Below are 142,128 nucleotides of genomic sequence, written 5' to 3' on the forward strand. Positions count from 1 at the left end.
GCAGCAGTTCTTCGGACCCCAACGCATCCTTTGGCTCACACTGCATGGAAAGTAACCTGGGTGACATTGCTGTCATTGAGGAGGTCCGGCTGGAAAACCCCAAGGTGAGCAAGTGGGTGGATGAGTCCACGATGGGCCTCGGGCCCTAGTGGATGGACCGCCAGCAAGGGGTGCTCCCCTGTGGGCCCTTCACCCACAGAGCACAAGCAATTTGATGGGTCCTCCCAGTATAGACCCTGTGTGGCTAGTGTAGGTCACTGTTCATTCTCTGGACCATTTGGCTGTACCTAGGATGTTGCTCGGGGCCAGAAATCCCTGCCTTGGCTCAGAAGCTGAGTATTTGGTATTTGCCATAAAAGAAAGTAATTATAGAATCTGCCCAAAGGAGAGGCCCCGTTCAGGCCAGAGTTCAGGATGTAGGACCTTTGGGGTGCAGTAGATGGACCCAGGACCATCACATTATGATACTTGTCACCTTGGGTCACTATGTCCTTTGTCGCTTGTTACCTAGGGTTTATTCCACCTTGAGAAATGTGATCCCAGAAACAAGTTTCTCATGTGGTTTGAGGGTTTTGGGACCCGGGTGCTGTGGCTGCAGGGGGTCATGGACTAATGCCATGACAGTGTGGTGCTGGGCTTGTATGTAGGCCTCATAGTCATACACAGAGATGAATGTCAGAGATGAATGGGAAGAGGAGGTCAGGGCCTGGGCTGGAGGGACTGGCCCGCCCAGTTTTTGCCAAGGGGTCTGGGTGGCTCAGTCTTAACTGCTATGCTATGACACTGTCTCCCTCTATGACTAGAGGGTTTTCTGACTCTTCTTTGAATCTCTTTAACCCTGTTCTGTTCTATGGGTTCAGTCATTGGCATGTTTGTAACTTGAGCAGGTGGTATCCAGGAGATTCCATTCCTTCCTTCTTTGTCCCTCTACCTCCTTTTGTACCTTCTTGTTTCGTGGGTGGGAGGCTGAGTGCCACTCCCAGCTCCATGACCAGGTTTGACTCCTGGCAGCAGTGTATCAGGTACCTATCATTGCATCAGGAATTGAACTGAGGTTGACCACCAGCACCTCACCCCATCCATGGTTCGTGGCCTGAGCACTACCTAACCAGGTCACGTGTTTCCATCTCTGTGCCCGGCACACCCCTGGATTCCTGATCTGGCCTCCTGGCATGACTCTTTCTCTGCCAGCATAAGACTGGGTTTTGCCTTTGCACATTTAGAGGAGGGACATGGCCAGTTCTTGGGGCTCTTAACAGAGCCATGAGTTATTTCCCTTTGCAGAAGCCCAGGAGGCTTGACTGGATCACCGTTTCTCTGTGGTGTTTGCTCTAAGATGCCAAAGAGAGAACTGAATCTTCTAGCCCTCTGGAGCTTCCTATGATCTGACTCTGGCCTCCTCCCCCGACAAGATTGTCCCTCTGTAGGACCTTGGCCTGGGGCCTGTATGGCACTGAGCAAGTATCAGAGGCAGGTCCTTTTGTATCAAGGAGAGAGTGCAGGACACCTGGCCGGGATCAGTGGGAGCATGGCCTACTCTCATCCTGTCTGCTGTTCGAGCTCTGAAATTCCTTTCCCCTGCTGGGATTGTGAGGGGCAAGAGTTGATGCCCCTCTTGCCTCTTCCTGCCCTGGATGTCTGTATGGTAATCTGCTGAACACAACGTCCTGACCGTTTCTTGGGTGCCTGTGTAGTGGGGTGTCAGGCATCGCTGATGGGCAGGCTTGGGCCCACTGGCACAGCATTGTCCTTGCCGTCAGTTTCCCCTCTCCAAGCTGAGTTGAGGGAAGGCGACCAGCATGCACCTTCTACGTGGGGGCTCCTGGTGCAGAACGCCCCAGGCAGGGCCCCTGTCCCACTGAACCTGTGTGTCTATATGTGATTGATCCATTCCAGGATGGCAGCGGTTCCCAGAAGTCAGGGAAGCAAGGCCAGGACAAGCCCCATGAAACATACAGACTGTTGAAGCGCAGGAATCTCATCATTGAGGCCGTCACCAACCTGCGCCTGATCGAGAGCCTCTTCACGTAAGGCTGGTCTGTGCCTGGTACTGGCACCAGTACAACGCCCCCTGCTGCATGGAGCTGCTCTTGGGCCTGCCTGGGTGTTGCTTGGTGGGATTTGGGAATCTGACCTTGGATGGTGAGATGGGGAAATGCCATCCGTAGAGTTAATGAGCCAGAAACCGAGCTTTCTAGGATTTGTCTTTTTCTGGCTTTGGGGAGCTGAGGAGGGGGAGCAGGAGATAGGGAGAGATTAGCACAGAGCTTTGCTTTCCATTCTTCCCTGGAGCCTGGGTTCCAGCAGAATTACTTGTACCTGACAGCAGACATGTCCTGGCGGCAGTGGCTCTGCGCCAGTCACTGGGGCAGGAGTCTGGTTCTGTCAGGGACAAAAGGCAGGACTGCTGCGGGAGTTAGTGAAGTATAGACACTCACCCAGGAACGGGTCTCAGGAGAGGAGGGGTTTGGGGCAGCTTTGGGATCTGGGAGTGCAAACCAGCCAGAACTTTCCATAGCCTGAAATTGGCTTGGGGATCTGAGAAGACAGAGTGCCACCCCGCACCCCCTTTCCCTCCTGTAATTGTCACAAAGGTCTTGAACACTTATCGAACAGAGAGGTGGTCCCCAGGGCCATGAGTCTCCAGCTGACTGTAGGGGTGCCCTTGGGCTGATCCCCGGGACTCTGCTGGCTGCTATGTGGCAGATTGGGTCCCTCCAGTTGTGGACTCCCTTTGTGGTGCCCCAGAATCCAGAAGATGATCATGGACCAGGAGAAGCAAGAGGGTGTGTCCACCAAATGCTGCAAGAAGTCCATTATCCGACTGGTGCGGAATCTGTCAGAGGAAGGTCTGCTGCGCCTGTACCGCACCACTGTCATCCAGGATGGCATCAAGAAGAAGGTAGCGTAGCATGGGGGGGGAGGGTTGTGAGGGGTTCTTTGCCCACCCCACCCCCCCGCCAGCCTTATGTGTGCCTGATTCTAGTTACCCTTTGTTGCAGAATCTCCGTTACACATCCTAAAAGGGGTGGGTGTGGCCCCCCAAAAACAAACAAACAAAAAAACAAACACAAGAGTCCTGACCTCGGATGTGGCAGGATGTGTGGCCCAGAGCTACCAAGCTTAGCCACATGCTTGATGGCGGCTATTTTCAGGGTCAGGGCAGGTGAACAAGGCAGCAGGACCACAGACTAGGTGTGCAGTGTGCCTACTGGTGACAGAGTCAGAGTCTACCTGGGGCCTCATGGGGGTCATCCTTAGCTCATAGCCCTTCCCTCTCCTGGTTTCCACCTGTCATCCTGGCCCTTGCTTAGGAAACAATGATAAACCTCTAACTGTTAAGCTCCCATCCCTTGGGAGAGATGGACCCCAAAATTAGCTCTAAATCTGCTGCCTCGATGGAGAAGCACCCATGACAGCCATCCAGGGTAGAGGAAGGAACTTGGGAAAAATTAAGCACGAACAGAGCAAGAGATTCAGGAGCAGACATGTTACTGCAGGTGCCACAGGCCAGGATGGTCCAAGGTGCTACTGGGTGAACTCAGCCCAGGCTGGCGATCACCTAGTGTTGTCCCAGCTAGCAGCATGCCACAGTATGCCTCGGCCTCCTGACCCTACTGCCCTCTCACCTCTCTGCAGGTGGACCTAGTGGTGCACCCATCCATGGACCAGAATGACCCTCTGGTGAGGAGTGCCATCGAGCAGGTCCGCTTCCGGATCTCCAACTCCAGTACAGCAAACAGGCAGGTGGCACAGCTGAAGAAGGTCCCCAGTGTCCTTCACAGAGCTTAGTGGGTGGGGGGGCCGCTGACACACAAGCTGAAGGTCACCTATGGGTCCTTATCCCATCACTCTGAGAGAAACTGTCCTAACTCTTCTCCATTAGGTTCCGTAGTGGTCCAGCACTCTAGCTCCTCAGCCAAATGCTGTGAGATTGCGCAGGCTCTGGGCTCTCATTTCTTGGGCTTCAGATCAAGAGAACTGGAGAGAAGTTCCTGCTAGGCATAGAACCTACTAGATTGGTGCCACTAGCAGAAGTAGCCTGGTAGAGGGCCATCTCCCCAACAGCTGTCGAAGAATTTCCCATCATGGTCTTTATTTCAAAGATGCGCTTTCTCACCAAATAAGCAGCTCCCCAAAGGTTGGGTTACCCTCAGTTTGACCCGACCTAACATGCCCCAACACAGTGCCATCCTGGGCAGCCATGTCTGAAGCCAGACTTTGTGTGATCCAGGGTAGGCGTTGGTTTCTAGGCCTTAACCCTGAACTTATGCTTGACCCGCAGGATTAAAATGGTGCCACCTCCAGTACCACTAGGAGAGGCTGAGGAGGAAAGTTCAGAGAGAGAAGGCCCGAGCCAGTCAGGAGACACATTACCAAATGTGGCCTCCAAGTTTGATAGTGGCCGGGTAAAAAAGATGGATGAGAAGATGGGCATCACCCAGCTGAAGAACTACAACCCCATCATGGGTGAGGAGCTGCCCAAGTCGGGCATGGCTGGCATGAACCCTATTGTGGCTGATGTGGCCCCTGTGGCTGGTAAGCAGAGGTGGAATGGGGATGGGAGGGATCCCTCATCCAAAGTCATAGTAGTGGCTCTTGCCCCTAGGACCTCTTGGGCAGATTTAGTAACTAAATAAAAGAAACTACGTACAGTCCGTGGTGAGGAATAATACATAAAAGATTACCCCTGCCCATTATCCTCTATCTGGAAGGTTCTGGCACCCCAGGCAGTCACTGCTCTGACCTCTCCAACCTTCTGTCAGGGCAGATTCGATGGATGCACTAGGGATATAAAAGTGTCTCACCTTGGCCTCATAGGGCTGCCTTTGCATCCTCTCTGTCATCCATACAGCACTCGTGGAAACCCTTCTACCACAGAGCAGCATCCAGTAGCACACTACAGGCCAGACGCTGGCTCCTTTCCAGGCCACATGGCATGCTTGGGTGGTGCAGGGGTGAGACAGAACCGGAAGTGACCCACTAGGAATTACAAGTTAGGAAGGCCTTTGTGTGGCTTCCCTTCCTCACTGCTCAGGCACGACCTTGTCAGAAACTGCTGGTGGGATAAAGGCAGTGAGCGAGTGGTCCTTCTGTTCTGGACTGGCCTCTCCCTGGTCTCCCAGGGTCTCTTTCCCTGCTCCCTCACTGGGTGGGAAAGTTTTGTGTTGACAAGGAAGTGAGTGGAAAAGAACTGGAAAAAAAGAAATCCTTCATTTCCTGCTTTCCATAGGATCCTGGCCAGTAGAGCCCCGAGTCCTAATATAGACTGTTATTGGGAACAAAGGGTTCAATCAAATGGAGGAGGGCTGAATAAATGGCTTCTGTGACTTTTTAAATCTGGAATGTTACTTCAGCGGGAGTCCTGTAACTGCTTTATCTCTGCTGCTTCTCCACTTGAGATGAGCCACTGTGGAGACTTTAGCCCCCCACCCGCCCAGAGATCCTTTGTATATCAGAGCTTAACCTGGCTGATTAGCACAGATGGCATATGTCTGTCGAATGCTGCCCTCGTGTTTCTGATGACTGTTGGGCTAAGGCAATAACTGTGGACTATGCAGGAGAGTTCACAGGCTGCGAGCCTCCTGGCCTCAACCTTTTCCTTCTGCTTTGTCTATTTAATCCTTGCAGTATTCCTGCCTTAGATCCATTCACCCAGAGCTGATCCCCAGCAGTCTCTCTCTGTGTGGCTATCCTGCATGCTCCCTCCTCATCTGACACTGTTCTAGCCTTCTGGCTCCTCCCTGAACTTTTTCGGTGACAATGTCCCAAGTCTCCAGGAGGCCTTTCTTGGCCTCTAAACAGTCATAGCCCTTCCTCCCCTCTTTTCATCTCTGTCCCAGTGATTTCCATATGACATATCAGGGGGCCTGGAGTACCAATAGCTTTGGGTGAACTGAACTAAATCTGGCATTTCCTGATCACTACTCTCCCTTCTCTTGTCTCAGTCCCTGGACTTGGGCGTTCTCTTGGATTTCTACCCAAAATGCCTCGCCTGAGGCTGGTCCACACATTTCTGTGGTACCTGATCTACGGGCACCCTGACAACAACTCGGTGGAAAAGTTTGTCCTCAGCAGTGAAAGGAGGATGGGTAGGCTGAAGCCAGGCCACACAGGAGCCTCACTGTATCCCAGCAATGAGGCAGAAGCCCTTGGCAATGATCCACCTAAGGACCACCTGGACAGAGCTGCCCAGGAAGTGGAAATGGATCTGTCCTCAAACCGAGGTTAGTGCACTGGGACAAGGGGTCCGAAGGTAGCCCCAGTGCTTCCTGTCTTTGTGGTCTAAACAGCGCTCTTGTGTGGCCCTGCCCCAAAGCAGGCCAAGTACAGCTTCTTAGCCAATTGGCCGAGTCTGCTAGGAGTGGCTGTCCAGGAGGTGACGTCACCATCCTGACAATGGGCCTGATACCTGGTCTCTTCTAGTGTATGTGGATGAAATCTCGTGGACACGCTTCGTCCCTCCCATCCCAATCCACAGGGACTTTGGCTATGGCTGGGCTCTCGTCAGCGACATTCTCCTCTGCCTTCCACTCTCTATCTTCGTACAGATTGTGCAAGTCAGCTACAAGGTAAAGTCAGTCTTGACTCATACTGGCCCAGTCCGGGTACAGGCTAGAGGGTGCACACGCATGGTTGGGAAGAATTTTTTCTGCCTGTAGATGGGTGATTAGTGGGAAATCCTTCAGAGACTATTTTCCTAGTACATAAGCCAGTTGACAAGAGGGAGGAGAGAAATGGATGGAAAGATGCATTGATGATGGATGGATGGATGGATGGATGGATGGATGGATGGATGGATGGATGGATGGATGGATGGATGGATGATGGAAGATGGAAGAATTATGGATGATGGATGGATGGATGATCAGTGAATGGATGATTAATGGAAGAAAGGATTAAGCAATGATCCTCAAACTTTTTAAACGGGGCCAGTTCACTGTCCCTCAGACCGTTAGAAGGCTGAACTATAGTAAAAAAAAAAAAAACACACACACACAAAAAAAAAAAACTGAACAAATTCCTATGCACACTGCATGTATCTTATTTTGAAGTAAAGAAACAAAACGGGAAAAAATACAATATGTGACCTGCGGGCTGTAGTTTGAGGACCACTGGAATGGATTGATAATGGGTAGATTTGGATGGAAGGAAGATGGGTTAAGGAAAATAATGACTTCTCGATTCTCTCCTTTTCTGCTAGAGCTCGCTTGTGCGTGTTCTCTCTCTAAAAAAAAAAAAAAAACTTCAACACTTTCTTGCTTCACTAAAAACTAATTAAATCATTACTTTTCTTGTATACAACAGTCAGGTTTAATCCCCTGCACCACATCTCTTGAACACAGCTTTGTTCAAGAGGCTCTCTTTGAATACAGCTCAGTGTGGCCCAAAAAACAGAGGTCATGACGATGCAAATGGGGTGAAAGAACTCTCCTCCTGTGGACAGAGCTGTTGCAAAAACTAAATTCAAAATGTGCATGTCCATGTTCTTTCTCTCAAAAAAAAATAAAAGACTTGTCATTTTACATACATTGTTTGATAAACATAGGAAGATAGACTAATAATACGAAGGAGAAACTGGAAACTACATATAAGTTAACCATTTCGATTAGTGCTGATGCTTCTTCTAGCCCTTCATTCTTGTATTGTGTCTGTATGTACATGTGTGTATGTATGTCAAAGAGAGCTTTAAAATAATACTCAATTGGGAATATTTTTACTCTTATCTGTTCTTTCCACTGAACAATGTATTCTATACTCTTCTGCATCATTAAGTTTTAACATCTGGAAGTAAGTTCATAGTAAGGCTTCACCTGTTCTACTCTGATTTATTTAACCAATATTCTGTTTGGGGCATTTATGTCCTAATTTCTGGATATTATTTTAAATTATTTTATTAGGTCTTTTTGGCCTTGCTGGGCCCACCGAGTTCCACCAGCTTGGAACTCTTGGTGGATCACGTGGATCCATGTGGATCCCATGAACTCTTGGATCACGTGGTGCTTGGTATAGAGCCCACAGTTCCACGATTGGGCCCATCTCCCCAACCTAATTTGTGTGTATTTTAACAACATTTTGGTACACTTATCTGTGGGAGCTCCGCAAGGTTCTCTTTAGGCTCCAGATGAAGCCGGTTCACTGGCTCAGGTCTGCAGCCTTGTGTGCTTTTAGTTAAGCAGCAATAAGTGGTAGCTGCTTAAGCAGTAAATAGTGGTGTGCCCCCACCCCATAGCATTTGTGAGCATGTGTTGTTGGTACCCAGCAATGTGGCAGGTAGGTTGGGAGGAATAATGGCCAGACTCCAAGTGGAGATAGGAGGGTTGGTGAGCAGGCGAAGGGGCCAGAAAATCGTGGGGTCAAGTGTTCATCCCAGCCTTGACCGTGTTTCAGGTGGATGGACTGGAGGAGTTCCTCGGTGACCCCGTGAAGAAGCATACGCTGATCCGCTCTTTGCCCAGGCCCGTACGACAGCAGCTTCTGTACAAAAGGTGAGTCCTCCACCCCGCATCACACACTCCCCGACCCCAACAGACGCTAAGGATCTGGGGCCCTTCTACTGGGGGTTTCAATGGTCTGAATGGGACAGGGAACAGCTCCGCTTTCAGGCTGCAGGACTCGTGATCCTCCCCAACACAGCCCCTGGGAGTCAAACGTGCACACAGGCTAGTCACGTGTGAACTGGCACCTTCACAGGATTACAAAATTCTGCCTAAGTCTGCTGATGAAGGCTCTGGGCTCCGGGATGAAACTCAGGGCCTCACCTGTGCCCAGCAGTGTTCAGAACTTACTCCTGACTCTGTGCTCCTGGTGGGGTTCCAAGAACCCTATGGAGTGTTAGACATCGAAGTTGGGTTAGCTGTGTATATAGCAAGTGCCCTCCTTGCTGTGTCATCACTCCAGCTCCAGCCTGTGCTCTTGCTAAGCCACAGTGCCCAGGGCTGGGGTGACATCTACTTTCGGAATGAGATTCTGATTGGATGATGGGGTGGGAAGTACTGGGTCTCAGCCCAGTACCGGCTTGAGGTACATCTTCCCGCTCCTGCCTGCTGGGAAGGGGAGGAGGAGGTGGAGAAAGAGGATCCTTTGCCTCTGTTCAGCCTGTGCCCCCATGCACCCCACTCCCCGGCTACCCCCAGGCGCTACATTTTCTCGGTCGTGGAGAATTTTCAACGGCTGTGCTACATGGGACTGCTACAGTTTGGACCCACTGAGAAGTTCCAGGATAAAGACCAGGTAACGTGCTCAGTGGCTGGCAGACAGCAGCTGGAGGGTGCTTGAGCATCGTAGGGCACAATGGGTGACCTGGCTGCTGTGGCCCTCGGCAGGTCTTCATCTACCTGAAGCGGAATGCAACCATCGTGGACACCACCACATGTGACCCACACTACAACCTGGCACAAAGCAGCCGGCCCTTTGAGCGGCGCCTGTATGTCCTGGACTCCATGCAGGACGTGGAGAACTACTGGTTTGACCTGCAGTGCGTCTGCCTCAACACCCCACTAGGTACTGCATGGAGAGGGAAGGGATGGGCGAAGGGAAGCCTGAGCCCATGGTGGGAGGGCAGATGAGGATGGTGCCTCCTCATGTGCTGCTAGTCAAGTTGCACACAGGGCACTATGCATGACAAAGGCTCCATCTTTGTCCCTGTCACTGGTGCATTCAGTCAGTAGCACTGGGGAGAGCAGAGGTGGGCATTGTCCCATTAGTTCTCAGGCAGGCAGTGGCACATGCATGCCCAGATAAGGTTCAGGCTTCGTGATGAGCTAGGGCATTTCAGCAGAAGGTTCAGGAGGACCCTTACTAAGAGGGTATCTGATGGAGGCCTTGCCCAGAGTGAACTGAACAGAGGCAAAGACTTGGATGTCTTGACTTGAGCTGGGGAAGGAAGGACGAACAGGGCTCCAGGAACTTGTAGACCCTGGGGAAGAGTTTGGGTTTATCCTGACAGCTGCAAGTGTCACTGCTTGGTGATAAATGAGCAGCGAAGTCTTGGGGCCTTTTAGACCTGGCTACTGTGGAACACAGAGCACAGGGACATGAGGTTGCAGTGGGGAGGACAGTGAGGGCTGCCACTAGTGTCCAGGAGAAACACCTTATGACTATAGCATCAGACAGAGCCTTGCATATGTTCCCCACCACCCTCTGAATGCCTCCCAGCCTTTTCCACTCACACATGCCTTCACCCATGTCAGGTGGCACTATTGCCTCCAGAAACCTCAGATTCTCTGAATTCTCAGAGCCCAGGAAATGTCAGCCCAGGAATTATTCCCCACGGGGTCAGGGCTCTTCTGTCCGGTGTGTACCCCACGAGTGGATGGTGTGCAAGGGGCTTGGGACTACAGCCTAGTGTTGGCCCCAGAGCTCTTTTCATCTGGTCTTCCCTTATGAACTCCACAGCGGACATGGCTATACCTCAGGAGGAACTGCCCGTTCCTCTGCCCACTTCTGTCCTGCACATGACTCTGGCACAGCAGTGAGGCCAGTTTACCTGCGAGGTCTGCTTGGTGCTAGCAGAACCCTGAGCACTTGTATTCCGAACTTTCAGTGAACCGAGATGCTTTCTAGAAGAGCCTGTTTCTGAGACTCCAACATGCAACCATGAGCTGGGCTGCTGACATTGCAGATTCCAGAAGGGCCCCAGTTCCTCTGTGTTAAAGTGCCTTGATAAAAAGTTGTGAGGTAGGGGCCGGAGAGATAGCACAGCGGTAGGAGGTTTGCCTTGCAAGTGGCCGACCCAGGACCAATGATGGTTCGAATCCTGGCATCTCATATGGTCTCCTGTGCCTGACAGGAGCGATCTCTGAGCAGAGAGCCAGGAGTAACCCCTGGGCGCCGCCAGGTATGGCCCAAAAACAAACAAACAAAAAAAAAGATGTGAAGTAGAGGCCAAAGCTTTAGTACAGAGGGTACAGTGTTTGCCTTATACATGGCCACTTCGGAGCCAACTCCTGCACCACATATGTCCCCTGAGTCCCACCAGGAGCAATCTTTGAGCACAGTCAGTGTGGCCCCAAAACAACAAAATGCAGTTCAGTTTACTTGCACTGAATTTTTCTGAGCTTGGCATTTGTTGGGTTAGCATCCACTGTCAGGACTACAAGAGGCTTGTTGACCCAGGAATTGGGGATCTGGTCCACAACTGCGGGTTCAGCCCCAGGGCAGTGGGAGGGCATCGTGTAAATGGACTTGGGTATCTACTAACTTAGGATGCCCTAAACACGTGTGTACCCAAGGAGTTGGAGGTAAGGCCTGCCCCAGGACCCAGCTTGGCCCACAAGAGTATTGAATATGTTGTGGTCAACAGTATGATGAGGCCTCAAGTCCTGAGTCGACTGCTGTCCCAGTCTGTCTGGGAGGACCTGGCACCTGCCCTTTCACCTCCTCAGTGAAGCCTTTTGTTTCTTTATTGCCAAAGAATACCCCTGCTGCCTGTGGGCACTGGGTGTCTTGTGGACAGCCCTGACCGAAAGGGGTCCTAGCTCCATCCATCCCAGCCTGCACCTGCCTGGCTTCCGAGTCTGCAAGTCACCACAGCCTGCTTGGGCCTCCTGCACACAATGGCTTTGCTGGGTTTTTATCTGTTCTTAAAAGGAAACAGATTTTTTTTTTTTTTTTTTTTTGCTGTAGAATAACTGAGCTTAATTTCCCCGTGATGTTCACACACCCTTCAGGCCTTCAAACATCTGGTTGCTTCCAGCACCCTGTGGGCCCAAGAATCATGCATGGTACTGCATCATGCATCAGATAATGTGGATCCTGCCCAGAATTTGTTATTTCCCCTGTGCCTACTCACCCCCATGCCAAGTTCAGTCCACACAGGCCCTTGCTCTGCTCACTCACCCCCGGCTTCTGATTTAACTCTGGTTAATCTGATGCTTCTGCTACCTCATCCCAGACCAGCCTCAGTCTCTCTCAGCTGGTGTAGGGGAGACCTGCCCCTGAGGCCAGCCTCACAGCAGGGAGGGCAGCAGTGGAGCTGGTCTGGTCTTGCAGGTGTGGTGCGGCACCCAAGAGCCCGGAAGAGCAGCAGCGTGGAGCAGGGCAGTGATGAGGAAGGTCTGCAGAAGGAGCAGGAAAATGCCATTGACAAACACAACCTGGAGCGCAAGTGTGCCATGCTGGTGTATACAACGTGCGTTCTCTTGTGCCTCTGTATCTGCCCTGTGCCCCTGGGTCTGCCCTGTGACTACCGTACTTGTTCTTCCTTGCCCTGTGCCCGCCCCAGGCTGTGACAGACCGGAGGAGTGACTGTAGATCAGGCCCCAGCCACACATTTCATGTCATAAAGAAAGAAGAATCAATTCCAAAATATTAAAAATGGGGTTCAGGGGCCAGAGAAATTGGACGGTGGGAAGGACACTTGGACTCAACCAATGTCGGTTTGATCCCCAGCACCCTGTATGGTCCCCTGAGCACCACTAGGAGTAATTCTTGAGTGCAGAGCCAAGAGTAAGCTGTGTGCATCTCCAGGTGTGGCCCAAAACCAAATAATCCTTTTTCAAAAATGAAATTCAACCTTAAAACCTGGAATATCAGAAATTTATTTATTTTTGGTTTTGGGGCCATACCTCGCGGTGCTCAGGGCTTACTCCTGGCTCTGCGCTCAAAATTCACTTCTTTTTTTTTTTTTTTTTTTTTTTTTTTTTGGTTTTTGGGCCACACTCGGCGGTGCTCAGGGGTTACTCCTAGCTGTCTGCTCAGAAATAGCTCCTGGCAGGCACGGGGACCATACGGGACACCGGGATTCGAACCAACCACCTTTGGTCCTGGATCGGCTGTTTGCAAGGCAAACACCGCTGTGCTATCTCTCCGGGCCCCAGAATTCACTTCTGACAGGCTCAAGGAACCATATAGAGTGCCAGGGATTTAATATAGGTCTATCCCGGGTTGGCAGCATGTAAGGCAAATGCCCTACTGCTGTGCTATCACTTTGGCTTGGGATATCAGATATTATGTGCTCTCCTGGCACCCTCCTGGGACAGTATACACCGCAACTGGCACCCCAGCGGCCATTCTGTTTTGTGTCACCAGGGGGAGCCGTGAGGTAGTGGATGAAGGTGTGGTTCCAGGGGACGGCCTGGGGGCTGCGGGGCTGGACTCCAGTTTCTACGGGCATCTGAAGCGCAACTGGATCTGGACCAACTATATTATTGGCAAGACCAAAAAGGTGGGTTCCAGGGTCTTCTCTTCCTGAATCTGCTCAGGAAGCCACTCGCCCACCACCATGTGTGACCTTGTCCACTTCCCCCAGCTCAGACCCCCAGGCACCCTCCCTCCACCTGCTCTGTAGTAGCTCAGTCCCCCAGAATAGCCGTCACTATACCTCCCGTGGGACCCCACTTTCTCTGTATGCATAGCTAGGGGACAGGATGTAGCCTTAGTGCTTGTCCAATGAGGACCTGGGGCTCCTCAATGCTGTGCTCCTTTCAGGAGGGCACCACTTCTGAGAATGGGCTCATGGTGAGGCTCCAGACCTTCCTGCCCAAGCGTCAGCTGCCTCTCACTGCTGGAGGTACGTGTGCTGGGTGCTCCCCCAAACAGATGTGCAGCCCACCATGTCCTCTGGCTCCCTTTGAGTATCTATTTGTCTTGGCTTCCCAGGTGCTGGCAGGCTGACACTTTGGGGCGAAGCGTGCACGGGGCTGGAGCTGTGCTCTGACAGGAAAGAGCAGCTTGAGATTGACCGAGAGCCCACAGTAGACAGAAACCAGAGAGTCAGAGGCGGAAAAAGCCAGAAGCGGAAACGGTTGAAGAAGGAGCCAGCAAAGAAGGTCAAGAGGAAGAGGAAAGGTTGGACAAGAGGCCTTTGTGTTCCGCTGTCTGGGTGGAATGTTTGGCAACACACTGTTGTCCTGTTGTGGGCAGAACCAATGGGAGCTGGTGCCCATGATACGCCATGTCCATTGTCCTGCTGTGGGCAGAGCTAACGGGGCCTGGTACCCCTGATGCTCTCAACCTCTCTGATGCCCTATTTTGTCCCTCTAACTCAATCCAACAGGGAAATTCTGAGCAGAAGGGAGCAAGGGGTAGAGGATGCAGCTCAGGAGCAGTGTCTGGCCTTCCTTCCCAGGCAGCTCACTGCCCTGTCCAGGCCTTGTGATCTCTGACCAGGGCAACCTGTTAGGGAGATTGGAGGTTCATTGGGGGGGGGGGGTTGGGGTCACCCAGAAGCACTCAGGGGCTACTCCTGGCTTTACGCACAGAAATCGCTCCTGGCAGGCTTGGGGGACCATATGGGATGCCAGAATTTGAACCAACGTCTTTCTGCATGCAAGGCAAACGCCCTACCTCCATGCTATCTCTCCGACCCCTGGACGTTCATTTTCTATGGTGGAGCCCCTGGTCCTCTCCAGAGAACCCCAAGCTCCCATATGAACCCCCACCCTTGCTCCCCCAGAGTTCCTAGAACAGAAAAGCAAACGATTGCGCTACCACGATGAGACTGACCAGAACGCACTGCTTCGGATGACGCGGTTGCGGGTCACCTGGACCCTGCAAGAGGATGGGCTGCTCATCCTGTGCCGCATTGCCAGCAACGTCCTCAACACCAAGGTTATCTCCTGGAACCCCACAGCTCCTGTTCATGGTTCACACACAGACTGTTCCCCTAGGACCTTGTGTTCTTGAGACCACTCCTGGAGCTAGACCGAAGCCTTTACCCAGATCCTTCCATGCTGGCCCTGTTACCTGCGCTATTCAGTGGGAATATCCCAACTGTGTGCTTAGGTGTTCTGAGGCAGACATAAAAGCAGTGTCCACAATGCTCGTGAGCACAGAGGTGTCTTGCTGAGCCTTTATCACACTCAGCTTTCTCCTTCTCTCACTCTGTCCCCTTCTGTTAGTCCCAGCATTTGTCTCGTTTGTTTTGGTTTTGGTTTTTGGGCCACACCTGGCGGCGCCCAAGTTACTCCAGGCTCTGTGCTCAGAAATCGCTCCTGGCTGGCTTGGGGGACCATATGGGATGCCGGGGATAGAACTTGGGTCCATCCCAGGTTATCAGCTTGCAAGGCAAACTCCCTACTGCTGTGCTATCATTTCAGCCTCTGTCCCAGCATTTGTCATTTGTCATTTGTCAAAGACCCTCTTGACTAGCCACCATGTCCGATGTTGAAGAAAGCAGCAGAGGATACTTTTCTGTCACCCCTCCCACACACACACACCTCCCTGCTCCTTCTGGTCTTGGCGTGGGCATGGACACTTATTTTCTATATTGGCTCTTTGTCCAGGTGAAGGGCCCATTTGTCACTTGGCAAGTTGTGCGGGACATTTTGCACGCAAACTTGGAAGAGTCTTTGGATAAAACGTCTCACTCCGTCGGGCGAAGGTCTCGCTACATAGTCCGGAATCCCCAGACTTACCTTAATTACAAGTAAGCTGTGTGCCTGCACTGGTTCTGTGACTCTAGAGGGCTTCCTAGTATCTCTAGATCCTTCTTGATTCCTTTAGGAGTTGACTAGGAGAAAGGCTATCCTAGAGTTGGGGACTGGCCATGGTTCCCCACTGTCACCGCAGTGTCACTCAGGCTTCAGAACAGGCTCGCTGATACCCAGACTGTGAGGCCCAGAGCAGATGTGGCACCCTTGCCTGGCTTTCCCTGGCTGCTGTTAGGATGGGCCCTGCCTACAGGCTCCTCAGCAAAATGGAAGCAAAAGGCTGGCTTAGGACTGCCTTGTCCATGTGCTACTCACGGAAGACTTGACATTCCAAGACACAGAACGGTGGGGATGAGTGTATCTCCCCCCGCCCCACCCCTGTGTTTCCCTGAGCCCTAATTTAGGCGTGAGCAGTTCCTGGTCTGACTTATCTCTGGCTCAGCTGGTCCACACCCCATTTACAGTTTCCATAGTCACTTGGCCAGACCCCTGGTGGAACCACCCTGAGTTCATTTTTTTTCTGCAGGGTTTGCCTCGCTGAGGTCTACCAGGACAAGGCCCTCATCGGGGACTTCATGAACCGCAAATGTGATTACGATGACCCGAAGGTGAGCCTTGCAAAGTGCTGGGCCTACCTGCTGCCTGGTCTGGTCTCGGGGGCCCCTTTGGGGGTTCTGTGGATGAACTTCCTGCTCAGTGGGAAATCCACTTAGCAGCACTTTGGTTTGGGAAGCCTTACTAGTAGGTGCCAGGTCAGAGATATATGACTAGGGCTATGCCCTTTTGCAGAGACCTTTGTGAAGAATGGGGCTTACTAGAAGCCCCTTCGTGGGCCAGGTTTCCACAGCATATTTGGGGGGAGCTAGTGGAAGAAGCTGCTGTCCACTGTCAGCCCTTCACCTCCTCTGCTCTGGCTCCAACTCACCCATCTCGACACCAGGACCCACGTTTGTGTCTCACCTGCCAGGTCTGTGCCAGTGAGTTCAAGGAGTTTGTGGAGAGGCTCAGGGAGAAATTCAGCTCCGCTTTTCGGAACCCGAACCTCGATGTTCCAGACACGCTTGAGGAGCTGTTTGGCAGGTAGGGTCCCCCGAGAACTGCCACCATCAAACTATGCTCCTGTCCCCACTCCTGGGACCTCCACTGTGGTGCTTGGGGAGTCTTATGCTATGACTTCTCAGTGTGCTGTGATCCCCAAAACTGCCAGTGTAAAACTGTACCCCTTGTAGTCCCCTGATCTGTCCCCCATGCCCACCATCTGCCCACCGCACCATGTGCCAGGCCAAGAGCTGCTGTGGGCTTCATGAGTGACTTGTCTACAAGTTTCTTTGGTTGTAGTCATTCTCATGTTCTTGGAACCACCATGTTCTAGAGCCCAGGGCCTCCTGCCTAGGAGAGTGGCTGTCCAAATGCAGGTCCCTGTCATGCTGCTTGTGTACAACATTCAGATGCAGCCCTCGGGGGACTTTGTCCCCTGCTTGCCCGGTTCAAACAGTGTAGAGGCTCACAGGTCTTCCCCAGGGTTCTGGCCAGGGTCACTGCCCCTCATGAGGGCTTGTACCTCCTGGGCCCTGAGCACAGGCTTGTTCAGTGGCAGAACTGGTGGGGCTGCACCCTTTGGTGGGTTAACCACATTGGACCACACTGGACTCGAGTACAGCCGAATGCTATTCCCAGGGTCACAGCAGCTCTGCTGGATCCCTCTCCACACATGGGGGCTGTCTTGGGATGAGAACCTGTGAGGCGGCCATTCTCCATCGCTGCAAAATTCTCCAGGCCCAACCAAGACTGCCTTAAGAGCAAGTTCAAAAGCCATGTAGAGGAGAGAGGAAATAAACTCGGCACTTGGTACTGAGCACGAACCTAAAAGGCCAGGGATTCTCTTCTGTAACAAAGTGAAAAGATTTTCTGTAAAGCTGCCAAATCTTAAGAAACTTACCACTGCGAAGATGAATTTTTACTGAGTTTGGTGGAGACTAAAGAACTGTCTTACTATCTTAAATGGCCACTTGTCTCTTTTAAAGTTTTTTTCTTATGCTTGCTTGGCATGAACACCACTGATCACTTTATAGAGCCAAAGAGAGTAAATGAGAAAATAATCTTAATTTCATACCTCACAGTCATCCTCTTGGTGTTTTTTTCCCTCCCATTTTTTGTCTCATGTGTATTTTGCATCCTGATGAGCTTCGTTCAGTTCGCTATCCCCTTACCTAGCACAGTGCCATCTCCATGCCATACCCTCCATGGCCCTCAGGTCAATGAAGGAATAGTCCTTGATTCTCAGCTCATTGGGCAGTGTGTAGGCCCCTTTCCCTCCACATTCAGGCCATCGTGACTGCAAAACGTCCCCAGCACACCTATTACATTACACACACACACACACACACACACACACACACTTGTTTCTTTTGCAGATACCGAGTCTTGATGATTGGGGATAAAAAACAACAGGTCAGGAAAGAGGATGAACTTAACAGGCAAGTACAAGCTAAGCTGCTGGATGCTGAGGCAGAGATGGGCCCCATGGCCAGGGTTGTAGAGAGAGTCTTGAGGGCTCTAGTACCGGGTCGCTTAATGTGTCACTCTGGACACTCTGTGCTGCTCTTCTGCTGAGCACCAGTCACTGTGATTGTTCAGCCCACAAAGACTAGGATATTTGTGATTTGCCCTTTTACCTGAAAGCCCGCCATTCCCTTTCTCACAGACACTGGCCTAGACATACTGTGAGTTGGGGGGTCTTTGAGTTTTCCACTCCCTAAACTGGTCTCTGTTTGAGAATTCTGCCTGAGTGAAAACTTCAGTTTCCCTTTGGCACAGCATTTCCATGAGAAGCCCATTCTCTTTGTAGAAAACCTCATCTCCAATTGGCTAAAGAGAAAATGTGCTAGTATACCCACCATGGGTTAGTTGTTTTGTCACCGTTTCACCTACCTGACTCAAAAGTCTCTACTAGCAAAAACCAACCAGTGAGGAAGGGCTGAGTCTGCCCTTGGTGGTGTTGTGGGCTAGCAGCGGTGAGGGCCTTGGCTGAGACTGGGAACTGGGCTCATGAAAAGGTGTAACCCGTGCGAGCCTCCTGTCCTTCCCCACAGCATAGATGACATCCATTTCCTGGTGCTCCAGAACCTGATCCAGAGCACGCTGGCCCTCTCGGACAGCCAGATGAAGTCATTCCAGCCGTTTCAGGTACGTGCGGACACCACAGCCTCCTCCAGAGCACTCTGGGGCCCAGGCCTCCATGGCAGGCATGCGTCAGCCTCTGCCCCCCAGCAACTCCAGGCCCTGGCATCCCTGTGATCATGATATCCCATAGAGGTGTTACAGGGAGTCTGCTCCCCACACTGAACTTTTCTTGTAGGGGTCCCAACGGTATGAGCCAGGGACAGTGTGAGCTTTACCCTTGTCATTTCTCACCTAAACCCCAGTTGCTTGGGCTATGGGACCAAATCAACCCAGCAGGGCCAAGGCCAGTGTTAGTTGATCACACCAACCTATGCTTCACAAGGTGGTCCCAGATGTGAGTGGGTGCTCCAAGTCAGCTGGACTTCTCTCAGAGCCTGGGGCCCCTGAGATTGCAGTCAGGAGCTGAGAGGGAGGGACCCTGACAGGTAGTCCCTCCCCACATGGGACCCCACAACTAGAGGTGAACACCTTGGGTCTGGCAGACAATACCCAGGGGTTGCATGTTACTATGGCCACAAGGAGGGAGCTCTGGGGGTTACGGAGTTCTTCAGATTCCGTCAGTGCCACCTTCCCAATAAGAATCCACGGTGGGGTAAACAGTGGACAGTACAGCCAGATGCATTTAGGGACATGCAGTAGAGGGAATCACCAGGACATGCTGGGTGAGTGGCCTGCTTCTTCCTGGACTCTTAACCCAGCCGCTGGCCAGCTAGGACTCAGGGGGCTCCTTGCCCTCATCCCCCCTGAGCTCACACGGGCAGCTGCAGGCTGACAGCTGAGATCTTGCCCAAAGATCCTGTCCCAGAGCCCAGATAAGCCCCATTCACATCCATCCTAAGAGCCCGGCTCAGCCCAACCCAGCCCAGCTCACCACCTCAGCTCAGCTTAGCTCCCACCCTGGGAGCCTGGCTCAGCCCTGCTCAGCCCCACTCAGCCTTGCTCACACTGCCATGCTCCTTACAGACCTTCCAGCTGTTCCGCGAGTACAAGGACCAGGTACTGGTTCGCGCCTTTGTGGAGTGCCAGAAACGAGGCATGGTCAACCGGCGCCGCATTAACCAAATGCTGGGCCCCAAGAAGAACCGTGCACTGCCCTTTGTGCCCATGTCCTACCAGCTGTCACAGACCTACTTCCGGTCAGTCTGCCTAGGCCATGGTGTGGGTGGGGTTGGGAGACCCAGCCAGAGGCTCAACTGAACATAGTGAGTCCAGCTGTCTCGGCACTATTGCAGCAATGCTTTTGGTGCATGTCCTTTCTTGGGACTCGAGCAGGACAGTATGGAGGTGTGGGACTTGGAGTACAGTCAGTATTGGGATATAGACTTCAGAGCACAGGCAATAATGGGGTATGGGACTTAGATCAGGGCAGTATTTGGGGTACAGGACTCAGCATGGGTAGTATTAGATGGGGCGAGTGCATTTCCATTTCCACCCTCCGGTGAGGTCAGTGACACCATTTTCTGTTTCATTGCTGGTGCATCTGAGTGTGTCTCCTGCACATATTTTCCCTCTGCCCGTTTGTCCTCGGACTCTAGCATCTTGAAGAAAGTGTCCAGGCCTATCAAACCTGTGGGGCTCTGCGTGACCCCACCCAAGGGTACTCCCCAGAGATAGGCCCCCACAGCACTTGCCAGCCAGTCCCCCCCCACCCCCCCACCCACCCCCGTGGAGTCCTGGACCTCCAGCCTCATCACTTCCCTCCTAGTCCTTGTGTCCTTGTGTCCCTTCTAGTCCTCACATCTTTACTGAGGCTGCACACACATGCACACACGTATATACTCACACACAAACCTAACTTCTCACACACATAAACACACACACAGATGCACACATACGGACAGAATCACACACAGAGACAGACACACATACTCCCATATACAGATACATAAACATGAACATACAGACATGTTCACAAACATGCATGCACATGTTCACATAGATTGCACTCACAGCCATACATGCTCCCAGATACACATAGAGACACATCTGTGCTTACACGCTGACATGTGCTCACATATGGACACATGCTTACATACAGACACCTAGATACACACAGGCACACATGCTCACATACAAAAACACACAAAAGGAGACCTGTGCTCTGCTCCCTTCTTGTGTCTGTAGCCCTGCTCTGTCCTTCCTAAACAACCTCCCTAACCTGCTCAGAGCAGTGACCCGAGCAGTCAGACCTCACATCAGCACTGATCTTGAACCTGCCTCCTGCTAGAAGTGTCATGGTCCCTGAGCTAAGATGGGCTAAGAGGCGCTGCCAGGGGCTAGGAGACAGCGGAGAGGAACCCAGGGCTCCGGGTGGTAGCAGAAGCAAGGGTGGCCCTAGGCCCCGATGTGACTCCTGTCTGTGTTCCCATGTTGGGGCAGAGGGCCAGCCTGAGTGAGGTGAGAAACTGCCCCATGGTAGACTGGCACCCACTCACTGGGGAAGGGAAAGTGGCTTCCACGGCAAACTGGAATAGGCCTAACCACTTGTGGCCACAGCGCCCGTCCTCAGTGAGGCCCAAGTTTTCTTTATAGGATTTCCTTTTTTTATTTCATTGTTTTAGTTTTATTTTGGTTTGGGGACCACACCCAGTAGTGCTCAGGGGTTACTCCTGGCTCTGCACTCTGGAATCACTCCTGGTGGTGCGCTGGGGACCATATGAGAGGCTAGGATTGAGCCCAAGGCAAACGCCCTCTCCTCTGTGCTATGGTTCTGGCCCCTCTAGGGTCTTCAGTTGGCGATTCCCCAGTACTATCTGCACAGAATCGTTCCAGTTCCTTAACCGAATCCTGTCAGTCAATAAGTTGGACCAGCCCGACCACTTCTCCTTCAAGGACCAGGATCCTGACGACAGTACCTCCAGTGATCTGGTTCCATTCTCGTTGGACGGCCCTGGGGGACACTGTGTGGCCGTCCTCACCCTCTTCTCGCTCGGCCTCGTGTCGGTGGACGTCAGGATTCCTGAGCAGATCGTGGTGGTGGACAGCTCCATGGTGGAGAATGAGGTCATCAAGAGGTAAAGGGCCGGTCACATGGCTCCCACCCTGGACCCCAGTGCCTCGGTGTTGCCGAGTCAGAGCAGGCGCTGATGGGGCTGGGTAAAGGGAAAAATCTGGAGCTGGGCAGCGAGGATGGTGAGCAGAGAAGCCAGATCTGCACTTATTGGAAGGGGTGTCCTAAGACCAGGTCTAGGGTGGTTAAAGGCAAAGAGAGCCAGAAAGGCAGGTCTGTGATGGAGTGAGGGGGGAACCACAGGAGGGCTACGGGGCTCATCCTGCTGTCCTCCAGCCTGGGGAAGGATGGGGTCCTGGAAGAGGACGAGGATGAAGAGGAGGACTTGGATGAAGGCTCAGGACCCAAGCGCCGGAGCATCGAGGTGAAAGCCCGCCAGGCCTCCCACACCAACTACCTGCTGATGAAGGGCTACTGCGCCCCTGGCATTGTCAGCACCCGCAACCTCAACCCCAACGACAGCATTGTAGTCAACTCCTGCCAGCTCAAGTTCCGGCCACGCCGCACCCCTGCACCTACCCGGCTCAGCCTGCCTGGTGAGTGTGGCCATGGTCTCTGGTGCCCCGTCCTCCAGGAGCACGTGACTTGTGCTCCCTCTCCCTGCCACAGCCATGTTGGAAGGTGCCAACCCACACGGTCTTTCCATCTTGTCCCTTGGTCCCTGTATCTATGAAGCATGTGTCCCATCACCCCCCCCCCCCATGTCTCTGGCATTCTGCTGTGGGAGACGTGTGTACATCACATTCATACTCCTTCATCTGCTTTGAGGCCAGTTTTTACCCATTTGTTTGGTTTTTGGTTTGGGGCTGCATCCAGCGTTTTGCAGGGGTACCCTGTCTGCACTCCGGAACCATTCCTGGTGATCCTTAGGCAACCATATGGGATGCTGGGGAGGGGGCAGGAATAGAGTAGGTGAGGCTGAGCAGATACAGTTCCTCTGGGATCCGCCCCATTCCCCACTGTTCGGGGCTTTGTCGAGGCTCATCAGGTTTCTGGTCTTTGCAGTTACTCCTCTAGATTCACTCCTGGTGGGCACTGCCTGCCTTCCCTCCATTTTCACCAGCCTGGTGCCCAACCAGGCCACCTATAGCCAAGAGGAATTTATACAGCACCTGCTGCAAAACGGGTACAGTCCTGAGGACGTGGCAGCCGCCCTGGAGGTCCAGGAGGCCGTGGCGGCGGCTGGGTGCTTTGGAGTAGATCGGGGTGAGCTGGGCCTACGCTTCTCTGCTCTGGAGCGGGCAGAGGGTGCACGCTCGCGGACTTTGGCTGACTATGTGCAGGTAAGCCATGCAGACACCATGGGGCCACCGTGAACGTGCAGACCAGAGCAGGTCCCCCTGAGACTGTATATCTCCCATTTTTCTCAGGACCTGTTGGAGCACCACCAGTTGCTAGAAGTAGGAGGGAACACAGTCCGCCTGGTGACCTTAGCCTGCGCCCAGCCCTGGCTCCTGCACTCAGTGCAGCTCAGGGACCCAGAGGGCTTGGACAGACACCAGGAGGACACCCAGGCCAGCCCTGCTGAGGGGCTGCCCCCTGAATCTGGCACCCCAAGCACTAAGCGGCCAGCCAGCCCTGAGACAGACAGTTTCCAGGATCCTCCTGCTAAGAGGCCCACCCTGCAGGATGTGCGAGAGGCCCTCTCTGAGCCTGAGACCTGGGCACCATCTCTGCCTGTGGCTCCTGAAGACATTGGGGTTGGGGGGCCTCCCCCAGTTGCAGAGCAAGATGACCAAGATGATGTGGAGATCCCCAGCTCCTCAAACCACGAGCTTCCTGAGGCTCTGAGCTGTCAGGCTGAGCTTCTGGAGGGCCCTGAAGACCCCAGAGGTATGGAGCTGCACACTCTTTGCTCCCCCAGAGGGTGGAGGGCCTTCTGTGTGGGTGGCAGGTTTTGACAGTGTTCTGAAAGGCTGCATTCTGAGGTGTTCATGGGAGCCAGGAGGGTATATGTCAGGGTCCAGCATAGGCCACAGAGACAGACCTTCCCTGTGTTCTGCACAGCTGTTTCCTTTGGAGTTTTTTGTTTTGATTTTTGAGGTCACACTTAGCAGTGCTGGGGGGACCTGCTCTTGGCCCCATGCTGGGGGACACTCCTGGCTGTGCAGAGCTCAGACCTACCCTCCTGCATATTGAAGAGGGGCTGAACCCCTTTACCTCTACCCACCTCCTGCCCAGTCAGGATGACCAGAGAAGCCTGTGGGACTATGTGGAGTGTGTGCAGGGCATGGGAAAGGCTGACTGCCGTGTCTCACCTCCCTCAGGTCTGCTCGACAGTCTTGTACCTGGCAGCCTGGCCCAGTCGGTTCCTAAGAGGTCAGTGGGGATCTCTAGCGGGGAACAACAGGGAGGGGGCGGTCAGAAGGAGCCGTGGTATCAGCGCAGGAGCCTGGACAGGACACTGGGGTTCCTGTCACCAGGGAGCACTAGTCAGGTGCCAAGCCTTCGGGGGTCCAGCAGGAAGCATAATGATGGAGAATGAGGCCCCTGGCTTGGGCTCCCTGGTCTGAGCAGTGCCTGAGGTGGGTGGGGACAGAAGAGGTGCCAAGGCGGGTCCCCCACAGTGCCAAGCTCAGCCTATCTAACGTGTCTGCCTCTCTACCCTCACAGGGACTGGGAGCATGTGCGCTTCCTCAGCCGCCCGTGGCGCATCGTGGATGGGGGCCTGAACGCCGCTGTGTGCAAGGGCATGATGGAGTCTTTGCTATACCACATCATGACTCGGCCTGGCATCCCTGAGAGCTGCCTGCTGCAGCACTACCAGGAAGTCCTGCAGCCTGTGGCCGTTCTCGAGCTGCTCCAGGTGTGTGTGACAGCCACGGTGGGTGGGTTTCCACACAGCCCATACCCTCAGCCTCCTACCTGCAGCCCCTCCTGGCCAGGCCATAGGCGTACCCTGTGGGGCAGGAGGGTTTCCCCTGTGCCCCATGCCCAGCCATCTGCCCCTCAGCTCTTCTGAGGAGCTGAAAGTGGAGCAAGCCTGAGATATGCTCGTCCCTGTGGGCCAGAAAAACCCAGGTCAGGGAAGGGAATGGAAAGCTAACCATCTCTGTCCCCAGGGCCTGGAGTCCCTTGGCTGCATTAAGAAGCGCTTCCTTCGAAAGCCAGTGGCCGCCTCACTCTTCTCCACACCTGCCTTTGCGGAGGCTGAGGGACCACTTGACCCTGCTGAGCGCCCGTTGGTGTTCTACGAGCCCACGCTGGACTGTACCTTCCGCCTGGGCTGCATCTTCCCACCCGACATGAACTGGAACAAGTGGGTCCACTTGTGAGGTGCTGCGTTTTTTTTGCGTGTCCTGTTCGTGCCCCAGGCACAGGCTCCAGATACCACATCTGCCAGTCACTGAGGAGAAGGTCACCCTGGTCTGTTCTGCCACTGGGGCCTCCACCAGGCAACACCGGTCAGTGCTGTTTAGTATGTCTCATGTCCAGCCCCTGGACAGAGGCCATCCTGCCTCTGGAAACAGCTTGGAATTGGGGCCACCAGGTCTGGATGCCATTGGGGTCAGCTACTGGGTAGCCCCAGGAAGGACCAGAAATGGCCTTGTCCTCAGCCAGGACTGGGCATGTCCACCCCACCCCTTCCTGGTGCCCAGCAGACATTGGATCCTGAGGCGGGACTGAGCCCCCCCACCCCCCAAGAGATGTCTGTGGACCCTTGTCAGCTGGAAGATGGTGTCTGCTGGGGGTTGGTTTTGTTATTTCAGTCTTTTTGCTCATTTAAAAAAACTAGCCTGGTATGTATTTATTTTGTTTGTTTTTTAATTAAAGTGAGGTAAAATGACTTTAGTTTTTGTGTTTGGGGTTTGGGACCACACGGGAACTGTTTAGGGCTTATTCCTTTCTGTACTCGGGGTTCACACTCCTGGGGAGCATGCCGGGGTGCACTGTTTACCAACCAGGTGCATTTGCTGTCTCCAGGCCCTGATGTGTCTGCTGCATTGGAGTGACCACAGCTTTGGAACTGCTGGGATTGGGGCTCCCTGGAAATCAAAGAGGGTGGCAGGGGAAGCAGGCCAGTAGGACCATGTGAAGTCAAGGAAGGAAACTACGTTCCGGAACCGAGCAGATGAGGGGTACTTGGAGGGTGCCAGGCTATGTCCTCCCAGACTCTAGCTCTGCCCCCCTGACACTGGGCTCTGACCCCCCACAATTCTGGGCCCTGCCCCCTCGTTCTGTTTCTTGCCCACTCAGGCTTCACTTGCCTGACTCCTGCCTTAGTGCACCCTGTTCGTTCCCTTCCTGATGAATAAACCTGACCTTCCAGATCCTCAAGCTTGTATATAGACGCATTTCTTGCAGCCCCAGAAAGCACTGGAGTATCACTTGTGGACCACTGTCCCACGGTGGCCAGTACCCCCTTATATGTCCTGCCAGAACTGCCTCGTCATGGACTATCTCTGACTAAGGTCCCCGCCTGTCCCCTACTCTGGCTTCGCTAACTGCTTCCCAAGGGGCTGCAGCCCCTGCGGCCCTCTCAGACCCCTCCAGCTCATCAGGCCTCAGGCCTGATGCCAGCCTTCCCCAGGCCCGATGCCAGAGACCCTACTGTGCCTGAGGCTGCTCTGGCCATGTAAGGGGGCTCAGACTTCCCATGTTGGGCCCTGTCTACTGCCAGGGATTGCCACATATGTGTGCACCTGTGTACTGGGTGTATATGCCTATGCATACATGTGGGCATATGTGCTGCGTAAGAGCATAAATGGGGCATATGGGGCACATGAACACATGTATAAGGCGTGGGTGCACATGCAGGTTTGTATATTGGAGCTTACATGTATGTAAGTGCATATATGTGCATGTGCATACAGGGCCATGTGCACGTGTGTATAGGAGCATGCGTGTATGGGTCGTGTGTGTGGATATACATGTGTATACAGTCATGTGCATGGGCATGTGTTCTTGTGTGCGTGGGATGTGCATGTCTATATGGGGTCTAGGGCCATGTGCTTATATGAAAGCATGAGGATATGGGGTGTGCGTAGATGAGGCCATGTTTGTTAACGGGCTCATGTTTGTGTGGGTATGTGACCCCACCCCACACAAATGTTTGTATGTATCTGATCCCCTGCTAGGTGCCCCACACTCCCCAGTGCCCCATATACCTGCTTAGCCTGGTGTAGATCCACTTGCTCCAGGAGCAGCCCTCAACTTTAGATGAAGTAAAGAAACAGCAGTCCCCTTGGAACCTCTACACCACTGTTTCTTTGGTTTTTGGGCCACACCCGGCGATGCTCAGGGGTTACTCCTGACTGTCTGCTCAGAAATAGCTCCTGGCAGGCACGGGGGGGACCATGTGGGACACCAGGATTCGAACCAACCACCTTTGGTCCTGGATTGGCTGCTTGCAAGGCAAACGCCGCTGTGCTATCTCTCCGGGCTCTACACCACTGTTTCAACACAGAGTCACTGACCATTGTGGAGGCCCCCCCGCAGAAGCCCACTGGAACCCTGCAACGGCACTGAGAGAGTGGGAGGACCCCCCCCAAACTTGAACAGCCACTATGCAATTTCATCTTCCACCAGCAGGCGGCAGCAGCTGCTCAGCAATGGGATTTTCTGCTGTTTTTCTCTTGGGGCTCCTTCTTCCAGTGGAGACCAGTGAGGGTCTCTGGGTTGAGCTTTTTATCCATAAAAATGAATATTTTTTTCAAGCTCTCACAACCAGACACCCCTGGTAGAGTTCTGTCTTATCACTGCAGAGGTGAGGACACCTTTGCAGTGGCAGCAGGGAAGCAGGTCTGTGTGGGTGCCTTTGGCACACTAGAAGGTGATGTCCAGAGTAGGACACCCACGTGGTGATGGAGAAAGATCCCAAAATTGGGCCCGGAGAGATAGCACAGAGGTGTTTGCCTTGCAAGCAGCCGATCCAGGACCAAAGGTGGTTGGTTCCATCCCGGTGTCCCATATGGTCCCCTGTGCCTGCCGGGAGCTATTTCTGAGCAGACAACCAGGAGTAACCCCTGAGCACCGCCGGGTGTGGCCCAAAAACAAAAAACAAACAAAAAAAAGAAAGATCCCAAAATCATTCAGCAATCATCATTTGGTTTCTATTTTTGTTTGGAGGACCACACCCCATAGTCCTATGGGACTATCCCAAGCTCAGTGCTCAGGTTAGCTCCATGCAGTGCTTGGGGAACCCCGACATTCTAGGAATGAAACCTGGGTCTCAAGGCCAGAGACTCACATTTTTCTTGAAACATGACCACTCAGTTCAACAGCTTATGGAACAGCTTATGGCCCCAAGTTATACCAGGAATAAGCCACCTGGAGTAATCCCCAAAACTGAAAACACAGAAACCAAAACCTCAGGCCTCCTGGGGCCCAAAGGGGCCATGTGCTCTGTCCTTTGTTCTACTGACCCTTTGCTCATCAGTTTTTAAAATGAACCCCTTGAGGGGCCGGGCGGTGGCGCTAAAGGTAAGGTGCCTGCCTTACCTGCGCTAGCCTAGGACGGACCGCGGTTCGATCCCCCGGCGTCCCATATGGTCCCCCACGCCAGGAGCAACTTCTGAGCGCATAGCCAGGAGTAACCCCTGAGCGTCACCGGGTGTGGCCCAAAAACCAAAAAAAAAAAAAAAAAAAAAAAAAAATGAACCCCTTGAAAGTCACTGGCACTGGGATTGGGAAGCATATGAGGCTGCCCCCAACCCCAAGATGAGCGATGGGGTATCTTCAACTTCCTGTGGAAGGCCCCCTGGTTTCAGCTTTGTGTCTTTGAGTTTCACCTTTATTCTGGAGTTTCCAGTGCGGCTGGCTGATAGTGCATCCTGGGCTCAGTCCCATTCTCTACCCTCCAACCCTTCACCTAGTTACTCAGCACTTGGTCACCCACCCCATTCATTCCTTTCTTCCTTCCTTCATTCATAGTTACGAATCAGCTATTCCCTCTGTACCCAGACTCAGTGTGACTGTAACTCAGTTGAAATCCCTGCTCAAGTGGAACAGAAAGTGGGCACTCCAGGACCCGACTCGTGGGGGGAATAAAGACAGAAAAGTGGGGTGCTAGGTGGGGGTAAGAAGTGACAGAGTGATTAGCATTCCTGGATCTAATTTCTACTCTCCTGTGGGTGTACCTATTTAAGACCCTAGACCCACCCATTTCTGGGAGGGGTCTTGGGAACCGGATAGTAGGTGTAACTTTACCTGCGAGCCCCTCCCATTCCTGGGAGGGGTCTGGGAAATGTTAAATAAGGCTTGAATCAAGGGAATTGGGGGCCTTTTGGCTCTTTGCCCTTTCTGCGCTGCTGTGCGCTCTGGCTTCTGGGTTTCTGTGTTCTGGTCTTTGACCAGCATGGAGCCCAAAGGGAAGATGGCTAACAGGAAATAAGATGCAGGGCTAGCAAAATATTGCTGTGCTTGAAAAGTTATGAATAGGCCACACACATGTGGTGGCTAGGGCTTGAATAAAGTTGCTTCCTGACGCCTGTGAGTGAGTCTTGATTACGCCGATTACCTGGGCCTGGAATCCGCCAGCTGAATGGGGATGAAGCCACGTGGCTGGGGCCTAAGCACAAAGGCCTCCATCCATCGCCATCCAGCCCCATCGTTATTTATTTGACACAACACTCTCCCACTTCCCTAAGCAGGTCTGGGACCCCTGATGCTACGGGGGAAGGTGCACCATGCCCTGGGCTCTTGGAATCCCAGCTCAGGACAGATGATATTGGTGGCCGCCGGGGTGGAGGTGGGAGGGTCCTCTGGAGAGAAGAATGAGGGAGTCTAGGCTGAGAACAATGGGGGCTTTATCCCTAAGGTGAGGATATGTGGGGCCACAGGTCTCCAGCCCTGTCCTGTGTCAGCTCCAGAGTGATGGCAGCTGGTTTCTGTTCCACCTCAGAGCAGAAAACAAGGTGCAGAGGGTGAGTGAACAGAATGGTCCCAGGGGGCGAGCCCCCTATGGAGTGGACAGTTGCCAGCACACACTGCTGTGGCTGAGGGGCTCTTACGCACAGCACTGCAATCAAAGGAGCACTCCGTGTCTCGGGAACCCATAAGAAAAAGGACACGAAGTAGAATCTGAGCATTGTTAGCTGCCCCAAATGATAGCCAGTGAGTGCTCTGTGCTAGGTCACTTTCGGTGCTCAGTGCTAAGTCACCTCCAGTGCTCCAGGCATGGTCAACCCCCAATGCACAGTGCTAAGTCACTTCCAGTACTCCAGATGTGGTCACCTTCTGGCCTTTCTTTGCTCAACTCCTTCCTGGAGTCCAATAACTGGTGCTGCAACCCTTTAAGTCTCCCTTATACTTGAATATCCCCCTCTCTCCCTGATGGGTGGTCCAGCCCAACAGGAAGTGGACTGTGGGTTCTTCAGGAAGGTGTTGGGGCATCCAGCCAACACTGTGTTGAGTGCTCCCTGTCTGCCCTCCTGAAGGTCCTGCAGCTTGTGCCTGGCCCCAGCACATCTGTCAGCACTTCAGTCCTCCCCACTCTGCCCAGCCAGCACCCCCTCCCAGAACCAATATCCTATGCTAGCCCTTATCTCTCACCCGTGTGGGAAGCCAAATCCCCTTTAAAGACAGGGTACAAAGGGTCCTGGCTTGAGCAAGTGGGGTCTGTCCCTTGCCACTGTCCCCACCCTGCAGTCGAGAGTTCAGCTGACCAGAGCACCGAGCTGCTTCCCCAGACCTCAGGGCTCTATAGGGTGAGATACTGCTGTACCCCTTGGCTGGATGGGCAGTGGGTTGCTACTCCCCCAGGGGAAAGCAGGAGCTGCCTTTCATGAGCCTGAGCCTCTTAATCCCAGGTGACAGCTCCATTCCACATCCATTAGGGCCCATCAGCTGTGTTCCAGAACCTTCAGCCCAGGATTCCGGGCAACCTCCCTAGCAGATTGTCTGACTTTCAAAAAGGCTTTGAGCAGGACCCACTTCTGCTGCCTCCACTCTCTGTCCTGTCCCTGGAATGTAACCCTCAGAGCCTGCCCACCACTGCATGGGGCTCCCCTGGCCCTCTTCGGCGTGGCCACCTTCCTGCCCCTTGAAAGTAGTAGCCTTGAAAGTGTCGCCTCTAAAGGCCACTTCAAGAAAACGGTTTTCTTTAGATTCGTGGTAAGGCCAGAGTGACAGCACAGAGGGGAGGGATCTTGTCTTGCTCTGTGTCTGACCTGAATTCAATTCCGCCATCCCATATCTCCCCCCCCCCCCCATTCATCACCAGGAGTGATTTCTGAGCACAGAGCCAGGAATAGCCCCTGAGCACTGCCAGGTGTGGCCAAAAGCCAAAAACAAAATAAACAAACAAAAAAACACATGGTGGCTGCAGGGGGTGTTGGAGCTCCACAGGCCACCCATGGTGATCCTCAGCTTCTCCCTTACAAGCCTTGATTCTGACATTCCCCCCCCCCCCACACACACACACTAATTTCTTGTGTCCTGGGTGCCAGACAGATAGCACGGGTCTGTGGGATCCTGAGTCCTCTGCCCACCGGACTAACACCTTTATACATAAACCATTGCTCAAGTCCTGGAAAGAGAAGAAATGGGTAGGAGTCTAGACAGGAAATCAGGCCTGGGGTTGCTGATCCTCAGCCTCAAAACCCCACCCCTCAGTGAGGCTGTGGGTCCCCCCAACCCTGAAACTTCCATCCCTGCTACTCATGCACTATTCCCGGAGCTTGGAGCAAGGACAGTTTATTGAGCTCTCCCAGGCCTCGCTTAGGGGTATCGGCTTGCCTGCTGTGAGTGAAGTCACCACCCTCTGTCCAGGAAGGGCCTAGTGGGGAGATGCTGGCTCATGGGGGACACAGCTAGGCCAGGGAGCACCATGGTGACCATGATAACTTGGGCCCCATAATCTTCCCACATTAGGGTCCAGGGGTGGCCTGGTCCAGCCCCTTAGCCCGGACCCCACAACACATGAGGTTTCGTGTGTCTGAACCCCACCATGGGTGGCAGGTAAGGGGCCACTTCAGCTAGAGGTCGCCATCCTGACCCTAGCAGGCTCCTCACTCACTGGATGCAGGGTCCAGGACCATCCACTGGCGGAGGTAGCTGCGGGGAGGCTCTTGGGCACTGGGGCCGGTGAAGGCACAGTCCACGGGGCTGCCGCAGCCTGAGCTGGCAAAGCCACTGTCATAGGTATCCAGATCCAGGCCAGCCAGCGGGGAGCCTGGGTCACTGTCCTGGGGCCCTGGGGATGCCTCATCCTCCCAGGGTGGTCCCAGAGCCCAGCCCGCTTCATCTGGCAGTGGCACCTTGAGGCAGCTCAGAAGGCTGTCCGGGGGCGCCCCGGCTGAGACACAGCCACAGGCCAGGATGGTGGCATCAGTGCCCACAAGAGAGTGCGAGGGCCCTGGGTCCAGGCTCATGGCAGGGTAACAATTGTCCTCACAGGTGCAGGCCCAGGGCTCATCTGTACCCACTACCATCACTGTGTCGATGGACACCAGGCCATAGGGTCGGTCCCGTTCAGGGCTGTAGGCCCAGCCACCTGTGCTGACAGCCTCTGGGTCCCAGGATCCCCACTTGGGGGTTGCATCCATCTCCTCCAGCTCCTTGGCCTTGGGGGCACTCCAGGGTGGGCATGCGCTGTAGGACTCCAAGGTTGAGGGCATCCCTGGGCTCCAGGATTCCAGCTCCAGGCTAGAGGCAGTGAAAGGTGTGCCCACCCATTTCTAGGAGAAAAGGATTAGGGAAATGTTAGGCAGAGAATGAGAGAAAGAGAAAGACAGACAGAGACAGAGAGAGCTCCAGTAACAGGGTGGGTGGGGAGAGGGGTAGTTGTGGGGGCACCTAGGGACCCGCACACTGTTTCACCTGGCCTCCTGTGTAGGGGTGCACCCTAAAGTACTCAGGGCTTATTTTTTGGCTTTGTGCTTAGGGCTCAGAGCTTACTCCTGGTGGAGCTTGGGGGACTATATATGGTGCTAGGGACCCAATCAAGGTCAGCCACGTGCAAAGCAAGTGCTTTAACCCCTGTACTATCTCTCAGATTTCTTTCAAAATCTTCCTTCCTTCCTTCATTTCTTTTTTTCTCCTTCTCTTCCTCTTCCTCTGCTTCTCCCTTCCTTCATGTTACCCCTTCCTCACATCTCCTTCATCTCTTTTGCTTTTTCTTTTCTGGCTTTTGAGCCACATAACTGGCAACACTCAGGGGTTACTCCTGGCTCTGCACTCAGAAATCAATCAAGGCAGACTTGGGGACCATATGAGATGCCAGAGATTGAACCCAGGTTGGCCCCGAGCAAGGCAAATGACCTATCTGCTGTACTATTGCTCAGCCCCCCTGTTTTTTCTTTCTTTTCTCTCCCACACCTGGAGGTGCTCAGGGAGAAGTGGGATCCTGTCCAGGCATCCTGTGCCGTAGCCTCTCTACCTGTTCCACCCAGGTGCCTTCTGGCCACAGTCCTCTGGCAGCCACAGGAAAGTCTTGGATCCGGAGATCTTCCCAGCCCCCTCAGGGTTCAGCTCAGATTTCCTCCCACCCTCAGTGTCTACCCTGCTGGAGCTGCTGATGGGGAGGTGCTGATGGGGAGGTGCTGGTGTGAGGATGGAGCACAGACAGGATTAGCTTTGAGAGCTGCTCAGAGTGGAGTCCAGGCTCCCCTCCTGCCCTCTCAGGACTCTCCCTGGGCTGAGCCCCAAACATAGGCCCCTCCTGCCTGCAGCCCAGGACAGGAGGGAGAGGCATGTCTCAGGGCTCAGTGGAGCAGGTGCTGCCCCTCCTCCCTGCCTTTACCACATCCTCTCGTCCAGGAAGTGGGCACGTGCCCTCCAGGGGGGCTGTTTGCAGGTAGGGCCAGCTACACCGACTTGTGGCCTCTGGGGAAAGGCCAGGAACAGCCGGGCCCCCACCTGCCAAGGAAATGCATGGTTTCCAGTGGTTCTGTCTGCAGGGAGGGTCCGAAGCTGCTCAGAGCAACACTCACCTTGAAGTCTCCACCGTGGCCTGTGTACAGGGCTTGGAAGAACCATTCAGGGCTGGGCACGGAGCTGTACATCTTCCTCCATGGCCTGTGGGACAGAGGTTGAGAAGCCCCCCAACAGCTCACCTCCTTCACATGCCCCAGGTTCCCAGGGGCTCCCCAGGTATCTCCCTCATCTCCACTCTGAGGTCTGGAAGGAGCAGAGTTTAGGCTTGGCTGCCTCTGATCCCTGATTTTCACTATCATGGGAGGCGGCCAAAAGCCATGCACAGGGCTATGAGAATCTCAGGGTACACTACACCTAGTAGTTCAAGGCACCCAACTCTGTCCTGTGTGGTGTCTGGATAGAGATGAATTAAATGTACCCATGACCTCTGCCCAGTGCCTGGCCCCTGGGGGTTGCTTAGCTGCAGCCCCCAAACAAATCCACGATAGCTAAGCCTTGGGTAGAAGCAGGGAGGGTGTGTCCCCCACACCTGGGGCCTCTTGTGCCCTGCAGGGCATAAACACCAAATCCACAGGCCCAGGTGTGAGCATGGAGGGTGAACCCCACCTTGTAACTCAGGACCCTGCAATCTGGGCAGGTATGTTGAGGTTTGCCTTAGTTTTCCTACTTTAGCTTTCCTGCTTGTCAAGTAAAGCTCAGTGCTGTTCTTAGGCTTACAGGATCTTTGTGAGGGCTAAGAGCACCCAGCAAAGGGACCACCCTTGTCATGATGGTGGCCTAACAGAGAGTGTGGCTCCTCAGCAGGAGCACAGGGGGACCCCCGCACCCCTCTCCCCCCAGCCTCACCTCATCAGGCCAAACTTCAGGCCTAAGAGGACCAGGACTGTGAGCAGGATGAGCAGATAGAAGAGCCTGTATTCCTGCGAGTCTGCAGGGAGCACTGAGGGGAGGGAGCCGGCAGTGAGGGGGAGGGGGACCAGGGCTGGCATCCTTCAGAGATCACGTCTACAACTTCATCTCTCCAGGATGGGGAGACCTATCTCTCTTCCCAGTGTAGGAAAGGCAGGGGGTGTCCAGACACAGGACCTCACCAGTATGAAGGGGTCCTGAACCACAGGGCCTGACTCCCAGAGGGGCACATTGAGGGGCAAGGTGGAGGGGCCAGCCTGAGACCCACCTGCTGGCTGCGTGTGAAACAGGACTGGTTCACTCCAGTCGCTCCAGGTCCCAGCGAAGTTTGAGCCAGGCAGGGGCGCCGCCCGCACCTGCAGCTCATAACTGGAGCTGGGGTGGAACTCCAGGGGCAAGAGGGAGACACTTCTCACGTCCACAGACACCAGCTTCCTCTTGGGGCCCTTTGAGGGGCAAAGGGAGGGCAGATGAGCCCGGCTGCCACTCCCCACCCCCTCACGCAACTCCCTGCAACCCCTGCTGGGCCCCTGGCCTATCTGACTTCCTCACATGCACCTATGGGGACCTTCCCCACCCCCACCCCCGTTACCTATGGGGACTCTGGAGTGGGCACATTCCAAACCCAGACCTTCAGGGACTGGCCTAAGCCCTGCACCGTCACCCTGCTCTGTGGGAGCATGTTCTGGGATGCTCTGGTACTCTGAACAAAAGACATTTCTAGAAGCCATGACGGAGACAAAGGATGCCCCATTGCGACCTTGCTTGATTCTGGACACTTCTAGAACCCTGCAGCTCTGGCCTCTTTGAGCAGTGGGAAGACTGCAACCTTGCTTCCAGATGCTTCTGGAGCTGTCTGGACTAGACAGGAACCTGGTGTGGGACGGGCCCTCTCTTTGGCACACTATTGGGGGGGCTCATGTGGCTGGCCAGGGAGGAAGGGTCTCTGAGCTCAGGAGCAATAAGGAGGGGGTGTTTTTGGTGTCTGTCCCCTGACATGTGGCCACACATACACACACCAACTGGGGGCCACACCTGGCTATGCTCAGGGCTTATTCCTGGCTCTGTGCTCAGGGCCCCTACCCCACCCTCATGCCACAGGCTCTCCAGTTCCTCACCTCAGGGGCCCCAGGTATCCTGTACTGCAGCTCGAACTGCAGCCAGTTCCTGAGGGGGGTGAGTAGGGGCACTGAGTCATAGATGCAGCTCCAGGAGATGTTGTAGCTGCTGGAGGAAGTCACAGTCACGTTCAACGGGGGAGATGGCTTGGCTTGAAGGAAGAGGCCAGAAAGACCAAATGAGGCACCCAGACTCCGGGAGCAGACTCTGGACCCACAGACCTGTCCCCACCATAGTGCCTGTACCCGGTGATCTCCTGCCCTTTCAACCTGGCGGGAAGAGCAAGATCTGCAGAGCTGAGTTGGGGATGCACAGGGAATCCTCTCCTGGGACTCAGGGGCCCACAGCAGCACAGTGGGGCAGATTCCCAGAGACTCTCATTTTACAAGTGGGACTCTTTCTGTACCCCAGCACTGCAGCCTGAGATTGCCTGTTTTCCCACCCGAAAGCTGGCTGGGACCAGAACCCGTGCTGTCCAGCCCAGCACTCACTGTTCAAAGCCAGAACAAAGCTGCCGCACTCATGTGTGTGGAGGCCCCATGGGTCCGTCATGTTGACAATGAAAGTGTCGTCGGCCATGAAGTGTGTCAGGTCCATGCGGCACAGGTACTGGGTATGTGTGGCATTGTGGGCGGCCTCTTGGAGGCTGCAGGATGTGGACATGTCCTTGAATTCTTCATATGGGTCTTCCCTTCAAGACAGAGCAGCAGGCAGGGCAGAAATGGGTTCAGGGATCCAAGCACTGGGACCAAGCACTGGGAGGATAGGGAGTGGGCCGGGTGGGTGGTCACTGAGCATCCCATCCTTCCCTCCTCTAAAGTGTCCCTCAGAAATTGTTTCCAGGATCTGCTGGCATGCCTCTAGGGGCCAGGGAACTCACCACCTCTTTAAGGGTTTGGCTCCCAACTTTAGAGATGTGAGTCCTGCTTGCCCACAGCGAAACTCATCTATCCCTGACAGTCTGTCTCTGCTCTCTGCATCCCACAGGAAGAGTGAAAGCTAAGCACCAAGATTTCTTCCCTCTTACCAGTATCTTCTGAAGGTCTAGCTCCTGCTCAGAGACACCCAGTTAAAATGGGTCCTTTTCTTTTTCTTTTTTTTTGGTTTTTGGGTCACACCCGGTGGTGCTCAGGGGTTACTCCTGGCTGTCTGCTCAGAAATAGCTCCTGGCAGGCACGGGGGACCATATGGGACACCGGGATTCGAACCAACCACCTTTGGTCCTGGATCGACTGCTTGCAAGGCAAACGCCGCTGTGCTATCTCTCCGGGCCCAATGGGTCCTTTTCATATGCTGTCTCCTGCTTTATATTTCAGAAAGCTCCCCAGTGAAGCCCACATATTTATCCACCCTCCAGACACTACCTACGGCAGTTCATAGGTACCAGGATATCTGGGACATCATGAATCTTGTTGTCTCTTAATCCTCAGTGCCTATGGGAATTTAGCACATGTGTTCTGAATGATTGTATGGATGGATGGATGGATTGATAAATTGGGGGAAGGATGAATGCTTGGTTAGAGAGATGGATAGATGAATGAATAAATGGATGGATGAATGGGTGAATTAATGTATGAATGGCTAGATTGGTAAATTGGTGGATGGATGAATGGTTGGTTAAAGAGATGGATGGATGAATGGATGGATGGATGAATGGATGGACTGATGGACAGATAAATGTGTGGATGAATGATAGAGGAAGGTTGCTGGTTTTTATCAGTAGACTAACAAAGCTTAACATCTAAACCAGGCTGATTTGGATCCTCTGAACTCTCCCTCATCTCACTCTGGCTTTTGAGTTTCTGTATTCATTTTGACATCATCCGATTCTACCAAGTACCCTGTGAATCAGTTTCTACTGAACCTGTCATCTTCCTTGTCCAGTCACCCTTGGTAATTTTATGAGTTTCTTCCCCTTTCGTGCCTGCTTGTGTCCATCCCAGGCTTCTCCTGGGTCCATTTATCTAGAGGTACTCCAGACCCCTGATCTTTTCTCAGTCACCTCCTATCTGACCCACGAAGCTCCTTGGCTATTAAATCTCCAGTTCTCCTTGCAGTCAGAGCTAAGCCCCATCTCTCTCCTTTCCTTCAAACCCCATGCAAAGACCATCCCTCTACCAGGATAGATTAGAATAAAGGCAGTCTTACCACTCCTTACCAAGAATGGAATCCTTTTTTATTCAAAAACATAGATTAATAGGGACCCCTGGACCCTGGAAACAGGCCGTGAGCTTGAATTCTTACTCTACCAGTCTCTGGCTGTTAGCAAGCAACAAAACCATTTTGGACTTAAGTGTCCTCCCTGGTTAATCAGAAGGAGCAAGTAGGCACAGAAGTGATGTGTTGAATGAAACACATGGCAAATTGCTGGCCTGTGCTCAGGCTCACACACAGGTGAGAGTCTGTGCACTCTTGGGCCTTATCTCAGAACCACACTGAAACCCTGAACAGGTGGTGGGGGTCAGGAGGACAGTATGACCTTAGAGGACAGTATTCCATGAGCTGGGCTGGCCATGTGACAGGCAGTGACCCCAGTGGTCCTCACTGAGGTCAAACAGGTTGGTGCCGTTGCTGAGTGAGGCTCAGGATGCCACTGTCATCCTGCCACTTACTATCTGAATGACGGATCTGCCACCCTTGGCCTCACTGTCTAGATGTGAATCTCAACCTAAAACTGTGGGTCATCTTGAGATCATTCCCAGAGCAGTCACTTACCAGGTGAGGTTGAGCAAGGCTGGGCGGAAGGTCCCTGTGTCCAGGGTGCAGGTGATCATCTGGAGGTAATCTGTATGGCAGGTGAGGTCTGGGCACGACCAGTCTGTAGAGTCAAGGGGAACAAAGGCTTGATGGAGGAGCCACCTAGGGATGGAGGGTGAATCCTGGCCAGGAAGGATAGCAGGGTTCGGGGAGCACTAAGGCATGGGCTTGGGGCAGGGATTTTTTTACCTGAAAATTCCTCATGCTGAGTTCGAAGGCTGCTAAGGAGGCAGGGCACTGTAAACAGGAAGCAGAGTTCACTGGGCAGGTTCTAGTCCCTGCCCTCCCAGGAGCCCTGCCCCATTCCAGTCACTGATGCCAGCCTTCTCTCAGGGTAGACACTTCCAAGCCCCAGATGCAAGTGAACCTACCCCAGGGAGCAGCCAGAATCCTGCAGAGAAAGTTTTCTGTTGAATTCGGCCTTGCTAGAAAGATGTTTGGTTTGTTTTTGCTTTTCATGGGAGTCCACATCTAGCAGTGCTCAGGGTTTACTACCTGCTCTATGCTCAGGGATCTCCTCCTGGAGATGCTGGGAACCAAACCTGGGCTAGCCTCAGGCAAGACAAACCTCTTACTCCTATACTATCTCTCTGACTAGGTAGTAGGTTTAATACCCCTGTTCTCCAAATTATTGCTTTAAAAATATGGGTATACAACTTAACAGAATGGACGGCTAACAAGAGCTTACTAAACCTTCTGCCATTGTATTAACTACTTCATTGAAGATATAATAATTTTCACAAATGTGGTTGCTACTATACTTTTTCATCTTTATTTCTTTTTTTTTTTTTTTTTTTTTTTTGGTTTTTGGGCCACACCCTGTGACGCTCAGGGGTTACTTCTGGCTATGCGCTCAGAAGTTGCTCCTGGCTTCTTGGGGGACCATATGGGACGCCGGGGGATCGAACTGCGGTCCGTCCTAGGCTAGCGCAGGCAAGGCAGGCACCTTACCTCCAGCGCCACCGCCCGGCCCTTTATTTCTTTTTAAATAAACTTTCTTCTCTTCTTTTTTTCTTTTTTCTATTTTTTTCAATAATTTAGTTTTCGCTTACCTGGAAACAAATGTGTTCTGGTCCACTAATTCAACTTTATAATGCATTTTCTTTAGATTAAAGTAAAAAATAGATATGGACCTATTTCCCAGAAAAAAATATTGAATGTAATCAGATTCCACATCATGGTCAATGTTGAGATAATGTATCGAATAGGTGTGTGTTTTGCTTCGTAAGATCAAGTAATAATGCTGCTATTTCACAACCCTACATCAATCAATAGACATGTACATGCAACACAAGCACACGCACATACACAAACACAAATATACACACACTATTTACCAGAAATTTGTTCTCCTTTTCAAAAGGATGCATTTTCAGTGGCCTTTTCCTATCTTTGTTTGACTATAGAAGCCCTAAGTGGGATTGGTATTGTTCCTTCCTAGACCTCTTTCTGTGTTTGACAGCGGAGTCTTCAGGAAAAGCTGTTCTATCCTAACCCCCTCTCCCTAAGAGCAGCTGGTCTCACTCCTGCTCTGAGCTGCTGAGACCCCTACCCAAGAAAATGAAAGTGAATTTATACTCATTTCTTGCCCTTTGCAATAGAGCAGAAATGGACCACTGAGGCATACCCTCTGTTCCTGAGTAGATATTGTGGATGGACCATACAGGAAGACACTGAGGATGAACCACAGAGGCAGAAATTGTGGATGAACTATAGAGGCAGACATTGTGAAAGGACCATGGATGTAGACATTGTGGATATCCAGTGACAGACGTTGTGAAAGGACCACTGAGACAGACATTGTGGATGGCCACAGAGGTAGACATGGACAGATCATGGAAACAGAAATTATGGATGACCACAAAGACAGACATTGTGAAAGGACCATGAGCAGACATTGTGGATGGACCATGGAGAAAGACATTGTGAGTAGACCATGGAGGCAGACATTGAGGATTGGGCATACTCTTGACTCTGGCTTTGGCCTCACAATCTTGTCAACACAATTCTCTGAGCAGCCCCAGTGGGTGGTCAGAGCAGGAAATGCCCTTCACTGAGGAACACAGGGCCCACAGGGGGGCAAGTTGAAGCCCAATGGGGAGAAAATAACCTGATTTTGCCAGGAGCCAAGTGCAGGAGCCCACAGCATGGTGGATCTTGCTGGGTTTCCAGTATGTTCTTCCTCCAGGACATATGAAGCCCCAAACCTGTGGCTGGGCCCCTTGAGACCCTGTGTGTCCCTGTGTCTCCTATCCTATAGTGTCACTGGTAGACAGACTATATATAGGAAGAGTTGCTTTCCCACAGAGGGTCTTAAGATGTCAGACAAAACCCAAATCTATGGTATACAGTTGATGTGGGGGTACTGGCCAACCAGACTTCCCTTGTCCAGCCAGCCACAGGGCACTACTCACCAGCCTGGAGCATCAGCAGGAACAGAGGGACACCCCAGCGACACAGCATGCTGCTCCTAAGGCCTGCAAGAAATACACAATGAGACAAGCTGAGGCCACGTCCTAGAGGGTCTCCTTCCTACCCTGTCCATCCTACCTCCCCTAGAGACTTGCTTTGGAGTCTGTGATCAGTATCCAGATAAACCCCAATAAAGCAAGAGACCTGGAGGCCCCAGAGTCCTCCCCCTGTAGAAATTACTGAGTGAAGCAAGCCCTGAATACAGTAGGGTGTGATCCAAAAACCAAAGAAATCACTGATCTGCACTGTGGGTGACACCCTCTCACCTCTTCCTCTTACTTCCTTCTTTTACTCAGTCCAAGTGAGACTCAAACTCCCTCCCCTGAGCCCCAGCTGCACCAGTGGATGCAGCTTTGTCTTCAAGACAAAGCTCAGGCTCCTGGGCTGCTGGAGGACCCCATGAGGAGCCTGGCAACAACGCAAAGGGGACTGGAACACATGAGTGAAGTTAGCCTGAAGGACACACACACAGGACTTTTGCACTCATTTTTGGCACACAGACCAACTGGAGTCGGCATAAATGCATGGTATAAAAGGGGGTTGCCTAGATCAATCATGGCCCCAGAGCATAGGAAGGAGAAGGACAGAGATGGGAAGAAGTAAGAAGAGGCGGACGGGAAGTAATGGGGGGCGGGGAGACAGGCACCAAGGGCCTCAGTATATGGTAGTGCAGCTACACATCTTAACCACAGAGCCAACCACACTGGAGAAGAGACTTATATTACAATGACAACAAACTTACAAACGTGGCTGCCATGGGGGGTGGGGGAGGTCGACCTGGACACACTGTGCAGAGTAGCTGACACTGATGCTGAGAACATTGTATGTATTATCTAGATACACTGCATACATATATGATATGCATCTGTTAATAACTTTGTAAATCATGGCACTTCAATAAAAAAAACAGAAAAAAGAAGCCTGTGGGCACAGCCCCCTGGAGAGATTTTGGGGCAGAGGGCCACTATCCAAAGCTGACTGTTCCAAACACTGAGTCCTTCCTGCTGGTCTCACCCACAGCCCACCTGGTCCTTACGAAAGCTGGACCTTAATGAAGAAGTGGAGCAGGTGTTGGCTGGGCTCTTCCTCTCTCTGAGCTAATGTTTCTCTAAAGCTGAAATATTAGCACCTACTCTGGGCAGTGTTGGGAGCATGGAGGAAGCCAATACAGACAGCCAGGGCCGGTGTGGGGTGGGGTTGGGGAAAAACAGCCTGCCTGTTCAGGGTCTGCAGCTTCAGAAACAAGAAGCCCTATGACAGGCCTTATTGATAAAATTCTAGCCACACCTGCAGACTGTGAGACCAGTTTTCAGTGACTAGTTTCCATCAATGCACTCACTCCCTTCAAAATCTGGCTCTGATCTCCTCAGCACTGATACCTGTAATGGTGCCTTTGCTTTGTTTGGGAACCACACCCAGTAGTGTCCAGGGGCTTCTCCTGGCTCTGCACTCAGGAATCACTCCTGGTGGTGCTGTGGGGTGACCGTATGGAACACAGGGTGGCCCTGTAGAAGCCCACTCCACTGTGTTCTCTCTCCCGCTACTGCTCAGTAGTAGTAGGTGTGCCTTTGTCTTCACAGGAATAATGGTCACTATGAAGAAGGAATTGTCCTGGGATGAGGAGGCGACAGCCGTGAAGGCACAGCACAGCATGTGCCCTACCTGATTTCAGCTCCCAGCACACATTGTGGGCTGCACTCCTGGAGGACTTCAGGGTATTCCAGCACCTCATCTTCAGGCTCTGCAGTGAACTGCCAGCTTGGTAGACTGAGAACCACCAGAGGGCTCCCCTGGCCTCCTGAGCACCACTTGGAGGACTAAAAATGAAGAATCCATGCAACTGAATAGCATCCCCAAGAGGAAATGCCCTACAACCCTGCTGTGAGAGAGGGTGAGGTGCACTCTCTCTCACAGCACACCTTGAAGGGCTACCTTTGACACAGTTGGCAGAGTCTCTGCACACACACACCCAGGAGTACCTGCAGTGCCTGAACCTCTACCAGGCATCCAAACAACCATAGGATAAAGAAAGGACACCACATGATCTTTCCACAGTCCTCAGCTCCACACAGGGACACATAGGCCTCTGGCTGCTGGAGCCTCTTCTGGGAAACCAATTGGGACCCCTGACCTGGGGATACCCACCCAGGCTGACAACAAGACTCTGGAGAAAAGACCAGAGCTGAGTGACCACTGTCCTAGGACTCTAGTCAAAAGGAGAGTGGCAGAGGCTTGGACAGGAGTCTGACAGAAGTCAAAGAGGAGTCTGAGTAGCACCAGCAGATCCGAGTCCCAAGGGCATTGCTAAGGCCCACACAGCTGGACACAACTCAGTTCCATAGCCAGACACAGCTCACATCCATAGCTGGACTTTTCCTTTCCCTGAGCCCACAGCTGAACCATCCAAGCCCCATGGCTCAAAGGCCCTGAGATAGATGTGGCTTCTCTGACCCCAGTTCTCAGCACTGAAGTGGTAACATGGTGCCCTGTGGCACGGACAAAGACAGGGCAGTGCTCTGTGATGCAAAAGTAAAACAGGAGGTGCTGGGTTCTTACTGGCCAGCTACTCCAAATGACTCAACACTCCCATCTCCCAGCCCTCCCTCAACTCCCCTCTAAAACATACTTCCCTCCCAACACTCCCAACCTGCTCTCTTTTCTTCCCTAAAGCCACAGTGGAAGGTTCTAGAACCGCTGCCTTCAAGGTTTTCACTGGGACTATTATTTCTTGTTATTTATCTTGACTTTGTCTCCCAGTTTCGTTCCATTGAACATGTCTCAAAGACCAGCAGAGGGTCAGACTAGGGCTTCAAGGTGTTTGCTCATCCTTTCCAGGCCTCATCTGGAGAGGGAGATAAAAGACTCCCAGGGGAAAGTAAAGTCAGTACTTGGTAGAGCACTTGGAACAAAGTCAGACACATTGCATGGATATAAGGCTCCTTCAAACATTACCGTAAAGAGAAATACCATGAAATCAAAAAGCTAAATCCAAGGGAACAAAGGGCACATTTGGAAGGTGTTGAGACCTGTATTGACAAAGGAACAGAGACCAGCCTAAGAACTTAGCATTAAGTCAAGAGTGCTCAGAGGTTTGAAGGAAAGTCTGGCTCTAGGTCCCACAGGGCCTAGCTCTGAGGTCACCACAAAGGAGAGGAGAGCAGTGGGGCTTGGGCCAGGCCATGTGTTCTGGGCCCATGGCCCAGCCTCTCTGCCCTGTCCTATCTGAGATGCTGCTATTGGTTGCTTATATGCCAGGGGAGCCTCACAGCCAGGCTGTAAGAACAGAGCCCAGACCTCCAGGGCTGAGAAAGGATTTCCGGGCTTGTGGTAAATCTGACTAAAAGAGGACCCTAACCAGAAGATTCTGGGGAGGAGAAGAGCTTAAGGGGATCAGATTGAACAGTGTTTCACATCAGCAGCAACAAAGAAAAAGAAACCAAGACCCAAAGCTCTGGAGGGCACAGCCAGACTGGATTGCTTACAAGCCATGTGGATGAGGGTGGGGAATACAGGAGCTGTGGGGCAGGTAGGACACATAGTGAACATGTGGGTGAGGGTGGGGTAAATCCCAAGGCTTCACTCCTAGTGAGTGCAAAGGTCAAGGGATGAGCATGGACTAAAAACAGAGGTTGCAGTTCACAGAGGAGTGAATATGAGACTGGCCTGACCCACATGTCTTTGGCTGTCTGTCCTCTGTCCAAAAGGGATGCTCAAAAAAAAAAATGATGTGTGCAAGAAGCATTTGTACACGGGTTTTTGAATAGGACGACTTTCTATAGTGAAACCCAGAAGTGATCTTTACATCCACTGTCAGAGGATGAAAGGTCTGGTGGTGGTGGTGCCATGACACAGTGTGAAGATGAACCAGCGTGTCACACCACTAAGCATGCCACTATTCCATGGGAAACTCAGGGTGGTGGTGGCAGCACAGCTTAGAAGGGAACAGGTGAATACCACCTACAATGCCATGATGCCCAAAAGAGAAGCCTACATACATGTAGTAGTACATACACAAGGATTTCTGGAGTTGAATGAGCTCTGGAGATCCAGGTAGTGCAGTTGACGTGTTCTACAGATGTGAGACACAGGAGGATGGTAAAGAGAAAGCCAAGCCAAGCCAAAAAAAAAAAAAAAAATGGCATCAGGGTTGGAGCAATAGGACAGAGGGTTGGGCACTTGCTTGGCATGTGATCTACTTGGGTTCAATTCCTGAAATTCCATATAGTCCCCCAAACTGTTCCAAGTGATTGCTGAGTGCTGAGCTCTGAGCACTGACTGCTAGGTATAAAAAGACGGAGAGCGACTATTGTTAGATCAAGGCTTTGTTCTTTGTTTTTCAGTTTTGATTTTATTTTGAATGATAAAAACACATAACCACACACCAAAAAAGCCCAGAAACAGAGTTTTACTTCACTGGTAAATTCTGCTAAATTTAAATAAGGTTGACTGCCAACTTATCTCAGACTCATACCCAAACCGCAGAACACTTACAAATTCATCTTCTTCAAATTGACACTGCTGATACCAAAGACAGCCAAAGACTAAAAAAAAAAAATTCCAGCCCAATAGCCTTGATTATTTCTGGTTATGGTGGGTGGGTACATCTGACAGTGCTCAGGAGCTCCTAATAGTTCAATGCTCAGGCATCACTCCTTATGTGTTTAGAATAACTGGGCTCTGGCAGGCCAATTCTGAACTCTTGCCCACTGTGATCTCTGTGATCCCCAGGGTAAATTCTGATGTCAAAATTCTCAATAAAAAACTAAAAGTGAATTCAACAGCACACTAAAATGATTCTGCACCAAAATTAAATGGAATTTGCCCTTAAAATGTAAGGATGCATACAAAAAAGGTATCAAATTAACAGAACAAAGGAGAGAGAGAAAATCACACAATCAATGGATGCAGAACAATAAACTAACAAAATTCAACATCCTTTCATGACAAAAAGCACTAAGTAAAGTAGGAGTAGCAGGAAATTACCTTAACATAATAAAGGTCATACATGAAAAGTTCACAGTGAATCTGTGAATTAAATGTGAACAATAGAAAATGCCCACTCTGGACTCTTTGATTGAACATTGGAATAGAAATTCCAAATGTCAAAGCACTTAGGTGATAAAAAAAAAAGAAGTTTTAAAAGCATGTAAATTAGGAATAAGAGAATAAAATTATCTCAGCTGACAGATGACAGGATCATATACTTAAAAGCTTTAGATTCTACACTGATAAAAACAATTGAGCTAACAATTTATTTAGTTAAGCAGTTGAATACAAAAATCAAAACTAAAATCGAGGGCCGGGCAGTGGCGCTAAAGTTAAGGTGCCTGCCTTGCCTGCGCTAGCCTTGGACGGACCGCGGTTCGATCCCCCGGCGTCCCATATGGTCCCCCAAGCCGGGAGCAACTTCTGAGCACATAGCCAGGAGTAACCCCTGAGCGTCACCGGATGTGGCCCAAAAACCAAAAAAAAAAAAAAAAACAAAAAACAAAAAAAACTAAAATCGAGTGCATTTCTAAATACTAACAAACCAAAATTCTAAGAAAAAAATACAATTTACAAGAGTACTAAAGGGAATAAAATACCTCAGAATCAAGTTATACCAGAAGGCAAAAGACTTGTACAAGTAAAATAACAAAATATTATAGGAAGATATTAAAGAAGACAAAAGTAAATATGGAAAGAAATTCCATATTCAGGGTTGGAGAGATGGTACAGCCAGTAAGGCACTGGCCTTGCATGCAGCTGACTCTGCAGCTGACCCAGCATTATATCTGTTCTCCTGAGCACCACGAAGAATGATCTCTGAGCTCAAGTCAAGAATAAGCCCTGAGCACAGCTAAGTTAGAAGGGAGAGTAAGAAAGAGAATGAAAAGAAAGAAAGAAAGAAAGAAAGAAAGAAAGAAAGAAAGAAAGAAAGAAAGAAAGAAAGAAAGAAAGAAAGAAAGAAAGAAAGAAAGAAAGAAAGAAAGAAAGAAAGAAAGAAAAAGAAAGAAAGAAAGAGAGAGAGAGAAAGAGAGAGAGAGAAAAAGAAAGAAAGAAAAAGAAAGAAAGAAAGAAAGAAAAAGAAAGAAAGGAAGGAAGGAAGGAAGGAAGGAAGAAAGTAAGAAAGAAAGAGAGAGAGAAAGAGAGAGAAAGAAAGAGAAAGAAAGAAAGAAAGAGAGAAAGAAAGAAAGAGAGAGAAAGAAAGAGAAAGAAAGAAAGAGAAAGAAAGAAAGAGAGAGAGAAAGAGAAAGAAAGAGAAAGAAAGAAAGAAAAAGAAAGAAAGAGAAAGGAAGAAAGAACGAGCAAGAAAGAAAGAAAAAAGAAAGAAGGAAGAAAAAGAAGAGAGAGAGGGAAGGAGGGAGAGAGGAAGGAGGGAGGGAGGGGAGGAAGGATAGAAAAATAGATGGAAGGAAGAAAAAAGGAGGACAGGGAGGGAAGAAGGAAGAGAGGGAATAAGGAAGGATGGAAGGGGGAAAAGGGGAAGGAAGGATGGAAAGGGAAGAAAGAGAAGGAAGGAAGTAGGCAGAAAAGATTGTGGATTGGGGCCGGGTAGGTGGCGCTGGAGGTAAGGTGTCTGCCTTGCAAGCGCTAGCCAAGGAAGGACCTCGGTTCGATCCCCCGGCGTCCCATATGGTCCACCCAAGCCAGGGGCGATTTCTGAGCACATAGCCAGGAGTAACCCCTGAGCGTCAAACGGGTGTGGCCCAAAAACCAAAAAAAAAAAAAAAAAGATTGTGGATTAGAAGATTTAATATTTAGCTGTATGGAGCAAGTTTTAGAATTATCACAATCTATGGAAACCACAGTCTCTCAAATACCACAGAGTGATTGCTACTACCTATTTTCACTGCAGTGTTATTTATAGTAGGCATGATATGGAAAGGCACCTAACTATCCTGGCTGAGGAATTGATCAGGAAGATAGATAAGAGTATTATTTTACCTTTAAGAGGAACAATATTTTGGGACATTGGTGATGGGAATGTTGCACTGGTGATGGGGGTGTGTTCTTTACATGACAGAAACCCAACCACAATTATGTTTATTATCAATGTGTTTAAATAAAATATTATTTAAAAAAAAAAAGAGGAACAGGGACCGGAGAGATAGTATGGAGGTAAGGCGTTTGCCTTTCATGCAGGAGGTCATCGATTTAAATTCCTGCATCCCATATGGTCCCCCGTGCCTGCCAGGAGCAATTTCTGAGCCTGGAGCCAGGAATAACCCCTGAGCACTGCCAGGTGTGACCCAAAAACCACAAAAAAAAAAAAAAAAAAAAAAAAGAGGAACAATATATCTACAGCATAAATCAACTGATGATGTCAAACTCTGTGAAATAAGCCAAACACATGTACACCAACCCAGACAAATCAGACATGATTGAATTTACATGACATATTTAAAGTCATTGAACTCAGAGAAATGGAAAGTAGAATGGCGGTTGCCAAAGTCTGGTGGGAGGGGAAATTGGGAGTTTTTCAGAGGGGACAGAGTTTCAGTCATGCAAAAGGAAGATTTCTAGAGTAGAAACGGTCTAATCATGTGCAGGCAGATATAATAGTGAGCTGCACTTTTGAAACTGTCAAGAGAGTTTTCACAGCTAGTAGTTAGCAAAGTCCAAATCGGGATTCTGCTTGGCACCAGTACATCCTACATGGGACCACACATGGGACCACACACCCAGAAGTCTACAGACACTGCAGAGAGGTAGGGGTAGACACCCCTTGTGACAGCCAGCTGAAGTGTCCTATTTAGCAGCTATGTCTTTGTGGGTCAGCAACTCCCATTTGACAAGTGCCAAAAAAAAAAAAAGTTTCAATGTTAAAACATCTTTACTGTTGAAACAGTAGTATAGTGGGTAGGGCACTTGCCTTGCACACGCTAAAACCAGATTTGATCCCTGGCATCCCATATAATCTTGTGTGCACTGCCAGGAGTGATTCCTGAATGTACAACCAGGAGTAGTCCCTGAGCATTTCCATTGTGCCCCACCTCAAACAACACAAAACAAATCTCTGGTATTTCTCTACATCATGTAAGCATAAATATGAACAAAATTTTAATGACAGAATGTTTATCAGTAAAAGTACTTAAATACCCACTAATTATTCTAATGAAAGAGGCTTCATGAAAACTAGTTTTTAAGACATTATAGGATAGCAAAAATATATTAACAGAGAAATAAAAATATAAAATAAGGTTGAACATTTAACAAGGGTTGGAGAGATAGTACAATGGTCATATATAACATATAAGATTAATTTTGATAAATCATTAATTTTGATAATCATCGATTATCATTATTTACAATGATATGTAATTCTTTTGGGGGGACCACACCCAGTGAAGCTCAGAGGTTATTCCTGGCTCTGCACTCAGAAATCACTTCTGGCAGGCTCAGGCAACCATATGGGATGTTAGGGATCAAACCTGGTTCCATCCCCAGTCAGCCATGTGCAAGGCAAATGGCTTACTGCTGTGCTGCCACTCTGTCCCTCTGATATGTAATTCTTTTTTTTTTTTTTTTTTTTTTGGTTTTTGGTTTTTGGGTCATGGCCCGGCAGCACTCAGGGGTCACTCCTGGCTCCACGCTCAGAAATCGCTCCTGGCAGGCTCGGGGGACCATATAGGATGCCGGGATTCGAACCAATAACCTTCTGCATGAAAGGCAAACGCCTTACCTCCATGCTATCTCTCCAGCCCCTGATATGTAATTCTTACTATGATATTTTCATGTGTATGATATAGTCTATAATTTATATATCTTCAAATTATGTATAAAATAATTTTTATTGTATGAGAACTCAATTAGAAGATCAGAAAAATCCTAAAATCCAAAATCAGCAAAATCCTTTTTTTGGGGAAGGTCACACCTAATGGTGCTCAGTGGTTACTCCTGACGATGTGCTTAGAAATTACTTCTGGCAGGCTTAAGGGACCATATAGGATGCTGGGGATTGAATTCAGGTCAGCCGCATGCAAGGGAAACAACTTTCCCACTGGGCTATTGCTCTGGCCCCCATAAGATTAGCAAAATCCTTCAAAAAGCACAATGAAAGAAAATATTCAAATGGCCAATAAGTTACATGGAATCAATACTTATCAGAGAAATGCACAGGGACACCTCAAAACATTGCCACTCCACCCCAAAACATTACCACTCCACCCCAGTCCAGCATGAAAATTAGATTATTCCAAGAGCTACCAAGGACATGGAGAAGGAAATGCTCCACCCTACCCCATTATTCTGGGTCACTCAGTGAAGTTTCTGTAGCACAAGAGCCTGGACAATCTCATCTTGAAGGCGCCAGTGAGAAGTGTGTGTGTGTCCACAGGGCAGGCAGGTGGGCCCAGACTGTGTTGTTTATCCCCGCCCAGCACTGGAAAGAACCCAAGTTCCTGGCTTCCCTGCATCTGTTCTCACTGATGAGTCAGGATCAGGTCCATTTAGTTCCCCAAAGCAGTGAACCCTCTCAGGCATGACCACTCGGGGCCTGGGACTGAAAGTGAAAGGTGAGTGCTGGGGACAGTCTCTAGCATGCTGGACAGAAAGAAGCGAGGTGGGAAGCAGGGACTCCCCAGCATGCCTGGACAGTCATGCCAACGGCTCCCCAGAAGGGGAAGTATGCAGGCTAAGGGGCTTCCCAAAAAGGAACCCAGGAGAAGGGGCTCCTAGCATGTCGTTGTCATCTAGCTGTCTGCTGCCCTCCTAGCTGCTCTCCTGCCTCCATCCAGCCCCTCCAGCCCAGACCTTCCTGCACATGCCCATGAGACTCCCCCTTGGGCCATCAGAGGATGCCTCACATTCAAGATAATTCAGGGTCACCGCCCACCCCTGTTTAGCAGCCCTGGCTTTCTGAGGCAGTACCCCCCTCTCACATACACTCCTCTGTTATCTGGTTTCCCTGTGGCACGTATTTGTGGGTCTCCCACTCTCTCCCCTCTAGCTTGACTTAGTCACTGAGACCAGTTCAAAGTTTTCTTCATCTTTGCTCTCTCCAAAGGCATGAGTCACTCCTTCCTCGGGCTCCAGGCCAGCACAGGGCATAGCCTTTGTGGCATCGTGTTTCCTGGCCCTGCCAGAAGGGCTCATCACTGCCTGTAACCGACTTAGTGCTTGACGGGTTTCATATGTGATGGAGAGAAAGCATGAGTGCCCTCTATTTTCACTGCTCATTCTTTTGGTCTCTTCTTTCCCAGAGTCAGTGTATTGGGGGCTCTGGTTGAGAAGAATTGGAACCCCATTGTTCCCCCCCCAAGCCCCCATGCTCCTGTGCCACTCTTCCTCTTTTGCTTCCTTATTCTCTGCCATCCACTTCATGCTATCTCTCCCCTAAAATGTGTCTCCACTTTCACACCAGTTGAAATTCAACACTAAATGCTTCCAGTTTGCAACTTGTCTCCCTCTAAAACTCAAACTCTCGAGATGGGAAATTCTGCTGTTTTTTTCAGGCAGCATTGCAAATGCTGGGATGGGCCCGATCTATAGGAAGGGCTTGCAGTGTAAGTGAAGAATAGGGAATAAATAAGTCCATGGACCTATGAATGGAATGAATGGAGGGGTGGCTGGGGAAATGGCTGGATAAGTGGATGAATGGGTAAACATATGAATGATGGAGGAAAGAATGAGTGGGTGGATGGGTGGATGAATCAATGGCTAATTGGATAAAAAGATGAGTGATGGGTAATTAAATGTGTGGATAAATGAATCAAAGGATGAATAAAAGGGTAAAAAGATGAATCCAGGCTGAATGGATGAATAAAGGAATGAATGAGGCCAACAACTGTTATGGCTTTCTTGTTTCCTCCACCCCAAGTCTTCTGCCTGAAGGAACTTCCCTTCTGCCACATTCTCAGCTCCCAGTGCCCTCACTATCTTGACCACTGTGATGTGCAGTGCCAGAGAGATCTGGGACGTTCACAGAGATGTAGTGAGTTCTTAGGTGGAGGAAGAAACTGGCAGTGTCGGGAAAGAGGGGGTTCTGCCCTACATCCAGTGACACCTGAGCACTCTTTACCTTTTGTACCCAGCCTCCTTCCATTCTCACCTACACTGCGTAGTGTCCAGGCCTGGCAGAAGAGTAGGAGGCAGTCCTAGGACTCCATAGGGTGGAACTATTAAAACATTACATTTTAACCAGTGCCCAGGGGTGGGGGATGAAGGATGGGTGTGTTGGGAACCTGGGATCAGAGTTTAGTCAGCACAAGCTTGTCTCCTTCCCATAGCCCATGCAACCTCTGAACTTGCAGCCTCTCTCCCCTCAGAGCTGTGAGCCCCCTCCATGCAGCTCCTCCTCTCCTGAACACCTGCCTTCTCCTGGAACTTCTCTCAACTTGTGACCTCTTTCAATGTAATCTTTATCTGCCCTGCAAGTCCCATGGACCTGAACAACCTCACCCAGACTGCAAACTTTGGTCCCTGTGGTCACGCTTTAGTCCCACCTTGCATCCCAAGGTAGGACAGGACAGGACAGGACAGTAGGCATTCTACAGAGGAAGGAGGTACTGCCTCATGCCTGCCTGAGGTCATAAAGTGTGTTTGTAGGGACTGGTGGCTGGATAACTCCTCCTTGCCTAGCAGGGAGACAGCTCTGATCTGCCCGAGCTGACAGGTCCTCAGACCCTGGCCCCATGGGGCCCCTGAGCAGATGTGAAACAAGGGCTCAGAGAGGCCCATAGTATCACTTGTGGTGCCTAGCAGTGAGGGCCTGAGCTGGCCTGGACCTTGCTTGCCTCACAGGGAGTCCAATGGCTGTGAAGAGAGAGGACCAGTGAGTGCTGGTTGCAGGTGCAGCCCTGGGGGCCAACACAGGGCTCTGCCTCCAGTCCAGTCAGGCCTTCAGAAGTTCTGAGTTTACTCAGTGCTCTCATCTGACTGTCATGAAAGTCCCTCTGACCAGACCCCTGGGGGAAGAAGAGGGGGTGACAATACCTGCAGGGATGCCTCCTCCTTCCCCAGTCCCTGCACTTGAGTTTGAGAATCAGCAGGTGCCTGTAAGGAAGGGGCTGGAAGAGGATCCCCTTCTTAGGAGGTGGATATTCCTTCTGCAGCCTCCCTTCACTTGTAAATGCTTCCCTCCTGGGGACCTTAGCCTCCCCCCCCCCATCTGAGCTTCAGTTTCCCTGTTTGTGGGAAAGTGCAACTCAATCTCCCAATGGTAAAATGAGAATATAGGGGCAGTGGAGGTGAAATGGGGGGTAGTGGAGGTAAAATAGGCTAGTGGAGGGGAAATGGGGCCAATAGAAGAATAAGAACCCCCAGCCTGTGGGGGCTCTGCAGTCCTGAGTCCCTCCTGAATATAAGGAAAGGGGGAACCTTTTTTGCAGGGAGAGGGGGTGAGGTGCAGAGATCTGCTGAGGGCAGGAAGGGAGTGGGCTCCATTGCCACTATTCCCCCAGTTGCTTCCCGTAATTATCTCATCAGGAGATGAAGGAGACCCCCTCTTCTGCCACCTGGGCCAGACCAGAACCCTTCAGAAGGCTTGTCATGCACCAGGCTCCAGTGCTTAGGGGTGCAACCCTAAGGGGAAAGGACTCTGAGTGTGCAACTTCCAGCTCTTGGTCAGCTGCTTTTGCAGTTCTGAGCCTCAGACCCTCACAGGCACTCAAGAGGTTGCTGCTGCACCTATACTCTGCAATTGAGCCAGTGCAGCTTCCAGGTCGGCGAGAGGTCACAGACCCAGACCAGCGTCTCCCCCATCTCCATGAGTTGCTAAAACCCTGTGCTTCCCCCAAGCCTAAAGCTTCAAAAACCACAGCCCCTGCTCTCCCCCTACTTGGAACGCTATGTGTGCCGGCCACAAGTACATGGGAACTGGCTGTGCTGTGCAGTGGCGATAAGCACTAGCAACCTGCCCAGTACCTGCGCAGAACTCCCTGACTCTGCCCAGGCATCTACTCTCTCTGTGGCCTGGACTCTCCTACCCTGCCCCCAAGGATGCGGAAAAAAATAGTCTTCAATGCAGAGCCTGGCATAAGGCTGTGTCTGCCCCTGGGAGCATCGCCCAGTCCTGGGCCAGCCCTTCCCATTGGCTCCATGGATTGTGCATCCTCTTGGCCCTGCTGTTTGGTCTCCACAAGAGTTTCGGGTCCACTCAGCCTGTACATAGTCCACCCCCATGAACCCCCTGAGTCACCCCACAGAGTCAACAAGACACCAGCCTTGGGACACCTGTGGGACAGAAGCTGGTGCCCAATTACCTGCGGTTCTAGCTGCACCTCAGAAATCCATGCCACGTGCTCCTAACGAAGTGGCTGCTATGGGTTGCTGCTGGGCTGGGCTGGGTGCTGAGAGGTGAAGGTGTGGGTGTCCACAGCCTGCAGAGTCGCAGGTGGCCGGCACAGTAGGGATCCCTGGTGAGCAGGGCCGGTGGAAGTAGACAGACAGGCAGGCGAGGTTAAGACAAGCTAACAGGCAGAGAGAGACAGACAGAGGGCTGGGGCTGCCAGACACCCCAGGGAGGAACAGGCGGGCAGGCTGTCAGCCACAGCAGCAGGTCTCTGGGAGGCAGGTGCCATCCCAGGGTGCAGGGAGGAAGGGGAGGATGTGGGGAGGCGGCACCACCAAGGCAGCGGCTCCGCCCCTGAGAAACAGGTGGGAGGAGACAGCACGGGGTTCTGCAAAGGTCGCCTGGGAGGGAGACAGTTGGGGGTGCAGCGGTGACATTACCCCAGCTACTCCTGTGGGCTTCTCAACCAGGCAGCGGGGAGGAGTGAGTAGAGAAACTGAGACTAGGAGGGCTGCAGGGACCATGCTGTTTGGGTCCTCCAGGAGTGCCAGCAGATACCCTTTATAGCCCCCAAGTGGGCACGTGACCCCACCCTATCCAAGCTGCCTGATGGAGTACTCTGGCCTGTGGTCCCCTCTAACATGCTCTGCTGCCGCGTTTCCTGCCTTGAAGAAGAGAATCAAAGGGAGTGATGGATCACAAGGCAGGGCGGCCATGCACAAAGGGGCTCACAAAAAGAAAAAGGGAGGGCAGGTTCACACCCAGTAGCCCCAAGAGGACCAGCACCCTACTCTGTGTCCCAGCTAAGAGGAGAGCCAGATTCCGGGGAGGGGCCATCAGCCAAGCTCATAGGGGCCACAGTGGGCCAGAAAGGGGACACTTCCTTCCTGAGCTGTGCCAAGCCATGTGGGACGCTGGGGATTCGCCACTGAGGATGTCACCTCGCCCCACCCCCAGATTGTTTTGGGAAACAATTAGCACTTACCCCACGACTATGCCAGAGAAGAGAAAACCGCTGCTATTGACTTCTTTCCTAGGTTCCTTTTTCTGGTTGTTTTTCAGGAAGTGGATGCAGATCCCGAGTGGCTGATGTTCTCCTGTGGAACCCTGCTGAGGTCGCGACTGTCCACCGGCTTTCCTGCTCCTTCCCTTCATCTTAGCTGCCAGTTTTCTGATATCACATCAGGAATTTGACATTGTTCAGAGATCCAAAGAAATAATGATGGGTCCGGAGCAATGGCGCAGCAGTAGGGCGTTTGCCTTGCACGTGGCTGACCCAGGATGGACCTCCATTTGATCCCCTGGTGTCCCATATGTTCCCCCAAACCAGGAGCGATTCTGAGCTCATAGCCAGGAGTAACCACTGAGTGTCACCGGGTATGTACCCAAAATAAAACAAAATAATGATAACAAAAATCAAGGATCTGCTAAGATCTTATTCTGCACTTGGGTTTTGAAGAGGCATTGTGGGGTGAAGGCAGAGGGGGAGCTTAAGGCATTGCATGTGGCTGGATTTCCATGCTCAGGACCTTGCATTTAATAGTCTGCCCACCTGGCAGAAGGAATGGCAGAGGGTGCTCTCTGACCCTGAGCACCACTTGGGGATCCTGTCAGCCCACCAAAAGGCCTCATCACTTCAAGACTATTGTTACTATCCTCATCCTCCCTATTCTACAGAGTGAGCAGCAGAGCTGGGATTTGAACTCACGATGGTTCTCCTGAGCTTGCATTGACTCAAGAGCTACCACAGCCCCCTCTTCACCTCCCCTGTTCTCTCCATCCATTCTCCTGCTCCTCACCTCCCTGCCTCCATCCTGCCAGGCCAGACAGACGATCATCCTTGTAAGCAGCATGCATGCAGAAAGCCTTGCACCTAGATCTGGAAATCAAACTTCAGGTGCACCATGGAAGTGGGGAAAAGTAGATTTATTTCCAATTTACATCCTCTCTCTCTTTTTTTTTTAATATTTGTTTTTTCAGTCACACTCATCGGTGTTCAGGGCTTACTCCTAGTGGGGCTCAGGGATACCATATGGAATGCTGGGAATAGGACCCAGGTATACTGCATGCAAAGCAAGTATATATATTTTTTTTTCTTTTTCTTTAGGACCATGGTAATATTGCTCTGGTCCCAATCTACATTTTCTTTTTTGTTTGTTTGTTTTATTATTTTTTTTTGTTTTGGGGCCACACCCTGTGTCGCTCAGGGGTTACTCCTGGCTATGCACTCAAAAATCACTCCTGACTTGGGGGACCATATGGGACTCTGGGGGATCAAACCGTGGTCTGTCCTAGGCTGGTGTGCTTAAGGCAGATGCCTTATAACGTGCCACCATTCCGGCCCCTCAATCTACATTTTCAAAAGCATATTCAGATACTGGCTTGGGGAGCAGTGGGATGCAATAGGACCAGTCCTCCTTTGGTCCCCACCCATGGAAGTAGAAACTTCATAGCAGTGGGCCCTAAATTCCTTAAGATAAACTTCAGTCTTGGCAGAAGTAGATCTGTGTTATGAAAGAGGTCTTCAAGAAAACCCTTTGGGTTGTTCTGTGCACATCTTGCAAAGAAGGTCTCCAAATGTGGATGGGGTGGAATCTCTCAAGACCCTCCCAGAATATTTAGAGCTAGTCATTGTGGAGGAAGTGGTTAAATTTGCATTTCAGCCAAGAAGCTTAGTGGGGGGGGGGGGGAAATGAGGTAACCCATAGGTCAGTCAAGTCATTTAGTCTTTTTTTTTTTAAATTGAGGTAGGATTTACATGGTCTCAGATATATTCACCATAGCATTGCACCCTGAAGTGATTTTTTTTTCTTTTTCTTTAGGACCACACCCTGCTTTGCTCCAGGTTTATTCCTGGCTCAGTGTTCAGGGATTACTCTTGGCAGGCCTAAGATAATACAGGATGACAGGGATCTAACCCAGGTCAATCACATGCCAGGCCAGCTCCTGACCGACCTGCTGTACTAGCGCTCTAGTACCCCTTGAATTATTTGGGGGGGGGGGGCTTGAGCCACACTTAGTGGCACTCAGGGGTACTCCTAGCTCTGCCCTCAGAAATCACTCTTGGCAGACTTGGGGGACCATATGAGATGCTGGGGATTGAACTCAGGTCAGTCAAGTGCAAGGCAAATGTCCTACCCTCTGTGCTATTGCTCAGGTCCCTCAAGTGACTTTTTTTTTTTTTTTTTTTTGGTTCACACCCGGCAGTGCTCAGGGGTTACTCCTGGCTGTCTGCTCAGAAATAGCTCCTGGCAGGCATGGGGGACCATATGGGACACCGGGATTTGAACCAACCACCTTTGGTCCTGGATTGGCTGCTTGCAAGGCAAACACCACTGTGCTATCCCTCCGGGCGGGCCCCCCTCAAGTGACTTTTAATAAGCTGATTGGTACAGTAGTGCTGGGATTTTAGATTTTAGAACAGCATAGAAAAGGCCCATGTGCCTGATCATTGTCTACTCCAGCCTTACTAATTATTTTTTCCTATCTCTACTGACTTTTTCTTGATGGAAATTTCATATAAATGGATTCGTGTAGTATGTGATTTCTGTGGTCTGGTGTCTTTTACTTTTTTTTTTTTTTTTTTTGGTTTTTGGGCCACACCCGGTGATGCTCAGGGGTTACTCCTGGCTATGCGCTCAGAAGTCGCTCCTGGCTTTGGGGGACCATATGGGACACCGGGGGATCCAACCGCTGTCCGTCCTGGGCTAGTGCTGGCAAGGCAGACACCTTACCTTTAGCGCCACCGCCCGGCCCCTGGTGTCTTTTTCTTGATATAAAGTGTTTGAGGTACTTTCGAGCATGTGTTTTTTTCTTTTCTTTCTTTCTTTCTTTTTTTTTTTTTTTTTTTTGGTTTTTCGGGTTACACCCATTTGATGCTCAGGGGTTACTCCTGGCTAAGCGCTCAAAAATTGCCCCTGGCATGAGGGGACCATATAGGACGCTGGGGGATCAAACCGTGGTCCTTCCTTGGCTAGAGCTTGCAAGGCAAACACCTTACCTCTAGCGCCACCTCGTCGGCCCCTTTCTTTTTTCTTTATTTATCTTTTGTTTGTTCGTTTTGGGCCACACCTGGTGACGCTCAGAGGTTACTCCTGGCTATGTGCTCAGAAATTGCCTCTGGCTTGGGAGACCATATTATGCCGAGGAATCGTACCGAGGTCTATTCTAGGCTAGCACCAGCAAGGCAGATGCCTTTCCGCTCCATAACATTGCTCTGACCCTGGCATGTGTAATTTTCATTTTTATTGCCAGATAATATTCTGTTGCATGACCAGGCCATATTTGTGTTACCTGCCAAGAACTGTTACACTGGAGGTTTGTTTACTTTATTATGAATAGCACTGCTATAAATATCCTCTTGAAAATTTTCACGTATGTGTGCATTTTTTAAGAACATTTGGGTTATACTTAGGAATATATGCAGGATTATAGAGTAAATCTTTATTTAATTTATTGAGGGAGCCACAAACTATTCTGCAGCAAAAGCATCACTCTATATTCCCACCATCAATGTTTGAGAATTCCACACATTCTGGCCAATGCTGGTTAATTTCCTTTAATATAGGTGGAAAAACTGTTTTTGCTGGGTGTATAATAAGTCTTAGGAGAAGTAGCTATCAGGTTCTCTGCTTTTTTAAAAAAAATTTTTTGTTTCTATTTGATGCATTGTGATCTAAAATACTAACCATGATAGGGTTTTATATATACAACATTCCCACCACACTCTCCCCTACCAGAGTGCTGCTTCCCTCCGCCATCTTCCCGTTGTCCCCTCCCTTTGGTAAGCTTGATTCTAGAGACCAGTTCTTTGGTTCTATTACCCTTGACAATTTTATTTTCTATAAGATTTGTTAGATATCGCACAGATGAGAGAGTTAATTCTCTTCTAATTTACTTAGTGTTATTAAACTCTGGCTCAATCCACATAGGGGAAATTGCATTCAATGTGTGCATATGTCCCACAGTTCCTGGATCCAGTCTTCTATTCTTGCACACTCAATTTGTTTCTGAATCTTGCCTATTGTGATAGTTTAGCAACAAATAAGGAGCACAAACGTCTTTTCTGAATAATGTTTTTGGACCCTTGTATAGATACCAAATGGAATTGCTGGGTTGTATGGAAGCTGAATTCTTTTTTATTTTTATTTTTTTAGATATGTCAATATTTCTGCCTGTTTTTTTTTTACTAGACTTTGTGCTAGACTGAGTTCTTGTGCCCTCTCTCTGATTAATATGTTGACAACCAAACCCCCAGTGTGATGGAATTAGGAGGGAGGGCATCAGAGAGGTAGGTGATTAAGGCCACCAGGGCCCTCTGAATGCAATTAGTAACCTTATAAAAGAGACTTGGGGAAATACCTTTACTGCTTTGCCAAGAAAGGGCACAATTTCTGTGAGTAAGGAAGCAGATGCTCTCTCTTTTTTTTTTAAATAAATTTATTTTTAATTGTGAGAACAAAGATGCAAAGAAAGAGGACAAGGTAAAGTTACAGTGGAAGGACAATCACCCATAAACAGAATTCTTAGAAGAAAACCCCTTGCTGATACCTTAATTTTGAACTTTCAGCCAAAGAACATTAAGAAAAGTAAAATAGAACCCATGTACAATTACTTTGTCCCTCAAGTCCCCAGATTGTAGTACATTATAACATTTCTTAGCAATCTAAGGCCATAAAACTTATGTAACTCCTTAAACTTTGAAGGCATAGTATTTTCTTACATTTCCTTGCATATGCATATTAGTTTAAGTTAACCTCAAAAGTTTAAGTGGTTTTTTTTTAAGGATTAGAGTCAAAGGAGCACCATAAAAACGGTGTTAGAGTTGCAGTTTTTGTTTGCATAGGCCCACCAAAATATGAGGGACATGGAAAGGAAAAGCCTTAGCCTAACTACAAGGAGACCCTACCCCTGAAGTTTCCTAACAGAAGACCAACTCTAGTCTCCAGGCAACTAGTTTGTCCAATCCAAGTCATTGTCTGTAGTGCCAATACACTTTTATTTTTCACACAGTCGCTGTTGTTGGTATCATGTTTCTGTAGTAAAGATCCTGGAATCTGCATATCCTAAATTGAAGTCAGAATGATGTAGAGTGTCCTCTAGTTTCACCTCACAATAAAAGGGCAATGCAGAGAGCTCTGTCCTGTAAGCAGGTCTTGTTGTCAAGTCTTCTCAGTGTTGACGGAAGTCTCTTTTGGGCAGGTCAATGTCAGAGCAGCAGTAGGGTCTTCCCTGGTAGAGGATTGCTTCCAGATGATGTTATAAATGACCTTGGATGTTTCGTAGTTAGCTTTCCTGGTTCAGGGGTGAATGGAGAATGCCCATTCTTCTGAGGCCTGTGCCAGGTCATTATGTTCAGGGTGTAAGGACCCATTGCTCTACAAGATTTCTGTGTTCCTACCTCTATTAGATAAAAAACTTATTTGTATATATAGTTTTTTCCCATTTTAATGTGCCTATGTAAACAAGAAACAATGCCACATGGCATTATAGACCCATATGGGGGCTACAAGAACAAGTTAAAAATCCCCATGACCCTCCCAGCTTCTTGAAGGATCTCTCCCTCTTGGGAGCCGGGAGTCTAGCAGGAGGGGGTTTGGCAGGCTCCCGCCATGCCGGAGGCCTTCCTAACCAGGCCTAGTGGGGGTGCGGGACTTGGGTAACCCCAGCACCCCTCTACCACCTTGCTCCAGATCTCCAGGGCTTCCCCGGGCCACATGCCTGCGCAAGCCGGTGAGTTGGGCCCCTTGGTGGAGCTTGAAGGTACCCTAGGCTTTCCCCCATTAACCATTCAGCTCCTTAGGGAGGGTTTGGGTGGGGCCCTGAACTTCTGGCCTCCCAGCTTCTTGAAGTCACTGGTAATCTCTGTCCAGTCTATATTTTAAAAATCGCGCGGGGCAATAGCCCCCACGCGCACAAGAAACATTAATAGTACCCACTATCATTGAATTATGATTTTATATATGCAGAATGTCCATTTTTTTTTTTTTTGTTTTTTGTTTTTTTTTTTTTTTTGATCACACCCGGCAGTGCTCAAGGGTTATTCCTGGCTCCAGGCTCAGAAATTGCTCCTGGCAGGCACGGGGGACCATATGGGGCGCCGGGATTCGAACCGATGACCTCCTGCATGAAAGGCAAACACCTTACCTCCATGCTATCTCTCCAGCCCCAGAATGTCCATTTTGTACTCTGCCCTTTTGCATACCCCTTCATAAGATCATATTTCTCTTTAACTTCCTTAACTCCTACCATTATTTCTCCTCATTTACCCTTTCTATCTTAAGTACTGTAGAGTCCTAAGTCACAGATCAAAGTGGTGCCCTGGAGTTAACACCCACCCAACTATTTTAAAAGGCATAAAAAGGACACATATCTTCATCATTTTATGGGTGTTTTCTTTGATCGCTATAACTTTTGCTGAATATATTCTTATACAGTGATGATCCCCCCCATGTTTTTTATCTTCTCTTTGTGAACTGTTCAATATAAAATTTGATGTGAAAGAATCCCTCAGTTTAATGCTTATGTTTGAACCAAGTCATGGGTATTGTTGGAAAAGTTCTTATGCCCCCATATATCTGATAGCACCACGTGGCTTTATTACTTGTTTGCTTAGGCACACTAAAATGGGAAAATACTATACATACCAATAAGTTCTTATCTAATAGAGATGGGATCACACAAATCTTGTAGTACAATGAGACCTTACACCCTGAACATTGACATAAAGACCTGGTACAGGCCTCAGAAAAATGGGCATTCTCCATTCACCCCTGATCTAGAGAAGACATCTACAAAACATCCAAGGTTGTATATAACATCACCTGGAGGCATTCCTCTACCAGGGAAGACCCTACAGCTGCTCTGACATCGATCTACTCAAAAAAGACTTCCCTTAACACTAAGAAGACTTAACAAAAACAATGACCTGCTTACTGGACAGGGCTTGCTGTATTGCCCCTTAATTGTGAGGTTTGTCTATAACATCACCTGGAAGCAATCCTCTACCACGAAAGACCCTACCAATGCTCAGACATCGTCCTGCTGAAAAGAGACTTCCCTTAACAATGAGAAGACTTAACAACTACCTGCTTACAGGACAGGGCTTCCTGCATTGTCCTTTCATGGTGAGGTGAAACGAGAAGACACTCCACATCATGACTTCAATTTAGGATATGCAGATTCCAGAATCTTTAATACAGAAACATGATACCAACAACAGAGACTGTATGAAAAGAGTGTTGGCACTACAGACAATGTCTTGGATCAGACAATAACTTGCCTGAAGCCTAGAGTTGGTCTTATGCCAGGAAACTTCAGGGGTAGGATCTCTTTGTATTTAGGCCAAGGTTATTCCTTTCCATGCCTCTCATATTTTGGTGGGCCTATGCAAACAACAATTGCCACTCTAACACCGTTTTTACTGTGCTCCTTTGACTCTAATCCTTAAAATGCACCCACTTAAAATTTGAAGTTAAAAGCACACACTTAAAATTTGAGGTTAACTTAAGCTAATATGCATGTACATGGAAATGTAAAAAATACTATGCCTCTAATGTTTAAGGAGTTACTTAAGTTTTATGGCTTTATATTGCCTTGTGTGCTGTTAAGAAATATTGTAATGTACTACAATCTGGGGACTTGAGGGACAAAGTAATTGTACATGGATTCTGTTTTATTTATCTTAATGTTCTTTGGCTGAAAGTTCAAAGTTAAGATATCAGCAAGGGGACTTCTTCTGAGATTTATGATATGGGTGATTGTCCTTCCACTGTAACTTTACCTTGTCCTCTTTTTTTGCATCTTTGTTCTTATAATTCAAAATAAAAAAATTAATTAAAAAAATCCCCATGACATGGTTAAACATAACCATTAAACTGAGGGACTCTTTCACCTAATATTCCATATTGAACAGCTCACAAAGAGGAGAAAAGATAAAAAGTGGGGAAAATCTTCACTGTATAAGGGAATATTTAGTAAGAGTTATAGCTTTCAAAGAAAATAGACATAAAATATTCAAAAGCCATACGTGTCCATTTTAAGTCTTTTAAAATAGTTGGGGGTTGTTAAATCCAGTGCACCAATTTGGTGTGTGATTAGGACAGCAAAGTACTGAAGTTACAAAGGGTAAATGGGGTGTACTGATGTTTGGAGGTGATAAGTTAAGGAGTGAAAATGAGCTTTACAGGGGTGTGGGAAAGGACAGAATACCAGATGAACATTCTACATACACAAAACATAACATAAGGATAGGATATACTATTAATATATACAATGCACACGGGGGCTATCGTCCCGGCGCAGTTTTGAACATGTGGACTGGAAAGAAATTGCACTAGAGCTAGCCTCCAGATCAAGAAAGAATTCGGTAGAGAACCTGAAGCCAGGATCTACCCGCCTTCCTCCCTGTGCCCTCCCCCCTCTTCACTAGGGGAAGGGTGGGGAAAGCTTGGGACCCCCTCCAGGGGGGACCACCCGACACCCACCTTGTCTGGCCACCTGGGCTGCCACCCTAGAAAGGCCTGGAGGCCAGGGGGCAGGAGAGGGGACAGCTGGGGCCTACCAAGGCTCCCAGCACGCCTAAGCTAGGGAGAGAGCCTTTGGCCTGGGGATTCCCCAGACCCCATGCCGGCTAGAGCTAGCCTCCGGAAAAGAAAAAAAGCTCTCTTGACATTACCTTAGCTCCTTTATCTTTTATCTTTTATCCTTTATCTTAGCTCTCCCAGTCTTCAGAATTGTGAGAAGTAGATGTCTGCTGTTTCTTTTTTTTTTTTTTTTTCCTTTTTTTATTTTAATTATGACAACAAAGATGTAAAGAAGAGGACAGTGGAAGCCCAATCACCCATAAACAGAATTCTCGGTAGTCCCATCGATGATATCCCAGCCTTGAACTTTCAGCCAAAGAGCATTAAGAAAAACAAAACTGAACCCATGTACAATACAATTTCTTGTCCCTCAAATCCCCAGTTGTAGTACATACTATTTCTTAGCAGCACACAATATAATCTAAAGACATTATACTTATAGATGTCTGCTGTTTCTAAGCCACTTTATCACTTCCCAAATGAATGAGAACAAAACAAATGGAACCCAGAAAAGGCAGAGTGAAAGGAAAATTCAAAACTATATATGCCTTTATTAAAAAATAAGAAATATTGGGGCCGGAGCGGTGGCACTAGAGATAAGGCGTCTGCCTTGCAAATGCTAGCCTAGGATGAACCCGGGTTCAATCCCCCGGGCTCCCATATGGTTCCCCCAAGCCAGTAGTGATTTCTGAGTGCATAACCAGGAGTAACCCCTGAGCATCAATGGATGTGCCCCCAAAACAAAAACAAACAAACAAAAAAGAAATATTAGGGGACAGAGCAATAGCACGGATGTGAGTCATTTGTCTTATACGCTGCCAAACCAGGTCTGACCTGAGTTCAATTCCCAGCATCCCATATTGTCCCCCAAGCTTGCCAGGAGTGATTTCTGAGTGTAAAGCCAGGAGTTGAGCACTGCTGAGTGTGGCACAAAAATCAAAAACCAAAAAAGAAAAAAAAAGAATTATTGAAGAAATATTAGAAATCAGTGACCTTGGGACTGGTGAGGTGGCACTAGAGGTAAGGTGTCTGCCTTGCAAGCACTAGCCAAGGAAGGACCTCGGTTCTATCCCCCAGCGTCCCATAGGGTTCCCCCAAGCCAGGGGCAATTTCTGAGCTCTTAGCCAGGAGTAATCCCTGAGCATCAAACGGTGTTGCCCGAAAAATAAAATTCTCCAACAAAACAGTAGCATAATGAATATACTAGCATATTAAAAGAACTACACACCATTACCAAATAGAATTTATTCTAGAAATGCAAGAGTGGGTCAACATAAGAAATTAATCAGTAGTGATAGAGATAGTCAGAGTGATAGTACAGCAGGTAGGGCTCTTGCCATGCATGTAGCTGACCCAGGTTCTATTCCAGACATCCCATATGATCTCTTGAGCACCACCAGGAGAGGTCCCTGAGTGCAGAGCCAGGAATAAGCCCTGATCACTGCAGGATATGGCCCCAAAACTTAAGAAATTAATCAGTGTAAAATCTGGGAGATAGCACAATGTTTAGACCAACCCAGATGGATCCCAGAAGCACATGGTTCCCTGAGCATCACCGGGAATAGTTCTAGTGGCCCAAGAACTGCACGAGATCAGAGAAATCCACAGCTCCATGGGACCCCAGCAGAATGGGATTCCCTTGCCCTTGTATTGAACCATTGTCTGTGGGCAAAAATTTTCAGTGAGGCTCCCAGGAGACCACTAGGGAACACCCTCTATCCAAAAAATTAACCATTGTAGCATCCCATTAATAAAAATGATGGGGGGAATTACTCTAATACCCTTTTATGATAAAAAGGAAAAAATGCAACAAACTAGAAGAAACAAAAGGGAAGTCTCTGGATTTAATAATGGCTTGTGTGAAAAACTCAAAGTCCCACTCAATGAACACTTTTTCCCTGGGACCAGAAATAGGGAGTTTGGGTAAACCTCAGGAGGATTTTGGCTGCTGCCTGAAATCAGCTTTCATACTCATCTGGGGAAAGGGCACATCACTCAGTTTGGTAGGTGGTAGGTTCTGTGAGCAAGGGAGTTTCCCAAGCTTCTCTTGGGTGGCCGCAGGACACGTCATTGTACTCTACGATGCCCTCTCCACTAGGGTTTCAGCTCTGCTTCACCAGGTCTGGACAGTCAGTATCGATAATATGTTACACATTATACAGCCCCACATATATTCTCACATTCCAAGAGGAAGGAAAGAGAAGGTTCTATGGATTAGGGTCTAGCCACCAAGCCCATAGATGGCCATGCTTCCTGGCAGTCCTTCTAGTCCTCCACCCCTGTGACCAGTTCTTTCACTCGCACAGGTGCCCTGAGCTGGTGTGTTCTGTGCTACAAACATCTTACAGAAAGAATGTGGAGTCCCCAGGGCAGAGCACCCTACCTTACCTAGTTAAGGGGTACGAACCAATATCCACCTCACAGATGCAAGTGGCAGGCACCTTTTCCAGGGGTAATGGGCTATGTGTTCTCATCCCAAAGTGGCCACAGTGAATTTGGTACCATGGTTATTTCTCTAAGAGTTCTGTATCTTTATGCTGTGGGGTGCCTATTCTAGATGATAGAAGCAATAAACACTGCAAGTGATGATTCAAATGCAGTAGTTTGAATAGCCAGGGACAGTTCTTCAGTTTGCCTTGCTGCCCTTTTCATTTGCTCTTAAATATTCCTTTCTTTCTCCTAACGTTGTTGCTTATAGGTCAGGCCAGTTACACAACCAGGGCTAACTAAGGAGGGGGTTAGTATAATAATACTCTATTTCTTTGCAGCTGGGAATATGGGTTGAGGACCGAAACTCCTTAGCAGTTACCTAGTGTGTAACAGAGTTTTCTGCCACTGTCAGAGGACCTATGTGGGTCTTCAGGTGTGCCAAGGTCCCTGGCTTAGAACACACCAAAAGTTCTGTTTCTGCCTCAGCAGAAGTCCACATGTTGAACACAAAGGGGGGCTGGGTTTTTTTGTATCCCCAAAATCAACTATAGGTTTTCTGAGCTTGTACCCACACCAGGCACCAACTTGCCTGCATGTGAGGGGCTGTAGGTACTTGAGAAAGTAGCATGTAGAGACCTTTGAGAGAGCTTTCAACCCCTTGAGCAATCCCAAATGGCCTTCCACAGGCCACCTCCACAAGGCCTACTGGTGACCACCAGCTCCCCTCTGTTCAGTCTAATCTAATCTCCTCAGAACAGCCTTAAGTCAAGCTTAGTGGCTGGAATTTAAGGCTGTGTTGAGCTCACTGGCTGCTATCCTAATCAGCTCACCCAGGGGGATGTTGTAGATGGAAGCTGAAGAAGAGTAGAGTTCATGCCCCTGCAGAGTCCAAGTCACACTCTGAAGAGTGGTCTGCCTGCCCATGTGTCAGGATCCACAAAAACATCAGTATAAAAAATCATCTTGCTTAGAATGCCCAGAGCTTGAAGTTGCTTCTCATCCCACAGCTGCTTGCCCTGTTGGACTCAGAACAAGCTGTATTTTTTAAGCCCCAGGCCTTACTTTTTTTCTTATCTGTTTTACATATAGACACGTTTCTTTTCCCCTGGTACTTTTAGTAGTTCTATAAAAAGCTTTAACTTGTTCACAGGTCATTTTTGGCATTTCCCTTGAAGACACAACATAAAACATGTATCCGCAGGACTGAGACCAAGAGCCTTTATGCCAAATGTCAGCCAGGAAACCAGCACTATCCAAAATGGCCCCAGCCTTTGGCTAATCACAGGCCTTATTTCAGTTTATTTTTTGGTCCATATGTTTATTAGTGTAGGAGGTTAGTCCATCTTTTAGAAACCTCTGTCCTTGATTTTTCTCCTTGTCCCATAGGCAATAGTCTCTTCCCTGGGTGTTTAAGATTGGTTAGAGTCACAATTATAATGACAAAGAACGCAGCTTTCCCCAGGAATATTGGGATAGTGTCTATAATTTTAGTTCTTCATCCAGGTTTTTAACTTAACTTCAGTCTCCACCCCAATGTCAGTGATCAGCCAACCTGGCCTCTTCCCACGTTGCCTCATTGCACTGAGCTGGGCTGTTCTCCCAACACAAGCAATGGGCATGTCAAGCACCCCCATATGACCCATCAATATCTGAATGCACCCCAGCCTGGGGTCATGGTCACCTCAGGATCTTCTTTTATAGAGACCCTTTCCAAGGCCCATATTTATGCCTCCTGATTCACTGGCCAATTGTGGGGTCAGCTACAGGAGTGATGAGTTCCAGATCTCATCAGATCTTAGTCACTATTGTGTTATAGAGCTGCTTTAATTGCTTCTAAGAAATTGTTGCTATGAGGGGTCTTTTTCTATCTACCTGCCTGCTTCAGGAGTACCCCTAACATTTTACATGGTGGACAGAAACAAAGCAAAGGCAGGTTATTCCAAACTGGTAGGTGGCAACTTATTTCTTCTTCTACAGTTTTTGTCTTTTGTTTGGTTTTTGGGTCACACTAGTGGCATTTAAGCATTACTCCTGACTCTAACCTCAGAAATATCTCCTGGTAGGCTCGTAGGGTCATGTGGGATACCGGAGATCTAACTTAGTTTGGCTGTGTGCAAATGCCCCACCCACTGTGCTATCATTCCAGCCCCTCGTTTTTGTTGTTGTTGTTGTTTTTGGGCCACACTGGGTGGCACTTGGGTTACTCCTGGCTCTACACTCAAAAATCACTCCTGGCAGGCACAGGGGATCATATGGGATGCCAGGATTCCAACCACTGTCAGTCCCATATCAGCTGCATGCAAGGCAAATGCCCTACAGCTGTGCTATCTCTCTGCCAAACCCTCTTTTTTATTTTTAATTATTCTTACTGGGATACCAGGATTTATGTTTTTTTCCTGTTCTTTGGTTTTGGGGCCATACCTGTCTGTGCTCGTGCCTTGATCCTGGCTTATGCTCAGGGATCACTCATAGCAGTGCTCAGGGAACCACCTCTGAATCAACCAACTTGGCCATGTGCAAGGCAAGCATCTTCCCTGCAGTCCTATGACTCCAGTCCCAGCAATTATATATTGTTAACAAACTTTCCATGCAGACATTATTCAGCACCTTACCATCACCAGAGAGCTCAATTCCCTCCATTAGTGTCCCAGGACCCTGCTTTCTCCCCATGTAAGCTCAGTGTTGTGATAATTTTCTGTTACATTCATGACAGCCACACTTGGCTGTGCTCAGGATGTACTCCTGGCTCTGCTCTCAGGAATCACTCCTGGTAGTGCTTAGGGAACCATAAGGAATGCTGGGGATTGAATTCGTGTCAGCTACATGCAAGGCAAGTGCCCTCCCCATTGTGCTATCACTCCTGCTCCCACTTATGATGACTTTGACCATTTATAGTTCTCTTACTGTGTTTCTCTTTCTTGTACATATAGGAGAGATGGTGTATGTGTGTGTGTGTGAGTGTGTGTGTGTGTGTGTTCCAATCCAAGTAGGGGTTAGTGATGTCAGCTTCACCTAGAAGGGTGGAGTCATTGGAGTTCAAGAGCTGTGGTGTGGGCCTGTTAATGTGGTGAAGGTCAGGTGTAGAGGTTCTATACTATTTTTTTTTAGGTGGCAATTTTAATGAGCAAAGGAAGTTCTGAGGCTGCCTTGGGTGACCACAGGAGCAGGTCTCTGTAGCTCAGTCAGATATCCTGAGGGTAGCAGGAGGCTTTCCCTGTGCCTGTCCTGGATACAGTGAAGGTCTCATGCTCAGCAACATCACAAAAACCAAACATTTATCAAGGCCTGGTCCCAGGAATGCACAGTTCCAGGAGTGCACTCATGTCTATGAGTGACAGACATTCCAGAGGAGGGGATGACAAGCCCTAACCTAATCCAGCTCTTGACCCATGGAAGTTCCAGGCTGTGGCTGGCCTTCCAGCTCATCTGCTCCTCAGACTGCACTAAAGCATTTAGCCAGAGTGACCCAGAAAAGGAAGAATTTAGAATATTGGAAAGAAAAAAAGTAAAAACTGCTCTCTGGCTCCTTCTTCTTCTGGAACTTTCTTGATGCCTAGACTGAGCCATGAACAGTGTCTCACTTGTTCACCAAATTCTGGCTTTTTATCTTCTTTTCTTTCTTTTTTTTTTTTACTTTTTAAAAATTTTTTTATTATTATTTTTTTATTTTTTGGGCCACACCCGGCGGTGCTCAGGGGTTACTCCTGGCTGTCTGCTCAGAAATAGCTCCTGGCAGGCACGGGGGACCATATGGGACACCGGGATTCAAACCAACCACCTTTAGTCCTGGATCAGCTGCTTGCAAGGCAAACACCGCTGTGCTATCTCTCCGGGCCCTCTTCTTTTCTTTCTAACCAGATTGGATTATTTCAATTCAGGGATACCTCAGCCTCCTCTAATCAGGTTTAACTAATCTAGAAAATGCTTTGTTTTTAGATTATGCTTTTTGGTTCTAAATTTTATTTTTTAAATAAAACTAATATTTTTGTATTTTGTTCATATTGCTTCTGGATTTCTTACTTTTTAATCTCTGTTTTCCTTTAACTCTAGGTGCATATTTAAAACATTTTAAAAGAAATTCTCTGGGGCCAGAGCATATAGTACAGAAGGGAGGGCTCTTACCTAGCTAGCACAGGGCCTACCTGAGTTTTATCCTCAGCATCCTATATGGTATCCTGAACATCCAGGAGTGATTTCTGAATGTAGAGCCAGGAATAAGTAACCCTCAAAAAAAATTTTATTTTCTTATTTAAGACTTTTTGAAACTCTGTGTGAGGCTGGAGCAAGGAATGGAGGCATTCAAGAAGAGATGAGGCTATTGGGGGGGGGGTGTCTGGTAGTGGTGATACAGTAACTATGTCCACCAAAGGCATAAATGTCACAAAACCAAAAAAAAAAAAAAAAAGGTCACAAAACCATAAATGTCACACTACTGTAAATATGCTACCTAATTATATTAATGAATAAAACTCTTTCCCTAATAAGCCCAGCATCTGTTGTTTTCTAATCCTTATATACCCCACCGTAAATCTGAATGTACCACATTTTCTTCTATCTTTGCTTGCCTTAGAAAGTTTTGCGAAGGGGCCGGGAAGGTGGCGCTAGAGGTAAGGTGTCTGCCTTAGAAGCGCTAGCGTAGGACTGACCGGACCCGGTTCAATCCCCATATGGTCCCTCCAAGCCAGGGGCTATTTCTGAGCTCATAGCCAGGAGTAACCCCTGAGCGTCAAACGGGTGTGGCCCAAAAAACCAAAAAAAAAAAAAGAAAGTTTTGCGGGAGACTGAATATTTGTAGGGTTTTTTGTTTGTTTGTTTCTTGTCTTTTGGCTTTAGAGTCACACTTGGCTCTGCTCAGGAATTGGTCATTTCTGGCAGTGCTTGGGGGACCATGCTCAAGGGATGGGCTGTGTACAAGTCAAGTAAGTACCTTCCCTGCTGTACTATCTCTCCAGAGCCAAAATTTGGGCAATTTGAATATGACAATGTGACTCCTGTGGAAAACTGTTCCTCCACCCCTCTGTCCACAGAGATGGTGTTGTTTAATCGAGCCATTTCTTGAGTGACTTTTCCATCCCATGTTTGTTGAAAGTGTGTGCCTGATTGCATCTAACAGCTCCTGTGGAAGACCTGAGTCTTGTCTCTTACACTTTCATTAGCCTTTGTTTGTTTGAGTTGTTAAATGGTGCTTTCAAATGTGCCAAGGCCAGTGGGCATGTTTGAGTCACACCTGGTGTTGTTTGGGGGCTATTCCCAGCCTATGTACAAGACAACCCCAGACACTGTTTGGGGAGGGCATATGATGCCAGTAATTGAACCTGGGCCATCCTATTTAGCTATCTCGAAGACTTTAATTGTGCTTGTTTTGTTTTGTTTTGGAGCCATGACACTTGGCAATGCTCAGGGTTACTCCTGGCTTTGCACTCAGGAATTACTCATGGCAGTGCTCAGGAGACCCTATGGGATGTTGAGAATTGAACCAGGGTTGGCTACATGCAAGGCAAATACTCTACTTGTTTTATGTCACTCGTTCCCAGTGGTGCTTTTTGAGTACAAACATTTTACATTTAATAAAAAACAAAATTGCTGGGGATATTTTTTCTTGTGTGGAATATACTTTGGGTGCCATATGTTAGGGAGCTTTGCCTACCCTATGATAATAAAAATTTTATCTTAATAGTTTCTCTAAAAAGCTTTTCTTTTTGCTTTTAGACCTGTTTGGTGTTTATAGAATGTGTGATATGTTGATAAAGATCTAAACATAGCTCCACAGGAAGTCCACTTGGGCCAGCAGGATCCGTTGAATGTCTAAAATGTTACTTTAGTTTAAATTGCAATAGCACTCAACATTTATGGTGATGAGATGCAGGCACCTATCACTGCCAGTCACTGCACCCCACTACTGTCAAAGTACCCAGGATTCTCCACCAATGTCCTTATGTTACTTCCTGCCCTTCCCTTGTTTCCCCATCCCCTGACTGCATGGGAATCATAGTTTTGTAATCCAGAACCATTTTTTCTTATTATTTAATACTAGCTGTTTCCTTTGGGGATCATTTTATATTCAATATATGAGTGAGATCATCTGGTATTTGCCCTTCTCCCTGTTTTATTACACTTAGCATGACATCCTACAGTTAATTGCATGCCCCACTGGGCCTTTATGCCACCATTCCTTTATCTGGTCATCTGACATTGAACATGGGTTCAGTGTTTTATGGGTTGTTTCCATGTCCTGGCGATTGGAGTAGGTACTGCAATGAACATAGATGTACCTTTATCATTTTTTTTTTTTGCTATTGTTGTTTTTGGGTCACACTAAGCAGCTTTCAGGGGTTACTCCTGGCACTGTACTCAGAAATTGCTCCCTGGCTCAGGGGACCATATAGGATGCCGGGAATAGAATCTGTCCTTGGATTGGCCACATGCAAGGCAAAATTCCTACCGCTGTTCTATCTCTCCAGCCCACATGTACTTATATCTTTTTAAATTAATGTTCTGTTTTTCAGTGGGGTAGATACCAAGAAGTAGAGTCCTTTTAAAATAGCACTTCCTCTATCTAGGTTTATTTCTAGTCTCTTTCATTTCTATTTCTATTTCTCTCTTCCATTGCTTTCATCTGTCTAGACACTTGATCCCAGTAACTTTGTTAAGTTTCATGGTTAGGAAGTGAAACTATTCCAGCTTTATTATGCCTTTTTTTTTCCAGAACATATTTTTGGCTATTCTTGGTCTTTTTCATTTTCATATATATTTTAAAATAAGTTATTAATTTTCTCAAAAATTCCTGATAAAATTTTTGACAAGGGTTGTGGTATCTATAAATCACTTTGAGATTTGCCATCTTGGAACTGCTAAATCTCCTGGTCCATGAACAGAGACTAAATAGATTTTCATTTGTGGAGATCTCTTAAACTTTCTCTGACACCCTTTTATCATGTTGAGACCAACTCCTAAGATGGGCCAAATGATATGCTGAGAACTACAGCCAGGAAGAGTGGGAGACATTTTGCTGGGCTCCCCACAAAAGAAGACCACACCTAGAGGGTCATGGGAGGCTGGGTATTTTGCACATGTGGCTGAGACTGGGAATCCCCCTAGAGCAATGGGTCTATTTCAAGACCAATAGTTTTGTGTAAAGGAAAAAAACCAACAAATAAAAACCTCCATTTTCAGTAAGACAGGAAATATACTTTTTTTTCTTATCTCTCTTTTTTTTTTTTTGAAAGGGTGGTTTGAGGTCACACCCAGCAGTACTCAGGGCTTATTCTAGATTCTGTGGTCAAGAGTTACCCCTGGGCCTGGAGAGATAGCACAGCGGCGTTTGCCTTGCAAGCAGCCGATCCAGGACCAAAGGTGGTTGGTTCGAATCCCGGTATCCCATATGATCCCCCGTGCCTGCCAGGAGCTATTTCTGAGCAGACAGCCAGGAGTAACCCCTAAGCACTGCCGGGTGTGACCCAAAAACCAAAAAAAAAAAAGAGTTACCCCTAAAGATGCTCAAAAGACAAGATGCAGTGCCAGGAATCGCATCAGTGTTAGCTCCATGCAAGGTAAGTATCTTAACCCCTGTATTGTTTCTCTGGCCCCAGAATATCTGAGAACTTTAGTTTTACCTAAGTTCATATCAGGCTCTGGACCTATAGGTGAATCATTTAAATAGATGCTTAATTTAAATAGGAATGCCATAGAATGCTATAAATCTTGCTGAGATGATGAGAGCCTCAAGTCACTGATCAGATTGATTCTTGTTTGAGGCTTAAGGGTGTTTCAGTTGGGTTCACTCAGAGTCAGTTTTTTGGACATAGATTCAAGTGCTACTAGCAGATTAGGCTGGTAGGGGGTAGTATCAGGAAATGCATACAGAGAAGTAACACAGAAAGGGGTGTTTGAAGGAGCAGATTGCTGTAGTGGGCTGAGGCCCTGTGGGAGGTGAGACAACCAGTTCTCCACAAGCCCTGACAAAGGACCAGGAAATGGGCAGTTATTTCACTGAGACCTCATCTCTCACTGGTACACAGTTGCTTGCAGACCCTGACTCTGGCATTTACAGCACACCAACTGCATTCTGGCTACCAAAGAGAGGCATGAAGCTGAAAACTACAGGATTTGCAGGATGATGACTCCAAGGGGCAAACTGAGAGTACAGAGATGATGACCACGACTGCTAGTTATCTTTCAGTTTCCATGGCTCTTTCTTTCTCATGGCAAAATCACTATAAAACCATGCACAACAACAAGCCTTGCACCAGACCATTTCCCAGCCTCCCTTGCATTTCACAAGGGCAATATCAGCTTCCAACAGCACTGTTTGTCTAGTCCTTCCTCCTTTCTACTGCATGAGGTTAGGTTTGATGGCTGTAGCTCAAGCAGCCAGTAGAAGTCAAAGAGAAAGGGGGGGGGTTGGAAACACAGAAATATCAAATATTATGAACCAATGACAGCATCTACTTCTTATTACACAAGACACTAACCCTTAAGTCTCTCTTTCACTAAAGTTGGTCACAGATACAGTATTTACACACAAGAGGGTTCTCAAAATGAGAAAGGGTCATATTCAATCTGCCCAAAGTAGTGAAGCAAGACATATTTGGTATATATGAGGTACATGTAAAAGACTGACAACATAAAATGAACCATAAAGGGACATTTGAACTCATAGTTTTCAGACAATGGAATACTCTCTCTGTAGATATTTAAAAAGATAATTTGTCTACAATTACATAAATATTTTAATTAATTTTAGCACTTTTTCTTACAAAGATGAATTTCAGGAGAAGGCAAATAGTGAAATAAAATTATTTTATTTAGAAAAATGGAAGGATATTCAGACAGTAAACAGTGCAAATTGTGATGTGGCAACATTTTTAAAACATATGTAATAAATTTATTTATTTTAAACACCATGGTTTAAAGAGTTGCTCATAATACAGTTATTTCTGGTGTTCCATGTTCCAACACCAATCCCACCACCAGTGTAACATTCCCTCCACCATCATTGCCCTCAGTTTCCCACTCTCCCCTAAGACTGTTCCTTGGGTGCTCGCTTCGGCAGCACATATACTAAAATTGGAACGATACAGAGAAGATTAGCATGGCCCCTGCGCAAGGATGACACGCAAATTCGTGAAGCTTTCCATATTTTTTGTATGTTTTTATGTTTGCAATATAAAAAAAATCTTTAAAAAAAAAGACTGTTCCATGGCAGGTATGAATAATTATTCATAAAAATTGCTTGTTACAACTAAAGGTAATAGAATTATTAAAATTTTTTTGAAAAAAAATCTGTGAAAATTGTTATATCTCACAATAGGGTTATTATGTCATTGTCTGAAGTTTTACTAAGCTGTTCATTGCAAGTTGAACCTTTTGTTGTTGGTTTCGTCTGCTGAACTTTGGCGGCTTCTATGATGACTTCACATCTAATTCAGTACAGTGCATTCCTACTGGGATGTCATTTTTGAATCTATGGAGCTGTCATGGCCTTGTGGTTCAGGATTTAAATGATCTGTGGAGTTGGGCCATGAGCTCCCATGGTGGCAGCTATAGAGGTCGGGGGGGGGGGGGAGAGATGGCCTGCACAGACTTCTAGGTTAGGGACTAGCTTGGCCATGTGCTAAGCAAATGCCTTTAATCCCTATCCTATCTCTCAGTTTCAGAAGCCAATATTTTATTTTTCAATTTGTATACTTTACTGACTTTTAAAATGATATATTGCTTCTCAGATATTGTCTGTTGGGGGGGCAGAACAAGGCAATTTTCAATTTAGAAATTAAAAACAAGATAGTCACAATACAATCTTGCTGGGAAAGAAGAAACCCTAGGAAGGGGTTAAAGATCAGGGAGAGGAGCATGGCTTTTGCTGAAGATGCTACAAGAGCACAAACATCTCCGCCTCCTCATCTGTTTGGCCATTAATTTCACATTGGTCCTCATCACCGAGACTAAGTATGCTCAGTGGGACTCACGCATTTGCAGTTTTTCTTCCCAAAGTCAAGAGTGGGCCACAGATACAAGAGGCTCTCTGAAGTTACCTTTCTAAAGTGGGGAGGGAGGAGAGCCTCACTGTATGATTGTACCTGTTATGTATACCCAGTTCTGGGCCTCAGTTTTCAGATCAGGACAATCTAGAGATAAGCAATGAAGGTGGGGAGATAGCGGCCCCCACAAGAGAGCAGAGATATTTAGCATGGAGAAAGGAGACAGAACGGGGGCACTGAGTGCTGACCTTTCCACACAGGCTGGTGAGTCAGAACTGCCTTATGGAGGCAGGTGGGGACGCTTCCTTTCCCTGTGAGATGCAAACCACCAAGGCCGGCCCCCTGATGTGGTGGATGATGACTGGTCAAGAGTGAGGCTGGACCATAGGGCCAGAAAGAATCCTTTCATGAAAGCTGAGTGTCTGTCTGACTCTGATTTTTGGAAAGAGCACAAAGGGTTTGTGCCAGAAGGAAAGGGTTATGGATGGGTTACTTGTGGGATGGACACCCGCCATGGCTGAACAGGGTGCTGGGCACTGACCACTCAGGATTTGTGTCCACAGGAGGAGAATCCTTCCTGCTGCTCTTAGGGAGGTTTTCTGAAAAGGAAAGCCAAGAGTTGCAGCCCTAGAAAGCGAGGAACTCACCCATAAGGCTCGGCCACCTCTGCTATTGTCTATAGAGAGTCAGGTAAGGGCAACAGAAAACTGCAAAGGTCACTCCACAGGGGCCTCTGCAACACTTCTAAGGGGTCCTGAAGCCCCACCTCACCTGCATGGAGGTGCAAGCCCACAGGTCGAAAGCAGATGATAGAGCTCTGACAGTAGGGCAGGTGGTAGAGCACTCCTTCTTTTGTGGGGGGGTGGTGTCTCAACTCCAAAGGGGCTGAATATCCAGGACTGAAGAGAGAACTCTTGGGGTAGTCAGTCAGAGTGAGCACAGTATTGTTGTTGTTGTTGTCATCACTATCCTTTCCACCATCTCCATCACTGTCATCACCATCACCACCACCACCACCACCACCATCATCATCATTACGATCATGACTACCATCATCATCATCATCACTTTCATCACCATAATCACCAGCATCACGACCACGGTCATCGTTACCACTCTTTCCAGCACCACCAAGATGTCAGTTGCAATGTGCTTTTAGTTTTGCTTTCTCTACTGATTTAGTCTTCACCTGATAATGACAACTGTCTCCTGGATGTCACCTCTCCTGCACTTGGACTCAGTCTCCTTCCTTGGAGAAGCACTTGTCCTGTCCTAAGCCGATTCACTTTGCCCCCAGACATGCAGACCTTGAGCAAGGACACAACACCAGAGAACTTCTGACTAGTTCTAAGGGAAAAGACATCGATCCCAGAGCTAGTTGTGCTCCCTACAGAGTTCTGATGCTGAAACTGAACTCTGCATGGAAGCAATTCTCAGCTGGAACATGGGTCCTGCTGGATTCGGCTGTGCCTGAAAGTCAAGATTTGACTATCTGTATTATTTGAGATTCAATCTGCTGCTCTCTTGATTTGCATCCAGATTGGACTCACTTTTCTTCACTTAAAGCTGTCTCAGACCTGTCAGATGTTGTGCCACTGGGGAATGCTGTGGGTAGGAATCTTAGTGGGATTCTGGGGTCCATGGAAGACCTTACAAAGGAGAGAGGTCTTGAACCTGATTAAAATGAGAAGACCAGACAGAGCATTCTGACAGTACCCTGCAGTAGACTGCACAGCACATACACGGCATCAAACTGCCTCTCAAACCTGCATGTGTGGGGCCAAAGTGACAGTCTAGTGGGAGGGCATTTGCTTTGTACATGGCTGACTTGGCATCCCAAAGGGGCCCTCAACCACCATCAGGAATGATTTCTACGTGCAGAGCCAGAAGTGACTCCTGAATATCTCAGGGAGTGGCCCAAAATAGATTAATAAATAAATAATATGTAATGTGAAAGAAAATCCCTGCATCCATAGCTGGAATACAGAGTGCTCCGAGGACCCCATGCATAATAGAGCACAGGAGAAGGTAAGAAGATAGTCCCACACCCTTCCAACAACTTAGAAAAATACCATGAATTTGAAACCAGAAGAAAAGGAAGAGATATAGGGGCCATATTGATTGAACAGCAGGTAAAATGTTTGCCTGGCATGTGCCCAGCCTGGGTTTGATATTCAGCACCCTATATGATCCCCTGAGTCCTATGAAGAGTAACCCCTGAGCACAGTCAGGTGTGCCCAAAGCAAAACAAAACAAAGAAAAAAAAAGAAAGGGAAATAAAAATAATATGTGACAGAAAGAAGGAGGAATTATGCCCTAGAGATGAATAATATGAGGGGGTAAAGACATGGTTCATGAGGCAAACTCAAATGTTGGGGTGCTGGAGGCAGGGGGTGCTGGGCACAGGTCAGAAGAATGAGAGGGAAAGAGGGAAGGGGACAGGGTGTCCAAATTCAGGGAATCTCCTGGAGGTTTGCCCCAAGGTGTTGGTGTGGGGGCACTGCCACACAAGGTGACCCCAGACTGTTTTCAATGGGGACAGAGGGACAGACTTGGGGCTATTTGAAAGCAGATGAAAAGCCACATGTAGCCAAGGCCAATTTCCCATGAATCAGGCAGTGTTTGGAGATCATAGCTGCCATACCTACCCTCTACTCCCTACCACATTTCACTGCTTCCTTGAGGAGCACCACTAAGACCCTGGAAGGTTGGGAGCCTGTTTCTCCTTACCCCCATCAGCCCTGATACTAGACTATGGCCCATGACAGATGTTACATGCCTTTACAAATAATGTTAGTGCCTTACCACCTTGCACCTGTGGGAGCTGCAGCCAAGACCCGGCCCCAACCCCCAGACATTTTGAAAGAGACTGTACAGTACCTTGAACCACATTGCCTCCAAGGTAGAGAGAAAAATGTGTTCCATAGAGGCAGAATGCGGGGGTGGGTGGGAATAAGGGTGGGGGTGGAAACAGATGGAGGAGGGAAGTGGACCCTGGTGAAGGGGCAGAGTATGAAAATTTGATCAATCATGAACAGCTTTGAAAGAAGAAAAGGAAAGAAAGAGAGAGAAAGAAAGAAAGAGAGAAAAGAAAGAGAGAAAAAGAAAGAAAGAAAGAAAGAAAAAGAAAGAAAAAGAAAGAAAGAAAGAAGAAAGAAAAGAAAGAAAGAAAGAAAGAAAGAAAGAAAGAAAGAAAGAAAGAAAGAAAGAAAGAAAGAAAGAAAGAAAGAAAGAAAGAAAGAAAGAAAGAAAGAAAGAAAGAAAAGAAGAAGCTTAGCATGTGCACAGGGCAGAGGGTGGCTGGGAACTGGCTTCCAGGCAGCACCTGCAGACTCCCTTCCTCCAAGAGGCTCCTCTTTGTAGAACACTCAGGCTGCTGTGGTTTCCCGTATTCTCACAGGGGCAAGTAGATTGAGAAATGTTCACAGAGGGCTGTCCAGCAGCGTCAGTCAGCTACGATATGCATAGCAGAGGCACAGCAGTGGGGTGCGGTGCAGTGACAGGATGAGTGAGCCCAGATGTGGTCCTGAAGGTCCTGGGCACCAGAAAGCTGTGGTTATAGTGAAGGCTTGGGGGGCACAACACAGTGGTCCAAGCAAAGAGAGATGGTCTTCAAACCCAGAGAGTACTTGCACTTTAAACTGTTTTCCTCTTGCACACATATCTTGCTTTCTTGTCTCTATGCTTCTTTGTTTTTTCCACTTTTTCCACTTCTTCATTTCCTTTCCCCTCACATCTTTCTAAGAAAGTTTCCTTCAATAAAAACTTCACCAGGGCCAGAGTGGGTAGGGTGTTTACCTTGTACATGGCTAGCCTGAGTTAGATCTCTGGCATCCCTTATGGTCCCTCAAGCTTACCAGGAATAACTTCTGAGCACAGAGCCAGGATTAACTTGAGTACCACTGGGTATGACCCAAAAACAAAAAAACAAGACCAAAAAAACCCAACAAAAACAATTTACACCCCCAAGAAACAAACACTCAGCAACACCCCAAAACTCAACAGTGCTCAGGCGAAGCATCTTCCTTTTTTCTTTTCTTTTTATTTTTGGAGATCACATCCAGTGGTGCTCAAGGATTACTCCTAGCTCCATGCTCAGGAATCACACCATGGGCTCAGGGTAACTGTATGAGATGCTGAGGATCGAACTGGGGTTGTCCATGTGCAAAGCAAACACCCTCCCTGCTGTACTATCACCCTCCCCCTGTACTATCACTCAGCCCCCAGATGAAAACCTTCTTGTGTCCCCCCAACAATCCAGTCACCAAGGAAAGCTGAACACCGGCAGGTGTTCACATGCCTGTGGGGGTTCACATGCCTCCATGATGAGGCTAAACTATGTATGATGTCACAAAACATAGAGTAAAGCTTGTTTACAATAGCTCTGGGGAGCAGGGACTAGCACTTCTGCACAACAACAACCCACTATCTTCTCCAGAGACACTCAGGATAAGGGGTCAGTACCTTGGGGCTGGAGGCAAGGTCAGAACCACAAAGAGCCAAGCAGGACAAGAGCGAACTCCTTCATTTGTCTTCGGAAACATTTGACTCTCTCTTTCCTTCCACAGATTCAGCACCTGCCCTGTGCTGGACAAGAGACATTTCCAGGGGCCTCAGACCACCTTCACAGGCACTGAGCAGAAGGCACAGATGCTGTAGAGCTGGGGGTGGGGGGGGGGTAAGTTCCCTGGAGGAGGAGGCATCTAAACTGCCATGGGAGGGAGCGAGGCAAGAAGGAAGTCTCTTTAGATGGAGGAAACAAAGGCATGTGCTTGGGTAACCCAAGGCCAAAAGCTACCAAGGCACTCACATGAGCTGGGACAAGTGATGCTCTCATCTTCACTCAATGAATCCAACGGCTCAGTGAGCCGATTGATATTTTTTTTTTTTTTTTTTTTTTTTTTTTTTTTGGTTTTTGGGCCACACCCTGTGACGCTCAGGGGTTACTCCTGGCTATGCGCTCAGAAGTTGCTCCTGGCTTCTTGGGGGACCATATGGGACGCCGGGGGATCGAACCGCGGTTCGTGCGCAGGCAAGGCAGGCACCTTAGCTCCAGCGCCACCGCCCGGCCCCCGATTGATATTTTTAGCTCGTGCTGCAGGTGGGATCATTGAGGTGGAAACACGTTCAGTCCATTTGCCCATCATCTCACTCTGCCTTTAAATATCTGGGGGAACTGTGGCTTGGGGAAATTCTCTGGGGTACCCAGACATGGCAAGTGACTCTGAGCTGAGTTTTGAGTTGAATGAAACGTCAGTGTGGGCTGGGTGATAAGCTCACTAAGACACACTCCCCACGCCTTTCCCTTTCCACACAAACCACAATGCTGTTCCCCGAGGAAACGTCAGGGCAACCATCAGTTAGACCACAGTTATGTGCTGGAGTTTTCCTGTCTTGGTCCAGCATGGAGCTGGAACTCTCTTTCCCTGAGTGATTTGTTCCTCTGAACACTTTGTCTGGGAGCCTGGAACAGTGACAGAGAGATTTAGGAGAAACAGTCTGTAGTTCCTGTTCTCAGGAATCCTGTAGGAATGACTCATGAGTTGTGATTTTCTCTAAGTCTGAAAAAAGCCCATTCTGTAGTGGAAGTCTCATATCCCAGTCCCGGGGAGGATTGGAGAACATGGGTGTGGAAGCCACATGGAGACAGGAAATAATCCACACAAGGTTAGGGAGATAAAACAGGTTCCAGAACTTCCACTACAAATTTTTTGCAAGCAGGCAAATGGATACCTGCAGGCAGACAGACAAGCTGTGGGACCAAAACCACAAGTCTCTTTGACCCGAGGCCTTTATTGGGAAGAGAAGGATCACCCCCATGGGTGGAGAACAGGTAGGGGTAGGGGGCCAATCCGGAGGTACTTCCCACCCATGGGGGACAAGCATAAGCAAAGAAGAAGAAATGAAGAGGAAGTGACTGTTGGTGGGTTGGGCTATTTGTGAGGAGGGAGGTTGGGTGGAGGAAGGTGATAGGAGTAGATAGTGATAATGAGTTGTATAATAGTGTAAATATACTAAAATCTATTAAATTAGATTAAAATGGAGAATGTTGTTAGATATAAAAACTTTGAACCGGGCCCGGAGAGATAGCACAGCGGCGTTTGCCTTGCAAGCAGCCGATCCAGGACCAAAGGTGGTGGGTTCGAATCCCGGTGTCCCATATGGTCCCCCGTGCCTGCCAGGAGCTATTTCTGAGCAGACAGCCAGGAGTAACCCCTGAGCACCACCGGGTGTGGCCCAAAAAAACAAAAAAAAAAAAACAAAAAAAAACAAAACAAAAAACTTTGAACCAAGAACCTTGTGACTACAAGAGATAGGTCTGGTTAATCTTGTTTGTTTGTTTGCTTGTTTTTGTTTTTTGGGTCATGCCCATCGGCACTCAGGGTTACTCCTGACTCTGCACTTAAGGTCTATTTTTTCTTTTTTTCATGAGCTCACTTGCTCATGAAAACAATGATTTTAACCTCCAGGGTAACATTTTAGGAATGGCTGGATCAAGGTGCTCCAGTGTGATCTTCATATTGTTTTTTTTTGTTTGTTTGTTTATTTTTGGGTCACACCTGGCATCGCTCAGGAACTACTTTTGGCTCTACCCTCAGAAATCGCCCCCGTCAGGCTCGGGACCATATGAGATGCCTGGATTCGAACTACAGTCCTTCTGAATGTAAGGCAAATGCCCTACTTCTAGGCTATCTCTCCGTACCCTGATCTTCATATTGGAAGACTCTACTTTTCAGGTTGATTTTTTTCTGTGTTGGCTTTATTGCCAAAAGACTTAGTGAGACTAATGGTAACAAAAAAATTATTCTCAGGTTCTCAAGTTTATAAAGTTACTGGTACTTTAGAAGAACAAAGAAAAGAATGAATTCTTTTATTCAGTGATCCCAATATTCATGCATCTCTGTGCTAAAACTACTCACTGACAGGGCCAAAGAGATAGTGCAGTGAGTAGGGTACTTGTCTTGCACTTGGCTAACCTGGGTTTAATCTTTGCACTGCATACAACTCCCCAAGTCCTACAAGGAGTTACCTCTGAGTACAGAGTCAGGAGTAGGATCTGAGTACTGCCAGATGTGGCCCTCTTCCCACTAAAAATAAATAAACAAATAAAATGCACAGAACTGAGATTTGGTGACAGGAAGAAAGACTCCGGGCAAGGCAGGGACCATCTCCACATTTCCCTATTTTCTGAATCTTCTTATGTTCACCAACCCAGAAACCCTTGTAACCTTGCCCCCAACCTCCTGTTTCCCTAACTTCTTTTAGTATGTAAAAGTCCACCTGGATGGTCAGACCCACCCGTACCTGGGATGGGGCAGGCTATTTTAAATAAAGAATAAAAGGTCATGGGACCAGAGAGTTAGTATGAAGGTAAGGTGTTTGCATTGCATGCAGAAGGATGGTGGTTTGAATCCCGGCATCCCATATGGTCACCTGAGCCTGCCAGGAGTGATTTCTGAGTGTAGAGCCAGGAGCAACCCCTGAGCACTGCCGGGTGTGACCCAAAAACCAAAAAAAAAAAAAAAAAAAAAAAAAAGAAAAAAGAATACAAGGTCTGCCTGGGGGGGGGAGAGAGGAGCAGCAAAAGTCAGAGAGACACAAAGAGAAGCAGCAAGGGACACATACAGAAAAAGACATGAGTTAGGTAGACATGGCGCAGAAAAGCTGCAAGGGAATAAAGTAAGCTGACTTAAATGGAAACTTTAACTGACTTTATTTCTTCACCACTACTACCCTTCTTCATCAGACCTGTCTGCCTGAGGGATTAGAAACATGGTGCCTGAGGCAGCCTCACCCAATATGTGAGTTTTACACTAATATATACATATATATATATATACACATATATATATATATTTTTTTTTTAATCACCAAACACTGACAATTCTTTTGTGTTCCTGTGGGAGCTTAGCAGAGCTGGTGGGATTGTTGGCCAAATTCAGATCCTAAGCAGATTGACAGTTTCCTTTTTTTAGATTGGGAAAATAAAATTAAGCTGTGACCACATAGTTACAATAGTACTTCCATTTTTTTTTTTTTTTTGGTTTATGGCCACACCCGTTGACGCTCAGGGGTTACTCCTGGCTATGTGCTCAGAACTCTCTCCTGGCTTGGGGGACCATATGGGAGGCTGGGGGATCAAACCACGGTTCATCCTAGGCTAGCACTGGCAAGACAGATACCTTACCTCTAGCGCCACCGTGCCGGCCCTTAGTACTTCCATTTATGTTCATGGTGTTCATCCATAGTTTCTGCCCCGCCAGTGCCACGAGAGCCCAGGACCTTCCCCATTGTACTGTTTTCACTTCTAGTTTTCTGCTTCCCCACCACACAGCCGTGTGGGGGGACCTTAGTCTGAGGCCTTGTAGTCAGGCTTGTCACCGCCTGCAGCAGGTGACTGGCACAAAGTGGGGAGAAGGGTGTGGGAACTTCAAGAAGAATCTACCGCTTCCTTCTCTTCTTGCCACAGTCACCAGGGGCCATGTTGGGAGATCAAGAGTTGACATGAGTCCACAAGGAGCCACTGCCCTGTAACACAGACCTCACGGTTCACCAGTTCCATCAAACTGTGCCTGAAACCCACTTGCCCTGCACAGCGTGGGAGATGGTCCCTACCACCCAGTTTTTCGAGGAGTCAGGGATTCAGACTAGAGTGAGGAGCTAGCTGCTCTTGGAAGGAGAAGAGTCAGCCTTAATCTTACCCAGGCTTTTGCAGGCCCATTGCCTTTCCTCAGAAAAGAATCCCAGGAGAACAGTGAAGTATAAGTTTTACGTTGAGAGGGTGTCCAAAGGGAATGTGAGCTTCTTCAGAAGTTGGAGCTAAGAGAGCACATCTAAGGTGGAGATGGGCCCTCCCTTAGGAACAGGGGCATCCCACTTGCCTTTGCAGAGCTGGTTTTATAGGTGTTCTCCCATGCTGCTCCCATGGGGCTTTCTACCTAGATAAGGGTCTGTTGCTATGGCGCTGTCCAGGGGAAGGGCTGAAAACTTTGGCATCCAGCTTCATGTCCTTACTGTCATGCCCTTAGGAATGGGGGTGGGGGGGGAACCCCAGCGGGTGTGTGTGTGTGTCCAACCTTCTCTGGGCCTGTGCTGGTACCACTTAGAGTCTTATCAGACATCAATTCTGTGTCCACAAAGTGAGTCTGGCTGTAATGCTTTTTTCTGCTTTAGGACTACTAACAATAATTTCTTCAAATCTCCTAATGGTTTTTATTCCCCACAAACTCATTATCAGAAGCCCCTTCTCTCAGCCACCAGCCTACTTCACTCAGCATCCCCTGGCTTGCGTCCTTTTGACAACACAGAAGAGTGCGATCAGCTGGTGTTTGTCTTTCTCCCTGACTTAGTTTATTTACCCTGGCCCCCTGTAGCTCCATTTAACTTGTAGCCAAAAGTAAACACTGATTTCTCTCACACCTGAATAGTGTCCCCTTGCACAAAGCATCTGGTGTTGGGCACTTAAACCTGAGTCTTGCCTATCTGGGTCTTGGCGATAGCGAATGAACTTAATTTTTCATAGGTGTTTTTGAGTTAACTTTTTTTGTTCTCTAGGGATAGACACCAAGGAGTGGAATTTCTGGTCCAATGGGAGCCCTAGTTTTAATTTGAGGGACTAACAGTTTCCCCTCTCCAACCCTAGCGTGGCTTCCCCACCCTCCCTCTAGGTGACCGGGACTTCCCAAAGGTCACCCCATCAACATAGCAAAAGACACTGTTCTTGTCACTTGGGAAATTCCAGGTTTAAAGAGCTTGGAAACAAGGATGAAGCCTGTGGAGAGATTTCTCATCATGAATCCAAGAAGTGGCATATGCTCCTTTGGAGAAAAGCACAGGTAGAAGAGCCAAGAAAGGGTGTTGGAAGTGTTGGGGTCCAGCCTTCCTCCTGAGTGATGGTCGTGATCCTGTGTCATTCCTGTGTACATCATAGTTTCTTCCTCTGTCCTGACATTTTCCTCTACCACCTGTAAACTCTGTGTCCCATCAATGGTGTCAGTCTCAAGGGACCATAGAGAAAAAACAGGGAAACTCAAATCAAACTCCTGGCATGTCTGTCAATGGTGAGTCTCTCAGTGTTATCTATGATGAAGGTGAATCTGAGCAGAGAAAGGAGGCTCCTTCTGGCATGGTGCCCTGTTTGCCTCATGCCCATTGTCACTCAGATATTTGGGCACCAGTGGGTTCCACAAGTAAGCTGATGGTATCTATGAGAGATAAGAGAGGGACCAGAAAAGATAGTGTGTGGGGGTGAATGTGTGAGAGGTCCAGGTGGGAGCACCCGAGGCAGCACAAAGACCAGAATCCTAGTAGGCCACCGGGGTGTGTGTGTGGGGGGGGAGGGGTAGCTGGGCTACAGCAAGGAGCCCCTCAATTAGCAAGGAAGAGCAAACTGAGGGAATCCATCCTTCATTCATCAGGAAGAGTGAATGGTGGGTTCAGGCCTTCTCTAGTCCCCATAACATCTGGCCTGGCTGGAAGTCATTCCTTCTTCCTTATCTCACCCTTTCTATAACTGTATAAACTTTTCCTTTTGAACAGTGTTTCTCTACCTAGATGGATGCTGCCTTGACTCAAGAGTCACTTTAAAGTCAATCGCTCTTGACCTGAACTCAACTGGATTTTGTGCTACTAGATTCAAGGGGCAGTTAGCATCATGCCAAGCAACAAATGTCAGCATGGAACTTGACTTGGCCTATCAGACAATTGCTGAGGAGATGGAGCCCTGCCCATCTGTTGGGGGACAGGGTGGAAAAGATTGTGGGAGATGATTACTACGGAGACATAAATCAACATGGAAGGAGGTGTGAGGAGGACTATGTAGAACTTTGTTTGGAGCTTACTGAGTTTGAAAAGAGGGAACATCTGCATGGAGAAACTTCACTTGTTCAGAGACAGTTCACAAAGTGTGAAGACTGGCATATGGCAACAACCCATCAAAGGAACATGGGAGCATATGGGCATTGGGAGAGACACAAAGAGCTTATTCTTGGATATCAGATACAGGTGTCATAGTATATGTCAAGCTGGAGACAAATTGGTAGTTTTCTGGATGAGAGGCCAAGAGCACAGATTTGTCCAAGAGCAGTTGGGCATCTGGATCTGGCATTTAGGCAAAACTTGATCAGAAGCTTCATTCATTCATTCATTCAGTCTGTCAGTCAGCACATACTTATAGATACAGCCTTTGTATTGGTCACTGTGCTGGGTCCCAGCATGGCCCTGGCCTTGTTTCATAAAGTTCCTGTTGGGTGAGAATTAAAATTAGAGTTAACTCCAGGGAACAAATGAGATTGTACTAAGATTGCACTAAGCAACAGATAGTGTGTGTTTGTGTGTCTGTGTGTGCATGTATGTTCGTGTTTCTGTGGATATGTTAGTGCATGATTGTGTCTGTATGGAAGAAGGTTCTGTGTATATGTGTGAAGGTGGGAGGTATGCATGTATATATATATGTGAGTGTGTGAGAATATGTCAGTAAGGGGTAAGGACGTGGGGCCGGCGAGGTGGCGCTAAAGGTAAGGTGTCTGCCTTGCAAGCGCTAGCCAAGGAAAGGACCTCGGTTCGATCCCCCGGCGTCCCATATGGTCCCCCCAAGCCAGAGGCGATTTCTGAGCACTTAGCCAGGAGTAACCCCTGAGCATCAAACAGGTGTGGCCCGAAAAACCAAAAAAAAAAAAAAAAGAAAGAAAAGGGGAGGAAGGACGTGGGTATATGTGTGTGTGTGTGTGTGGGTAGAAGATAGATGTGGGTGGGTGTGTTTGTGTGTGTCAGTGTGTGGGGTATATAGTGTGTCTATATGTGTGGAGGTGTGCATATATATATGTCATTGTGGGCTGTTTATGTTGACGATTTGGGTGTATATGTGTGTGTTTGTGTGTGGTGGATGCAAGTTGTGTCAATATGTGAGGATGTGAGCATTTGTGGAGGAGATTGTAGGTGTGGGTGGATATGCATGTGCGTCCCAGTGTGTGTATATTGGTGCACATGAGTACAGGGAGGACAGAGAAACTCCAAGAAAGGTCCTGAAGGAGACCCTAGAGAGAAGAAGACAGACAGACATGACCAGGCAGTTCTGTCTTAGGGGCTGGTGCAGGAGGGTTTCCGGGCAGAGGCACAGGCAGCTTCAGGGAAGAGCACAGGGAGGAGGAGAGGAGGAAGTGGAAACAGAGGACACACGCAGCTTACGAGAAGTGTTTGGAGGGAAGGAATGAAAAGAGGGGAAGTAGAAGCTGAGAGAGCCATTGGTTGTTTGCCGATGAAATGAACTGGAGCAGATGGGCAAAAACTTGCAGACAAGAAACTGGTCTCAGATCTTTGGGATTCAGAATACATGGCATGTACTATCTTGGACAGTAGGAATGACCCTATGTGTGGGATGCTTATAATTTTCAAGGTGTAATGCAAAAAAAATGTATGAGTCTGATTCAAAAGTGTTTATGGGGGCTAGAGAGAGAATGAATAGAGATTAAGGCACTTGCCTTGCATGCAATTGACCCAGGGCCCATCTTAATCCTCCATAGATCCCCTGAACCCCACCATGAGAGGTTCCTGTGCATAGAGTCAGGAGAAAGCCCTAAACATTGCCAGATATGGCCACAAACATTTTTAACTAATTAAAATATTAACAATTACAGGTGGTGACTTTGGTACCTGGATTAAAAAATGAGCAGGAAACCTAAGAAATGTTTCACCTGGTCACTGAGCAGACACACATAGGGCAGATGGTCCCCACCATTCTCCATCCCAAGGTCCCATGAGCTCAACCACTGACTCTGGGCATTCCGGGTAGAGTGCAGTGTGGCCCAGTGGGGAACCCTAGGGGAGAAGGGTGACAAGAATCTGCCCTAACACTGTAGCCTGAGGCTACGGGTGAGCCTTGTCCTGCTGGCCTCCCTCTCAAACACACATCAATGGATAAAATTTGATGCTATGCAGCTATAAGGATAATGCAACCATGCAATTTGATGTCACATGGCTAGAACTGGAAGAAATCATGTTGAATAAAATAAGTCAGAAGAAGGGTAAACAGAATGATATCACTTACATGTGGTCTTGAACTGCATGAGGAAATACAGTGGTTTAAATAGGGTTTGTCTATAACACTCTTGGCCCAGAGTCTAATGGGGAAAAGAAAAGAAATAGAGTGGAGGGGAGGAAAACAGATGAGAAATAACGGGGCCTGAGTCAAGGGGATTTAGGTACATTGTTGGTGTTAATGGCAGAACTAAATATCTAAACACAGAATCTACAATACTGAAATCATGAGACCCAAACTTGAATAGCCAAACTTTAAAAGTTGTCTGTCAAGAAAGCAGGCTGGAAGGAGAAGGTTTGGGAGGGAACCTGGGGACATTCTGGTAGAGGGAAGTTGATACTAGTACTGGAATTACTGATGGGATCAATACATCTGAAACTCAACTATGAATAACTTTGTAAATCACTGTTTAATTTTACAAAGAAGTATGAAATTGGGGCCAGAGAGATAGCATGGAGGTAAAGCGTCTTTCGTGCAGAAGGACGGTGGTTTGAATCACGGCACCCCATATGGTCCCCCATGCCTGTCAGGGGTGATTTCTGAGCATAGAGCCAGGAGTAACCCCTGAACACTGCTGGTGTGACCACCCCCCCAAAAAAAGTATGAAATTCCCATGTTCCCATTGAGTCAGGAGTAACCCCTGAGCGCTGCTGGGTGTGACCCAAAAAACCAAAAACAAAACAAAAGAAAAATAGAAGTATAAAATTCCCATTTTCCCAGGGTGAGGCCCTTCTGAGTACAGAGGCAAGTCTGTGTCCATGTCCCTGAGCTGGCCCTGCTGCTACATTCCTGTGATGGTGGGGACAAATTGGCTGTCTGTGGAGTGAGCACTGATGTAGAGAGATATGGACAGAGGAAAGGGAAGAAGACATGGAAGTGTCCAGAACTTAAAGTCAGATGAGTGGACATGTCTGCACCCTCATACTGGGTTGTGTCTCATGGCTTTCTCACTGCTCTCATCAGAAATACAGAATTCCTTTCACTGAAGGGAAATTTGTCATGTGGCATTTCTTCTGGAGACTCAGGAAAGAATTGGTTCCTGGATTTTTATTTCTCAGCTTCTAGCATAGCATTCATTTTTGGTTTTTGGATGAAAATAATTTCTTTATTTAGGCAACATGATTATGAACAAACAAGTTCATAATCAAGTTTCAGCCATAAAATGCGCACCGTCCTTCATCAGTGTAACTTTCCCATCACCAATGTCCCTCATAACCCTCCTCTCCCCTGCCTGTCTTCAGGACAGGCATTGTATTTCTGTGCCATTGTCATGGTAGTTGTTAGTGTACTTATTTCTCTAACTGCACTTTCTATTTTTTGTGATAAGCTTCATAGTATGGGCTGATCCTTCTGGCCCTTATCTCTATAGTCTCTGGGTATTGTTATTATATTGTCTTATTTTTCTTAAATCCCAAAAGATGAGTGAGACTATTCTGTGTTTATCTCTCTCCCTCTGACTTACTTTACTCAACATAATAGTCTTCATATCTATCCATTTATAGGCAGATTTTTGTGGCTTTATTTTTTAACATATGTATAGTATTCCATTGTATAGATGTACCACAGTTTCTTTAGACACTAATCTGGATTGTTTCCAGATTCTGGCCATTGTAAATATAACTACAATGAACAAAGGCATGAAGAGGGCATTATTGTATTGTGTTTTTGTGGTACTAGGGTATACCCCTAGGAGTGGTATTGCTGGATCATATGGGAGCTCAATATCCAGTTTTTAAAGGAATATCCATATTGTTTTCCAGAAAGGCTGGACTAGACAGCATTTTTACCAGCAGTGAATGAGAATTCCTTTCTCCCCACATCCATGCCAGCAGTAGTACATTCTTAATCCTGTCTATACCCTAAGTTCAGTACCATCTTCACTCTGGACTAACAATTACAACCACTGAGGTAGATCACTGGTTCCCAGTCTTCCTACATGTGTGGGCCAGCACCAGTTAACAGATGTGGTGATCCCAAGACCCTTGGTCTAGTGGACTCCTGCTTCCCTTGGCTCCTGGCCACTTCCTCCACCTTCCAATCTCTCCCTGATGCCAGTTCTCCTCATTCCACCTCTCATTTCTATAAGCACTTGTGATCCATCTTACACCCTAGATCATGCAGGACCTTCCCTAATCTCAGAATTGGCAAATTAACCATCGCAATTCTACCTGCACCTGTTTCTGCTTCAGGAAAGCACAGCACATTTATCTCCAGAGCAGACTGGGCCAATTCTTTCTTCCTACTATACTCTTTAAGGTTGTTTTATGGCTACAAAATAAACTCCACCATTGTTTTAAACTGAAGCTGGTGGTTTATGTAAAGTTCCTAAGCCCCTAAACAACACTCCCATGCCAAAAAAGAATAAAAAGGGTAAAGTCTTCAAAAATTGGAGAACTTGGAGTTCAATTTTTTTGTGTCATTGTGTAAGCAAGAACCAGTTCCTTCCTTCCTTACCCCAAGCACAGTCCCATCCCCAAGATCAGCCAGTGTGGCTCAAATAAGTTGTTGAAAGTAATTTATAAAAATAATTAATTTGGGGGCCGGAGCAGTGGTGCACACACTGCCTTGTACACACTAGTCGAGGACGGACCACTGTTTGAACCCTCAGCATCCCATATGGTCTGAACACATAGCCAGGAGTAACCCCTGAGCATCACTGGGTGTGGCCCAAACCACCCCCAAATAATTAATTTTTAAAAAATGATTGGGTTGGGGAGATGGATCAAAGAATTAGAATGCTTGATCTGCATGATCAAATTTGACATCTAGCACCACAGGGGCCCTTAAGCACTACCAGAAGAGTCCCTATAAGAACAGAGCTGGGAGTAGTCCCTGAGCACCACTGGGCTTGCACCCCCTTAGGAAAGCAAACAAAAAATAAAAAAAGCAAATAAACATCTTCTTGCATTTTCAAGTTTTCCTCTTCATGATCCCAAAGTGACTGCCAAATATCACACTTAGAAAGGAAGGCAAAGACCTTCTCTTAATCTCGCTGTCTTTATTAGAAAAGGAACTGCTAGCTTGCCCTACAGAGCTATGGCAAAGAGGCAGGACAGATGAACACCTGGCATAGATTTCCTATTAGAAATAGACCTGGGCAGGCTGAGGTGTCAGTGGAGGAGTGAAAGGTCTGGGTAACCAGGGTCAGAAATGACCCTGTGGCTGGCACCAAGGGCCAGACCGTGGGCAGAGCTACAGTCAACACATGACTGGTCTCAGTCTGCAGACAGGAGAAAGCCCAAGTCTATGCCTGAGTTGGGAATTCATGCTGGCTTAAGTCTTGCTAAGGTTGGTGTCTGTGCACATCTGAAGCCAGGATCGAGGTTTGGAGATTGTGCATGTGGACAGAGATGCACGCTCAAGACCCCCACAAATCTGGATGGGGACTAGTGATGATGTAGACAGAGCAACCCCCTGGACTGAAACTCTGAAAGCGCTCTGTCCTGAATTTCTATCATTCACTCAGACCTTTTACCATAAAATCACCTTCAGTTTAGAAAGTCATCAACCCCTTTTACTTGATTCTGACTCTCACCTTCACAGCCAGGGGCCTTCAGGACTGTGTAAAATGGGCCAGGCTTCTGGTGTGGCATCCTTAGGTTTACAGCCTCCACCAGGGGTGGTGGTGCTTTTTCCACTTCACTGAGGAGGAAGCACAGCCCAGAGAGGCTGCTGGACAGGAGCACCAATTCTTAAGTCAGGCCTCTCCCCGGGGAGAAATGCAGAGGAAAGAGAGAGGAAGGTCTGCAGGGTGTGGTGGGGAGATGAGAAGATGGAAGGGGTGGGGGGCTATAACAGGTCTTGTTTTCTAGCCTGGACCTGAGTGAGCCACAGACGCAGACTGGAGTCTTCAGGGCCAGCAGAGGGCAGTAGGTGCAAAGGAACTGGGGCTCCATTCAGTAAGTGGCCCTATGTAGTTGGATTGTTACCCAGAGGATGGGGCATCAACATGTTTGTTTGGATTGGGGGTTAGACCACACCCACTGTGTAATTCTTGGCTTTGTGCTTACATTTCACTCTTGACCAGCTTGAGGGACCTTATGAGGTATGGGATATCAAACCCCAGTTGACTGCATATAAGATTAAGTGCATACCTGCTGTATTACTGCTTCAACCCCCACCATGGTACTTGGAGAGCGGGCAGAACTGGCATATTCCCAGGCTACAGAACTGAAGTCTGGCATCTGCCTTCATAGCATCTGCTCCCTACTTCCCACTGGGGGCTGCAGGCACTTGCGTTCTTCAGGCCCAGAGAGGTCAGTTCCCGGCCTACCACCACCTAGCACCACTGCACATGCACATTCAGACCAGACTGAGGCATGATGAGGGCACAGTGCTGGCTTCTCTGTGCCTCAGTGTTCACACCTGGGAAGGAGCTGAAGAGAAGGAGCATTTGGTGAGCTGTTGATGTGGTGGGCATGTATAAGGTCCAGGGAGGAGACACCTGCAGGTCTTGGGCTTGAACTCTTCCTACTGTTTAATATATAACTTTCCTGGGAAAAAGTCGTGTCAGAGTCTTTTCAAACAGGATGTGCAGAAGCTACGCCTTTGAGAATAGATGCTGGCCTGTACTCCACAAGGTGCTGGAGCAAGCAGGAGGGGATTTCCGGTGCCTCCACCTTCCTTTCTATGTCTTGAGGTTTTCTCTAACCTGAAGGGGTGCATGTGCCAGTATCAACAGCCATCAAAGCTAGTGGTGTTTGAGCGGAAAAAAAAGGAGTGCCTGAAAGCGAAGCTGGGAAGTCACTTGCTTTGCACATGGCTGACCTCAGTTCACACCCAGCAATGCACAGGTCTCCTGTGTGCCTCCCAAAATAAAAAGGAAAGAGAGAGGAGAGAGGAAGGGAGGAGAAGGGAAGGAGAGGAGAGGGGAATGAGGAGGAGAGGGGAAGAAGGAGATAAAGGGGAGAGAGGAGGAGGAGAAGGTGAAGGAAGGAAAAAGAAAGGAGAGGGGAGGGGAGAGGGGGAGAAGACGAAAGGGATTTGTCTTTTTTCTTTCATTCTGTGGCAGTTGATAAAGGTCTCTTGGCTAAATCCACCTTGCTAGTCCTAGAAGGTGCAGGGCATGGTGGTTCCCTGATGTAAATGTTAATTTATACATTTTGAAGCTCTGTCCTCAGCCATACTATTCGCATGCAACTCACGGCCACTGTTGGTCAGTTGGAGACTTTGCCAGAGGATGAAACTTCCTGAGGAACAGTAACCTTCTCTAGCTCCCTGGTCCTTTTAGGGGGTTGGGCCACATGGAGAGGTGGTGCTCAGGGCAACTCCAGGTTCAGCATTCAGGAGTGAGCCTGGCAGTGTAGAAGGACCACATGTGGTGTTGGGACTGGTCACATGAAGGCCTGGCCTTCAGTCCAAACCGCCTGCCCCATGCCTTTGTCTTGCCCTGAAATCTTTCCTAAGTTGACCTCTTGGTTTTCCTTTATTCTTCTTAATTCTTTCCTGCAATTCTAAAATAAACCTTTGACCCAAACTCAAAATATGAGGGGAAAATAGCTTTGAGGTTTGACTCACAGGTGTGTGGGGGAAGTTCCATTCACAAAGGATGAGGCAAAAGAAGGGACATGTTGTGGGGGGCTGCTGAGGTTGGCAGTCAGGTTGGGGGCTGGCAGTAAATCTCAGGGAGAGACAACACAGCAGTAAAATAGCTCAGGAATGGGGCAGGAGAGAGAACATAGCAGAAAGGGTGCTTGCCTTGCATGCAACCAACCTGGGTTCAATCTCCAGCATTCCATAGGTCCCCCAAGCACCCTCAAGTATGATTCCTGAGCAGAGAGCCAGGAGTAATCCCTGAGCATCAACCCCCTAAAGCCAGCAGGGGAAGGACTCATCGTTATTTTCATCACAGAAGAGCATGGCTCAGACCTGTCTCCCTCACTGAACCATGAGATTCCGTTTCCCCAGACTGGGCACAGTGCCTGGCATGCAGTAGGTGCTCAGTAAATGCTGGCATGCCACGTGGTGCTCCTGCTCCACATGCTTCTCTGCCTTTCTTGTGTTAAGCTGGAGAAGCAAGAACAAGGCTTCGCTGTCATTTCCCTGAGTCCGGGAGGGCAGACTGATGTGTACCTGATGGGGGCACTTCGAAGGCAGGAGAGCTCTATCTCTCCCCCAAGTTAGTTTCCCAGGTCAATTATGCAACATGATCTGCCCATGGATAGTCCATAAAGTGCTGAGATCAGGATCAGAAACCGTGTCTGGAGAGAGCTGGTTGACAATGTCGGGAATGCCTAGAGGAGTTGAAATCAATACTTTTCTGCAGCTACATTATCTCTGAGGGCATGTATCCCTCCCCCCCACACACACACACCCGGTGCCCACAGTCAGCGACCTGCTCTGCTCAGAAGCCTGTTTGCCTGCTGTCTTTTCTGTGAAAATACTCCATGACCATGTGAGCAAGACTCAAGTCTTTTATCTTCTCATCTGGCTGATGCGGACTAAGCTCTTTCTCTATCCTCACTGTATCTCTTGCTGGACAGCACTTGAGAGCAGGGACACCAGACCCTCCTAGTTACCATGTAGTCTTGTGTCATACTTTTATTTTCCATTTTTATATTTTAGGGCCATCTGTTTGATGATTTGGGGGAACAACATTGAATATGGCCTTGATTCTATGTTGAAGTTCCCATATTCATACTGTCATCGATCTCATTTCATAGCTGCTTCACTTCAAATTTGATTTTCTGGAACCCGAGTGATAGTATGGTAGATGGGGTACTTGCCTTGCACATGGCAAGCCCAGGTTCAGTCCTTGGTATCCCATATGGTTGGTTCCCTGAACAGCACCAGGAGCAATCCCTGAGTGTGTGTGTGTGTGTTGGGGGGCAGTATGTACTTGAACACAGGTAGATGTGGTCCCCAAACCAAAAAAGAAATAAAAATAAAATTGTATTCTCTGAGACGATTCTTTGCAAGAAGACTTAGAGCTGGCATTCCAGTAGGTGCCAGGTTGTGAGTGTGAAGGGGAGCAGGTGACTGGGAGCTCTGTGGTCAGGGTTGGGTTCAGATCCAGACTAATGGACATCTAATATTCTGAAAAATACTTCTGTTTTGCTTTGGGGCCACACACAGTGATGCTCAGGGCTTACTCCTGGATCTGTGCTCAGGAATCACTCTTCTTAGAATCACACATAGGATGCCAGGATCAAATCAGAGTCTGCCTCATGCAAGGAAAATGCCAATCTGCTGTACCATCACTCTGGCCCACTCATCTGAAAAACTGAGATAATATTGCACCTGCCTACTTGACCTGTGGCAAAGCAGGTTCAAGTTACTTAGCGTATTGCAAAATCCATACTTTTATTTTCTATTATTATATTTTAGTGTTTGGAAGTGCTTTTAAGTCTTGGAAGGTGCCAAAGCCCAGAGAGATAGTTCAGGCTCTGTATGTGTTTGTTGTGTGGATGTGGGCAAGGTAACCACACAACAGAAAAATTGCCCATGTAAATGTGGTTACTACTGACCTAGATGGGGAAGAACCTAAAAAACTTTGCTTCTCATGCAAAAAATATTCTCTAGAGCAGATTTTGCAAAGCTGAAGAACCGCTTTCTTAAATACTTTCACGCCTATGCAGGGATGGATACCAGCTGTGCCCTGGTCTTTAAGCACACTGACATCATCTCCTCCATCTTTTGTGCATCTTCAAGCACTTATCTAACACAGCCATAACTGGAAGTGTCTTGGGCCGGAGAGATGGTACAGTGGGTAGGACACTTACCTTGCATGAGTCCAATCTGGGTTTGATCCCCAGAAACCCATATGGTTTCCAAACCTCACCAAGAGTGATTCCTGAGAACAGAGCCTGAAATAAGCCCCCTGAGCACAACTGGGTGTAGCCTGAAAACAAAAACTAAGACAACATGAGTTCATGTCATACAGACACTGAACATCTCATAGCATGAGAACTATGAGAGCTGAGACTCACTGGAATCTAGAATCAGAGCCAAGAATATCTAGGCTGGAGGGACTAACTGACTGTGGGTGACTTTCAGCTTCACTCTAATCCCATTATAATACATTTGCACAGTGAAAATTTTGCCACTTCATGTCTTGAGTTTACAAATGTCATGGCAACTCAAGGAAGAAACCAAATGAGGTTAGATACTGGACTGCACCTTGAGTCCAGAAAAACCATCTCCCCAAACTCCTGTTCTCTAAAAATCCTTGAATATTTGCCCCTTATTAATTTACCCTGTTTCTACAGAACCAAGAAACATGTGTAGAAACATTGTTCACAACCTACTCAGAATTCTTCTTTGGTAGGTCAAATGGAGCTGGTCCCTGGATCAGGGCCCGATAGCTCAGCCCTGGCCAGATTTCTTCCTAGAACATCCATGCTGTGAGGTGAGAGAGATCGTTCAGCAGGTAGGGCACTTACCAGTGTTTGATCCCTGGTGCTCCATGTGGTCCCCCAATCTCCACCAGGAGGGATCCTTAGGTGTTGCATTAAATAATTAATGATGGAGAAGGATGGAGGTGGATGGATGGATTTTTCTCTCCCATCCCAGGCCACGTGGCTCCGCAACCCCCATTCAGCTGGCGGGTCCTAGGTTTAGGTCAGGGGTCTGCAACCTTTCAGACATAAAGAGCCACTTGGACCCGTTTCCGAAGGAAACTGGGAGCCGCAAAACCATTGCAACATTTAAAACAAATATAACACTGCATATATTGTTTCTTACCTTAATGCTATATACGTCACCAGGTACGGCTGCCTCCATTGGCTCCGCTCCTCAGCTCCGCCTCACTGCTATAGATATAGCGGAGAGAAGCGGAGCTGAGATTAAAGCAGTATTTTTTTTTTCTGACATCGGCTCCGGAGCCGCGGCAAGCCTTCAAAAGAGCCGCATGCGGCTCCGGAGCCGCAGGTTGCCGACACCTGGCACCTAAACTTTAGGTGAACGGCGGAACCAGACTCATCCAGAGACAGGCATCAGGAAGCATCAACTTTATTCATGCCCTATTCACCACATGTGTCACCTATATCATAACCTTTTAAGCATTTGCTATTCTTAGCTAGCCCTGCATCTTAACTCCTTTCAGCCATCTTCCATTTGACCTCCATGCTGGCCGAAGACCAAAAGGCAAAGGGCCTCTAATCCCCTGGGTCAAAGGCTTTACTACCTTTTCCAAGACCCCTCCCAGGAATGGGCGGGGTCTTGCAGGTAAGGTCAAGTTACCTAGGAAGAAAGGAGGGATGAGGCTTCACTTAGACACAAGGCCTGAGCACTGCTGGGTATGGCCCCCCAAATTGAAAACAAATATAATGTCCTGCCTCTAGGGACTAAGTTTCTACCTGCAAACACAGGACAGCACTGAAAGGCACTTCCAATCCCACTAGGCAGAAGAAAATTGACTAGTTCCCTGGGCTCACACACCAGGAGGGGAGCTGAGGCTCCTTCTAAATTGCAGGCCAGCACACCATCTACCACAAGTCAGGCAGACAACTGGCAGAGCTTTGGGTTGGCCACAGCCACCCCAACCAGCTGCATGACTGGCTGGGGCCCTGAGCACACATCCTGGGGTGCCAGGGTTTGCACAAGTATTTCCTGGCTTGGGACTCTTCTCCTGGAGCATCTATGGGCACCGTAGGGTGAACGATCTCAAAAATGGGATTCAACTGGTCAGTGGCCTTGGCGACTGCCCAATGCCCAGCACCTCCAGGCCTGCTGAGAACTTTCCCAGCAGGGAAAATATCAGGCTGCTATTCAATTAAAGTATTGCAATGCCAGGCTTCTAATGGGGGAGTGGGCAGTGGGGGGGTGCCTCTGGAGATCTGATGAGACACCCCTTCCTGTTATGTGGTGTCCCAGAATCACCTCTTCCAACTGGAATCCTAGTCTCTGGGAACCCACTTGATTAACCTGGCAGACCGTAGCCCCTGATTTGAGATAACTCTATCAGAGCCTGGCAGTTTAATCAGTGAGTGGGGACCAGCAGCAGAAACCTCATTTGCATGCAGCCCCAACTCTCCCAACCCCACAGCGAATACAATCCCGACATGTAAATACAGGCACATGGACAGAGGCTGGTGTGAGCATGCGCAGCAAGGGTGCTTGGTATTGGCAGTGGGGCTCCTCGCCTGGCAGGATCATGGGCGGGCGTAAGCCACCCCATTAGTCCCTTCCAGCAGCCAGCAATAGGATCCAGGGGGTTGCAGTCCAGCCTCAGGGTAGCCAGGCAGTTTGATTCTGGGAACCCCAAGTTTTATTTTTTTTATTTTTATTTTTTTTGAATTTTTGGAGGTTGTTTTATTCAGGCAAGCCTGGGTTTGAGCACAAAAAGCTGTCTCAAACCCCAAGCTAAGGGGAGAACAGGTTTTTATACTTTTTAGATCATTCCATTACATCTTATGCCAGTTACACAAAACTACAAAAGGTGATATTTCAAACATTCCACAGGTCTACATAAATTTTAGCTCACACCATACAATCCCCTCCCCTGGCGCCACTTTTCTCAGCTCACATTCCAGTGGTCTGTTTGTTTCTCCTTGAGAATGTCTTAACTCACCAGGATGAGGGTCTTAGGGAGAAGTTTGGCCTGTCAGGGTCTCAAAGCTATTTTATAGCCTTGAGCCAGCAAACAATGACAGAGCTAAAAGCAACATCAATCTTTACCTGACTATTTCTTTTTTTTTTTTAATTTTTTTATTTTGAATTATGAGAACAAAAGATGCAAAGAAAGAGGACAAGGTAAAGTTACAGTGGAAGGACAATCACCCATAACATAATTCTCAGAAGAAGTCCTCTCTCTTGCTGATATCTTAACTTTGAACTTTCAGCCAAAAAAATAAAATAAAACAGAATCCATGTGCAATTATTTTGTCCCTCGAGTCCCCAGATTGTAGCACATTATATTTCTTAACAGCACACAAGGCAATCTAAAGCCATCAAACTTACGTAACTCCTTTAACATTAGAGGCATAGTATTTTTTACATTTCCATGTACATGAATATTAGCTTAAGTTAACCTCAAATTTTAAGTCGGTACGTTTTAAGGATTAGAGTCAAAGGAGCACAGTAAAAACGTTGTTAGAGTGGCAATTGTTGTTTGCATAGGCCCACCAAAATATGAGAGGCATGGAAAGGAATAACCTTGGCCTAAATACAAAGAAATCCTACCCCTGAAGTTTCCTGGCATAAGACCAGCTCTAGGCTTCAGGCAAGTTATCGTCCGATCCAAGACGGGAACCTCAAGTTTTAATAACAGCTCTCTCCCTCCCTTTCCCCCTTTCCTTTTCCCTCGGTTTCTTGAAGTAAAAACAGGCTTTATTGGAAGGAGGAGAGAAAAAAGGGGAGAGAAAGGGGGAGAAAAAAGGGACAGAGAAAGGCGCACAGGAGAGAACACGGACTTCTCCAAAGGTGGAGTAGCGAGCCCCATACACAACCCAGCACTTAGATAGGAAAGTCCACATCTCAAGTAGGAGTTGCGGGTGACATGGTGTGCCAGGACCATATTCATGGGCTTAAGGGCCCCTGTGAACAGCAGCCCTCTTCTTAACAGCAGCATGAGCACCTGGTAGCAAATTGTCACTGCTTGAAAATCACGACAGCTCCTTCCTTCCCCGTTCACTTCATCCCTCCCTGTCCAGGTCCCATGTCCACTGCACGGAGCTCCAATTAATGAGTCCTTCCAGGGAGCCATCCGCCATCCACCCTGCCTGCAACTACATTCCCCACTGTCTCTCTCGCCCACCAATTGGCTGGTTTGTTCTCTGGGCTCTATTCCTGGTGGTGAGGTGGAAGCAATGCCCAGTCAGTGGGTGAACACATCTTGACTTGGGTGGAGACACTGTGGATCTCCTGCCCCTGGTAGGTGCCCATTGCAGGCAGAGCTACCAGGGCAGATGGTGGGTAGTGGGGGTGTCTGGTACCTGTTGCCCTGCATCTATCAACTGCACAATTTCACAGTTTTTCCAAGTCTCTGGAGAAAGCTGGTAGCAAGATGGTGCCGACCTACACATCCCTGCAGACTCAGCCCCTAGGACATGCTCAGGCATGTCGGTGCCACGGGGGTCAGGGAGAATGGGCCCTGGTCCGAGCAACCTGAGGACACCAGTAAGGCTGAGGAGAGGTTGGAATCTGGTGGGCCCCCACTGGGTAGGGGGCTTTCTGGGGGTGTCGACCTATCTCCACAACAGCAGCCACAGCAGGGACTACTGGCCACGATGGGGGCCTTGCCCCGCTCCTCCTGCCCATGGCACTGCTTCAGGTGGCCGCACAGGTGGCAGGTAAGGGCCGAGTAGACCACGGCGCTGGAAAGCTCATCCCTGAGTGGTTCCGTGTCCAGCTCTGGGAGATCCTGGAGGGGTCTTCCCTTTCCTGGCTCTGACCTCGGGTGCTCTGGGGAGCTATTTGGGGAGAGCGAATAGGATGAGCTCTGGGGTGGCCCCAGGTCGAGTCCAAAGGTGAGCAGAGGGACAGGGGGAGTGGGAGTGCTGGAAGCCAGGCTCTGAAGGGGTCGGTAGCCCCCACTTCCACTGCTGTCCTGTACCCCAGGTGTCCCCAGGGAACTGCCCCCCTGGGTGAGCAGGCTGGAGAAGGTCTTGTAGCCAGCCTGCCCCAGTGAGCCTGTCACTCCACTGTTCTCAGTGCTCCCCTGCTCTACCGCCTGCATGAACCCCCGATAGCCATTGAGGGGTGCTGTGGCGAGGGCGGGGGCTGCTCGGTGCTGGAGGAGGCTCTGGTGCAGACTCTGCTCCCAGCTTTCAGGCTCAGGCTGCTGCATGCAGGAGGGTTGCGAGTCCCCTGGGATGCTGAGGACCTCTTCCCCAGCCTGCCCTGGGGATGCATGAGCCTCTGATTGAAGGCACTGCTGGAAGCTGCGGTAGGCGGGGTTGTCTGTGATGGCTTGGTGTGCTGGGCTATGGGGCAGTGCGGCCGATCCGAAGCTGAAAGGCTGTGCCTCTCTCTGGAACGATGCCTCCTGGGGCTCTACACCTGGGACTCTGGTCCAGCTCATCTCACTTCCTGGAGGTGGCAAGAGACCCGACTCTCTAGAGTTCAGTAGGCTGCAGGACCCATCTTCAGCCCCTAGTATATCCAAGAATAAACTCTCCGTCAGTCGGTCCGCGATGTCTTTCCTGCCCTCCAGGAATGCTCGAGTAGTGCTCCCAGAAGATGGGCAGAAGCTTCCTTCGTCCTCCTGCTCCTGTTCCTCCTCTTCCTCCTCCTCTTTGTCCTCCTCCTCACACTGCACCTGTGCCTCCAACAGCTCCACGCACTGTACCACGCTGGTGCGCTCTGGCCACAGCACTGTCTTCCTGACCTCCACGGGGCGCCACATGGACATTCCAGGGCTGGGCATGGCTGTTTTGATGGGGAACTCATCCTTCTTGGGGGTATGCTCCAAGAAACAGGGCAGGAGCTTGGAGAGGCAAGTCTTCCACCGTCTGTGGGAGCAAAGTCAGTCAGGGTTCAGGGTCCAGCAAAGCCTGCAAAACTCCCACTGGTCCTCCAAAGCCCAGCTAGAGGTCTCAGGCTGTGGCCAATGTACCCTAACTTCCCTCCTGATCAATAATTTCAGATCCACATCATTACCAGACTGGACACCCCTGCAGGTAGGCCCTGCAAATTAGGGTTCTGGGACATATAATGTGACTTCTGGGACCAAAGTCATAGTACAGGATGTTGGGCATTTGCTTTGTACATAGGCCAACCTGGGTTTAATTTCCAGCACCCCATATGGTCCTCTGAGCATGGCCAGGAGTGATTCCTGAGTACAGAGCCAGGAGTAAGCCCTGGAGTAGGGCCAGGTATGGCCCCAAGATCAAAAAAGCCAAATGTGGTTGATAAACACCCAGACTATAGTATAAGTAAGTTTTTGTCCAGAAAATGGTATTTTCTTTTTCTGTATGTTTCTGTTTTGTGCCTTATTCAGGGGAGAAATATGGCCATGCTCAGAGAAGAAAGATGATCTCTTAAATCATTTCCAGCACTGTAATAGTGATAAATGAGAATAGTTGGGGTGTGGTGGGGTGTTCTAGGACTAGAGCAAGCAAGGGAGTGGCCTCTGAAGTGGGTACAAACTTTCAATACTGGGTGGGGAAAGTTCAGGGCCTCCACACCTGGAGGGCTCAGAAATGGCTGTTTGTCAACTGCAGTGTGACCATAGTTATGTCGCCCCAGCCATTCTTATCAGCCTTGCTCAAGCCCCATGGGGCACATCCCAGGGTATCTGGTGTACTTGATCCATTATGACATTCAGTGGCTCAGTCAGTGGCACCACTCTTGCAGTCCCTCAAATCCGGGCATGACAGAACCACTGAGTGCCAAGGTGAAAAGCAGATGGGGTGGGCGTGACCCTTCCTCTCCAGTGGGCCCACCACCCCATGCCAATATCTGAGAAGGCCTTGGGTACAGATACATACGGGCATTTGGTGACTTCCTGGCTTTGACATGGCTTCCTCCATAGGGGTGCCTATGATGGAGAGACAGTAGGTAAGACAGAACCGCTGTTACCATTGACCCTACCCAGAGAATCCACTATCCTTTCATTCATCTGCAGGCTCAGGCTTCCCCATCCTCTGGCAAGAGAAAGTTCAGAGAAGAGCTCAGAAGGCAAGTCAGGCCCAAAATGCCTAAGGAGAGGATTGCAGGATTCAGGACATTCTGAGGAAAGAGTTTCTGGCTAGTGTCTGAGCCTCTCCAGGGAATGATCTTGAGGTGCAGCGTGCAGCCTAAAGAAGCAAAGGACTTAATAGCCAAAGAGAACATAAAATCCCTCCACCCCAAGGCCTCCTGCTCCTCTGAAAATTCCACAGCCAAGGAGTCTCCGCATGAACCCCCAAACCCAGGCCTCACCACCTCCTACCTGGGGCTCCTGGATGATGACGGCCATGAGGGGGCTGCGGGCTGGGGTGGGGATCTGGTCCCACCACTCCTTAATCCTGAGAAACAACAGGAGATGGCATTGGTCCCCAAACAGCCAGATATAATGTAGTGCTCAGCAGCTCCTTGGATCAGAGCCATGTGAATGGGACCTGGGATGACCCACACTCACAGTCTCAACTGTTGTCTCAGAACCTCCCCCCTAAAGAGAAAAGATCCCCCACTGGTATTCTGGTCATGCTCAGCTGAGCTTAGGGGCTGTTGCATCAGGAGTTACAGTGGGTAGTGCTTAGGGGCCAGGTGATGACGGGATGGGACCCGAGAATCCAGCCTTCAATGCATATTTATGGTTGAACCAAATGAACCCACATTGACAAGTCAGTAGGAGAACCCTAAAGGCATGGGTCCCAGGCATCGAGCAGAACTCAGGACTCACTTGATGATGCTGATGTAGCAGGACAAGCAGACAAGCAGGATGACAATGCAGGAGATGCCAACGCCTACTTGGAAGTGCTGCTCCGGGGCCGGCTGGTAGTCTGCAGGGCAGGGCAGGGTGAGTGAACCTGACTGTAGAACAACAGGGTCCTGTCCTCCTCCATTTCTTATCCACTGTCCCCCACAGTCCCTCACCGCATTAGCCCCCTGTGGTCCCTGTCCTCACTGTGTTCTGCTGTCTTTTCACCATCTCAACTTTCCCAAAGCAGAGTGTCACCCAGGAACCCAGATTATAACATAACCCACCGGATTATGTTCCCAGAAGGCAACAGCCTGACTGAAATCCTCTCCTGTTTCCTTGTTGGGGGCCGGACATGTCCCCCTAACCCTGTGCTCGCCCTCCTGCTGCGACATGGTGCAGCTACAGCCAAACAAGTCTTCCTGGTGCTCACAGAATCGGAAATGATCTCTGAAAAGAGCTACTTCACCATTTAATTTTTTTAATTTCTGGGTAAGATCCCCCAACAAGGCTCATAGTCTGGGGGTGGGAAGTACTCCTGGTGATACTCATCCCAGTCTGAACACAGAATTTGAGTGCTTTGGCCTCCCTGTTCCAGGCAAACGATTAGTCTTGGGTGCAAGACCCTGATCTTGTTGTGAATGAATTAATAAGAAGACACATGTCCCAAGTTGCTTAGTTTCTGGTATATCCTTCAAGCCTGTGTCCTCCCTTGCTTGGCTCTATGTCTCTTTGGTGACTCTTTGTACTCTGAAGAAACCTGAACAAGTATTTCCTCTTTCTCTCCCCTCACTGTTTCCAAGTAACTCTTCCAATGAAAACTCTCTTGTTTCACTAAAAAATAGTTTCTCTCCTCTGTAACCTTGTGCATTTGGGTTTCCATATTCTCACATGCAATCCTGAATTGAGGGTCTATAAACTGTCCAAGGGGTCCCACAAATCAAAAAGACATCAAGACTTGGGGGGGGCAGTAGTAGGAATCAAACCCGGGGCCATAAGGCATGAGCTTTACCACTGAGCCTGATCCACAGCCTCCAAAAAAGTTAAAAGTAAAACCATCCAGGAGCATGATAGAGCCACCTGCAGTCTCATCTCAGCCCTCGAGGACCGCCAGAGCAGCGGAATCCTGTTCCCATGTCAGAGCCCAGAACAGCCAGGAGAGCAGGGAAGATCTGATCACAGATGGAAGGTGGGGAGTGACCGTCAAGGTGTTTAGTGCCCTGACATACAGACTCACAATTCTGCCATAAGACTTTGGCACTCCAGTCGCTCCAGGTGCTTCTATAGGAGGGAGCTTGAGCCTTCACCTGGGCACTGTAGTTGGCCTCAGACTTCAGGGTGCTGGCTACCAAGCGCAGGAATGTGTCCTTGTAAGTCACATCATAGAATCTGACCTGTAGAGGGTGGGGTGTTAGGTGCTACAGGAGGGAGGCCTGTTCTCATTCCAGATGTTTCTTAAGCCAGCCCTGTGTGCAGGGACTCCCAGTGTGAACCACAGTTGTCTGGGCCCAGAGTTTGGGGAAAATAGGAATCCCCCTCTGGATTCCTGTGGTTGATGGTATTATCTCTCTGGGCCGGAGCTCCTTTATCTGAAAAATAGCAGTCATATGGGGCTGGAGCAATAGCACAGCTGTAGGGCATTTGCCTTGCACTCTGCCGACCCAGGATGAGCCTGGGTTTGATCCCTAGCATCCCATATGTCCCACGAACCTGCCAGGAGTGATTTCTGAGCTCAGAGCCATGAGTAATCCTTGAACACCACAGGGTATGACACCCCCACCCCCAGAAAAAAGCAGTCACAAAAGAGCTACTCAGCTGTAGGGAGATAAAAGTATCCATACGGGGACATGGAGATGTGCTAGGGATGGGGCCGAGCAGATGCAGGACATGAGAGCCATTTTCCTGGAGCACCAGGAGGGTCTCTGTGCCCATCTTTCCAAAGCCTCTATAGTCCACCTGGGAAAGTCCTGAGATGGGCCCTTAAACTAAATGGTTTATGCTTCCCACATATGGGGAGGCTTGGGGCTGGGGCGGTCTGGCTTCAAGATGTTACCTGGGGTCCCTATCGTAACCTGTGGGGTCCCTTTCCACTTGCATGTGGGAGGAATTTTTGCGAGCTTCTCACCACAAATAACGGCAAAGACCACAAGGCCTAAGTGTTTGACTAACTCTGACCTTCGAGAAGGTTCCCTCCCACTGGCTTTGGGAGGCCACAAGGATGGAATTGAGAGTAGAAGGACAGTCCCTTATCTCCCAGGGGCTCAGTAGTGATGCTGCCCTAGCCAAGCCTGGCCCTGGGGTCCCATGACCCCACAATCTCAGGAGAGTAAAGAGGTGCTGTGTAAAGCAGCTGTGTTGGTAGCCATACTGTTCCAAGCAACAGAAAACCAGGAGGGGATGACTGAGTCACCAGGCCCTTGGGCCAGACATAAACTCTTGTTGCTGGAGAAAATGGAGGCAGCTGATTTTCCTGGGAAGCTGAGGATGGAGAGGGAGGATGCAGAAGGTCGGGACAGGGAGAACTCAAATTGGGGCTCAACAAATTTTGGATATTCACTGCTACAACTAAGGTGTGAAAGAAAGGCCCAGGAAGGAGACAGCAGACACTTGGGGTTCAAATCTCAGCTCCGCTGGACCCCTTGAGCCCTACTAGGACCTTGGACTAATCTCTCAGTCTAGCCTGTGTCATTACTGAGGGGCAGGGTCTGCCAGCCACAGTGCCCACATACGGGGTGGTAGTCATTCTGGGCCAAGCTTTCTGCCCGTTCTCTGTGCTTACTCACACATCCTACCATCAAACACACCATGACTTTTCATACTATAAGCCTTTGCTTAACTCCCCATCCCTTTTTCCCCAGCTAGAAAACTCCTATACAACCTGCAATGCACAGGTTAAAAGTTCACCTCCATTCTTGTGCATGACCCAGATATAATACAAGGTAGCTTCCCTATCTCTCTCTCTCTCTCACACACACACACACACACCAATTCTGCTGCAAGTTCCTGCTAATTCTTTTTTTTTCCTCTTTTTGTTTTTTGGGGTTATACTTGGTGATGCTCAGGGGTTATTCCTGGCTATGCGCTCAGAAATCGCTCTTGGCTCGGGGGACCATATGAGATGCCAGGAGCTCGAACCCCGGTTCGTCCTAGGTTAGCACGTGTAAGGCAAACGCCCTACCACTTGCACCATCACTCTGGCCCCCAAGTTCCTGCTAACTCTTTTTAGAATTTTTCCGAAGCTTGAATTTTTGCAGTGCTGTTGCTAGTGAAAATCTATGCCACCAGGTGCCGTGAACTAAAGCTGGGGTAAGGACACTTCTGCTGCCAGCTCAGCATTAACCTCCATTGGTTGTGGTTGTTCCATACATCCCAGGCTGTGACTGGCTAGAAAGGAATATATGACCATCTCTGATCAGTGACTAAGAAAGGCAATACTGTAGCCTGGTTCAGTTCTCAAGAAGAGTGGGCAAAGGGAGGGATGTCTCCGAGCTTTGCACCCCAACAATAGAAGTTGAGTTTTGATTCTAGAGGATAGGGGCAGCTCTGGGCATCCACACCATGTGGTTGCCTATGTGTGATATTGGATAATTCCACTCCCCCTGCTGAGTTTTGTGCCAGGTTTCCCTTCCATAAGGTACCATGGGGTCAGCACCCCCATCCCCATTCATCTGATGATGGGGTAACCCCGACGAGGGCACAGAAATAGGCCCGTGACAACCCATCCCAAGAGATACTTTGCATCCACAAAGATCCAGCATGATTTTGGGGTGGAGGCCTGAGACCCTGAGGAAATGCTGCCTAGATGTGAAGCCAATACAGAGAAAAGTAGAGCCAAGAGATGGTGAACATTCCTGGAGCTGAATGGGCCACAGGGCAGGACAGCGCAACAAGTAAGTCAGCAGCATCTCTGGGTCCTTGAGGCTGCCCCAGCCCGGGCCCTCCAACCTCCCTGCCTGGCTCTGGAAGAAGGTGGACCCTCTTTCCCTCGAAATCTCTGCAGCTCCCTCCCTGGCCATTATCTGAGCCCAGTCATCCCATTCCTGCTCCTGCTCAAGTCTTGGTGCAGTGCCAAGAGGAAACCACAACTGAGAGGTGGAATCAGCACCCACTGCCCCCAGCTTGGCTAGGAAGAGGAAGCAGTAACCCAAGCTGATGTGCAAACAAGCACAGTGTGTGTGTGTGTGTGTGTGTGTGTGTGTGTGTTGGGGGGAGGACTTGGTTCCCTGCAGAACTGGGCATCCTCAGGCTCAGGAGCCAAGAACATGTCTGCACCCTGAATCCCAAGAAGGGGAGGCACTATCATTATGCCATAGAAGGGGAAACTGAGGCACTAGGCTGTGATGTGACATTCCAGATCATGAATCTGGCAAGCAGCAGGCAGGGAGTGGAACCCAATATTCAGCTCGGTGATGAACTGAACCCACAGATGTCATATCTGATGTCAGGCCACCAGTGGGGACATGAACAGGGAGAAAGACAGGTAGCAGGAAGTGACCCCTCTCACCCACAACCAACATAGAGGGGGCCTGTCCTCTACTGGGGTGCCCCTGACAGCAGATTTTATGCCTGCTGCTATCCCCATGTACAAGGGAACTGAAAGCCATCAAGAGGGGCATGGAGAGGGGGAGGTCAGCAGCGTGGGGACACAGTGAGGGGCGGCTGAATTTGTTTCTGGGGAGCCTCTAAGCCTGCTGGTAAAATATCAGGCAGCTTAGTCCCCTCCCTCAGCCCATCAGGGTGGGAGTGCTGTCCCCGGTGGGCCTTGGAACATTTCCAGGAACTGGCCAGAAGGAAACTGGTGTTCACTACCACACCTCACGCCACCCCACCCATTGCTCTCACTCACGTCAGTGGGGTCGTTCTGGTTGGACACGATGACCTTGTAGATGAGGTCTTGGGACAGGTACATATAAGATGGGTATGGGTTGCTCCATGTCAGCTGCCATATGTCGGAGGTGTTGGGGCGGACCAGGAGGTGCCTAGGTGCCAGGGGCTTGACTGTGGAGAAGCGACTGTGATCAGGGGCTTGGAGACAATGGGGTAGCTCCACATGGGCATCAGCCACACCAGCAGGGGTGGTCAGGAATGCTGCAGAGATGGGCCTGATAACTGGTGAAGTGTGGCCAAGATGCCCAAAGCCCAGCTTCAGTGAAGGTAGAGGTATTAGCCTCCTCCAAACCCAAAGCAAAATGGGTCGGCCACAGCACTGGACTCAGCTCTCCCCACTGTCCCACTCCCGGCTCTGTCTGTGCTCACTTTTATTGTGCATGATGTGTGTCATTTGTCCTGATGTAGATGGTTTAAAAATTTCTTTATAAGCAAACACACCCATGATATCAAAAAAGATATACTATGCACTAATATAAACAAATGGTAGAATTTGTTTTGGGTGCAGTTATTTAACCAAGGGCATCAGGCACGCAAATTTTATTTTAATTTATGGATTTATTCACAGATCAATTTAAATTACCCCCCCCCCCCACACACACACACGTCTTGCCTAAGGTCACAAAGCAATAGCCTGTCCTTAAACTCTGTTCACAGCTCACAAAACTAATAGGAACTCAGGGTCTCAGGATAAGGTGGACCTGCAGGAACCACCCTAACAGAAGTGTGGCCGCTGACAAGTTGGCAGGTGGAAGGGTGTTGCATTTACTCTGCAGCAAGACTGTTCCCACTAACCCTGTCTCCTCTCCATGCTCTGTGCTGAAAGGGGCAAAGGTGCCCTGCCCCTACCCTCCATGCCCACTCACTGTGCTTGCTGGGCATAAAGAAGCTGTTCCACAGCACATGGTTCCCAGCCAACAGGCTCAGTTCGAAGTTGTCCGCGGTCACCAAGAACTCCATCTGCAGGATGCACATGCACTCGGCGCTCGCTTTGTTCTCAGGGACACAAATGCTGTTTTCTTCACTGGGACATGGAAGTAGAGTGACAGGGAGGGTGTGGTGGGCACACTGGCCTGGGACTGCCTTCCTCACTGGCCTCTGAAATTCCGGGCCATGTTCCATGACATGGTCTATCATGGGCACCTGTCATAGGGAAGAACCTGGGACAATGCAGAATTTGTAACCACTGAGATTACAAACGGTCCCTGTGAGGACCATTTACCCAGTGAGAGTGGCTGGGGCAGAGCATAGGCTCTGTTCACTACAGCAGCATCCTAATGGGCACCAAACATAGCTCATCTCAGAGACACCTCCCCAAATGCTTTCTGCCAACTGACGGTAGTAGCTATTTGGGATCTGGAGGGGCATGCCATTGTTGTCCCAGCTATTTAAGTCTGCTAATGCAGGACAAAAGCAGCCACAATAAGAGGATGAGATGCTGTGTGCCAATGAAACTTTATTGACAACAACAGGGAATGGGTCAAACTGGCATGTTTTAGGCCTATCCATTAATCATCAATCCATCAATCAGTCTCAGTATATCACAGAACATCACTTACGTCACAGAATCCTATTTTCTGCGGGCTGTAGGTCACCATATATCCCTCAAACCCCATGTACTATGGATTTTCCCAGGGAACCACCTGGAACAACTATTCATGTCCTATGGTCTGAACTCCCCACTCACAGTACCCTGAACTATTTCTCTCCAGTGGTTCCCAAAATGTGGCTGGGATCCACCAGAACACCGAGAGGCTGTTTTTCATTTTCACCTCTTTCTCCACAATGTGCCTTGGCTATGTGATGAGTGTAAACTCAACACTCTGGCGGCTTGTAGAATTCAGCTTTAAGTTCTGTCATGATTTCAACTTTTTGTCTTGCCTTCTTAGAGGCCACTGGGGAACATGTGTCTGAGCACTTCAGAGACACCCGCAAGCATGATAGCCAGGACGTATGCATCTCAGCTCAACAGTGCAACATCCAGACAGAATATGTGAGCACTCAAGGAGCCAAACCTCAGTGAGTGAGCCAAACTCAGCCACGTGTGTAAGTGCTCCGGCCAGCTGTGCACAAGCCCTTGACCAGTATTGTGCAAACCCTTGCCAGCTGTGAACAAACCCTGGCCAACTGTGTGCAAACCCTGACAAGCTGTGTGCAAATCCTAGCCATTGAAACAATAGGAATGGGAGAGTAGAAGGAGAAAATCCTTCCTAAACGAATGAATAATGACAAACATCCACTACCTAGAAAAATTTTGGGGGGTGCTGCAAATCTTGAAGTATGCAAAAGGGTCCTGGCACCCAAAAGAATTGATGGAAGCCAATCTACACCACACTTCTAGGTGATAGGAGGCTGAGATGCTAAAAAACACTCAGCACCTTTCTTCAGGTGCACTGTGGGAGCCTTCTCCATAATACCACAACCAGTAGCTTACGTAGCTTACGACACAGGCCCCCTAAGTTCTAACACCACACACACACATACACACACACACACACACACACACACACACACACACACACACACACACACACACACACACACACAAGACTCACCCAGTGAAATTCAGCCTGTAGGACAGGCGTAGCTCAGCACTGCAGTTGGTGGCGCGATCCATCTTCCACTGGCAGGTAGAGGTGTTGAAATAGTCAGAGATGCAGGTAGGCTCACCCAGGATCTCCATACAGCCTGCAGAGACAGCAGGGTGTTCTGAGTGTCCAGAGCCAAAGGCAAAAGGACACACCAAATTTCCGGACAAACAGGAAGCCAGCTCTGATAGAAACCAGCAGGAACAATCCCAGGTCAAGTGTGTGCAGATCAGCACAGAACTGGGGCCTGGCCTAGGGGAAACAGCCTCCCAGCCAGTGGCAGGGTGAAAGCCAAGGCTGGAGAAGTTACCCCCAATCCGGTGTAGAGCCCTTCACAGCTCTGCACTAGATATGACTGTATCACAGCCAATCCAAATCTTTGCCTTGGTCAATTCCAGGGAAAGGAGGAGGAATTGAGTGCTCCCACACCACCCTGAGGTGATGCCCTGCAGCCCCACCAGCCCATTCCTGCCCCATGCACTAGGCTTCTCAGTGCTCAGGGAGCCTGACCCACCTCTGGGTACCCAGCTGCCCTCATACTCAGGCTTCCAGTTGCAGTATGCTAATCTCCATGGGCAGGAGGAAGGGAACCTGGAGCTGGGCTGGGCTCTGGGCCTGTTAGGCCATGGCACAGCCCTCATGGCTCACACCCTGCTGCATTCATTCACTGGAAAAAGGGCTTAAGTGTAGAGAAGAGGCTCAGAGCCAGTCAACGGTCCCCTCACCCTCATGGTCATTGGGGTCCTGACACTCCCCAGCACTAGCTTAGAAACGGCCTGTGGACCTTTGGGGGACAGGTTAGAAATTGGGCTCTGCTCCCATTTGGAAGGTCTCTTTCTCTGTGGAGAAGATGCACCAGACTTTTCCACTCAGGGCTGTGCTGCACCCTGATGCATGATGCCTGCTCCCCACCATCAAGCAGCATCCCAGCCTGCACCCTCCTCCCTGCCTGCTCTCCCAGACATGCATACTTTCCTCTGCCCATCCCTCCCTGCCAGTGCCACCTCTGGGAGTGCTTTCTTTAGTTTCCAAGTACACCCACTCGTTCCAGTTCCCCTCTTGTCTTTCCTGTATCCTTTTCCTTTTTGTTATCAACATCTTCTTTATTACTTTCTAGTAATGCTCTTTTCCATTTCTCCATGAGCAGGCCCACCTCTCCAGTCCAGGGATTTGCCAACTTCACTGCATACCCCCAAAGCGTCAGAACACAGCAGAGAATCAACTGGATGAGCAAGAGTAGCTCTTAGAATGATGAGACAAGAGGGCACCTAGTTTGAGGAAGGCGGCCCACACCTCACCCTGCCATTCACCCTGATGATGGAAGCAGCACTCACCTGCACCTGCCATCCACATCAGCACCAGGCATCCCAAGGGGAGCCCAGAGAGTCCAGAGCATGGCCGGCCCATCAGGAGACAATATGGCAGCTGCTGAAAAAAATAGCTGGTTAGTGGGGCTCCACCATTCCGTCCCCCACACGGCATCCTCCATAGCTACTGGAATCCCTGTATCATCAAGGAACACGGGCCTGAGAGAAACCAGTCCTCCTGAGGAGTGGACTCATGTCAGGGTGCTGTGAGTAGCTGCCTGGAAAGGTTGACCTCAGCAGAAAGTTGGTCCCAAACTCAAGCCCAGTCAGGCCTATTGCATATCCCTGGGTTTGGAGAGGGTTAATTTTATAGGAAGCTGGTCCTTGGAGCTGCTCCTAGCTCAGTGGCCAGGGGCCACTCCAGCAATGTTTAGAGAGGCATGTAGTGCTGAGAATAAAACTTGGGGCCCCTGAGTACCCACTGAACTATCTCCCCATATGACCAGACTTTGATGCTAGCCCATCACCCAGCAATGCTGTTGAAACCTCAGTTGTGACCCCACAGCTACTTCTGACACTACAGAACACCATGTGGCTTCATAGTAAATGTCAATGGATGTCAAATTGTGTTAGTGATACCCCATGATAAACATGATGAAGGCTAGTGATTCAGAGGTACAGAAAGTGGGGCTGGAGTGACAGTGCAATGGGTTGGGTACTTGTCTTGCATGAGTCCTGAGTCTGTAGAGCTAGGAGTAATCCCAAACACTGCCAGTGGGACCTACCCCCCCAATAAAACAAAATCAAAGGTACAGGTACGCCAAAGGAAAACACACTAGAGGCCACATCAGGGGCCGGAGCGATAATGAAGTGCCTTGCACATAGCCAACTCCGGCTCAATTCCCAACATCCCATATGGTCCCCTGAGCCTATCAGGAGTGATTTCTAAATAGAGAGTCAGGAGTAATCCCTAAACGTAATAGACTGTGATCAAATAAAACCAGATAGAGGTCAGAGCAATAATAGAGAGGGGAGAGAGCTTGCCTTTTATGTGACCAACCCAGGTTTGATCTCTAGTATCTCATATGATCTCCTGAGCACATCAGGAGTGATCTCTGAGCACTGCCTGGTATATATCAAAAAACAAACTTTTGTTCCAGTCCTGAATCTCACTTTACCACCCCACGTCACCCCCCTTAGATGTAGGCACACACCTGGGGTCCTCCCTGCACCATATTGGCCAGAGGCCTAGATACAGGATGAAGGCTGTGCTCTTCCTCCCCATGAGTTTCCCTGATTGTTTCTTCAACATTAAATACCTACACTGACTCTTGCTTGGTGTGAACCCAGAACCCTGTACCTTAGTTTCCCCTCAGTGAGGTACAGGGCATTCTTATAGGGTAGCAGTTTGTCATATCATACACACGTCATGAAGCAGAATGGCCTGTGGGCCAAGGATCCCCAAGACCTGGTATCCAGTGCCCTCTGCAAAATGAACTGGACCAAAAAAAAATGACCTGGACAGTTTCCAGTCACACTGAGAAGGCCCATCAGTCACTCAGAGTCTCTAACTTCCTTGACAAATGAGGGTGCCCAGGTCTCCTCCTGCTCTGTAAGATCCTGCCTGAGACAGCAACTCTATTTTCTCTACAGTCCAGCCTGGACAGATGCCTTCATGCATGCACATGCGTGCACATACATACATAACCAGCCTGAACAAAGGCCTGTCAGGCACACACACACACACAACTGGCCTTGACAAACACCCATGCATGCATGCACATACACAGACACACACAGAGACACACACATATGCTGGTCTAGACAGACTCCTATGTATGCACCATATAAACACACACCAGCCCGATTGTATGGTATGTATGGCATGCACCATATATATACACACATCTCCCAGCCTGGACACATATGTACGCAAGCTTATATACATGCATATAGCCAAGCTGGATGGATGCTTGCATGCACACGCACACACACACACACACACACACACACACACACCCCTGTGCAAAGGGCCTACTGCCTTTCCTGCATAACCTCCCAGTGCTCGGCAGAAAAGGTACTTGGCACACATACATACATACAACCAGCCAGAGTGGTCACCTACACACACACACACACACACACACACACACAAAACATACTGGGCAGACGCCCACGGGCTGCTCTCCTCTGGCCACAGCTTCCTCATGTTGAGCCACAGATTTGTGCAAACCAAGTCCCACAGTCTGATCCTGCCAGTGGTCCCCCATAATCACAGTTAGAACTTGCCAGATGACCAGGAACGAGCAGGCCCTGCTGTTGGGTCACTGGCAACTGGAGTCAGCACAGCCCATCTCAGAGCACTTTACTGTCTCCATGGAACTAAAAGTGAGGTAGAGCAACAGCTTTATATAGGTAGCATAGTCCAATCCACCATGATATGAGTGCCAGGACAGGGGAGGTGATGGAGTCTGATTACACTGGTGATCCCTTTGAAAAACTTATTGGTGATCTGAAGTCTATCAAGACGACAAGTATATAGTATAGTGGGGAGTGAGTCTGCCTTGCACGCATCAAACCGATCCGGGTTTGATCTCCAAAATTTCATATGGTCTCCTGAGCACTGCCAGGAGTAATCTCTGAACACCACTGGATGTGAACAGAAAAAAAAGAAGACAAGTGACACAAAGGGACCCCCAAACTCAGGAGGGTCAGAGGTCCTCCCTAAAAGGTTCTTCTCCACTCTTTCCTCCAACCTAATCTTCCATTTAACAAAGCAGCACTGACCACAGCCAAGTTTCCTTCTGAAATGTGACAACTCTGAATTCCTCCAACACACAAACCAGCCCTGTGAAGCAGCTACATTCAGTGTCCACATTGCAGAAGAGGAAACCAAGGCACACACAGGTTAGGGGACATGCCTGAGGCTGCTGAGTGACGGGGCTTCTCTATTGTCCTTTCCTGTAAGCTAGGGAGGGATCCCATGTATGGGAGGCCTCCACTCCCTCTAGACAGCTTTGCAGATTCTAAACCGACTTTCCATGTTTAATGGTTCATTCTATTTGGGGGCCGAGGGAAGCACACACAAATCCCTAGAAACTCCAGTAAGGACCCAGCTCAAAGACCTTTACATGCTGAGGTTGGGTTCCATCCTCTGACCTCCAGGAACAGCTTCTGAGCACCACCAACAGTGGCCACAAAAGCAAAAACAAACCAAAGGTCTCTCCTCTGGCTTCCTGAGGTTGGTGTCTCTTTGAACAGGGTGTCTAAAACATTCAGAAATCCAGGCAAGGGCTTCAGGAGCAACAAGATGGGGGCAGGGTCACCTGAGGGGACATCACAACTGCTGCTTGAATCAACCCATCTCTGCAGCCAAAGATCTCAGGTGATGGTGGCATGTGTGTGTGTGTGTGTGGAGGGGTGAGGCGGTTGGCTGCATGGGTGTGTAGTGCTGGAGGAATCTTCTCCAGGAGATTTTGAAATAATAAATCATACTCTGAACCTCAGCTCCTGAGAGTAACTGGAGCAGGTGGATGGAGAAGAGGCCCCCCCAGGAGTGCAAGGTCCCCTCAAACAGAGTGGAAGGGGAGCCTGACTCCATTTACATAACATTGCTGAGATGACATTATATAACATTGCTGAGGAGACCAGAGCAGCGGCTGCAGGGTGAGCAGAAGCCAACAGAAGAGAAGGGAGGAGCATGAAGAGGGTCCATAAAAGGACAGAGCAGGATCCCGAGATGACAGCTAATAGAGTTGGTCTGTATCCCACTACAGAGGAGCGATACAGACCTGCATGGCAACACACTGCACAGACCTATAAGTGTGCATGTATGTGCCTGTGTGAGCACACACACACACATGCTAACATATAGGCTAAAGCACACATGTATGTGCAGGCAATGCTCAATACATGCATGACCCCCTATGCACAAACACACATGCACACCCATGTGTGAACACATTCATGAACACGAGCACATATGGTCTCCTGAATGCCATGTTCGGATGCAAACAGGCATGTGTGTATTGACCCACAATGCACACACCAGAACAGTCCCATACAGGCTATGCAAGGCCCACACCCTGGTACAGACTGTGGATCTGTTGGGAACCTCCACACTATTTCTGGTGCCACTTCAATGTTAACCTTCATGTTAAAAGTGCAATTTAAGAAAAATGAGGAAGGGCCCGGAGAAATAGCACAGCGGTGTTTGTCTTGCAAGCAACCGATCCAGGACCAAAGGTGGTTGGTTGGAATCCCGGTGTCCCATATGGTCCCCCGTGCCTGCCAGGAGCTATTTCTGAGCAGACAGCCAGGAGTAACCCCTGAGCACCACCGGGTGTGGCCCAAAAACCAAAAAAAAATGAGGAAAACAGGAAATGGCAAGTCACAGATACAAGTCCCTGATAATCCAGCCAAGCTACTGCTCCTTGTCCCCACCTCCATTCCATTCCGAGGCCCTGTGGGCCTTCCAGGCACTTACCAAAGTGTGTCCAGTCCCATCACAGGTGCTTACCGGTGCACAGTTATCATAGCCTCTCATCAAATCACCAAAGTAATACACATGAAGCCTTGTTAACTTCAGGAGGCAAATGGCAGAGATAGACTGAACTACAAACACTTTCCAGCTTCCCCAGATCAAAACACTCTCCGCAGAGCACAGAAAGCAAGCACACGACTCAGAGGAACAGGCGGTGGTGTGGGGTTGGAGGGGGTGTTTAGGGCGTGTCCATGCAGAGCTGTGGCACGTGAGCATGGCAGAGTCCTGGAGCGAAAGGGCTGGCTCGGTTCCCAAGGCAAGTCTGTCTTGGTAAGCTAAGCCACAGTCACTGTTGTCCGCTGATTTATGAAGAACATAGGAATACAAAGAGAACCCACTTGAGTCTTGGTTACTGATCGTCCCCAGGAGTGTAGTCAGCACCGTGACAACTCACCCTCATGGGAATTCCAGCCTCCAAAGGGTAGAGCTTTTGAATTTAGCAAAACTCAACCGTAATGTAACCTGAGCTGGCTGTGGCTCAGTCTTGGAGCACCTGACGACCACAGGGCCTGACTCTGTCACTGTGGGCACGTGAAGGAAATGTCTATGAACCTCAACAAGAACAAATCCTAAGCTTTTCCCAGCAGCACAAGCACCCCACTTTGGCTAGGGTGGTGGCAGCATGCAGTGTAGATGCTTCCTCTGCTGATTTCATTCTTACAACCACCCACACCTGATTCGAAGTCCACAAGATGGAGGCCCAGAGAGAGAGGATGAGATCACAGACTTAGGATGGGGGTACCACCTGGACTCACCACCCCAAGACATAGTCCCTGAAAGCCTGGGGGTGGCTGGAGGACTCCCTGGTCAAGAGGAAAAATGGGGCCAAGCAGGTAAGGAAAAGGCCTAGAGGGAGGGATACAGGGGCAGAGGGAGCAGGGGATTGTGGAGGGCCCAGTGGGCTGCCCCAGTTCCCTTCACTCCCCTCCCTTGGTTGCATACTAGCCTGGGGGTGAGGTTGGTGATGGGTCAACATGAGAGAGCCTGTCCATGATGTGAGGACTGCAGCAACTGGAGCCTCTTTTTTTTTTTTTGTTTTTTTTTTGTTTTGTTTTGTTTTGTTTTTGGGCCACACCCGGCGGTGCTCAGGGGTTACTCCTGGCTGTCTGCTCAGAAATAGCTCCTGGCAGGCACGGGGGACCATATGGGACACTGGGATTCGAACCAACCACCTTTGGTCCTGGATCGGCTGCTTGCAAGAAAAACACCTCTGTGCTATATCTCCGGGCCCAACTGGAGCCTCTTGGGCCCCCAACCTAAACTGACCTAGAGAGCGAATTTCACAAGTTTCACTGGCCTGGTGTTGGGTTACTGATCCTACCCTAATCAATAATTGTACTCACCCTAGGGTGTGATCTGGTGATAATATATTGGAATATTCCTTACTTGGTATTCTTCTTCCACCCTAGGATGGGACCTGATTCTTGTCAATAAAAGCAGGGGTCTGAGGAAGGCAGGGGCTCATTCTTCAGTCTTCTTCCACCGAGCTATGCTCCATCTTAGAAGTAGAAAGCTTAGGTGGTTTGGATTCCTTGCTTCAGCACTGGATTTCCTGAACCCATTCTTTACTCTTTACTGTGTAAATTATTTCCTGTGGATCTCTACAACTGGAATTGTTCCCCCAACCTAATCGGACAGGGGAATGGGAACTGCCTTTCCTGTAAGGAAGCTCGTGGGAATCAAACCTCAACCAATTTCCTAGAGAACGTGACTGTTCAGCCTGGGGGCAGACACACATATGTCCCTGGGCGGGCTCTTCCTGTAACCACTACCCAGTAGTTCCCAGAACTGGCAGCCATGCTGCAGCCCCACCCAGAACACCGAAGCATGCTCTAGCCTGCAGCTGGCCAGGGGTTTCCAAGCAGGGCATAGCAGGCTGGCCTGGGGGTCCAGTGGGGAGAACCAAACTTGTGAACATGGGCACCCCAACTCCCTGGCTGTGGTCAAGGACCAGGAAGCGCCACTCTCCACTCTGCTTTCTTCCTCTTTCCTTTGGCCAACTCTGGAGAGAGGGGAAGATGCTCAAAGATGGTTGAAGGTACTGGAAGATGCTGAAAGGTGTGTGTTGGTGTACCTAGCTGAGACCCTGGATTTGGGTGTAGATACCTAAGACCCACCCATTTCTGGGAGGGGTCTTGGGAACCAGATATTAGGTGTGACCTTACCTGCAAGACCTGGCCCATTCCTGGGAGGGGTCTTGGAAAAGTTAGATAAACCTTGGACCAAGGGGATTCGGGCTTTTCGGCCCTGCTGAGCTCTCTGGCTTTAGGGTCTCTGCCTCTTTTGGTTTTGGACCAGGATGGAGGCCAAGGGGAAGATGGCTGAAAGGGTTTAGACGCAGGGTAGCCTAGAATGGCTGAATGCTTAAAAGGTTATGAGATAGGCCACACACATGTGGTGAATAGGGAATGAATAAAGCTGATGCTTCCTGAAGCCTGCCTGTGAGTGAGTCTTCATTACGCCGTTCACCTGGGCCTGGGACCCGCCGGCTGGATGGGGGATGAAGCCATGTGGCTGGGGCCTAAGCACAAAGGCCTCCATCCATCGCCATCCAGCCCCATCCTTAATTATTTGATACAACAGTGTGGGGTAGAGTCCACTGATAATAGTGTGGTATAAGAAGAGCATAACAATTGGCAAAATAACTGAAGACTGGGTGAGCAAACTCCAGACTGCGCAGGGAGGCAGTCCACGGCCTGCAGGTCCAACATTCCCCACCTGTTCATTGCCCGGTTAGTTCTACTGTTTCCCCGGATTCTAGGATGTGGCACCCATCAGACTTCAGAGCTGAGAGAATAGCCTTTCCACAGTGGGAGACCCACCATCTCGCTTTAATGGTGACTTGTCCTAGTAAGTCACAGATCCATCTGGGTCTTCTACCTGCAAAAATTAACTTAAAACCCCTCCATAGGTTCCCAGGCCCTCGAGCCATTAGAAAGCATGCCTGACCTAACTAACCTCAGACTCTGCTACAGACCTGACCCTATGTACCTATGCACCCACATAAGCCTGGCGCAATATGCAAACATGAAGCATGACGCAGAGGGAACCTGGGGCACAGAGGCCTAGAGAGGGTCAGCAATCAGCCGAAGATGCACAGCTAGGTGTGATGGGACCAGGCAAGACTTTAGGCTCTGGAGCCTATGGAACCAGACCTGGTACGGGGGAGGAGGGAGTTGTTCAGACTCTTATTTCACACAGTTTGCTCTGTTTGCCCCCTCCCCACCCAGCAGCCCCTTGTGAAAGGTGGGGGTCAACAGAATAGGCAACTCAAAGGAGCCCAGAAATCTACCCAAGTGAGGAGGCAGGAAGGGGCCCTGGAGCTTGGCTCCATTCCTACTTGCCCAGTGCTCTCCTGTGAACTTGTCTTGGCAGTGATTAGGACTTTGTCCCCAGGGTGAACCCCAATCTGTCAGCATGATAAGAGCTCTCTATTCAAGCTCAGTCTGCCGGTTGGGGTGCAAGACTGCAGTAGGGCCTCTCCCTGAAGTACTTCTTGCTGTCTCACCCCCCTCCATTCAAAACACACCATTGTGAAGCCAGGGAATAGATACAGACACGGCCCTGCCTCAGGGGCTGCAGACCTACAGACCTCAGGGGTCCTCTCCGTGTTGCCCTCACCCTGTCTTCCAAGTGAGGTGGTTCTTCACCTCACTAGGTTTTATAGGGAAGCAGAGACAGCTGAGCAGGTGGCAGGAGCTCATCTGGAGCCCCCAGTGGGCATGCAGAAGTGGGGGTATGGCCAGCTGCATGGCAGCACAGCCAGGGTTCAGCAACCAGATGTGCACAGGGCCTGGAAGTAGCCATGAGCCACCCCTTCTGTCACAAAGCTGTGTTCAAGGGAGCAATACAGGCGCCAAGGAAGAGAAGGTGCTCGTGGACGGCGTCAGGATGTGGGGACAGGGAAGGCTAGTTGATCTCATGCACTCATAAGGGATAGGCACAAGGGTGTTCCCATCTGCATCTACATCTGCTCACTACAGAGAGAGAACAAAAGAATGAGTGGAAGGATGAACAAAGTCCAGTCTCCAGGACCCCAAAGTGCAGAGAGGTCTCGACTGCAGGAATCCTAGCAGTTGCCATGGCCATTTGCACCCCTCATGTTTCCAGTGCCTGCTGTCTCTGGTGGCAGTGCCCAGTGCCAGTCACCGCCCAAACTGGCAAACACAGTACAGGTCTGGGCAGTACAGATGCAGGCCACGGTGACCCCGATCATTAAAGTATCACGGGGATTGCACCCTGGCCATGTCCCTCAATGTGGCTCCACCCAGGGGCCCACCCCTGGGCCCACCTTCCTCCAGCCTTGGCCCCATCCATGGCAAGAACCCTCCAGCCCTCCTGCACAGGGACCTTTGTGGATCTTCCTTGGTCACTGTGGGCAGTCATTTCACAAAAATCTAGAGAGAGAAAGTGGGCCGTATCCCCATTCTATGAATGAGAACTTTGCGGCTCAAACAAGAAAAACAATCCCGCAAGTGAGTTTCAGAGCAGAAACTGAAATCTAAGTTATATTCTGTTTTCACTCATCGGGCTACCAAACAGGCTTGAAAAAAACTACAGCTTTGGGACGGAAGAAAGAAGAAACAGAATTGAGATATTAATAAAAAAAAATACTGCAAATAAAGGTAATAAGTGCTGAGACTCGAAAGTCAAATATTATAGAATTCGACAAAGTGTCTACAGAAAGGAACGAAGTTGTCTTGGATTGAAAGAAGGAGCAATTCGCCAAAAAGGCATACAAATCAGCAACGACATTTTTAATAAACCCATAGATTTGGCATCTACATAGTTACGTATTGTGTATGATGTATATAAAACTAAAAGTTCACAACACAGTCTAACAATCAAACAAACATAGCTTCAAAATAAAGTAAAATACAATTAAGAGTGAGGAAAAATGAATCAAGCCTCATTAATAGTAGGGAAAAAAGAAATGCCTCATTCATAGCAGGAGATAAAGTAAGTTTAAAAAATATAAAAATAAGGACTGAAGCACAGTCAGTGAGTAGAATGCTTGTTTTGCATTTGGCCAACCCAGGTTCTATCCCCATATGGTTCCTTGAGCACTGCCAGGAGTAATTTCCTGAGCACAGAGCCAGGAGTAACCCCTGACCATTCATTGCTGGGTGTGACCTAAATAAACACCAAACAAACAAAAAATATATAAAAACATAGAAAATGTGGACAACACAATGAGCTACTTGAATGAATAGATATATTTCTAGGAATTTCCCATCACCAACAATAACAACAACAATAGTTCTTTAAAATATAAACACAGGAGGGCCCGGAGAGATAGCACAGCGGCGTTTGCCTTGCAAGCAGCCGATCCAGGACCTAAGGTGGTTGGTTCGAATCCCGGTGTCCCTTATGGTACCCCGTGCCTGCCAGGAGCTATTTCTGAGCAGACAGCCAGGAGTAATCCCTGAGCACTGCCGGGTGTGGCCCAAAAAAACACAACAAAAAAACAAACAAAAAACACAGGAACTAATAGAAAACAGAAAAAAAGAAAGCTTGGCCATAAAATCCTATAAATTCTCCATCACAGATACCACAGAAACCACAAATATTGGCCACAATACTTTAAAATTTAGCAGCGAATGCCACTGTGTGATGAGGCCTGTGAAAAGAAGCCAAAGCAGTATTCAGAAATAAAAATTACAGCCTGAATTAGAATTACTAGAAAACAAGGAAGATGGAAAATAATTACCAGCCACAGACCAGGAATCTCAGAATGGGAAAATAATTACTGCAGCTCCAGCAGAGGAGAGATGTGGGAAGGGCAGGAAACAGGTTATCAAAAGTCTCTGTGGGGTGTGGCTGCTACAAAGGGTTGTACCAACAGAAGCTAGGCCCCAAACCCAAGGAAGTGACTGCTTGTCTTCCTCCTGCCTGGCCCAGAAATCTATGCCGTTTAAGACTCCCTGAATCAAAACCAAAATCAGATTGAATTCTTCAAAATCAGAAGACAGTCTGAGTGGGAAGATTCCCTGAAAAAAGGGAGATTGAGTTGTCTGACAGGAGAAACACTGGTCTGGAGTTGGAGGGTTAATTGTCAGCTCCGAAAGTAAGGAAGTGGAGACAGAAAGGAGAAGCTTGGGGAAAATCCAGCTGGGCCTCCTCTCAGTAAAGCTCTTCTCCCATGGGAGCAGGCCTGAGCTCTGCTCTGCTGGAAAGCAGCTGTGGTTCTTCAGGCCTCAAGCCTGGAGGGCAGCCAGCTCAGAGAGTTGCTCTCTTTCCCTCACTGGAGGGGCAGGACACAAACATCCACAGACCCCCCTAATGCTCTCAAGGACTGGATTCTCTGAGCCTGGGCATTGAGTTCTTTTACACTCTGCTCCCAGGCCTGGAAGGCTGAGAAGTGGGGTGAAATGCACTGGTTTCTGGGGCTGCAGCTCTGGAAATGTACCCAGATTGAGGCATCTGTGAGCTGGATTTCAGGTATCTAGACCTGACCCTGAGTATCAGTTTTCTGCTCAGGAAAATGGGGAGGGGGGAGTGATGACCCCACCACCATTGTCCACCTGAACTCACAAGCACAATGCCCCAGATGTAGTCCTCAACCCTACCCCATTCTGGGGTCCCCTCTGTTTGGCTGGATCTCCCTGTCTCGCACACTTTTTTTTGTGTGTGTTTTTTTGGGTCACACCCGGCAGTGCTCAGGGGTTATTCCTGGCTCCAGGCTCAGAAACTGCTCCTAGGGGTCAGTGAGGTGGCGCTAGAAGTAAGGTGTCTGCCTTGCAAGCGCTAGCGGTTCGATCATCCCCCAGCATCCCATATGGTCCCCCCAAGCCAGGGGCAATTTCTGAGCACTTAGCTAGGAGTAATCCCTGAGTATCAAATGGGTGTGGCCACAAAAAAAAAAAAACAAAATAAAATAAAAGAAATTGTTCTTGGCAGGCACGGGGGACCATATAGGATGCTGGGATTCGAACCGATGACCTCCTGCATGAAAATCAAACGCCTTACCTCCATGCTATCTCTCCGGCCTCATGTCTTGCACACTTTTGAGGGTCACTATTAAGTGATCCACGGGTGGGGTGGCGGGACGGGGGCAGAGCCATTGCACAGCAGGTAGGGCATTTGCCTTGCATTCGACTACCCCCTCATGTGGCTGATTCAACCGCTAGCATCCCTTATGGTCCCTCAAGACTGTCAGGATTGATTTCTGAATACAGAGCCAGGAATAACTCCTGAGAGCTGCTGAGTGTGGCCCCCAAACAAATAAACACAGATAAACAAACAAATAAAAAAAAAAAGAAAGATATCGCATCTGTGTGGCTGGTCCTGGCCAAGGTTGCAAGCCAGGAGAGCACTCCAGCAAGATCCTAAGCCCAAGGCAGTCAGTCCTTTATCCTCTGAGCACCATGTCTGGTGATGAAAATGGGGACCCCCAGCCCTGCTCTGCCCACTTCCAGCCCTGTGACCACCAGCAAGTTACTAAATCATCCCCCACCTGTTTCCTTGCCTATGAAATCAGGATAGAGTACTTCCTTCCTGGCAAGGTGAGTATGTAAGCTGGATGAGATAACAGGTGTCTGGCTCCTGTTTAACCCCCTGATCTCTGCCCCTACTCCTCCTCAGCTCCCTTAACTCTGTCCAATCACAGAAGCTTCCCTGCTATGAGTCAGATGCCATAGTGCTCCACCCCCAGAGCCTTTGCACAGGCTGCCTGTGTCCTGGAAAGACACAAGCTCCCATACATCAGGTCTAAGCTAGGGAAACCTCCTGCCCTGAAAATGTTAAAAACCAACATTGCCTCAATAAAAGTGAGGGCTGGGACCGGGCGGTGGCGCAAGAGGTAAGGTGCCTGCCTTGCCTGCGCTAGCCTTGGACAGACCACAGTTCGATCCCCCGGCGTCCCATATGGTCCCCCAAGCCAGGAGCAACTTCTGAGCGCATAGCCAGGAGTAACCCCTGAGCATTACCGGGTGTGGCCCCCCCAAAAAAATAAATAAAAAAAAATAAAAGTGAGGGCTGCCTCCTAAGAATGACCTTCCCCCATCAGGTGGTCAAGCCCAAGGGAAGAGGACACATGTTCAGATGGGTGTCATTAGATGCCATGTCCCTAGTTCTTAAGCCTTTTTAGTGTGTTTGTGTGTGATGCTGGGGATCGAGCCCAGGGCCTCCTATATGCAAGATGAGTACTTGACCACTGAGCCATGTCTTGGTCCCAACCCTGCTACTTAAACAGAATAAATATGAGCACTGAGCTTGGAGCTGGTATGGGGTGGCTCTGTCCTCCCATCCCTAAAACCTGATGAGATATCATATCCAGAAAGAGGTTCCTGTCCCCAAATCCATTTCCTCCTTCTCTTCCTGGAGCAATGTGTAGTGAGTCAGAGTGCTAGGCCTGCTTTGTGGAGACCCTGACTTATTTAAGCCCTTCTGAGGAGGTGAGGAGGCATCTGGAGGGGGCCCCCCTACCCCTAAGAGTGAGAAAGAGTCAGTTAAAGTCATACATAAAACCTCAAAGGAACCACCACTTCTTGGAAAGGCAAAGACAGCCCATTGAGACAGATGAGAACATTCAGCAGAGCCGGAAGTGAGGGACAGGAAGAGGACAAGAAGTGTTTCATGGGTTCCCGGCCATTCAGTCTTTCTAAATATCCCCCTCAGACCACTGATCATACCCTCATGCCAGCTTCCACTGCACCATGGGGCAAGAATAAAGCAGACACAGGGGCCAGTGTGCTCCAGCATCTAATTTGGTCATTCTGATTTCTAGAAAGGTGCCTTTTAGACTTTTAGAACTAGGGCTGGAGAGATACCAGAATGACCAAATAAGAAGTAAAGTGTTTGCCTTGCATGCAGAAGGACGGTGGTTTGAACCCCGGCATCCCATATGGTCCCCTGAGCCTGCCAGGAGCGATTTCTGAGTGTAGAGTCAGGAGGAACCCCTGAGTGCTGCTGGATGTGACCCAAAACAAACAAACATACAAAAAACTAACTGGCCCTACCACCAGCCCCCTATGGATCTAGAACAGTGCCTCAAAAATTAATCACAGGAATATTGCTTCAGGGACATTCAACCAGGACAGCCATTCACACCCCAAAGAACCCCCCTCCCTGTCCCCAGAGTTTATTCCAGATCTGATTCTGGCTGAGAAACTCAGAGCTGTGACTCTGTGATTACAGGAAAGAGAGGGGCTGTCTCTCTGCTCTGACATGAACCGCAGGGCAGCAAGTCTTGGGCCCACTATGTCTGGCCTACAGATGAGCTTAATAAATATAGGAAGAAGAAATGAGTGAGAGAACTGGGTGATAAATGCAGGTGTAACCCTAACTGGGAGAGAAATGGTCATTGAGTCAAGATAAGGTGCCCTACTGAGGCAATCCCAGAGATGCCTCCCCTACCTTGCCTGGGTACCCTGAGTTATCAGATAAACAGACTGAGGCTCAGAGAGACCCAGCAGCTCCATTCCAGTGCACAGACAGGAAATAGCTAGAGTGGAACCCAAAGGCTCTGACTGTCTGTGGCCTACCTGCTGTTTGAAGTCAAAGAACTTCATTCACCATTGCTGCCAGAAAATGGGGAAAGAGCCTTCCTCATAATCCCAGCAAAGGAGAGAGGGGTGGATTGGAATTACTCCTCTGTCCCTTCTGGACCATAGGCCAGACCGTTGCACACATTTTTCTTCCTGTTTCCTCACCTGCATGAAGGTTCCTACCCCACACAATAGGGGGTCGCTCAGTTATTTCACAAGATTCCACATTAGGCACTGCTCTACATGTGGGACCTTTGCCAGTTCCTGGCATCACCACTACAGGATGAGAGGGACCTACCTGCCTTCAGTTCACAAGTGGGGAAATGGAGGTCCAGGATATTCAGCCTCACAGCAAGTTGCAAAGCCAGCCCTAGACCAGGGCAACCCAGTTCAGAATCCCTCCTGCCCTACAGCCTGCAAATGGTACTTTCCTAACAGGCACAAACACATTAAAATAAAGATAAAGATGGCTGTGGACACATTCTGGTGAGAGCCTTATCGACAGAGTTACATTATGGCCCTCACAAAGAGACTAATTTTACCAAAAAAATGTAGAAAAACATAACAGAGATGGGGCTGTGGCTCACCCAGCTCCCTCTAGAAAGGGTCTCTGGACTGACACTTCCTTCATTTCGTGTGTGTGTGTGTGTGTGTGTGTGTGTGTGTGTGTGTGTGTGTGTGTATGTGTGATTAATGAGGGGAGGGGTCCTGGAAAGGGTCTCTGGGCTGACACTTCCTTCATTTCGTGTGTGTGTGTGTGTGTGTGTGTGTGTGTGTGTGTGTGTGTGATTAATGAGGGGAGGGGTCCTGGAAAGGGTCTCTGGGCTGACACTTCCTTCATTTCTTTTCTGAATCTGAGCCCCAGGAAAAGGAATGCTTTAGGAACCAGCCTCCCTGCTGCCAGGCATTTCTGCAGCCTAGGGACTGTACTCGACCAAAAGCAAAACCACTTGGTTACTGAGTCACTAGGCAGAATGTGGAAATCCTCAGGTCCTCCCAGACCTGCTGGGAAACGCATGTTGTAAGTGGGGCAACTCTCCTGGTTGGCCTTCCTGCCGCCTACACCTGGCTTTCCTCCAGCCTGACTTCAGAGGTCCAGGGTGGGGCCTGGAGTCGCTCTGAGCTCAGAGAATGGGACTCTTCTCAGGGTTGCCCAGCATCCAGACCCACCTTCCTTCCCATCCACCATGCCTCTACCCCTCTGCAGCGCCCTGGGGACTCGATCTAGGACGTTCCCACTACTGCTACTCAGCCTGCCTTTCCCACCCATCCTCTACCTGCCAGGTGCCTCTACTCCTCTTGCCAGGCTGGCTCAGGGTCCCTGCGATGTGAAAGCAGTCCTAAAGGCCTGCCCAGTGAGATTTCTCTCTCCTAGTGCTCCCTCTGGGGAAGGAGGCTGAAAACCAGCGACCTGATCATTGAGGTCCAGCGGGCACCCTTTGAGGGCAGCTGTCACTCCCCTCAGCTAGATTCCTGAGTCTAGGGGAATGCATTCGAGGGGAAGCTTGCAAAACTCAAATTCCCAATGGGGACTATGGAGCACACAGTGCTCAGGACTACACTGAAGCCTCTTTCTCCCCTAAAGGACTTTAGCACTAGAATAAATGATCAAAGCTGCAACTAATTCTTTGCTCTGGTCAGCCCCAGGGGGGTGGAGTTGCAGGGCCGGTCATACCCCCCAGAGGTTTGGGGACACTTAAGGTCAGCTACGTGCTGAAGCATCAGCTCAGTTCAGCCACGTGCTAGAGTTTGTGACTGACCCTCTAGTCTTGGTCTCACGACAGGAAATCAGGGCTGTTGTTTGTAAGAAAAAAATTCCTATTCCTATTCAAATTCGTATTCGTTTACTGAGTCACATTTCCTAGAAGGGGCCTGGGAGTCTGCATTTGGCCAAATCCCCCAGAAGAGTGGTTTATTTTATGGGGGTGGTTTGGAAACATGGATGAGGGGTCCAGGGTGGAGGAAGGGGTGTCTGTCTGCATTTCTTCCAGATAGACCTCAACGGGGACCAGTCAGTGCAGCAGCCCTGCCCTCGAGGTCCCCTCTGAAACATGGCCCCAACTACTAGAGCCCCCCCCCCCCCAGGAACCTACCATCAAGCTGCACTTGGTGCCATCTGGGTGAACTGGAACAAAGTCCCACTAGACGGCCGCTATTATTAGGTCCATCTAATATTCAAATAAGAAGACCAAAGGTTTCCCTGAATCCAGAGAAGTCTCCAATTTCATTTCAGTTTTCAGGACTTCGCCCATCCTCTCCCGCTCATCCTCACCCGCAGCCCATTCCCCACCTCTACCCAGCTACCCCCGGGTCGCAGCAGGAGTTTTTTTTGGGGGGTGGCACAGGGGATCAGAGCGACTCCCAAGCCTGGGGAAGCCTTCGCCTACATGTCCCCGCCCAAGTGGGGAAATTGTGGGGATCCCCGCTGCTTGAGGACCCAAACAGCTGGCACTTCTCAACGGACCTCTCCCCTCCAACCCTAGCTCACCCCAAGTCCTGGGTCTTACCTGCGTGCGCTGTCCCATCCGCCACGCCGCATCCAGGGAAAGTGGGGTGCGTCTGGCTGCAGCGCAGGCTGCGCTCGCCGGGGCTTTCCTAGGGCGGCTTCCTGCGCCCGCCCTGACCACGCCCCCTACCGACTCGCCACGCCTACCACAAACCACGCCCACCACTGGATGATCACGCCCACTCGCCCCAGAAGCCCCGCCCAGCGACGCCACCCTCTCCTGGCTCCTCTGGAGCCCCAGCTACCACCTCCCTGTCCCCACTTTTTTTTTTTCTTTTTTGGTTTTTGGGTCACACCCGGCAGCGCTCAGGGGTTACTCCTGGCTCTACACTCAGAAAGTCACTCCTGGTAAGCTCGGGGGACCATATAGGATGCTGGGATTCGAACCACCTTCCTTGTGCATGCAAGGCAAATGCCTTACCTCCATGCTATCTCTATGGCCCCTCCACTTATTTTTTTTTAATCACTGTAAAATTATAAAATTATTCTAGGCATGATTGAGTTTCAGGCATACAAATGTTTCAACACCAGTCCCTTCTCCAGTGTCCACCTCCCTTCACCCCATTTTTGCCTCCCACTTACCAGTCTTTCTTTCTTGGAAAAGAGCTTTAAAATTTTTTTTTTAGGAAAAGTTTTTGCACTGTGGTTTCCAGGACTGTAGCTGAGAGGGCTTTATGCATAGCACTTCACCATCTTTCATCATCACCTCCTCCTCCCTTTTGAACGCTTCCCTCTCCACCATAGGCGTTGCCCTAGCCTGCCTGGCTCCCGCTTCTCTTTGGGGGGCACCCTGGCCCACCTCCTGAGCCCTCTCCCTCTCCCACACAATAGCTCCAGGATTCGACCTAGTTCCAAACTTATAGAATTGTCTTGTAGAATTAATTACTGCTCTGGATTACTGCTATCTATCAGGCCTGGCCCAGCCCTTTCCCAACATCTCCTTCCTTTCTCTAAAAATCTCTAAAAGGCTTGGTGCCTTTAGGACTAGGGGATTGGCTGCTCTAACCCTGAGACCCTTCCCAACAGTCTCCCTCGAATGCCCACACTTACTGTTCATTGTGTTCTGAGTTTCACTGTTGTTAGATCCAGAAGATACTAAGACAGCCTTCCTGTCAGCACCTTGGCGGGTCCTGTCCTAAGATGCTGCCTGGATTTCCTCCTTTCACCCTTGCAACTACTCTAGGCGGAAGATCCACCACAGAGGACCATTTTACAGATGGGGAAACTGAGGCATAGAGCCTCTGAGATGGAACTTACTCTGTTTGAACCCAGACTGCAAAGTACACTGGCTTCTGATTAACTAGATAGCTCTGTCTGACTCAACTTGGTGGCAGGGAATATGGACTTTCTGATCTTTCAGATTCCAAGAAAAAAGTCAAACAGAGAGAGTGAAGGGGAAGTGCACTGAGGAGATTTGGAGCTGAGAACCCCAAGAGGATTGTGGGGGAGTGTAGTCTAGGGAGAAAGAGCTGCAAGTAAAAATGTGCTGGGTTGGGCCTGGAGAGATAGCACAGCGGTGTTTGCCTTGCAAGCAGCCGATCCAGGACCAAAGGTGGTTGGTTCGAATCCCGGTGTCCCATATGGTCCCCCGTGCCTGCCAGGAGCTATTTCTGAGCAGACAGCCAGTATTAACCCCTGAGCACTGCTGGGTGTGGCCCTCCCCCCCAAAAATGCTGGGTGGAAACCCAAGTGGCAGGTTTGGGGTCTCACCTGGAGTCAGGTGGGCTGGGAGCTTTGGGGGAAAGAGGGGGAGATGCAAAAATGTACAGACTCAGATGCCACTTACCAGCAGACCCAGACAGTGATATGCCCTAGTCTTGCCCCCAAAGACCTCCTGGTGTAAGTGGAAAATATTAGGCTCCATCTTGTTTCTCACATCTCACATCTTGTAGCTGCTCCCTGCCCCAAACTGACTCAAACACCTATTCCCACCTTCCCATTCCTTGCACACACACACACACACACACACACACACACACACACACACACACAATTCACTCATGCACCCACACAACTCACGTTGGAACCCAAGACATTTGGGATGAACCTTTCAAATAAATGCCCTCTTCATGGAGTTGAAATCTTCGTTGACCCTGTTTTGCTGTCTCATGATTCAAACCCAATCTTACCTGCAGATGGTAATAGAATTTTACTTTGGAGGTGCGTAGTCTTGATGGCCCCTTCAACTGGCTATTCACCTGTTTTCTGCTTCTCTAAATCATCCCTGTCTGTTCCTGGCCCCCCACATCTGTACATCAACTTCACACTTTTACCAGGACACAGCTTTCATATCTGCAAAGTGGATCTGATGATGAACCCTACCTCAGAGGGGTCTGGGAGCAATGATGCATGCAAATGTACATAATGACATGCAAATCTATCATTGTATGAAACCATGCATAGCCTGACGTCTGTTAGGCCTTAAGAAAGTACTCCTTAGGGATTGCTCAGAGGTTTGCAATCACTCCTCCAGTGTTCCTGAGTCTCTCCTGGCCATGCTCTGGCAATCTGGCAGCACTGAGGACTAAATCTAGGGCTCCTTTGGCAAAGTCTGCACCCTCGGTCTTCAAAGTGTTCTTTATTGATGTGAGAATGAAGACAAAAAGATGTGTTGCAGAGGACTTGCTTGGTTGCTAAATGAGAATGTAAACAGGACTTTCCAGGCAGGGGAGTGAGTAGATGTGGTCAGCTGTGTAGACACTGGGGAAATCTGGGGCAGGGGTTACAAAAATGCTTTCTGCTCTTCTTAGAAAGGTTTTTCTGTCTGAAATTGGTCAGAAGAGACAGGGAAACAGTACACCACGCTGAGACCCAGAAGGGGTATTAAGGGCAGCATAGTCCCCACATATATCTCCACGACTCATCTCCTGTCCCTGCTATCCAGACTGCTCAGGGCTGCTCTGTACTACAACCTGTTATGAGGGCAAGGGGCCCCAATCCAGGAGGTTCCAAATATTTCCTCAGGGTAGTGTAGCTCACATCATATCAGAGCATGCTTGGTTGCTACCAAGACTACCATTCAAATTTTTACAAAATTGGTAGAGAGCAGAAGTGACATACAAAGGGAGGGCGTTTGCTTGCCTTGCATAAGTCAACTTTAGTTCAGCCCCCAAGAACCACATATGGCACCCCTAGATCCATCAGGAGTGACCCCAAAATGAAGAAAAAAGAATAGAAATAATGTAGTGGGGTTCAGACATTCATACATTCAGCTGAGGCATCCTGCTGGGACCTCTTCTCAGAAAATGCTCCCCACAGTTTGTAGTCCATCCATTTGTCTCCTTCCCTTCTATTTCCCACAGAACTCCTTATTCCCGCTCATCCCCTTCCCCGCCCAGTCTTCCCTTAACCATTCTCCTGATTTAAACTTCGTACACATTCCAGAGGGAACATCCCATTCTCCTGCCTTTATCTTTGTACGCACTCCAGAGAGAACATCCCATCCTACATATGGGGCTAATTAGAGTATTAATTTTCTGCTTTGTCTTGGTTTAGGGCCCAGATGGAAAGAGCATGCACTCAGTCTGTCTTAAGGGTTTGTCAGTGAGGATTTGGTTTTTCCCAGTCGATAGGTTGAAGTCCTATAACAATAAGGATGGAGACAGTGATAGTATCCCAGAAAATCTGATGAAAAACTTTCATAGAATCTACCTACCTCAGTGAGCCTAATCGGAAACACAGAAACTCAATTAGCACCAACTAAACATCCATAGACACTGACTTAGTAACACCATGGAGAGACAGAGCAATCATTTCAAGTGAACCCTTGCTGCTCTCAGTTTTGATGATTTCATTTGCCTTTGAAGTATGAAGCAAATTTGTTTGTGACTGCATGGAGGCAGGCTAGGGTAGTGGGTGAGAGATTATTGGGGACACTGGTGAATAGGGGGTCACACTGATAGTGGGACTGAGGTTTGAACATTTAATGCCTAAAACAACTGTATTAGGAAAAACTTGCTAAATCATGGTGTTATAATACATTTTCTTTTAAAAATTGGATTGGAAAGATAGTTTAGGGGGCAGGGAGTTTGCATATGGTACTGAGTCCAGGAGTGATCCCTGAGCATAAAAACAGAAGTAAACCCTTAAGTACAGTTAAAAGTGGCCCAAATAACACACCACTTTTTAAATTAATGGAAATAAAGATAAAGCATTTTAAAACAGTTTAATTTCAGATTTACAGGAAACTTGAGTTTATCATTTATACAATTAGTTCTGTGGTCTCTGAAGACATATGCCTAAGTAATGCATTCTAACAAGCCCTCAAGCCTCCTACTCTGCACTTATCAGCCTCCTTCCCTAAGACAGTTTAATTCTCTAGAACTCTTTTTTTTTTTTTTTTTGGTTTTTGGGTCACACCCAGCAGTGCTCAGGGATTATTCCTGGCTCCAGGCTCAGAAATTGCTCCTGTCAGGCACGGGGGGACAATATGGGGCACCGGGATTTGAACCAATGACCTCCTGCATGAAAGGCAAACGCCTTACCTCCATGCTATCTTTCCAGCCCCTAGAACTCTTTTTTAAAAACTTTATTGAGGGGCCGGGTGGTGGCGCTAAAGGTAAGGTGCCTGCCTTGCCTGCGCTAGCCTTGGACGGACCATGGTTTGATCCCCCGGTGTCCCATATGGTCCCCCAAGCCAGGAGCAACTTCTGAGCACATAGCCAGGAGTAACCCTGAGCGTTACCGGGTGTGGACCAAAAACCAAAAAAAAAACCAAAAAACTTTATTGATTGATTGATTGTTTTTTGGGCCACATCCAATGGTGCTCAGGGGTTACTCCTGGCTCTGCACTCAGAAATAACCCCTGGCAGACTGGGGTACCATATAGGATATAGAAAATTGAACCCAGATCCATCCTGGATCAGCCTCGTGCAGGGCAAACGCTCTACCACTGTTTTTGTTTTTGTTTTAGTTTTGGGACTACGACTGGTGATGTTTAGGGGACAATATGAGGTGCTGGGAATTAAATTTGGATCAGCTGATGCAAGGCAAGTGCCTACCAGCTGTTCTCTCTCTCTGGTCCTGTATATTCTCTAAAAACTGTCTTCTTCCACTTAGCAATGCTCTGATAGGTGTCTTCTGTATCTTTTACCGATGTGATAGTGCTTTTTGCTTAGCACGGAATACTATAGGTATGCTCTGACCTAACACATAGCCATTCACTCTCAGAAAGACTCCTTGTTCTTTCGGTTTGAGACAATTATGAATAAAGCTGCCTTCAACTCTTGCGTGTTGGTTTTCGTGTGGGTGTGTTTTCAATTCCTTTGGGAAAATACAGAGACCAATTGCTAGATCATATGATAAGAATAAGTTTTGTTTCGTAAGAAATTGCTGAATTCTCTTACAAGGTGGTTGGTTGTATTATTGGTGATCCTCCACCTCTCACCCCTACCCAGAGTTTGATGGCTCCACAAGCTAGCCAGCTGCTGGTGGTGTTTGTTTTGGGAAACCTTGTCAGTCCAGCATAAGGTGACATGGTCCCTCTTTGAATTTATAGTTGTTTACTTTTTATTTTTTTTTTATTTTATTTTTTTTTTTTGGTTTTTGGGCCACACCCGTTTGACGCTCAGGGGTTACTCCTGGCTATGTGCTCAGAAATTGCCCCTGGCTTGGGGGGACCATATGGGACGCCGGGGGATTGAACCGTGGTCCGTTCCTTGGCTAGCGCTTGCAAGGCAGACACCTTACCTCTAGCGCCACCTTCCCGGCCCCAGTTGTTTACTTTTTAAACACATAATGTGAAGTGTCTTTTCAAATGCTTGTTTCCTTCTGTCCTCTTCTATAGCCTCTGAGATCTTTGATTCATTTTCTTTGTTTAATGTATTGAATCACTGTGACTTACCAAGTTACAAAATTATTTATGATTGAGTTTCAAATGTAAAATTGAGTTTTAGTCTCTCTATCAGTGTTCTCAATTTCTTTCCCACCCCTCAGCTTGTCTCCATGCAGGCACTTTTCCTCTTTTTCTTTAAGGTGCGGTATTTTGTAACACTGTTACTGGAAGTGTATTATATCTAGCACTTCACCTCCTTTGAGCACCCCATTCTTTTTTTTTAATTATCTTTATTTAAACACCGTGATTGCAAATATAATTGTAGTTGTATAATTACAGTCATGTAAAGAACATCCCCCTTCACCAGTGCAGGATTCCCACCACCAGTTTCCCAGATCTACCTACTCCCCACCCCACCCACACCTGTACTCGAGACAGGCTTTCTTTTTCCCTCATTCATTCACATTGTTATGATAGTTTTCAGTGTAGCTATTTCTCTAACTGCACTCATCACTCTATGTGGTGAGCTTCATGTCATTAGCTGCACCTACATGGGAGGATGGGGGGAAGTAAGGGTTGGGACTGAGGCAGTAAAATATTAGAAATGAGCTTTGTAGGGCAGTATCAAGGTCCCAATACAAGATGAATATTATGGATATATAGAACATATGCACACAATAATATCAATATGAAAACAAAGAGAAAAAATTTCCACTGACTGTCCCAACATAAACCAGTGCTGGAATAGCCTGCCCTCCTCCCAGAGCGCATTCCCATTAGTGTAGGGAGAGATAGGGGGAAAGCCTGTTGACCCCTATAGAGTCCACCTAGACCGATGCCCAGGGAAAGACTGAAGTCCAGGGGAGAAAAACCCTATACCTGGCAAGAGCTGGTCTCCAGAATCAAGGAGGAAATTGGAAGCCAAATGTCTGCCCGCCCTCCTCCCCATGCACCTCCCCTCTGGAGTACAGAGGGAGGGGGGAACCTGAGGACCACTAAGAGTCCACCTGAACCCACTTCTGGCCATCTGAACTGGCATCCAGGGAAGGCCTGGAGTCAGGGGAAAAAGACAAGGACGACTGGGGGCCTGCCAAGCCTCCCAGCACTCCCCAGGCTAGGGAGAAAGGCTCTGGTATGGGGCCTCCCCAAACCCCATACCTGGCAAGAGCTGGTCTCCAGAATCAAAGTGGAAACCGGAAGCCCTCCTCCCCATCCACCTCCCCCCTGGAGTACAGAGGGAGGGGGGAACCTGAGGACCACTAAGAGTCCACCTGAGCCCACTTCTGGCCATCTGAGCTGGCACCCAGGGAAGGCCTGGAGTCAGGGGAAAAAGACAAGGATGGCTGGGGGCCTGCCAAGCCTCTCAGCACTCCCCAGGCTAGGGAGAAAGTGAGCACCCCATTCTTATTCAAACTGAGCACTTTTGCCCATTTTTAAATAGGGTGGTATTTTTTTTTAAGGATCAATAATGTAACATACTTTGTGTATTTTGGAATCAGATCCTCCATGAAGTATCTGTTTTACAAAAGTTTGTTCAAAGTTTGTGGCCTATCTTTATATTCCCTCACCAGTGTCATCTGCAAAGCATGTTTTGGATTTGATTCAAGTTCAAGTTATCCAATTTTTTTCTTTCATGGGTCATGCTTTTGGGGTTGTTTCTAAAAAGTCATTGCCAGACCTCTCAGATTTGTTTACATTTGTCCTTGGGTACAGACTGTGGTGTCTGGGTGAATGTCTCCTTCGTGCTGACCTTGTCAGACTGAGCCTTCTTGAATGTCTTTAGAGTAAGCTGTCAATGCAGCTTTGTCTTTCCTGCTTTCTGCTGGCAAATCTGGGTGACTGAGAGCTGTGAGTCTCCAACACCCAGTGTTATTATTTACTGGGGATGGCTCTTTACCCAGTGTTGCTAGAAGCACATTTCTGGTGAATCCAGATAGGAACCACCAGGGCCATACCTGGTGGTGCTCAGGGTGACATGTGGCAGGGATCAAACTCAAGGACTCACTCATGTATTGTACCATTTTGAGACATACAATAAGTGTTTTTTAAACAACATTACAAAAATCTTATTTCTTTTTCTGGGGGGGGGGGGTGTCACACTCGGCAGTGCTCGGGGGTTACTCCTGACTCTAAGCTCAGAAATTGCTCCTGGGATCATATGGGATGTCAAGATTTGAACCACCATCCTTCTGCATGCAAAGCAAACACCCTACCTCCATGCTATTTCTCTGGCCCTGGATCTTTTTTTTTTTTTTTTTTTTTTTTTTTTTTGGTTTTTGGGTCACACCCGGCAGTGCTCAGGGGTTACTCCTGGCTCCAGGCTCAAAAATAGCTCCTGGGTCCAGAGAGATAGCACAGCAGTGTTTGCCTTGCAAGCAGCCAATCCAGAACCTAAGGTGGTTGGTTCGAATCCCAGTGTCCCATATGGTCCCCCGTGCCTGCCAGGAGCTATTTCTGAGCAGACAGCCAGGAGTAACCCCTGAACATCGCCAGGTGTGACCCAAAACCAAAAAAAAAAACAAAACCAAAAAATAGCTTCTGTCAGGCTGGGGGACCATATGGGATGCCGGGATTCGAATCAATGACCTTCTGCATGAAAGACAAACGCTTTACCTCCCATGCTATCTCTCCAGTCCCCGGATCTTATTTCTTTTTTTTTTTTTTTTTTGGTTTTTGGTTTTTGGTTTTTGGGCCACACCCAGCGGTGCTCAGGGGTTACTCCTGGCTGTCTGCTCAGAAATAGCTCCTGGCAGGCACGGAGGACCATATGGGACACCGGGATTCGAACCAACCACTTTTGGTCCTGGATCGGCTGCTTGCAAGGCAAACGCCGCTGTGCTATCTCTCCAGACCCTGGATCTTATTTTTTAATCTGTTCAGACAAACTGTCTTTTCGTAGGAATATTTAAGCTACTCACATTTAAATTAATTTTTGACACAATTGAACTAATATTATTTATGTTGTTAGTTGCTTTTTAGTCATTGAATAGTTTGGGTGTTTGAGATCACCCCCAGGTTCCAGCTGTGTTTGGGGAATTAAACCACAGTACGTAAAGCATGTACTCTAAACCTTTGTGCTCTTTCCCTGGCCCTATATTTTAAATTTTTGGGGGGAGTTGGTTTTTGGGTCACACCTGATGGCACTCAGAGGTTACTCTTGGCTCTGCACTCAGAAATCACTCCTGGTAGGCTTTGGGGACCATATAGGATGCTGGGATTCGAACAACTTCTGTACTGGATTGGCTGGCTGCATGCAAGGCAAATGCCCTACCGCTGTGTTATCTCTCCAGCCTCGATATAGTTTGGATTTTTAAAATGTGCTTTTTTTGGTCCTCTTTGATCTAAATCAGGGGTCTCAAACTCAATTTACCTGGGGGCCGCAGGAGGCAAAGTCGGGGTGATCCTTGAGTGCAAAGTCAGTAGTAAGCCTTGAACATTGGGGAGTGTGACCCAAACAACTAAAACAAAACAAAACGAAACAAAAAAGAATTCCTCTAGGGCAGGGGGCCATAAAATGTTGTACAGAGGACCGCAAACGGCCCGCGGGCCGCAAGTTTGAGACCCCTGATCTAAATTGAGCATATATTCTTTTTTTCTCCAACCATAACAATCATATTTATTAAAAATATGTTTTAGAAACCATATTAGGTAAGCACTGCCAGGTGTGGGACCAAAGAAAATATATTTCAATGATTTTGTAACACATCTCTACAGCCTAATCCAAATCCACCTTTAAATAGCACTCACTTTATTGCGTTACATTTTGGATTTGGATTTGGATACACTGAGTATAAATCTGATCTCAGGAAGCATTACCAGCTCCTGCCTGCCATCCTCAATAACTTTTCTGTCATTCACTTGTCTATGTTTTCATTTACCAGTATTATTTACATGTTTAACAGTTATCTAGAAATTCTGTTGAGACAGAACATTTTTTTAACATTTAAAAGACAAATTTATTGATGAAACACAAATTTTAGATGAATATATGTAAAACACTACAGACATATATCATATTCAAAATGAGTTCTGGGGCCGGGCGGTGGCGCTAAAGGTAAGGTGCCTGCCTTGCCTGCGCTAGCTTTGGACGGACCGCGGTTCGATCCCCCGGTGTCCCATATGGTCCCCCAAGCCAGGAGCAACTTCTGAGCGCATAGCCAGGAGTAACCCCTGAGCGTTACCGGGTGTGGCCCAAAAACCAAAAAAAAAAAAACAAAAAAAAAAAACCAAAAACAAAATGAGTTCTATCAATTTTGGTAGAGAAAAGAATAGGCACATCTCAATCTGGGTTACATAGTAGTATTAATAAATGACTTCATTGTATAAACTAGTATTCTTTTGGCATCCTTCAAACAATTTACTTTAGAACAAACGTAACAATTAGCGTCATTATTGATGGCCTGATACCTATTTTTATGAAATAGCAGCTAAAGTTATTTCTGCCATACAAGCACTGTGAGTAACAACAACAAAAACAACAACAACAATTCAAATGCATCATTCCCAAGTGCAAACTAAAAAGTGACCATAATATTGTTTGGAACATGGGCCAGAGAGATAGCATGGAGGTAGGGCATTTGCCTTGCATGAAGAAGGACAGTGGTTCGAATCCTGGTATCCCATGTAGTCCCCTAAGCCTGCTGGGGGCGATTTCTGAGTGTAGAGCCAGTAGGAACCCCTGAGCGCTGCCAGGTGTGACCCAAAAACAAAAAACCAAAAATAAATAAATAAATAAGGGAACTTCTACTGAACTCTTTTCTAGATAGAGTCCTTCACTTTTTTTTTTTTTTTTTTTTGGTTTTTGAGTTACACCCGGTAGCCCTCAGGGCTTCCTCCTGGCTCTATGCTTAGAAATCGCTGGGGCAGGCTTGGGGGACCATATGGGATGCCAGGATTAGAACCACCAACCTTCTGCATACAAGGCAAATGCCTTACCTCCATGCTATCTCTCCTGCCCCGAGTCCTTCACTTTTTATGTTATCATATTCTCAAATAAGGTGAGAATATTAAGAATAATATCCTTGTCCCATTCTTTATTAAAGAGGGAAATCAATTCAGATGGTACTTTACAAGCAATCAGCTCTCTTGTCAAGGCTGGGTTTTCAGTAAAGTTTATCATTAGTTTCACAGTCTGAATCTTGCTGAAGTAATTTTCCAGAAATAACAAAGCAAAAAAATCTGGAAAAGAATAGGAAAGCAAATGTTGGTAATGATTGATCACAGTCATGTTGGTTAACAGTCTTAGTCCAGCCATCTGTACAGTTGAGTTCATAGGACAGATCATAGTATCATCACACACTGGACTGATTAATATCTTAATATTGTCATGGTTTTTAATATTCACACTCGTTATTTAAGGCATTGTATGCCTCTTCCCTAGTAATTGGGTCTCTTGTTTTTATCTTTTTTGCAATAATTGGTAGGATTCCCCCCCCCCAATTTACAAATAGAATTTTGGTTAAATGAATATGCTGCATTATTGCCCAAAGTGACCAAAGATACTTCTTGAATAAATGGATCATTCATTCTTTCTAGGATGTTAAGAGCCCTTTGAAGGTCAGTAGCATCCAGTATATCATCAATTTTATAGGGAAAGTTGAATTTACCCCTGCAAACAGTCCATAATGTAGCCAGAGTCTTTGTGCTCTTACTTTTAGCCTTTCTCTTAGGTTTTCCACTTGACTTATTCCAAGACCTAGTCATTCTCTTGGTAGGGTTTCAGCTTCCATTTCTGCCTCCTGGGAAGGGTAAACTTTGTGCAAGTGTTCTGGTCCAAGAGATGTTACCCAGCCTGATCTCTCTACCAACCTTTGCACTTGTCTGTCTGTTCTTTTAGAGTGCAGAAAAGGGCCTTGGCCTTGGCCTCTCGGCCACCTCCACTCTGGGTTTTCAAGTTGGCTTCCATCTTTACATCTGAACTACTCTCAAGTTGCACACCCACCTCAATCTTGACCTTTGAGTCACGCTGAAGTCTAGCTCCAGCTCCAACCCTGCATTAGGTACTTTCCCACTCTCAACTCCAGTCTCTGAAATATTACTAGTAGACTCTTCTTCACATTCTTCTTCTTCATCATCACTCCAGATTTTCTCACTCTCATTCCTTCCCCAAGTCAGTCTATATATACAGTAGCAGGCACCAGCCCCTATCACCACACCAGCAGCCACACAGCCAGTTTCCCTTTTACTATTCATGCTGGGGCAAATTTCGGAACCCCAACTGAATGGTTTGCCTTGAGTGGTATGAATGCAGTCTTCAGCTACAATTGTCAGGCTCTGCTGCTGCTTCAGTTCAGCACAACCTCATTTGCCTTTTCAGAGGTCCTGAGTGAAGGGGCACTTTCATTGATGAAGTAGTTTCTTCCTTCTCTTTTTAGTCTTGAAGTGTACTTTGTCTTGTTTCTGGTCATCAAAGGAGTTTCACCTTTTGATTTCTCACCCAACCCTCATTTTTAAGAACTCCGTTGACCTTAAACATCTTTCTGCAGAACCTCCACCTGCAATCCGCTATTTTTTTTTTTTTTTTTTTTTTTTTTTAGTTTTTGGGCCACACCAGCGTTGCTCAGGGGTTACTCCTGGCTGTCTGCTCAGAAATAGCTCCTGGCAGGCATGGGGGACCATATGGGACACCGGGATTCGAACCAACCACCTTTGGTCCTGGATCGGCTGCTTGCAAGGCAAACGCCGCTGTGCTATCTCTCTGGGCCCGCAATCCGCTATTTTTGAGACAGAACATTTTATATATATTTTTTATTTAAACACCTTGATTACATACATGATTGTGTTTGGGTTTCAGTCATGTAAAGAACACCACCCATCACCAGTGCAGCATTCCCATCACCAATGAGACAAAACATTTTTAACATTTAACTTCA

At 48.8% G+C, this 142,128-nt stretch overlaps 3 protein-coding genes, 1 non-coding gene and 1 pseudogene across 4 annotated transcripts in view; 2 read left to right on the plus strand and 3 right to left on the minus strand.

Moving 5' to 3' along the window:
• GTF3C1 (general transcription factor IIIC subunit 1) overlaps window positions 1–25,354 on the plus strand; it is a 56,101-nt gene extending 30,747 nt beyond the window's left edge. Inside the window, exons 10-37 of the mRNA XM_049787779.1 lie at window positions 1–104; window positions 1,897–2,027; window positions 2,749–2,902; window positions 3,640–3,743; window positions 4,286–4,539; window positions 5,949–6,227; window positions 6,427–6,572; window positions 8,392–8,489; window positions 9,138–9,234; window positions 9,327–9,504; window positions 11,995–12,133; window positions 13,033–13,168; window positions 13,432–13,513; window positions 13,603–13,791; window positions 14,399–14,553; window positions 15,228–15,370; window positions 15,901–15,982; window positions 16,342–16,454; window positions 17,789–17,851; window positions 18,467–18,560; window positions 19,521–19,693; window positions 21,281–21,571; window positions 21,844–22,103; window positions 22,573–22,850; window positions 22,938–23,400; window positions 23,835–23,886; window positions 24,181–24,373; window positions 24,630–25,354. The exon at window positions 1–104 is cut by the window's left edge and continues 114 nt beyond it. Coding sequence (XP_049643736.1) covers window positions 1–104; window positions 1,897–2,027; window positions 2,749–2,902; window positions 3,640–3,743; window positions 4,286–4,539; window positions 5,949–6,227; window positions 6,427–6,572; window positions 8,392–8,489; window positions 9,138–9,234; window positions 9,327–9,504; window positions 11,995–12,133; window positions 13,033–13,168; window positions 13,432–13,513; window positions 13,603–13,791; window positions 14,399–14,553; window positions 15,228–15,370; window positions 15,901–15,982; window positions 16,342–16,454; window positions 17,789–17,851; window positions 18,467–18,560; window positions 19,521–19,693; window positions 21,281–21,571; window positions 21,844–22,103; window positions 22,573–22,850; window positions 22,938–23,400; window positions 23,835–23,886; window positions 24,181–24,373; window positions 24,630–24,842 — 4,664 coding nt within the window. The 3' untranslated portion in view covers window positions 24,843–25,354. The remainder of the gene's footprint in view (window positions 105–1,896; window positions 2,028–2,748; window positions 2,903–3,639; window positions 3,744–4,285; window positions 4,540–5,948; window positions 6,228–6,426; window positions 6,573–8,391; window positions 8,490–9,137; window positions 9,235–9,326; window positions 9,505–11,994; window positions 12,134–13,032; window positions 13,169–13,431; window positions 13,514–13,602; window positions 13,792–14,398; window positions 14,554–15,227; window positions 15,371–15,900; window positions 15,983–16,341; window positions 16,455–17,788; window positions 17,852–18,466; window positions 18,561–19,520; window positions 19,694–21,280; window positions 21,572–21,843; window positions 22,104–22,572; window positions 22,851–22,937; window positions 23,401–23,834; window positions 23,887–24,180; window positions 24,374–24,629) is intronic.
• Window positions 25,355–31,517: 6,163 nt separating this feature from the next.
• IL21R (interleukin 21 receptor) lies at window positions 31,518–76,877 on the minus strand. The gene is made up of 12 exons (XM_049788143.1): window positions 76,812–76,877; window positions 76,493–76,521; window positions 54,056–54,255; window positions 40,584–40,646; window positions 38,359–38,406; window positions 38,128–38,230; window positions 35,904–36,103; window positions 35,412–35,563; window positions 34,562–34,739; window positions 34,231–34,324; window positions 33,441–33,525; window positions 31,518–32,186 (listed from the first exon to the last, which is right to left on the minus strand). Exons 1-12 carry the CDS (start codon window positions 76,875–76,877, stop codon window positions 31,518–31,520), a joined length of 1,887 nt encoding a protein of 628 aa, XP_049644100.1.
• On the plus strand, window positions 74,905–75,011 carry LOC126031542 (U6 spliceosomal RNA). Its single transcript, XR_007503377.1, has one exon. It is a non-coding gene; the product is annotated as a U6 spliceosomal RNA (small nuclear RNA).
• A 23,471-nt stretch (window positions 76,878–100,348) lies between the features above and the next one.
• IL4R (interleukin 4 receptor) lies at window positions 100,349–110,069 on the minus strand. Its single transcript, XM_049787804.1, has 7 exons — window positions 109,918–110,069; window positions 109,011–109,162; window positions 105,402–105,558; window positions 104,147–104,246; window positions 103,694–103,769; window positions 103,251–103,300; window positions 100,349–102,272 (listed from the first exon to the last, which is right to left on the minus strand). The coding sequence occupies exons 1-7, from the start codon at window positions 110,024–110,026 to the stop codon at window positions 100,862–100,864; spliced, it is 2,055 nt and encodes a 684-aa protein (XP_049643761.1). The 5' UTR covers window positions 110,027–110,069; the 3' UTR covers window positions 100,349–100,861.
• A 23,070-nt stretch (window positions 110,070–133,139) lies between these two features.
• LOC126029900 (armadillo repeat-containing X-linked protein 1-like) lies at window positions 133,140–141,448 on the minus strand (annotated as a pseudogene).
• Window positions 141,449–142,128: the final 680 nt, after the last annotated feature.

This window comes from Suncus etruscus, chromosome 15, assembly GCF_024139225.1.
Source record: "Suncus etruscus isolate mSunEtr1 chromosome 15, mSunEtr1.pri.cur, whole genome shotgun sequence".
Classification (NCBI taxonomy): Eukaryota; Metazoa; Chordata; class Mammalia; order Eulipotyphla; family Soricidae; genus Suncus; species Suncus etruscus.

Coding starts and splice junctions, on each gene's coding strand:
- IL21R (XM_049788143.1), bottom strand. CDS start 76,877: ATGATGATGGTGGTGGTGGTGGTGGTGGTGATGGTGATGACAGTGATG. Junction 33,526..34,230: donor CTGAAGTTTGGCCTGATGAG/GTGAGGCTGGGG, acceptor TCTGTCCCACAG/GCCATGGAGGAAGATGTACA. Junction 32,187..33,440: donor GCCACGGTGGAGACTTCAAG/GTGAGTGTTGCT, acceptor CTTTTCTCCTAG/AAATGGGTGGGCACACCTTT.
- IL4R (XM_049787804.1), bottom strand. CDS start 110,026: ATGTGCATCCTGCAGATGGAGTTCTTGGTGACCGCGGACAACTTCGAA. Junction 103,301..103,693: donor TCATCATCCAGGAGCCCCAG/GTAGGAGGTGGT, acceptor TCTCCATCATAG/GCACCCCTATGGAGGAAGCC. Junction 102,273..103,250: donor CAGGAAGTCACCAAATGCCC/GTATGTATCTGT, acceptor TTGCTCCCACAG/ACGGTGGAAGACTTGCCTCT.